At 41.6% G+C, this 142,107-nt stretch overlaps 1 protein-coding gene across 1 annotated transcript; it reads right to left on the bottom strand.

Moving 5' to 3' along the window:
• Positions 1 to 13,379: 13,379 nt before the first annotated feature.
• LOC111965204 (glutamate receptor ionotropic, kainate 3-like) lies at positions 13,380 to 121,667 on the bottom strand. The gene is given in 17 exon segments (XM_070444036.1): positions 13,380 to 17,087; positions 17,808 to 18,061; positions 19,577 to 19,802; positions 22,017 to 22,234; positions 28,173 to 28,291; positions 34,628 to 34,851; positions 41,689 to 41,892; positions 46,225 to 46,338; positions 49,129 to 49,236; positions 50,182 to 50,325; positions 51,324 to 51,494; positions 54,609 to 54,621; positions 54,623 to 54,660; positions 58,235 to 58,416; positions 58,718 to 58,975; positions 59,388 to 59,561; positions 120,818 to 121,667. Coding segments are annotated over 17 exon segments (2,949 nt in total). The 5' UTR covers positions 120,933 to 121,667; the 3' UTR covers positions 13,380 to 16,700.
• Between the last annotated feature and the right edge of the window lie 20,440 nt (positions 121,668 to 142,107).

Here is a 142,107-nt window from a genome sequence, read left to right on the forward strand (position 1 = left end):
GTGGCATTGTTTAAAGTGACTAGTGATCCATTTATTAAAGCGGCCAGTGATCGGGGTCTCAATGTAGGCAGCAGCCTCTCTGAGTTAGTGATTGCAGTTTAGCAGTCTGATGGCCTTGAGATAGAAGCTGTTTTTCAATCTCTCGGTCCCAGCTTTGATGCACCTGTACTGACCTCGCCTTCTGGATGATAGCGGTGTGAACAGGCAGAGGCTCGGGTGGTTGTTGTCCTTCCTGTGACATCGGGTGCTGTAGGTGTCCTGGAGTGCAGGTAGTTTGCCCCACGGTGATGCATTGTGCAGACCGCACCACCCTACGGGGAGCCTTACGGTTGAGGGCGGTGCAGTTGCCGTACCAGGCTGTGATACAGCCCAACAGGATACTCTCGATTGTGCATCTGTAAAAGTTTGTCAGGGTTTTGGGTGACAAGCCAAATTTCTCCGGCTCCTGAGGTTGAGGAGGCGCTGTTGCGCCTTCTTCACCACACTGTCTGTGTGGGTGGACCATTTCAATTTGTCTGTGATGTGTACGCCCAGAAACTTAAAACTTTCCACCTTCTCCACTGCTGATAATTATTTTGTGGATAGGGGGTGCTCCCTCTGCTGTTTCCTGAAGTCCACGATCATTTCCTTTGTTTTGTTGACGTTGAGTGAGAGGTTGTTTTCCTGACACCACACTCCGAGTGTCCTCACCTCCTCGCTGTAGGCTGTCTCGTCATTGTGGGTGATCAAGCCCACTACTGTTGTACAGGAGAGGGCTGAGCACACACCCTTGTGGGGCACAAGTGTTGAGGATCAGCGAAGTGGAGATGTTGTTTCCTACCTTCACCACCTGGTGGCGGCCCATCAAAGTCCAGGACCCAGTTGCACGGGGCAGGGTTGAGACCCAGGGCCTCTAGCTTGATGATGAGCTTGGAGGGTACTATGGTGTTGAATGCTGAGCTGTAGTCAATGAACAGCATTCTTACATAGGTATTCTTTTTGTCCATATGGAATAGGGCAGTCTGCAGTGTGATGGCGAATGCGTCATCTGTGGACCTATTGGGACGGTATGCAAACTGAAGTGGGTATATTGGGTGGCTGGTAAAGTGGCGGTGATATGATCCTTGACTAGCCTCTCAAAGCACTTCATGATGATAGAAGTGAGTTATTTTTGACTTCTTGGGTTCAGGAACAATGGTAGCCATCTTGAAGCATGTGGAGACAACAGACTGGGATAGGGAGCGATTAAATATGTCCRTAAACACACCAGCCAGGTGGTCTGTGCATGCTCTTAAGACGAGGCTAGGGATGCCGTCTGGGCCAGTAGCCTTGCAAGGGTTAAAAAGTTTAAATGTTTTACTCACGTCAGCCACTGAGAAGGAGAGGGGGGAGCAGTCGTTGTTAGCACGCCACAACGGTTGCACTGTATTATCCTCAAAGCAGGCAAAGAAGTTGTTTCGTTTGTCTGGAAGCGTGATGTCGGTGTCTGTGACGTGGCTGTTTCTGTTTTTGTAGTCCGTGATTTCCTGTAGACCCTGCCACTTACGTCTCGTGTCTGAGCTGTTGAATTGTGCCTTGTCCCTGTACCGACATTTCGCTTGTTTGATTGCTAGACAAACATTTTCAGTTCTTACCATAGATTAAGATTTAGGTCAAAACTGTAACTCGGCCAGTCAGGAACTATAACTGTCTTCTTGGTAAGCAACTCCAGTGTAGATTTGGCCTTGTATTTTACAGCCCTGCCCGAAAGGTGAATTCATCTCCCAGTGTCTGGTGGAAAGAAGACTGAACCAGGATTTCCTCTAACATTTCGTCATTCCTGTACACTGGACTGCATGATTGTAGCGGGTTTACGAAAGTGTTCCAGTAGCTATGTTGACTATGACGTTAGCTAATATGTTGACAACGATGTAGGCTGTGTGTAGCAGTTAGCCGTTATGATATGAAGGTTTGGCTTGGAAATGATTTTTCGCCTGGTCAGACAGCTGATGTGTTGTGCCCTGAAGTCAACAAGCAAAAGGAAAAGGTGAGAAGTGGAGAGCGCCTCCAGTTGAAGTCTGAAGTTTACATACACCTTAGCCAAATACATCTAAACTCCGTTTTTCACAAATCCTGACTTTTAATCAGAGTAAAAAGTTGTGAAGTGCACCAGTCCCTCCTGCAGCAAAGCACCCCCACAACATGATGCTGCCACCCCCGTGCTTCACGGTTGGGATGGTGGTCTTCGGCTTGCAAGCCTCCCCCTTTTTCCTCCAAACATAACGATGGTCATTATGGCCAAACAGTTCTATTTTTGACCAGAGGACATTTCTCAAAAAAGTATGATCTTTGTCCCCCTGTGCAGTTGCAAACCGTAGTCTGGCTTTTTTATGGCGGTTTTGGAGGAGTGGCTTCTTCCTTGCTGAGCGGCCTTTCAATGTCGATATAGGACTCGTTTTACTGTGGTATATAGAACTTTTCTACCTGTTTCCTCCAGCATCTTCACAAGGTCCTTTGCTGTTGTTCTGAGATTGATTTGCACTTTTCGCACCAAAGAACGCTCATCTCTAGGAGACAGAAGCGTCTCCTTCCTGAGCGGTATGATGGCTGCCTGGTCCCATGGTGTTTATACTTGTGTACATATGTTTGTCCAGATGGACGTGGTACCTTCAGGCGTTGAAATTGCTCCCAATGATGAAGCAGACTGGAGGTCTACATTATTTTCCTGAGGCCTTGGTTGATTTCTTTTGATTTTCCCATGATGTCAAGCAAAGAGGCACTGAGTTTGAAGGTAGGCCTTGAAATACATCCACAGTTACACCTCCAATTGACTCAAATGATGTCAATTAGCCTATCAGAAGCTTCTAAGGCCATGACATCATTTTCCAAGCTGTTTAAAGGGACAGTCAACTAGTGTATGTAAATCTTGACCCACTGGAATTGTGATACATTGAATTATAAGTGAAATAATCTCTGTAAACAATTGTTGAAAATTACTTGTGTCATGCACAAAGTAGATGTCCTAACCGACTTGCCAAAACTATAGTTTGTTAATTAACAAGACATTTGTGGAGTGGTTGAAAACGTTTTAATGACTCCAACCTAAGTGTATGTAAACTTCCGACTTCAACTGTAGATGTGAGAGGGAATTATACAACAATCAAAGGGATCATGATGTTTGTAATATGTGGCTGCTATGAAAGTGAACTGTGTTTGCGTGTGATCCGGGCTGTATTAATTCTGCTGATTCTGTTGCAATGATCTCTGTTGGGACCCGCAAGTCCCATGGGCATCCTGSGGGAATGCAGTCCTCTAATTTAGTGCAAATATCCTGACATTTTTAACTAAGACTGAGTAGATCATCAAACATAAACACTTAGACTGCAGAATGGATCAATTAATAGTTACTTTTCACATAGTTATTATGCTTTATGACATGCAAATATATAGAAAATATGAAAAACCACATGTTCAGCTACAGTTGTGATCTGTTGGATCACGAAGAACCTCTCAGAAAACTGCAGGAGACGCCACTGTACCAGGTGACTTCCTGGGCAGAGATATTGCAACTGTAATGTCCTTTTCAAGCAACCAAATATGATAGTCACAGATTTTGATCAAATTGACTTAGCAAATCAATACAAGCTGATTATTTAATCATACATACATACTTAGAATATGGAAAAACATATGTATAGTTGCTTTTGGCATAAGTATAATGCTTAAAGCCATGCATATACACAAAAAGCATCCATCTGTTCCAGAATTTGTCAAACTTGGGCATTAACAAACAAAAATAATTTTCTCTGACAGCTTCCCACTAACTTCTCATAGAGACATTTTTGATCAATAATCACTTTACCTTGTGAGGCTCGGACATTCTGGGGCAGAGATATTGGGACTAAGTGGTCAAGACTGTACATGCAGTCAAATTTGACTTTCTGAGGGGTAATGATAGATTTTGGCCGTATTCACAGAATAAATTACTAACATCAGAATGTGTACTTAAATATACAGTACCAGTCAAAAGTTTGGACACACCTACTCATTCAAAGGTTTTTCTTTATTTTTACTATTGWCACRACTGTTTGAAGAAGAGGACCAAGGTGCAGCGTGGTACGTGTTCATGATGTTTAATACAGCTCAACACTAGAACAARAAATAACAAAAACGGAACWAACGAAACAGTTCTGTCTGGTGCAGAAACACAAAACAMCTACCCACAAAACACAGGTGGGAAAAGGCTACCTAAGTATGGTTCTCAATCAGAGACAACGATAGACAGCTRCCTCTGATTGAGAACCACACCCGGCCGAAAACATAGAACACAAAACATAGAATGCCCACCCCAACTCACGCCCTGACCAAACCAAAATAGAGACATAAAAAGGATYTTTAAGGTCAGGGCGTGACAACTATTTTCTACATTGTAGAATAATAGTGAAGACATCAAAACTATGAAATAACACATATGTAATCATGTAGTAAACAAAAAAGTGTTAAACAAATCAAAATCTATTTTMGATTTTAGATTCTTCAAAGTAGCMACCCTTTGTCTTGATGACAGCCTTTGCACACTCTCTGCATTCTCTCAGCCAGCTTCACCTGGAATGCTTYCCAACAGTCTTGAAGAGTTCCCACATATGCTGAGCACTGCTTTTCCTTCACTCTGCGGTCCAACTCATCCCTAACCATCTCAATTGGGTGAGGTCGGGTGATTGTGGAGGCCAGGTCATCTAATGCAGCACTCCATCACTCTCCTTCTTGGTAAAATAGACCTTACACAGCCTGGAGGTGTGTTGGGTCGTTGTCCTGTTGAAAAACAAATTATAGTCCCACTAAGCGCAAACCAGATGGGATGGTGTATTGCTGCAGAATCCTATGGTAGACATGCTGGTTAAGAGTGCCTTGAATTATAAATACAGCACCGACAGTGTCACCAGCAAAGCACCCCTACACCATCACACCTCCTCCTCCATGCTTCACAGTGGGAACTACACATGCAGAGATSATCCGTTCACCTACTCTGCATCTCACAAAGACACGGCGGAACCAAAAATCTCAAATTTGGACTCATCAGACCAAAGGACAGATTTCCACCAGTCTAATGTCCACTGATTTTGTTTCTTAGCCAAAGCATGTGTCTTCTTCTCATTGGTGTCCTTTAGTAGTGGTTTCTTTGCAGCAATTCGACCATGGAGGCCTGATTCACGCAGTCTCCTCTGAACAGTTGAACAGATTGAGATATGTCTGTTACTTGAACTCTGAAGAATTATAATTGGGCTGCTATTTCTGAAGCTGGTAACTCTAATGAACTTATCCTCTGCAGCAGAGGTAACTCTGTGTCTTTCTTTCCTGTGGGGGTCCTCATGAGAGCCAATTTCATCATTGCGCTTGATGGATTTTGCGACTCCACTTGAAGAAACTTTCAAAGTTCTTGAAATTCTCCGGATTAACTGATCTTAATTTCTTAAAGTAATGATGGACTTTTGTTTCTCTTTGCTTATTTGAGCTGTTCTTGCCGTAATATGGACTTGATATGTTACCAAATAGGGCTATCTTCTGAATTCYACCCCTACCATGTCACAACACAACTGATTGGCTCAAACAGCATTAAGAAGGAAAAAATTACATAAATTAACTTTTAGCAAGGCCCACCTGTTAATTGAAATTCTTTCCAGGTGACTACCTCATTAAGCTGCTGGTTGAGAGAATGCCAAGCATGTGCAAAAGCTTGGTCAATCAAGGCAAAGGGTGGCTACATTGAAGAATCTCAAATATAAAATATACTTTGATTTGTACTTTTTTGGTTACTCCATGATTCCATATGTGTTATTTCATAGTTTTGATGTGTTTCTTATTATTCTACAGTGTAGAAAATAGTAAAAGATAAGAAAAAACCTTGAATGAGTCCAAACTTTTGACTGGTACTGTACATACTTGGAAAATGGCATTGTCCATGAAAATGTTTTGGAGATGTCTGTTGATATAATTTCTAAAGCATTGCCATTTGTGTTGAGGTACTCCAATGGCCTTTCAAAAGAATTTAGTCATCCTCTAAAAGTTTGTCAGGATAAAAACACTGAATAAAAACAACTTAATCTGTTTATTCAATAACATTTAACCGTTTTAATGTCATATTCAATGAGTCCATAAATATAACAAGCCTACTGACAAAATATGTTTTAAACTAGCTTCCGATTCTGGGGGATTCTAATTGAACACATGGGCTATTGTGGCAAATAAAAAATTCTCTAAATATCACCAATTCTTCAAAATTATAAGCATTGGTAGTATTACAAATCAAAAGCCTGTGGATAATAGAGTTAGGTTGTTGGAAGATTTTTTTCCATCAATTCATTACAGACTTATGATCATTAATATGACCAAAGTATGGGATGGGTATATTTCTATCTTCCACGCAATCATATATACTGTAAAATGATTGCAATCCAATCTTTTAGTGTATGTGAGTAAAGTACAGACTATAGTTACAAAAACCCTACAGACACTTACTGTACGTTACATTATCAATCTCGCTTCCAAACTCAATTAATTTGGGAATTTGTTACAAACTCAATACTTTTTATATGTTTAATGAGGTTGCAATACTACTAGGCACACAATAAAATATAAACCTTAAATAAGATACACTTTGATATAKTCAGTGAAAATTATACAAAATTATCCCCATATCCAATTGTTTATGTTTACTGTATCTATAAGTTCTCGGGCTCCCGAATGGTGGAGGCGGTGCGGTCTAAGGCACGGCGTCTCAGTGCTAGAGGGGTCACTACAGACCCCCTAGCTCGAATCCAGGCTGTATCACAACCGGCCGTGATCAGGTTTGGCCGGTGTAGGCCGTCATTGTACATAAGAATTTGTTCTTAACTGACTTGCCTGGTTAAATATATATATTTTTTTTATGCAATGTTTGAAATGTAGTCGGTCTGAATTGATACCAGATGCATACAATACATTCTAAGAAGACCATATCAATATCCTTTTTTACCTTCGTTCTACCGAAAGGACTTGATTGGAATTGTTGCAAACAACAACCGTATCAAAATGTTGTACATTTCTCAATGCAAATCATGGCACTTTCAAAGTCCGTCTCTGAATGGTTTGGTGTGTCACTGAGTTATTCATTTTCTTCCAGACATCTCTGCAATTGGCATCTCCAAGAGTCCAGAGGGCTTCTCAGTTCTCACTGAAGGTGAAACAGTCACCTGCCGACATTATTATCTGAGGACCAAGCTCTGATACCAGCCTGTGTTGGCTATCTACAGCACATTGGAAGACGAAGACTACGTAATAACAATAGTTCATTCTCATTCCAAATAATCAACCATATGTTCTCCCAGTACACGAGTGATGCATATTATGCCAGGCTCATTTGGGGAGAAGAATATGCATGATTATTCCCTCCATGGGACTCCTCAATTGGAGGACTATGGTGTACTGTAATTACACACATCAATTATTCACCGTTACTCATTTATTGTGATGGGCGGCTTAAGCCACCTTCTATTACACTCCAGTATTAAATGTACTGGTTCTCGGGCCCAATCTTTATACAGTAGGCAGTTATGTGCACCAGCCTAGAAACTTCAAAGAAATACTGTATACCGATATTCCAGCTTACTACAATCTCCTGATGTTTCTCTGGTATTCGCTGTTTACCTGTGGGCTAAGGTTAGATTTTATGCTTGTATGAAAGAAATGCATAATGTTTTGCCCTCATGATATCTATCCTTCCAAATTACATTTGCCAGTACAGGACTAAGTCAAGAACCTTTCATCTGTCATGGCTTTTTAAGTTTAACTTCAAGTTTTTATTTGTAATTCACTCCTCCTTCAACTATGTGTTCAACAAGTAAGGCACTAGCTACTTACAGTACATTCTTTAGATGCTAGCGCTGGGCAATCTTGTTTTTTAGCCATGCCCTTCAAGGTTACATCCTGATATTCCTGTAGGGAGCTTGGTTTTCTGTGCAGTCATAGTCCGTGCTAAGGTTCGGTGCACACTGTCCCCTATCAAAGCAAAAAAAATGCTGCTCCATTTTAGATGGGTCTCGCCCTATAGGCCCAGGGAGATGGTCACGGCCAGGGCTGTGGCAGCTCCACTCACCCTCTAACAGGTCRATGGTGCATGGCCGTGGGGCTCCGGCAGCTCACCCCAGAGAGCCGGACAGAATGTGGAACACCCGTGGAACGGCCCAGTCAATGTCATCGGGAGAAATGCTGGACATCTGCCATTACAGCCAGAACACCACCACAACCATGCATGAGCAACAGAGCACATCAATCTAATAGTAAAAGATTGTAAGGCCTTCAATGTACTGTGTATAGACATAAACTGTGCATTAAGCTTCATATTGCACAGAGTATGATATTGTGTTTATTATATGTCTGTATTTCTCAACTTTACAAAATATATACATCGCCCTCACATTTTATGAAAAGGAGAAACATGGATGAAGTGATACACTTTAGTATAAAATACATTGTGGAGGGGATTAATATTTACTGTAATTTACATCTACATTCGTAACACAAGTTAAAGAACAGTAGGAAGGACGTAAAAACAACTATGGGTAAATATACACTGAGTGTACAAAACATTATTAATATGGAGTTGCACCCCCTTTTGCCCGCAGAACAGCCTCAATTTGTCAGGCATGGACTCTACAAGGTGTCGAAAGCATTCCACAGGGATTCTGGCCCATGTTGACTCCAACGCTTCCCACAGTTGTGTCAAGTTGGCTGGATGTCCTCTGGGTGGTGGACCATTCTTGATACACATGAGAAACTGTTGAGTGTGAAAAACCCAGCAGTGTTTGTAACGGCTGTCGTCGGAAGAAGGTGAAGACCAAAACGCAGCGTGGCAAGTGTTCGTCATGTTTAATAGAAACTGAACACTAAAAGGCAAAAACAACAAAGTGACAACCGAAACAGCTCCGTCAGGTGCAACACACACTAAACAGAAATGAATCACCCACAACTCAAAATGTGAAAACAGGCTACCTAAGTATGGCTCCCAATCAGAGACAACGATAGACAGCTGCCTCTGATTGGGAACCACACCAGGCCAAATAGAGAATAAAAAACCTCTATAGACAGGGCGTGACAGTGTTGCAGTTCTTGACATACTCAAACCGGTGCGCCTGGCACCTACTACCATACCCCGTATAAAACGCACTTAAATATTTTGTCTTGCCCATTCACCCTCAATGGCACACAAACAATTGTCTTAAGGCTTAACAATCATTCTTTAACCTGTCTTCTCCCCTTAATCTACACTGATTGAAGTGGATTTAACAGGTGACATTAATAAGGGATCATAGCGTTCACCTAGATTCACCTGGTCAGTCTGTCATGGAAAGAGCAGGTGTTCCTAATGTTTTGTACACTCAGTGTATTATATCCGACAGCAGAGCTTGCACATTTTAGGGTAGCGTTAAAGAGTGACTTTGCATCACCTAAAACATATTGCCTCCTTCCATAAAAGCTATCACTGGAAAATATATTTAAGTCTTTGCTTGACATAATATGTATCCCTTTGAGTGGGAGGACTTAATTCATTAAATCAATTAAATAACTAAATKAATAATCATAAAAATGGTATAATGTTCTCCCCTTTTGAGCGATTGTTATCTGAATTAATGTTACAATGTGAATTAATCACTCCCACAAAACTTCTATACTTAGCTACATAATGTCTTCATTGTTTTTATGTGTTTCTCTGTTCGTCTTTTCCTCCTGTTCCCTTCACTGCCTCGTTCTCTCCAATTCTCTCTCCATCCTCCTGGCTTCTTTTTCTCTCTCACCTCTGTTCCGTCTCTCACTTTAGCTGACACATTTCCTCAACTCTCTCTCCCTTCTCCCTCTCGCTTCTATTTCATGCATTGGCTTCCTTTGTTCCCATCTTAATACTCATCATTTCCTACTACACTTTCACGTGACACACATTTAACCCTTCACTATCATTTATTCTCTCCCCTTTGCATCGTTCTCAATCGTGGGCTTTATCCCCCATAACATTTTCATACTCTCCTCCTACTGTCTGTTTTTTTTCTTAATTTCACTCTACCCGTCTCTCCTCCCTCCTCCACCTCACTTGTTTATTTTGATATCTCTCTCTTCATCTGTCCAGTTCCCCCACTGCCTCCCTCTATCCCTCCCTCCATCCCTCTCTCTTTTACATACTCCTGATTTCACTCTACCTTTCACTGCTCCCTCCAAATCTTGCATCTTTTCACATCTTTCTTTATCTGGCCAGCTCCCTCCACTCCATCCCTCTCTCTTTTACACACTCATGATTTCACTCATGTCTCATGTCTCTTTTCATATCTCTCTATTTTCATATGGCCAGTTCCCACCCTCCCTCCATCCCTTCCTCTCACCCTCTTTTACATACCTCTGATTTCACTACCTCTCAGTCCACTCCTCCCTCCACCACCTCTCACATCTTTTCACATATCTCCCTTTATTCCCCCACTCACTCCCTCTATCCATCCCTGCCTCCCTCTGTCCCTCTCTCTTTTACATACTCCTGATGCTCTCTTCCTGGTCCTTGCCTGTCCGCAGGGATTAATTGATAGTGAGAGATAATAAATCTTCCCATTAGGAGCAGGCCCCTGCCCATCGCTCGTTATGCACCAGCTGCTCCTGAGCGCCGAGGCCCGGGGTTCCCCTGCTTCCTTTAACACTGACGTCTGGCATCTCCACGGCAGCAAGGTTAATCTCTCTCTGTCGCAGTTCAGTCTGTCTGCTGGCTCGCTTCGTGATCAGATGCAAGCACACACACACAGACACACACCAGTCAGACATTTACAGTCTGTGGACTATTGTTAATTGTTTTGAGATACTTTTATATATATAGTGTATGTGGACACCCCTTCAAATTAGTGGATTTGTGGGGTGTCCCGAGTGGCACATCGCAGTGCTAGCTGTGCCACTAGAGATTCTGGGTTCGAGTCCAGGCTCTGTCGCAGCCGGCTGCTTCCGGGAGACCCATGAGGCGGCGCATCATTGGCCAAGTGTCGTCCGGGTTAGGGGAGGGTTTGGCCAGCAGGGATGTCCTTGTCCCATTGCGCACTAGCGACTCCTGTGGCGGGCCGGGCGCAGTGCACGCTGACACGGTCGCCAGGTGTACGGTGTTTCCTCCGACACATTGGTGCGGCTGGCTTCCGGGTTAAGTGGGCATTGTGTCAAAAAGCAGTGCGGCTTGGTTGGGTTGTGTTTCTTAGAACGCACGGCTCTCGACCTTCGTYTCTCCCGAGTCTGTACGGGAGTGGCAGCGATGAGACAAGACTGTAACTACCAATTGGATACCACGAAATTGGGGAGATTCGGCTATTTCAGCCACACCCGTTGCTGACAGGTGTATAARATTGAGCACACAGCTATGCAATTTCCATAGACAAACATTGGCAGTAGAATGGCCCATATTTGTGGGGCAGCAGGTAGCCTAGTGGTTAGAGCGTTGGACTAGTAATCGAAAGGTTGCAAGATCGAATCCCCGATATGACAAGGTTAAAATCTTTCATTTAACCCACTGTTTGTTGCTGTCATTGAAAATAAGAATTTGTTCTTAACTGGCTTGCCTAGTTAAAGAAAGGTAAAATACTAAAAAGCTCAGTGACTTGCAACGTCATAGGATGCCCCCTTTCCAACATGTCAGTTCATCAAATTTCTGCACTGCTGGAGCTGCACCGGTCATCTGCAAGTGCTGTTATTGTGAAGTGGAAATGTCTAGGAGCAACAATGGCTCAGCCGCAAAGTGGTAGGCCACAGAACGGGACGGGCAAGTGCTGAAGTGTATAARAATTGTCTGTCCTCAGTTGCAACACTCACTACCGAGTTCCAAGCGGCCTCTGGAAGCAAACTCAGCACAGTAACTGTTTGTCGGGAGTGTCATGAAATGAGAATCCATGGCTGRGCAGCTACACACAAGCCTAAGATCACCAAGCATCGGCTGGAGTGGTGTAAAGCTCGCCGCCATTGGACTCTGGAGTGATGAGTCACAATTCACCATCTGGCAGTCAGAAGGACAAATCTGGGTTTGGCGGATGCCAGGAGAAAACTATTTGTGCCAACTGTAAAGTTTGGTGGAGGAGGAACAATGGTCTGGGGCTGTTTTTCATGGTTCGGGCTGGGAAATCTAAATGCTTCCAATGACATTCTAGACGATTCTGTGCTTCCAATTTTGTAGCAACAGTTTGAGGAAGGACCTTTCTTGTTCCAGCATGACAATGACCTCGTGCAAAAAGCGAGGTCCATACAGAAATGGTTTGTCGAGATCGGTGTGGAAGAACTTGACTGGCCAGCACAGAGCCCTGACCTCAACCCCATTGACACCATTGGGATTAATTGGATGGCCGACTGCGAGCCAGGCCTAATCGCTCAACATCAGTGCTTGACCGCACTAATGKCTCTTGCGGCTGAATGGAAGCAAGTCCCTACAGCAATGTTCCAATATCTAGTGGAAAGCCTTCCAAGAATAATGTTAATTAATGCCCATGATTTTGGAATGAGATGTTCGACGAGCAGGTGTCCACATACTTTTGGTGATGTCGTGTATCTTGGGCCATTATTCAATGGACAGACTATGTATTATGTGCTTCCTTTCTTGAAATATTGCATTCTGTCACTCATTCTGGCACTTGTTATGTCGCTTATACAAATGTTCTGCAGCCAAACGATGATGATGATGATGATGATTATTACTGGGATAGTATAAGGGTTGATGATTGGCAAGCTCTATCAAGGCCTAGGTAAATACTATTATATAAAAAGGTATCTCTGCTTGCTGATCCTCATTAAATGTAACAGACAAGAGCAGAAGAGATAATTTCTAAGAAGGATTCTATGCTCTCATGTATGGATGTTTGCCATTGAGTGATAGTCATGAAATAGACAAATGATCGCTCAGTGTGTATCAGTAATTACCCCTGGAGTCTCAGATGCGGTCACTGCAGATTAACTCTCTTCAGAAGGCCTCTATCCATCTTTTCGCGTAGCAGAAGTTCCCCACACATTAGRCAGCTCAGTCACTTACCACTCCAACATGCACGACTCTCGCCACTCTCCCTGCTTGATGTGCATGTCTTAGCAAGTCACAATGGTAATCTTGTAAATAGCAGGTTTAAAAATGCACGTTTCTCTGTGGCGCCCTCCTGTCTTTCATGTCACCGTGCACTTATACTTCAGTGATTCGGTATCAGCAAGCTCAGGTAAAGCATGACTTCAAAGGTTTATTCCAACCCGAGTGAATGGATCCATACGGCAAATGGCAACAAAGTTCTCCTTGAGCCAGCTCTGCAGAGAGAGTTTTGTATTCTCAGGTTTAGTTGYATGAATCTAGTCTCTATCAACTGACACGGTGTCTTTGAATAATAGGACTCAAACAAGAGTAATATAGTTTTACATGTTTTATTTAAAACATTAAAATCATATAACCCATACAGCAAACTGTACAATTGAAWTATTCACAGTGTGTTAAAAAGAAAATTACGCAATAGCCTCTCTATGATTTTGTATTTCCCCATGTTTTACTTGTTTATTCTAATAATGGTATTCTCTTAACACATACAGTTATTAGGTAAACAGAAAATGTTACAAAACGTTACAAAAAACTATATTCATAGAAATTCTGCATGTCCACAAAGAAAACCCTGGTCGGCACCAACATATTAATCCTATTGTTTGARAGGTTTCCTGTCAAACGATAGAAGTAGACAATTCAACTCAACTCAAAAACAAAACATAAATAAATACCTAGCGCYGTGACTGTTTGATTGCTTAATAAAGTGTAACYCATTCTAACTCATAGCAAATACTGCACATGTTATGTTATTTTTTTCATTATTTTTATCTTAGATTTCATAARATGTTGTAAAATAACTGGATTCACATTTTGGTATAAAAAAAGACAGTATGCTTTTATAATTGGGATTGATTGAATTAACTGAACTCAAATCTTGGTAGTAAATTTAAATCGTTTTATTAATGGATCACTGATGTCCATTTTCACCACAATTATTTCAGAGAGTATATGGATTAATTTAAAAAAGCACTAAAGTAACTTGTGTTTTGCAGTCRAAGGGGAATTCAACTGGAAGCCAGTCTAACGTGTGGTGTAACAACCAGTCTTTGCCCAACTGCATCATGGGTTTCAAAAGAGAAGAAAAGAGATCATACAAAATCTATTCTAAAGAAGTTTCCTCTACAGTTTTGGGGAAATTCAATATCACAACGTCACATACACCTCATATCAATATATTAGGTGCGATAAAATAAGATTTACATATAATATTCTACTCTTGATGATCATAATCCAATATAATATATTATAATCCATTCCAATCGAATAAATKAATATGGAGGATGGGGAAGTGGGAGTGGGGTACAGGTTAAARTGGCATATGAAACCGAATTTAAATTAAAAAATTGTGTTTGGCTGAGAGCAAAAATGTATGTATTTACCTGTAAAAATTTAGCAAAATACATTTTCTCCTGTTCATCTTATCTACATATACTCTACTTTGCAGAAGGGAGTTGATTAACATTTATACAATGAGTTTCTACCAAAMCAATAATAAGTCACACAGATGTAAATTTCCTTGAATCTTTACATTGTTAATGTTGAAAAAAAAGGAACCCAAGATAGTTTGCCTTTTTTTTTATCAATATTGTAAACCTCACAGAGGTATGCTGTCTCTTCAGCTCCCTATTCCGGCAGCTCACATATAGACTCCTAGCATCCTACAGCTCAATACTCATTGCAGATATACAGTTTATAGGCGTTTCAGACAACATAAACCCAGAAAACCCAAACTTCAGATCTTCCGTCTGTTTGTTCATCTCATCATCTGAGCATGATATTGATTCATGATAATGATTCATTTAATGATATMTATCTCTAGTGCACAGTATGAAAATCAAATGCAAAAACCAAAAGGGTCTCATCAGCCGCTCAGAGCTAGCCTATCTCATTTCCGTAACGGTAGCGTAGCGTTCGGAAAACGCTGCCACAAAGCTTTAATATTGGCCCTGCAATATGAATAAGCAAAATAATTTGCGAGTCCCAAGGACATTCACTGTTGCCGTGGCCACAAAGTAAACACACATAGAAGGAACAGTATGTAGTACCATTCAAAATGATGACAGYATTTGTTTCTTACTTATAAGGTCCCTTGTCCAATGTCCTCCGCCCAACACAATACTAAACCTAGTCATTTACAATCACCTGCAATTACAGAACTAAAACCAACCAGCTTAAAACAGTGACTATGCAGTCTGTACATCTGTTCTGTGCTCTCTGCATTTCTTTCATATCACTGATATTATTAGATTAGAGTATCTGTTTAGCAGTCAGAAGGTAATTCATCGCAAGCAGCAAGAGCAATTCAATGGACGTTGTGCGATTATAACATGGCTATTTCTGAGGGGCCTTATTGTAGAGACACTTTCACAAAATGGAAACAGATGGCTGATTGCCCTCTGAAAATGTTATATTGCCATTGTTTTTTTTTTAACAACTCAAAGCCAATGTAGACACATTTCTCTGAAATGTTTATTAAGTGGACATGGGCAGAAATAACCAACTAGAGATAACCAATTAGCCTAGCTATCCCTAGCTAGCTGGCTATAACCCTAACCATAACCCTTCATTACTGATAGGAACACATTACCCTGTGTTGTAAAGAGGAAAAAGGCCATGGATATTCTTCATCARCATAGTCTAATTTACACATTTGGGATCAGTATCTCATGAAGCACTTGCATGAGCAGTCACATCCAATGTTTMGTTTTATTTTACGGGCAGATCTTTGGCAATTGGCTAACTCATTGTTCTTATTTTTTTTTCACGTACAAGATTAACTTAATGTCCACAAAACATACGTCTGCAAATAATGTGGAGAAGCGCAAACAAATAGGGCCCTACATTGTGTTTAGTCACAATAACAAAATGGCACAATATGTGTAAATGTAATCTATTACCAATAAATCAAGGTCTCCCCATTAAAACCTCAGGATAGCTTCAGTGATGTCAACTCTCTCTCTCGTTGAACAGTAATTTTTTTGTCAATTAAAGCTCTGCAAACCAAGTTCACTGAGTGACTAATGCTCTCTCTTACTATGGGATTTGCTCACTGTTGGGATTCCATTGCTGTCATCTGCATGTACTAAGGACGTGTTTCTTCTAGTGGAATTATAGAAGTCCGGTGGTCCAAGCCATGCGTTTAAAAACGCCTCCCACAAAATAGACGGTGACTCAAAGAGAGCGAATCAAGAACTTAATGTTGTGTCTGTACAAGGTTTGAGGTATCATACTTTTCTGCTGCCAAAGGACCTCCAGACAAGATAAAAAAGAATCGGTCAGAACTTTGACTTTCAATGATCGTGATGTGCTATGTGTGACATAATTGATCTCCCATCAAAACCCCATTTCCCATGTCTGTCTGTAGTTCTTTTATTGCCATGCTCAACGAAGCCAACTCTGTCTTTATGCCATATGTCCAATAAAAAGGTTGAATCATTGTTGTCAATCAAGGATTCCTTGGATATCTTGTGATTCCTTGGTGAGTGTATTTTTGTGTTACTTACGTAAACATCGGACTTGAACACAGATTATTTGGAGATGTTGTTTCCTTTTCCAGGAACGGTTCTTCTCCTCCTCCACCTCACTCTCTCTCTCTTTTTCTGTCTCTTTTGGAATACATGGGTGAACGCTGTCATACCTGTGTCGCCGATGCTGCCATTTTGATAGTACCATGTTGAGTTAGTGTTCCATGTTTCGTTAGTGTCCCTATGTCGCTGTGGTTGATGGTGAATCTGGTGATCCCCTCGATTCCATTGTCCCAGGTTTCGGGACCAATCACGCCCTCCACATTGCCCAGGAGGCTCTTTCTCTGGGAGGCGCAAACCGTCACGGGAACACGGGGGTCATCCCAGTGGTGCAGCTCATGTTGTCCTTTCCCGGGAGTCGTCGGTCGTTGAACGTGTGCATGTTGATCACTGCATCCGTCTTGACCGGGACCTGGTGGCGGKGCTTGTGTTTCACACGCSTCCCGCAGGTGAACGACTGTCTGATCTCGTCCACCATGGCACTGCAGAAAGACCTCTGGGCAAAAAGGGCGAGGAGGAGGGGAGAGAAGGGTGGGGGGGAAAGGGATGGGGGGTAAATGCCTTAGCTTTAAATGGTTCCGAGAACATAGAGTGTCAACAACAATCAAAAGTACAAAAGACATTAGCCACAAAACAGTCATGTATGTTGTTCCTCTCCCGTCGCTGACAGCCATGTCAAACTGCAACCCCCACCACATGCAACCCACGCAATGTGCACTGTTCCTGCTCTGTCAGATAGATTGAACACAGAGCCGTATTCTTACCCCATTAACTATACAAGAATGCTTGACACAACCCGCTAARTTGCACAACTCCAATCTGCGATTTACAACTTGAGTTTCATGGTATTCTGACATCTGCAATGACTAATAACAGATTAATTCGGCATGCTCCAATTTACAATTATGCCTGATAAAATGAAATAAATGTTCTATTTTATGGCCAAATAGCACAGGGATTATTTGAGGGAATGCAAATCCCTTTAATAAAGGGAACTAAAATGGACAGAGTGCAGCTTGAATTTAAAAGTTGTTTTCATATTGTCAGACATAAACACAGTTAGGCAAGTTGAATAATGGAAGTGAAGGATCTAAAATTAACCAATATATATATACTGTACATCATGCAAACAATGTCATCCATAAAATAATCACATCAAGTACATAAATTACTGATCAACAATCTTGAATCAGATTCATGGGTATAATATCTACCTGCTCACGTTTCGCCGTCTTCCTTAGCTTGTATATGAATTCGGCTATAGCCACAAAGACGGAGAGAACCAGGCCAGACGCCAGCACTATAAAGATCCCTCCCAGGTTCTGAATGCCCATGGGGCCGGCTTTCTCACGGCGCTCTTCGTCCAGACAGCTGCTGCCGCTCCACCACTTCTCCTTGAGCATGTGCAGACGGCCATCCTCCAGAATGCTCAGGATGGCGATGGTCACTTTGTCCCGGTATGGAGAGCCTGTAAGGCAAGCAACAGGTCTGCTTAAGTCTGGTTGAAAGATAAGATAAACCAMTAGCTGGACCTCGCTGATGAGGCCACAGGGGTGTTTTCACMACAYATGGCTGAAATGTATATGTTGTCATTGCATATTAATATACATTCAAAAGTTYGGACACCTACTCATTCAAGGGTTTTTCTTTATTTTTGCGCATTAACAAGGAAAGAAATTCCACAAATTAACTTAAGGCACAACTGTTAATTRAAACGCATTCCAGGTGACTACCTCATGAAACTGGTTGAGAGAATGTSAAGAGTGTGCAAAGCTGTCATCAAGGCAAAGGGTGGCTACTTTGAAGAATCTCCAATGTAAAATATATTTTGATTTGTTTAACAATTTTTTGGTTACTACATGATTCCATATGTGTTATTTCATAGTTTCGATGTCTTCACTATTATTCTACAATGTAGAAAATAGTAAAAATAAAGAAAAATCCTGGAATGAGTAGGTGTGTCAACTTTTGACTGGTCCTGTAAATCAAATCAAAGTTTATTGGTCGCGTACACAGTTTTGCAGAAGTTATCGCAGGTGCAGTGAAATGTTTCTTTGSTTCAACAGTGCAGCAATAATTTAACAATACACACATAGTCCAGAAATTCCCAAAATAACAAGAGTAAAATACAATAGTAGTTCTACAAAATCCTTTGCATCGAAAGCACAGTTATAGAATTAATGTGTTATTTGTTTCTGTCCAGCTCGAAGGACCACCTCCTACCAATGTATCAGTGGGGGATGGTGCTTGYTGCAGGAGTTATGGAGAGCTGGAGAGTATTCATACCAATAACGACCTATATCTATTAAAACTTCTTCGGGATCGGTGTCCCTTCCACAGGGTGGTTGAGCTAACGTAGGCTAATGCGATTAGCATGAGGTTGTAAGTAACAAGAAAATTTCCCAGGACATAGACATATCTGACATTGGCAGAAAGCTTAAATTCTTGTTAATCTAAATGCACTGTCTAATTTACAGTAGCTATTACAGCGAAATAATACCATGCTATTGTTTGAGGAGAGTGCACAATTTTGATCATGAAAAGTTATTAATAAACAAATTAGGTACATTTGGGCAGTCTTGATACAACATTTTGAACAGAAATACAATGTTCATTAGATCAGTCTAAAACGTTGCACATGCACTGAAGCCATCTAGTGGTCAAACACTAAATTGCACCTGGGCTGGAATAATACATTATGGCCTTTCTCTTGCTTTTCAAAGTTGATGGTACAAAAAAAAACAAAAGAACCGTTGGTTTTTTCTTTGTATTATCTTTTACCAGATCTATTGTGTTATATTCTACTACGTTCCTTTCACATTTCCATAAACTTCGAAGTGTTCTTTTCAAATGGTACCAAGAATATGCATATCCTTGCTTCAGGGCCTGAGTTACAGGCAGTTAGATTTGGGTATGTCATTTTAGGCGAAAATTGAAAAAAAGGGGCTAATCCTTAAGAATGACAGATTTTGTTACATCTTACCCATGGGAGTGCCTATTCCATAGCCTTTGCTGTCAATGACGCCTCCAACCTGGGTGAGGTTGCAGTTCCGCTGKGTAATGTAATCAATTGTGGTGGACTCCATGAGCAAGGCATAGTCAGACTTCAGAACCCTCTGGATGCCGTCCTCAATGGACTTGACCAGCGACGTACTCTGTTTACTACTCATAAAAGCCCACATCTTCTCAAAAGTAGACACCTTTGATTTCTGTAAGGGGAAGAATTGAAAGTACAATCAATGTTGAACCTCAGATTGTGCATTACAGCTGGTCAAAGGGGCATTGAGTCTACACAGTACTTTATTTATTTTTTACATGTTTTCTACCATGTGTTGATCCCATTGCACATATAGCCCTCATCTTTGTAGCACATAGTATTGGTGTTGAAAATAATCTGCCAATCTTGAGCACCTATCATGCTGTTATTATCCTTTTCCCACACTTCCCCATCTCGAGGTATATGAATGCACGAATAAAGGAACGTATTGGAGCCTTGAGCTCCAAGAAAACGAATAAACTGTGCAATGCCACTTTAAAATTCACAGCTTTTTAATTTGAAAATATGTAGGATGTCAAAGCTCTTTAGTTACTTAATTCCTGCATTGACGGTTAAAATGTGAAAAACTTTATTTGTAGGTGCAGGTGACACACATACAGTACATCTGATTGTCAAGATAGCATAGTGCTACTGTAAGTGTGCCAGAGATTACAGTGCAAAGATTTACTTTGCCCTACAGTGCCCTTCCATGCAGTGTGATTTGACAAATCTACAGCTACTCCCCGACCTCTTCAGTATTTATCAGCTCCCTCATCTGCTTCAGTCGAGCTCGTTAGCCCTCCCAGTGATAACGAGAAGGAACCGAGGGCACTTGAGCTCTGCAATTGATGAGGTAATTATAGACACCTGTGTCTCCTCTGACTAATAACAATGCAATCATATCTGTCACTAATCAAAGTAAACACGCTTAAGGAGTAAAATCCACTTTTTACTGTGCCGAGAACTTACAGCAAGTTCTTGACTAATTGTCAATCTTTCATTTAGAGAAGATTCAAATAGATGGGTATAGCTCAGAGTAGACAGGCAGCCATCAGGAACTAAAGGCCCTGATGAGTAGATGATTAGTAGGATAAGGTTTCAGTAGGGGCTGGAGCAAAAGCCTGAACACTCAGTAGCTCTCMAGGARGAGRGTTGGCCACCCCTGGTTTACACCATAGCCAGTAGTTCCAATGGTTAGGCAACTGATGACTCTAATTTGGTATAATCACAAATTCTAGTTACTCCATGGACCATGCCTAATCCCTCATTGAACTCCATGTTAATCAATCCTTATGGAATAGAACGGGTACTAATGTGCTCTTTCTCCCCTAGTGGATTTTTTGGTCACCGGGAATCTTTATGTGGGTGAAAATTCTATTGGTGGATATTCTGACCGGGTCATAGAGCAGCTGAGACAATGCTAACAGAGAGCAGTAAGAGAAATTATGAATAATAATAATAATAATATTTGTAACACACTTTTCAAAAAACCAAAGTGTCAATAAATATAATATGAATATAATATAAGCATAATATTAATTTAATTTAATATAATATGAATAAACCAATATAAAGGAAATAGGGATGACGGAAATAGCAAATGGGCCAGAGAGAAGTCAACTAAAATACATCCTCAATTATATTGTCAGGGCATGGGAAACTCCTAAGATACACTCTTTAGCAGAGGCACACATATTACATAAAGTATTTATGGACTATTCAACAGAGAATATTTGAAAGTGTTAAAATTGGACAATCACCTTGGGTAAAATAATCTGTTTTCCTTGCTATTGTGTGCCATAAACATATGGACTTTTCCCTTGTCCATAAAACATTTTCCATAGAACTGTGTCCAATGTTTTCCATTTCTTACACAGAAAAACAGCAAACTCGTACATGTTATTCAGCACCACAGTAACAGCATCTGAGGCGAAACTCAAAATAATAAAATAAAGTTGAGAACCCTGCATGGCAAAAGCTGAAACTTTGGAATAAAAAAATAATTTGAGGATCACATAAAACAATGTGGAGAAGTGGAGAACTTGCTTTTGCAGTGGGAATTAAGATCTAACTGGGAATCTTTAAAAAAAAATGGGGRAAAAAGTATTTTATTGAGAAGCATACTGTATATAAAAAAAGTACTGATTCAGCATCTTGTCTCAGTTCTTCATAAACACGTTGTATGACAATATAACTGCGTGTACTCAGTGTGCTTCAATCAATGAATGGGGCTGCATTCAAACAACTTAAAAATACTGGAGAAATTAAATGAAGAGATTTAATTCTGTTCTTTCGGATAACGCTCTTGGCAGATTGTTCATTTAACATGAGTAATGAAATCAACATGAAACAAAGCACAACTCAAAACCAAAGCAAAGACACATACCTTGAAGAAAGACATGGTGGCACTGTCTTTGACCACACCATACTCAATCTTGGTCTGCTTGGCGATGTCGTCGGCAGAGTCCACGGGCGACTCCATGCGCTCCACGGTGAGGAAGGCGGCCAGGTTGGCCGTGTAGGAGGAGATGACGATGAGGGTGAAGAACCACCAGATGCCTCCGATGATCCTGGTGGACAGGGCTTTGGGCATCAGCTCAGAGCCTGGATGGCAGACAGGAAGAGGGGGAACAACAGTCATCTTACAGATACACTATAGGTATTCAGTCGCTAATTGTTTAGCTCACATTTTGGCTTGAATTGTGGCTGTATGGTTCATATACATATTCCATGATATATTAGGTCATTTCCAGACAATATTTCTGTCAATTTAGGGGACCCATTTTAACTCAAGGGTACCCCCAGAGGTAAAAGTTTAGTATAGCCTCTATAATGGAGATGGTTGACATCACATACGCATCTTCTTTATGTAAGACTGTTACAGAATATAACAAACACAATGGTTATATGGTTGCTTTTTCACATAAGGTGATCAATGGAACACACATACTGTACACTCTTGGTCTTACTCAAATTCWCAGATGGAAAACAACTAAAGGGGCATATCTAGGTACCTGGCAGCCTTATATTTTAATTTGACTACAATTGGCCGACTATGAAGGAAGCGGATGAGCAGAACTTTTTGGGGGTGCGATCCCAAACTCGAACGCCAGATAGAGTAGGATTCCTGTATCCAAACAAACCCTCAGTCTGGTCTGAGAGTTCATTTGAAAATAATGGTCATGTTCCAAGCGGACAATATTCCAGTTGTGTTGCATGCACCATCCAATGGTTGTGTGCAAGTCCTCGACTGCAGAGTCAGCTATCTGATTGCTATATCATATGATGAAGTTAGTTGAAATGTTAAACACCTATACGTGCATTGCGAGATATCAGAATCAGGTTTATTGTCGTACAAGAGGGAAATCCTAGCACAGCTCACACATGAACGCATAAAACACAGCAAGAAACAGCCACACCTGCCCATAGAGGGAAGCYACATAGAATTGTTCACTATAGTGATAGCCCCYGGGATGAAACTCCTCCAGAAGGACATGGTGGTCGACACTTAATTGTCCAGTATCTCCGACTTGTCAGGAGGAGGTCAATGGAGTGAGTGGTCTGGGCTGGAGATCTGGCATGCATCTGCAATGTAGTCAGCCTGGAACGTGGCCTCTGATTCCACCAAGCTTAACAGACAGAAAGCACAAACTGATGGTGGAATCTGTTCTGGTGTTTTTGAAATAATAAAGTGACACGCGTTTGCTTTTTCGTTGTGGGGGTTTCATAAAGAACCCTGCCACTAGGCATGTGTCCAATTAAAATAGTGTCACCGAGACAAAGAGGTCACATCTAAATGTGATTCTGCTCTTTCTCTGCCTTTGAAATGTTCCACCTCCTTTGCCACAGCCATATGTTCCCTGCACCCGTAAAATGGCTTGCATAGTATACATGCACTATATGCTTTCTTTTATTTGGGCTGTTGTATGCATTTTGAGATTACAGTGTGTCGATTTTGTGTTTTGTATTCTTCTTTGCATGATTTTGAATTGTGTTGAGCAGTGCCTCACAAATAATGCATGCATAACATACATCCATTTGTGACAACTTACATTTGACAGGGTGAAAATGGCTTATCAGTCTCTGGACATAAATGTTCAATTACTTAGGTKGGCCAGACTGCCTCCCACAGCATTTAGTATGACATTGTGAGGTCCTCTGTCAGTTCAATTCCCATATATCTTGTTTACAATATCTTTTTGACTACTTTATTTTCTGTCCCTGTCGACGTCTAAAACAACCTCTCCACCAGAGGTTGAGTTCAGTGCCCTCCACTACTTTACTGAGAAGATTTATGAGGGCAATTTTGAAGAGTAACCACCCCACTGAGAGGAGGTAAAGTGGTCAGCTTTTTAACCTTCCTTACCCAATTTGATTGGATTTGTCCTTTGCGATTTGACCGCCTTACACGGTGGCAAACAAGGCCAGTACTGTAACACTCCAAGGTAAGAACTATCACTTAAGTGTAGGAGGACACCCAGCTCAGCAGTCAAACTGGTAAGGAACTGGAACAACTGGTAGCCCAATTGGATTACAGGCCATAAAATGCTGTTGTCAGCTGGAGCGCACGGCACCTAGAACACTCAAATAAATACTACAAACGGATTGGTCATACAGTGCCGCCGCGGTAATAAAACCTTGTCAATGCACTATGCATCTCCTTGAAGAAGGACTTCATGTCTTCTAAGCGACAACTACTGTGATTATTATTATTTGACCATGCTGGTCATTTATGAACATTTGAACATCCTGGCCATGTTCTGTTATAATCTCCACCCGGCACARCCAGAAGAGGACTGGCCACCCCTCATAGCCTGGTTCCTCTCTAGGTTTCTTCCTAGGTTTTGGCCTTTCTAGGGAGTTTWTCCTAGCCACCGTGCTTCTACACCTGCGTTGCTTGCTGTTTGGGGTTTTAGGCTGGGTTTCTGTACAGCACTTTGAGATATCAGCTGATGTAYGAAGGGCTATATAAATAAATTKGATTTGATTTGATGTCTTCTAAGCCAAAGAAGTATAAACGTCCTTTCAGAGCAGAAGATAATGATGCAATTCCAGTCAACAAAGCGACACAATCTCAGTGACTGCGGTGCTGCTGCAGCTAGAATGGCTAGGTGCTGACGTCATAGTTTCAAGTTGTAACGTCATGTGCACAGGTACAGTGAAAGGCCTTGCAAAACACTATGACAAAACATTCTAATCTAAAGTATGTTACAGGATGGTGGATGTGACTCTAAATACACACTACGGCAAAATGGCAATTTTATTGAGAAAGGTATTAGGCTCAGGGATGCTGAATTTTTGTGTCAAAGCACCAGTTGGCAACCCATCCATTATGGGATTAATTGACACAAACAAAYATTACAAGAATTCWCTGTGATGATTCTGTGATAATTCTTGATGCTTGTAATATTACATACAGTAGTAACATTTGCTGTGATCCACCTGTGTGAAATTCATGTGTTTACAGTACCCTCTATCACCCATAATACAATATACGACTAGCAAAAAGCATTCATAACTACTCGTGGCTCCTTATAACAGCCTTGACAAAAGCACACATGCTTGAGAGTTATATTCTCTGTGGATTTAGAAGTACTGAGTACTATTAAATGCAATGCCCTGGCATTCTCCCGATGTTATTTTCCCCACAAGCAAAGCTTCAACTTAACATCAGGGAGGCACCTCTTCCYGTGAGAATCATTACCTGCACTTAACATTCTCTCCTTCGTGGYCTCATCACATAAAAACACRCTCTCTACACCAGAGGCTGTTACTGCTTATTAATCTCTTTTAAAAACTGAACGTCATAAAAAACWAAAAATGTTTTCCAAGTTGAGAAACTCTCTTCTCCATATCGAGATAAGATAACTAACACAGATAAGGTCAAAACAGTGCCCCATGACTATAAATGCAATATGTTGTATAGCTTATGTTACTTACACATTCTGCATATCAATATAGCAACTTATTTTCCTGTTTCACCCGTTTTGCAACACCTCAGACACTATGTTTGTCATGAGAGAAGCCTCACATGGCCTGGAGCGCACCTCTTTTGAAGCATGCAAGGTCTGCTTCTACACTGGCAGGATTTTGTTTTATTAGGCTGTTCTTCCTCTTCCAAACATGGCCATTTGCATTTTAAACATGTCAATGAAATGGCTTCCTCCTCAGCGACTGTCGGTGAGTTTGGCTGCAGAGCATAAGGTGTCTGGTTTGTATAACAAAATGGACCCCTTTGGATACATATTTGGTCCATTTGTATCAGGGCAGAACACATAGCACTTTTTGCACTTTCCACCGGCACTTATTGTATTCTTTCCAGCATGGAATTAAATGAAGTATATTTCTCGGCCTCCATGGTTTTTCCTTTTAATGGTTCGAGTGTGAGTACCTGCTGAACTCCATGGTCATTTTTTTCTCTCACGCACCGGCCACAATTCCCCTTAGCCTGAGCACAGACCCTCAAACGTCTTTGCTACAGACAGATAATCTGGCATTTGCCCGAAATGCCAGATGGCCAGTCCGCCTCTGGCTACAGAACACATAGGTGCCACAATTACTCAATACTAGTCCATCTAAACAGAGATAAACGTGYGCAGGYAGCACATGGTGCTCCAGGGTGAAGACTATGTTATTGCTGCATTGATAAATTACATGATCAATCGATTAGATAGTATAAAGGTTTTGCTATAAAGAGATAAAAAAAAAGCATTTCAGTGGGAATGTCTTCCAGAGAATCAATGTTTGACCTACTTTTTTAGTTAACTGCAAATGATGCAGGTTATTTTTTTTTTTTCCCTTCGTCATAGGGAACTAAGTTAGATTGGGAAAAGGCAACATGTTTAAAGAGTAATTGTAACTTGTTAACGTAATTGTTCTAAGCGATTCCAGACCACGTTAGCGCTATGATCTTAAAGGGATAGTTCACTCAAATTCCAAAAGTAGATATCCTTTTGGTTTTGTTAACCTTGCTACTGTCACCAAATGCATTTTTCTTTTGCACTTGTGTCCAAAGAACAATGCAAGTCAATATCCCAGATAAAATAATTTTTTCGTGTTTGATGTCCAAATCATTTAAAAATAACTGTATAGAGTTTAAAAAAAATACATTTTAGACACTTTGGGATGATTTGGCAATGAAGAGTCTATCTATCAAGGAAGGTTATACTCATAATGCAAGTGGAGTTCAGTGAACCACCTCCGGTACACTTTACTTTCTGTGACCTAGTTAACTCTTAGACTATTTTGCTGTGTCGAAGTAAAATATCCTGTTGTATAGTAATGTAATCTGGGGGAACAACATTAACCTGCTTACAGGAGGACAGTATCAAAGGAACAATATTCCTTTTTTCTTTTAAGTTCAAGGTTCAAGTGGTTGACCTACCATCCCAATGACAAAGGACCATCAGTCTTGTTCAAAGATGAATCACCAACTTCCTTCTGTTTTGCTCGTTCCTCTCCTCCCTCTCATATTGTACTGTTAGCCTCCACTCATAATGCAAATTGTCAGAGATACCATGCAGCTACGCGGGAGAGCTGCGGAGGAGCACAGATTTTGTGCTTAATGGATTGCCGCATTTGCTCTCCTTACCGGTAGAGATCCACCGTCGAGCCCCATCGAGCCTCCCTAATTTGTCTTGTTACATTGAGGTTAAACATTTTATTAGTAGCTCTTTTTAAAAACATTTTTTATCCTCGGCTGACTTCATTACGTCAAAGCATTTATGGGGCTCCATTTGCTTACGAATGCCTTTAAGGGTGGACGAGACGACCGCATTAGCTTGGTGTCGCCGTGATATCCTTCCCCTAACCTTCCTCAGATTTGTGTAAGCTTACACAGAAGGTGGAATAATTCAAATAGGTATTTTGGGGGTTGGGGAAAGACTAAAGCTAACTGTCTGCTCTAGCATAAGAAAGATGCTGAGAATTGACATACTTTCATATTGACATACTTTCATATTATGCATAAAGGACAATTATGACAATGTACTACTCCAGCACCATAAAAGGCCCAAGTGGCATTTAACAAAATGTAATTTGTCCCGAGAGCTGAGCTGTGTGGAGGGTATAGATTTTGAAAATGGGTCTTTGCTACGAGGACTCGGGAAACACAACAATATAAACGTCAACCTTGTGGCCATAGCCAACGCCAGCGAGGAGTGACAGCTGGCATTTGTCAGACACGTTCTCCAACTTACCCTTTCGTCCCAAAACACAAACAGCTGTGTTATGGGGGGAAACAAATGCTACCGTGTTTTCTGTCTCTACCTGCCACATTCTGACAGGTGTCTGACACCTACTTTCTCTCACCACTCCTGTTTCTATGAGCAGGCAGGGAGGTGACAACAGCTTTCTTTTGTAATGTACGTCTGAGCTGCAGTTGTTCCTGACAGGCAAGTGTATTCTAAAACAATGGAAATTAGGTAGCTTGTCAGTTAGAGGTGAAGAGAGGGAGGGTGGCTGCGCAGAGGAGGAAGGGAGCGGAGGGGGGGACTGTTGCTTTTGACAGGTGAAAGAAGGAACGAGCTAGGCTATACCATACCTTGCTGCATRAGGGAGCCCACACCGAACCAGAAGCTGTTAAGGAGGGTGAAGTTGTTCTCCACCACATCGGATCCGGGATTGCAGGGATGGGCGTCGTACCATTCGTAYGGACTGAACCTACAGGGAGACGGGTGGAGAATGATATCAGGAACAAAGGCTCCAGTGTACCACCATTTCGGCATAATAGTKTATTGTTACTGTGGGGCTCAGTTAACCCTGATGAGGCATGGGGAAAGAGATAATGTGCATTAGAATTCAATCCCTTTCTCACCAACATCAACATCAATATAGAAATAATGGATACTCATGTAGCCCACCAATGTTTGCACACAGATGTTATATACAAAGAGAAAGATGTGTTTGAAGGAAAACTATGACTCAAAGCAGTTGAGTTCAAAGCAATCAATGATATAACTGTGTTCACACTGTAATATGGGGATGGGGGTAATATAGGGAMTWACACAGATCTGAAATATTGCTCCCAAGTTTAGATGTTTTATGCATGGGTATACCTATCTTGGATTAATTTCATGCTCTTGGCCAGTAATCCTGTGGCTTTTGGGTTTGAACAATAGTAATGCATCTCAAATTGGTTCTAATAAGACCGGAACAGAAGCTGTGCTTAATAATACATTCTAGTTCTCTGCATGGAAGGCCTCTCCGCTGGATAGAGCACTCCTGATGTGTCCTTGAGCCTAGCACTTAACCTGAATTCCGCCTGACAAAACCACCCATGAAGTGTTAGCCTACAGTGTCCCTAAAGAACTGTGCAACTGTGGGCACAAATTACGGGGTGCAAAAGGAGCCATATTTTCATTTGGATTTTTACTCACTATACCAACAAAAGACAAGCTGTAAAGATGTCCACATGTATTGTTTTCAGTAAATTGATTGTTCGTGGTACATTGGACATAGCATTTGTCAGTTGTGTTAACGTGCTCTTATGTGTCCTTGATGACAGCTGTCTGTCAACCCTGTTCAAATCAAAAAGTTTGCYGTACCTTTATATATCTCTGTGCTCAAAGGTAACTTCAAAGCGAACTGTACACAAAAATGCCACTTTCAGGACGACAGATATTGAAATGTCATTTTGTGATAGAACGTGAGGCATGCAACGCTGAAAATATAGTCGTATAAAACCTGCGAAGCCCGTGGATCCACGTACTCTGGCATTTAGTGTAACATCTTTTCAAAGTGCTGCACACCATAAATCCTTTARTATAGATGAAACAGTCACTTTTAAAGGCAGATGGAGAGATAAAACATGGTAAATGTCAGTGCTTTCCCTTCCTGAAATTAATTTGGAAAATGTTTTCAAATACGATCTGATTTATTCAGGGTGTTTTGCTGTCAGAGCAGAGGAAGAGGAGGCTTAGATCCTTCGAAGCCAGATAGCAACTCTTCTTAAAATATGCTGCTTCTATTTACTGACTTTCGTGAAAGTTGGCCAATGAGTGGAGAGAATAAGGTAACTCTTGATTTTGATAGTCCATCAGTAACATTTCAAACGTAATATCTACTAACCCTAGCACTGAACCTAATCTTAACCCTTACCCTTATTCTAAACCTTAACTGTAACCTTAGCTAGCAGCTGCTATCAACAAATAGTTTGTTGATAGTATGATGCTCTACAGATTATCCAAATAAAGTGTGAYCRAAAATGATCCCGAAAATWGTCTCTTTTCAAAAAGAAGAAACTCAATCAAGACCTTCAAGTTAGATGTCAAATGCCAATGATCTATTTTGACCTCGTCAGTCACTGTGACATTGATGTTGAGCGATATTTGTGTGTGAGGACCATATACAGTGTCAATAAAGTGTCTTCTGAAACATTAGTTTATTTACAGCAGTGGTTCCCAAACTTGTTATAGTCCCGTACCCCTTCAAACATTCAACCTCCAGCTGCGTACCCCCTCTAGCACCAGGGTCAGCGCACTCTCAAATGTTTTTTTTGCCATCATGCAAGCCTGCACACCACCCACACACACACACCACACACACACACACACACACACACACACACACACTATACGATACATTTATAAAATCTTAAAGAAAGAGTGTGAGTTTTTGTCACAACCCGGCTCGTGGGAAGTGACAAAGAGCTCTTATAGGACCAGGGCACAAATAATAATATAATAATATTCAATAATTTTGCTCTTTATTTAGCCATCTTACATATAAAACCTTATTTGTTCATAAAAAATGGTGAATAACTCACCACAGGTTAATGAGAAGGGTGTGCTTGAAAGGATGCACATAACTTTGCAATGTTGGGTTGTATTGGAGAGAGTCTCAGTTGTAAATCATTTTCCACACAGTCTGTGCCTGTATTTAGTTTTCATGCTAGTGAGGGCTGAGAATCYACTCTCACATAGGTACGTGGTTCCAAAGGGCATCAGTTGCCAAGACAAGAAACTCTGAGCGCAGCCCTTTCCAGAAATCTGGCAGGGGCTTCTGATTAAATTACATTTTCACAGAACAGCTTGTTGCAATTTCGATGAGGCTCTCTTGTTCATATATCGGTAAGTGGACTGGAGGCAGGGCATGAAAGAGATAACGAATCCAATTGTTTGTGGTGTCCGTTTCGGGAAAGTACCTGCGTAATTGCGCACCCAGCTTACTCAGGTGCTTCACTATATCACATTTGACATTGTCCGTAAGCTTGAGTTCATTTGCACACAAAAAATCATACAATGATGGAAAGACCTGTGTGTTGTCCTTGTTAATGCAGACAGAAAAGAGCTCCAACTTCTTAATCATAGCCTCAATTTTGTCCTGCACATTGAATATAGTAGTGGGGAGTCCCTGTAATCCTAGACTCAGACCATTCAGGTGAGAAAAAACATCACCCAGATAGGCCAGTCATGTGAGAAACTCATCATCATGCAAGCGGTCAGACAAGTGAAAATTATGGTTAGTAAAAAAAACTTTAAGCTCGTCTCTCAATTTAAAAAAACATGTCTATACCTTGCCCCTTGATTATCAGCACACTTCTGTATGTTGTAAAAGCGTTACATGGTTGCTGCCCATATCATTGCATAATGCAGAAAATAAATGAGAGGTCAGGTGCATTGCTTTAACAAAGTTAACCATTTTCACTGTAGTGTTCAAAATGTCTTTCAAGCTGTCAGGCAGTCCCTTAGCAGGAAAAGAGTCTACTCGGGGATGCCTGCAGTGTACCCAAGTGCGTGGAGCAACTGTTTGCACGCGCGTTACCACTCCACATGTCTCCCTGTCATTGCTTTTGCGCTATCAGTACAGATACCAACACAATTGACCACCAAAGTCCATTTGATGTCACAAAGCTGTGCAGTAATTTAAAAATATCCTCATGTTGTCCTGGTTACAGTGGTTTCAAAAGAGGATGTCTTCCTTAATTGACCCCCATAAACGTAACGGACATATACCAGGAGATGTGCCAGGCCTGCACGTCTGACTCATCCAGCTGTAACGCATAGAATTCATTGCCTGGTATGCGAAGCAGTAATGTGTTCAAAACATCTCCTGCCATGTAACTGATGCGTCGTGAAACAGAGTTGTTTGATGAAGCAATGTCTGTATAGTTTTGGCCTTTTCCCCCAGCATTGTCCTAGCCATATCCGCCAAAAAGGAAGAATTAAGTCCTCCAAATAAGTATGGGCTTGCCTGTCCTAGCCACTCAGTAGCTCACCTCTTATTAATGGTATCTGCTGTGTCTTACTACCGAAATCATCTTTATTCTCGCTCAAAACACTCCCGTGGCTTATTTTTCAAATGTTCATGTTTCTAAATGCCTGCGCAAGAGTGAAGGTTCCCGCGAGAGAGTAACGGTAATGTGATTGGATGTTAATTATTGACTAGGCTACCTGCATTGACATTGTGTTGTTATTTTGCTGAAGACTAGATGGTTGAATTTTATTTTTGACAGTGAAACGAGGCTACTCAGGCAAGAAAAAAAACTCACCCAAATGTATAGTCCCGTTGGAAAATATAAATGTACTGTTTGAAAATGTGGCATTGCGCGTACCCCTGGGGGGAATACCTGATTTAATGGAACACATAACTTTGCATCTCCATTTGCCTCCATTTAATGGGGAAGGTGCTTAAATATGGCGGCATCCATGCACTTAATACAAATTCGTTGTTTACCTAATTCTCTGTATTGTACATTGCTCTGTTACAATATTTTTGTATCGTCATTAGCACAGTATGTACTATACTCTTCCTGCCAAGGGAATGCCTGACAGCTTGAAAGACATTTTATGCAGACCATTTTTAAAAAACAAAAAAAGTCGATTGTGCTGATTTATTGGCGCATTGAACCATGTCACGCACTGTCGTTGTAAAACCATGACGTCATATTTTAATTCCAAAATCTTTATGCACCTTCGCCACTCATTGTGTGTTTTTCATTAAATCAGGTCACACTCCAGTGATGCAACAATCTCTCCAAAAAATCTGTCCTCTAAATAGCCTGAATGAGATTCAGAAAGCAAACCCTCGCCTCTCCCTCATTCTCGGCAGCTAGACAGATATAGCAGAAGCACCTGAAGCGGTAACTCAAAGAAATTGAAACTTGACCAATGTGTTGCTATTTGAAAAGATAAGGATGACTGGGGAAAAACTCCATTATTACACACTTGCTAGAGCGTAAGTTCTTATCAACATTGGCATGGTATAGAAGGAGTCTTATTTTGTAATCTGTATTCCACTTCCCATTTTTATCTTATGGAATTTCAAAGATATATTTTCCAGGTCCTGGGTAGTGTATTGCAGCATTGAAGCGTGTGATGATTTCTACCCCCCTAGTTACATCCTTAAAGAGATGCCAGGTTTTAAGAGCACTGATAAGGCAAGTGCATATACTCTACCGGKCACTGCTCAATGTTTTCTCTTTCGTACTTAGAGCATGGTTGTGATTCATTTTCTGTTTTCACGCTTCTGTAAGCACTCGAGTAGGTTTCCCATATTGTTGACCTATAGTCATGGACTCCAAGATGGCTGTGGCAAAACATAAGGCTTAGCGCTTTCATAGTTCTCTTCTCATGAGTGCCTGCTCAGTGACATGGATTGTGATTGTCCAGAAAAGCTTTGGTTTTCAAAGTTGTCTGAATTGTTTTMAACTATAGACTATCAGTACAGTACGTGCCTACCTGATATTGAACACATACATTTGCCTCTTTCGTCAAAGCGTTCTGGTTTTTCTAACATCTCAAGCACCCATACATCAAACTGCTATTTGAGCCTTCTTTTGGCTCAAATCACTTCTGCTCGCTTTCTGGGCAGGTCTCCAAAGAATGATGCAACAGTCAGAGATATTTTTTTTTGTTATACTTATAGAACAGGGTGCTAAAACGAGCTTGTGTCTCAAGACATAATGGGAGAGGTTTGAGGAGTRCAGCTGACTCCTCTCAGAACCCCAAGCCCCTTCAAAAGCTCCACATTCTCAGAACTTCCTCAAGCACCACTCTGCATTTGGAGGCACCAGGAAGCGGTGAGAAGCAGTGACAATGACCACCCAAGGCGAGGAGGATGCCTGCAAGTGGCACATGGGTTCTTTTCTTTATCTCTTATGTRAAGAATGCAACACAGAAAGTCTCAGGAACACATTTGGAACACATAGGGAAATATTGAAMAAATCAGAGATACTCTTCAATGATCTCAATCTATACTAATTTCATGCATTTACTAATAGGTTCAACTTTCAATGATTTTCAATGATTTGTGGGGAATGTGGAAATGATAACAAGCACAAGTAAATGTCATGAGGGACATTTCTTTTTTATTATTATCAAATKTCTTTCGCCAGGTATCGGCAGGTATTTATTTTTAGACATTTCGAAGACGAAAGTTTTTCAAAGAAGCATTACAACTGCAGMGAAATTATACAGGAAACGCTTTGAATTGGAGAGCATAACTTCGCTGGTGGTTTGCTACTCTCATCMTTTTCCTCCACTGCTGGGCTCCACAGAGAGCCCAYGCTGACATAACTGCCTTGATCACTACCCACCAGCTCACACAAAATGTTGGACTTGTACCAATTGAACATGGACCTACTGCAGAGCAGAGACCTCTCCTTATCCCCAAATGATGGAATCACTTGAGACGATCATTGACTGACTCAGTTCTGCAGAGATTCGGATTGGCCAGCCTCCTTTTGTGCACTATATCTTCCCAGATAAAACATTTCCACATAACTGCAACCATACACAGTTGCGGGCATTAAAACGTTAGGTTGCGCCTTGGTTTTGGCATGTTCAACATGGTGCTCTCCTAGTGAGAGACAGTGTTGTCACAAAAAACTATATCGCTATACAAGTTATCTTTTTAACTAACTTTTTAGTGCCTGCAACTGTAACTTAGCCCTACAAGTAGAATAAACAAAAGATATCACTCTCAATAAWGTTCAATAAACACAAACACACACAGACAGGCARATCAGGAAGTAGCCAAGAAAAGTCTGGGRCTCACCTAGCGATGACGAAGAGGACACAGCTGACGCCTAGGTAGGCCAGCAGGATATAGACCCAGATGTCAGGGGTCATGGGGTTGAGGAAGGAGAAGAAGCCGTTGTTGGTGGTGTTGGGCTTGCGATACAGGATGCTGATGCCCATGCTCATGAAGGGCTTGGAGAAGTCYACGACCTTCTCACGCAGGTAGGTAATGGTAAGAGGGGCCACAGCCAAGTCGGCTCTCTGTAGGTGAGACAAGAGAAGGGACGATCAGTCAAATGATCAGATCCTTTCGCTAGCTTTATTACCTTTGTTACCCCAAAGTCATAAGACTGCTGAACAGTTAATTAAATGGCTACCCGGACTTTGTGCTTTTCACCTCCTACCTACAGTACATGCACATAGTGCTTCAATCAATCAATCAATCACCTAACCTAACCTACATGTACATATTACCTCAATCAATCACCCAACTACCTCGTACCCCAGTACACTGACTCGGTACTGGTAATCCTTGTATATAGCCTGTATATAGCCTCATTATTGTTATTTTAGTGTTATTTTATTTTGTTACTATTTTATTTGTATCTTTTTGTTCATTTTCTTACTTTTTAACTGCATTATTGGGAAAGGACTCGTAAGTAAGCATTTCACAGTAAAGTCTACACTTGTTGTAGATCGGCGCATGTGACTAACATTTGATTTGAGCTTCTTTTGCTGGGACTTTCATATGTTCTTCAGGTATGTTTGAAAATCATAGATCTGCATGAACCATTGTTGTTACACCAAAAAGRTACATGAAACTTGAAAACCAGTTTGAGGAAAATAAAATACATTGTTAGTTTCATAACAAGTACAGTGGTTTGCGAAAGTCTTTACCCCCCTTGGCATTTTTCCTATTTTGTTGCCTTACAACCTGGAATTAAAATAGATTTTTGGGGGTTTGTATCATTTGATTTACACAACATGCCTACCACTTTGAAGATGCAAAATATTTTTTATTATAAAACAAACAAGAAATAAGACAAAAAAAAGGAAACTTGAGCGTGCATAACTATTCACCCCCCCCCCAAAGTCAATACTTTGTAGAGCCACCTTTTGCAGCAATTACAGCTGCAAGTCTCTTGGGGTATGTCTCTATAAGCTTGGCACATCTAGCCACTGGGATTTTTGCCCATTCTTCAAGGCAAAACTGCTCCAGCTCCTTCAAGTTGGATGGGTTCCGCTGGTGTACAGCAATCTTTAAGTCATACCACATATTCTCAATTGGATTGAGGTCTAGTCTTTGACTAGGCCATTCCAAGACATTTAAATGTTTCCCCTTAAACCACTCGAGTGTTGCTTTAGCAGTATGCTTAGGGTCATTGCCCTGCTGGAAGGTGAACCTCCATCCCAGTCTCAAATCTCTGGAAGACTGAAACAGGATTCCCTCAAGAATTTCCCTGTATTTAGCGTCATCCATCATTCCTTCAATTCTGACCAGTTTCCCAGTCTCTGCCGATGGAAAACATCCCCACAGCATGATGCTGCCACCACCATGCTTCACTGTGGGGATGTTGTTCTCAGGGTGATGAGAGGTGTTGGGTTATTTTTTTCTTTAAGCAATGGCTTTTTTCTGGCCACTCTTCCGTAAAGCCCAGGTCTGTGGAGTGTACGGCTTAAAGTGGTCCTATGGACAGACACTCCAATCTCCGCTGTGGACATTTGCAGCTCCTTCAGGGTTATCTTTGGTCTCTTTGTTGCCTCTCTGATTAATGCCCTCCTTGCCTGGTCCATGGGTGTTGGTGGGTGGCCCTCTCTTGGCAGGTTTGTCTATTTAAATTACAGGTTGTAATACAACAAAATAGGAAAAACGCCAAGGGGGATGAATACTTTTGCAAGGCACTGCATTAAGTCCTGTAACATATGACATAATTTGAACTTTACACCAAAGTAATTTAGCGGAGATCACAGGTTGCCCCCTCCCTCCAATTTTCCCAAATCTTTTTTGTTGTTGCTCTCTACATAAACGACGAACACCTGCCCCAATGAATCACAAGAAACAAGGTCCATTCCCACATGCTTTCCCACCAGCTTCTCCCCATGCCTCCAGTATCTGGAGCCTGGTGCCTTCTGACTAGCCTAATATAGCTCTCTGAGATACTGCCCTGGCAGGGTCTGACGGTGAACGTTGCGGCCCGTGATTTTGCGTCTGGCTGCATATTCAGAAGGTCACCATTTACATTGCCTCCCCCCACACCTCCAACACATCAGGGTTGGACAGGAGATTAATGAAACCAGCTGCTTGGTTCACGCTTGGATAACTCCCTTCCTCGGAACCGAAGGAAACTCACAATGGGGTTTGGGCCAATCTCTTTTTCTTCCTTTTTGAGTGGTGKCAGAGGAACAGCGCTCAGTGTGCCAGCACCAGAATGGCCCTGATGGAGGTCAGTTAAATTAGGTATTAGTGTGTACATTGGCAAGTGTGGAGGATGTCTAGTTCTGTAGATCATATGAACGTTTGAATTACCAGAACCCTTCTCCCTATAAAGAAAATGCTCATAAGTATTCCAAGGAACAAATGTAGCTGATTTGTACTACCCAACCCAACATTATTTGGACAATCAAAGACATACTGTAATTTGTAATGTATGGACAAGGCTGGCAATGCATCTAATCAATCCCCTTCATTTATTTGCTTAGCTGACATGCTGTCATTACAATGTAGAACAATAACCACCAAAATTTGAAGAATAAAAATGCTTCTGTGGTGTCATTGACATAATTTTTGGGGTGTCACTACCACAGCTCAGTCACTCCCCCCCTTCCAACAAAATGACGAATTACTATTCTAACATTCAGAGCAGTCAATGGGGGTCAGTATAAGAAAATGGTCGAAACTCCGCGTGTGACCGTTTGGATTATACCTGTGCCTGTGGCCAACACTGTGGTGGCTAAACACAAGAAAGCTTAACAAAGAGACAGTGTGGGCACAGGCAATCTRTCATGTGGTGCAATCCACTGTGCCCTCATTAAACATTTACGTTTACAACACACACCCGCTTCCTCTGTTCTCTGCCGCCGACTGCCGCTTTTCAAGCTAGCTGCCACTCAACCGGAATACCTAGCAGCAGGTGATCCCAGCCAATCTCAGCCATCCCTATGGTGGGCTAATATACACGCTGCACGGCTATTTTCTGCTTAGACACGTATTGCCGAGTACACGCGTGATAACCTGATAGTACCCTGCTGAGTGCCACATGGCTCTGTGTTATCTGTGGGCGCGCAGATGGTATTGTAARCTTAGAGCTGTGCTACCTTCATACTACCACACCTGATGACATTCTGTAGGATACATACAATTACACCTAGATCAACACTCCCGTCAGAGGTTAACTGTAACAATCTGTGTTACTTTCAGTCCCTTGACATTTACTGGTTTTAACGTTTGTGGGGTTTGATTRTTTAGTCTTATAGTTGTATTGAATGATAATCTTGGACAGCGCCGGAGAACATTTGTCTCACAAATGACACAGTTCGCCACATTTCCTGTACCTCTTAACCCGATGATTGTTTTACAAAGATTTGCATACGGTGCTCCAACTGCCTGCATTGTCCACCACTGTTTCAATTTGCATATATGACTAGAGAAATGTAGTYCCTGGTAATTCCATCGTCTGACTCTACAGTACGTCCCCCTTGAATAGCAAAGGATTGCAGAGTGACAATRGAATTTGCATGACTATAACATCATCCTATCCTTCAAGTAGAATTCTAAAGCACAAAAATACTATAATGTAGCAGAATAATGTAGCTGTGTTTGTTGATGCAATTGAAAGKCATGCTGCCCGTCCGTCAAAATGACAGCTCTGACCACTGTCCCGCCCTCAGTAGTCAAAACCCCCTCCCTGTTCCACTGTAAAACCAATCAGGTMTGCGACCCTCAGATAGAGACCCACGTGCATGTACGTGCCTAGGACTGCAAATAAAGCCCTTTTTCAATCCAAAATCTTGCCAAGGTCCCAAATCCAGTCTGCTATCTCTACATGTGGACAATGAGATGCGTGGCTAGCCGTGGCGTGCATTTGTTTCGCCGTAACCTTCCTGTGTATCTGTCGGCGAAAGAGATTAATTGAACAGAAACAAATGATGTGTTAAGCTCGCAATTAATACCGGCATCAACATCATGATTAATTGGATCATCTATTGTGACTAAATCAAGTTTAACATGACCTGTTGCATAATTTAACGCCTTTCCCACAATGCCCTTTGGCTTTGTAGTGGGCTTTAACGACTCAGAGGAAAATAAAGGTCGCTATGCTACATGGGCACGGAAGGCTTTTTTCTATTTAATTAGCCACAACACACACACTCTTTCTCATTCAAGATTTATCCCATTTGTATTTACACACWACGGCCAATTAATCATGTATATTATGCACATTTACATGTGTATGCAAAAACAGAAAGATATTCACGTGATGCACACAAAGTTGGACTTGTAGGTGAGACACACTGCAATACTTCTTTCTTTGTTCATTCAATAGTACAATCTCAGGAAATGTATATAAACACACTAACCCAGCTACATGCATGCATGTTTTTAATTTTTAGAAATCAGAGACCATTCGCTCCTTCCTACGCGTTGACATCAGACATAACAACAACAGACTTTATTTTTGTCATTCCACRTTTGCTTCTTTGTTTGACAGGGCTCGGTGACCGACACAGATGAATGAAGGCTTACAACTGCTTTTAATAAACCCACACGAGTACTGCACCGTTGAGTAATGAAACAATGATTTATGTGAGATTGTGGGCTGACAGGATGAATCAGCCAARAACAACCGCAGACGGCTTTGTTTTGCTTGTTGTCTTCCTTAAACCAATTAATTAGTCTAACTAGGTGAYACGTTGGGTGAGTTGTCAATAGTAAACGGCRGCATTGTAATGTAGCATGGTGGGGGTTAAAAAATATCGGAAGGAAATACATTTAACCGATAAATAACATTGACACTGTCCATTAATAAAGCACCCCCTCCCTGTGTACTATTTTTGTGTACWAATTTTTCAGAAAGATTTGTTTGCTGTCACTGTCATCTGAGCTCATACCTCTGTTAATTTGCATAAAAGCATCCCAGAAACATATCCATGACTTTCATTGGATGTCAAACCGGCCAGCACATTAGCCAATGACACATGGTGATTCTGGTTTGGGATGAACAGAATGCAGCACCACGGTCCATGATTCCAATCCTTGGGATAAGGTTGTCAAATCAAATTGTATTGGTCACATACATGTGTTTAGCAGATGTTATTGCGTGTGTAGCGAAATGCTTGCGTTTCTAGCTCCAACAGTGCAGTAATATCTAACAGGTAGTATCTAACAATTTCACAACAATATGCACAATTTACTTGTATGGAAACCAATATCCATCCAAGCTTCTCATGGCAATCTCAGGTCAGTTCTCTTGAGCTGACTCCAAAGTGTCCTTTTCCTGTCTGCTGATTCAAGATCAGCTTATCAGTATAGACAGGAGGAAGGAAATAGAACCAGCTAAATAAATCCATACACTGTAGCAGTGGTGATGCTGTGTAGGCCATTCAAATAAAGAGCAGTAGCACAGGGAGACAGTCTATAGCACACTTACCCTTTACATACTGTGCAAGGAACATACTAGATCAAAACCTAGTCCTATATTACTGTATTCTACAACCATGATGAGGATAATAGGTAGACCTACAGTACGTAATATCGGAATGGAACATTGGTGTTCTTGATTGTTCTACTATCAGCTGACATGGAAGCAATAGACCCAAATACAGTAGAACTGTAGAAAACATCAGGTAGCATGCTCAGTTCTACCCAAGCCAAGATAAGTGTTTAGGAATTACTGGGCACAGAGACCTCTTCAGCCAACKATTTAACTGTGAGGAACTGCTGAGAGTGAACTCAAACCATAAAACAAAACATGGAGGACCGCTTGAATTAATCTGCATTGTACTAAGTATATGTTGCCCMTAACACACTATAGGGGGCAAATGTGTTGGAGTGCACYGAGTACAGTACAAAGTACATTTCACAGCACGGGATATATGGAGATAGATACAGGTGCTCTGAAACTTGCTTTGTTGTTTTCAAATGTGCTCTACTGTATTGTCTAGATAGCTTTGAAGCCCAGACTGAATCACATTGTTTCCCTTAAAACAAACGTGAAATCAGTGTGTATATCCAGGCTATTGTCTAGATAGTGTCTATTGGTAACAGTCAACTCTGTCAAATCAAATSAAATCGACTTTATAGTCGCATGCTTCGGAAACAACGTGTGTATACTAACAGTGAAATAAATGCTCACTAAAAGGCCCTTCCAACAATGCAGAATACAATAATGATAATGATAATAATCGCATCAAAAAAATAGTAAGCTGCAATAACATACATGCGTAGCCTATGTTTACTGTTCATTAAGAAGAAAGCATGTATTTCTATAAGCAACATTTCCTGCCTTAATCTCTTASTTCCCCYTCAAGGTTACAGATATCAAGCTGGATCTGGCTAAGGTAGAGATTAAGTGCTGCGGCACTAGCCCACCTTTCCTAACCCTTTCTGCACCTAGCCATTGACTCGAACCGTCCGACTCCCACCCTCTCCCTTCTCTAAATGCCACTTAAGCTATTACAACTTTTCCAGCCCGAGCACATCGTTGACCAGGGGGGCTGAGGACAAGAAGAGGGCGATGGGGAGGGACACTCTCAAAAGGCTAGCGGGGCACTGTCCTTGTTGTCAATGTCAGCTATATTTTAACAGCCTTTGATGCTTTCATCTGATGCGTTCAAAACCAACTTTAATATGTTGCTATACTTGTATTCTTCATAGTATGTCTTAAATCCTTATATTTGTTGTAAAAAAAACACATTAAGTTTGATTGTGATAAGGTTCAAATCAGATTCTATCAGACAAAAACAGAGTCCCAACAAACAAGACGTAAATTATTAGATGTTTTGACTACAGATTAAATAATTTAAATGTTGAACACTAGCTATAAGCAATAGTAAGACAGTAATAGTAACAGTCAGAAGGTAACTGGTAGTCCAACTCACGTGTTCCATCAGCTCCTTGATCATGCCGTTCCACTGRCCCTTGTCGTCCTGCGATCCGTACTTCCCATCAGGCACCAGGCGGATCTCGTAGGTGAAGCCCAGGATGCTGGCCAGCTCCTTGAGCAGGTCGATACAGAATCCCTCGAAACGGTCGTTGCCAACCAGCGCCTTGTCAGACTTCTTAAGCATGACATATGGCTCCTCCTGCGCAGACACAAAAAAATCTAATGGAAACCAGCGTTGAGGTCAGCTTTTTCCATTTGTTCTTCGGCACACGCACCTAATTGAGGCAAAGTGATCTGGGCTGATAAGTCGTTGTTGGGCTGATAAGTGCTGATAAGACAGGGAGACTCCGGTCCAATGTGTGGTTAGCTGCACTGTATGTTAAATATGGACGAGCGGAATGGTTTTCCTTGCATTAACAGAATGTACAGTGCATTCGGAAAGTATTCAGACCCTTTTACTTTTTCCACGTTGTGTTACGTTACAGGCTTAGTCTAAAATGTAATAAATAAATACTTTCCCTCCTCAATCTACACACAATACCCCAAAATGACAAAGCAAAATCATTTTTTAAATTTTACTACAAATTAATACCCTATTCAGACTCTTTGCTATGAGACTCGAAATTGAGCTCAGGTACATCCTGTTTCCATTAACTATCCTTGAGATGTTTCTTCAACTTGATTGGAGTCCAMCTGTGGTAAATTCAATTGATTGGACATGATTTGGAAAGGCACACACCTGTCTATATAAAGTCCCACAGTTGACAGTGCATGTCAGAGCAAAAAMCAAGCCATGAGGTCGAAGGAATTGCCTGTAGAGCTTGTGTCGAAGCACAGATATGGGGAAGGACACCAAAAAAAAGGTCTGCAGCATTGAAGGTCCCTACGAACACAGTGGCCTCCATCATTCTTAAATGGAAGAAGTTTGGAACCACCAATACTATTCCTAGAGCTGGCTTCCTGGCCAAACTGAGAAATCGGGGGAGAAGGGCCTTGGTCAGGGAGGTGACCAACAACCCGATGGTCACTCTAAAAGAGCTCCAGATCTCTGTGGAGATGGGAGAATCTTCCAGAAGKACAACCATCTCTGCAGCACTCCACCAATCAGGCTAGAGTGGCCAGACGGAAGCCACTCCTAGGTAAAAGGCACATGACAGCCCACTTGGCATGAATGCCAAGTGTTACGTCTGGAGGCAACCTGGCACCATCACTACAGGGAAGCATGGTGGTGGGAGCATCATGCTGTGGGGACGTTTTTCAGCGGCATGGACTGGGTGACTAGTCAGGATTGAGGGAAAGATGAACRGAGCAAACTACAKAGAGATCCTTGATGAAAACCTGCTCCAGAGCGCTCAAGACCTCAGACTGGACGAAGGTTCACCTTCCAACAGGACAACGACCCTAAGCACATAGCCAAGACAACGCAGGAGTGGCTTCGGGACAAGTCTCTGAATGTCCGCCTCCGGACTTGAACCAAATCAAACATCTCTGGAGAGACTTGAAAATAGCTGTGCAGCGATGCTCCCATCCAACCTGACAGAGCTTGAGAGGATCTGCAGAGAAGTGGGAGAAACTCCCCAAATTCAGATGTGCCAAGCTTGTAGCGTCATACCCAAGAAGACTCGAGGCTGTAGTCGCTGCCAAAGGTGCTTCAACAAAGTACTGAGTAAATCGTCTGAATACTTATTTAAATGTCCTATTTCGGCTTTTTATTGTTAATAACGTTGCTAACTTTTTAAAAACCTGTTTTTGCTTTGTCATTATGGGGTATTGTGTGTAGATTGATGAGGGGRAAAAAACWATTTAATACATTTTAGAAGAAGGCTGTAACGCAACAAAATGTGGAAAAAGTCAAGGGGTCTGAATACTTTCCAAATGCACTGTATGTCGACAGGAAAATCTAACTGATTCAAGTGACGGTTCTGCTGTGCAATCTGAGAAATGCACAGCATGCAATAGGAAGTCTCGTTGATGTACAATAGATGGTGAATCTAGGCACTCCAAAATAGCCTCTGCAGCCAGCCAACCTTCCCTGGCCATTCCCCCTCCCACATCCCTGCCTACTGCCCCTTGTAGACATTGTATACTACGGCGCGATGCAGTTTATGGTCAGAGAGCTAGCGGTCTTTACTGCCCTGTAATATTCTCCCTGGCTCCTCATAATATCAGGTTGAAGAAAAGCTTGATYAGGAATAGAATGCTTCAATGAAATGGACCATGCCTGAAATGTTGCTGTCTCCAGGTAATGCCTATTGCCTGCATGAACAATGACTAAACTCTCAAAKAAAGGATGGCGGATGGCTCGATATTTCCCTTTATTTAGTGTCTGCCASTATCTGTCTGCAAAATAGGGCCCATAGATATCCCACTGTGCATTTTATAAAGACATGGTTGTCCACTTCCTCATGGGCTATTTATTTATTGCTTCCRATGGTCAGACATACAATTAATGAAGTCTATTCATAAGCAGAGTAATTGATTCTCCAGTCAAGGTGACCTCTGCTTTTGTATTTCCATCGGCCACGTCTTTGTGTTACACAAAGCTGCTAGAAAAGCCGTTAAAGAGGGGGAAATAACCAGTCATAACACGGTTTACCACTCGGTCAGAAAAACGTGTGTTTCACAGGGTGGGGTTAGCTATGCTTATGGTGGCAAAGAAAGCGATTGATGTATATTATAAKAAAGCTGTGGGAAAATATGGAAATCACTGTTGTTTCAAATCATGTTGTCTTGATGGTAAATGCCTTGAAGGGAGGTCTTGGTGGAAGAATCAAAACACGTCTAACACCCCTGGTATAGCACATCCTAGTCTGACACTTAACAGGTGTCCTTTTCTACACCCAAAACACCATCTCAGGGACAGAAAATGTTCAAGTAAATAATTGGTTGCAATCCTAACATGTAGCTAGTTGGCCGTTTGCAATTAGGACGWTACCTTTAAATAAATGATAACCAAGGAATACTTGATAATAATGCATTTAGATAGAAAGCAAGAGCTTAGTGGGAAAACTTTGTTGAAGTTGTCCAATTATCTTGATCCAAAAGTTTGAATGTTGAGAGGGGAAGAAAAAAGTCATTACCATCTGTTTCTAGCCTTCCCAACTCTTTAAATTCCCCAAGGTTTGGACTCAAATCAAAGTGTTTAAACCAGTTTCACACTCTCTAACGCAGCATGGGTTTACATAAGAAAACGGGGAAGGAGATATGCAGACACAGTTGCAGGCAATGGAGTGAAAACAATTAATGCGAGAGCTGGGAAACACATTAAATATCTTAATCTCGTCGTGGAATGCGAGAAGTTATCGCCATAAAACTGTCAGACGTCTTATTCGCGGATCGCTGCGATCAGTTTGATGCAATGTCATTAAGCGCAGAATGGAGGGAAAAAAACACAGACACTGATATTATTGCTGCTGATGCTCTATTCTCATTCTGCTTTCACAATCTAAAAGTGTTGATTTCTAGAATACTCCTAAACCATCATACACTGTCAAAAGATGCAGGTGATCCATGCAAGTGGCTGATTTGGACCTAAACCTTGCTCCTGGATTGAAAAGCATGTCCAATGGGGAATTTCCATAGGAAATGTTTTTTAGTCCATGAATAGGCTTAATCTGGCTCAAAGAAACTGACCCTAAATCTTATTATTTTGTGTATTTATTTTTGGCTGCAGCTCTAAACAACACCTGTTTTTTGGTTCTATTTCTTGTCTTTGTGATTGAAGTTGCTACTCCCCATGGTTAGCACCAGAAGGCACTGATTATATCTCTTCTAAACCTCACTCGGTCATAATTACAGCCTTCCGCTCCAATCGAGGCTTAATGAGAGTGTTTATCATTGTTGATAACTTGTGTGTCCGTCCAGAATAAGCTCGTGGGGGATGTTCATTGTCAGCACCTCGGTGATAGCTCCACAAAGACCCTCTAACCTCCCAGTTCACAGGCGTATGAATACACAATAGACGATCTGCGAATGAATGTGGAAAGCTGGTGGGAGAGAACACTTGTTTATTTCCTAACATGTAATTAATGGATATTTTATAGACTGGTCCAGTGTGGCTCCCTGTCTTCTTCTCTACAGGCTCCTTGCACTGCTAGTGCCTCACATCCCCATGGTGATCTTAATGTGACATAATGATGCTCTACAGTACATCCCTAGACAATCCAAACTGGATTCAGATTGGCGAAGTAAATTCCAGGTGGTGTTCAGTTAATTCACTGTGATTAATTTGACAGATATCTCTGATTTCCCCGTCTGAGTGGTGGTAGCGGAGAGGGCCTCAATGCCAAACATGCTTTTTCAACCTTATAACATGGACCATGTTTAAAGATGTTATTTTTCCAAATGTAAATTATACATAACTCGCAAGGGAWAATTGGTTTCCCTGTAAAATAGTGAATAATAAGACACTGATATATAAAGTACCATCTCCTAAGGTAATGTTTTGAGTAGCTTGTCAAGCAGAAAAGCTCAAATCTCAGAGAGAGAGAGAGAGCTTTCACGAAGGGCTGATCAAAGTCAGCTAACCTACCAGGATGGTGGTGATGACCAGGGAACGGTTGGCCAGTGAGTCTGTGATGTTCATCCCTTTCCGCTTGGGTAACTCGGTGATGTTGAGACCTCCGGACGCACTCCACTTCCCCACCTGTGGGAAGATGAAAAGCGTGTAAGAGTTCGACTTCACCTTTCTACTGCGGCAACTCATGACCCTGACTTCCCACAAGCCTTGCTGCAATAGCGCCCACCGGGACACATTTCCATTAGCTGATTGGCTGTGTCACCTCTGGACACACTATACGCCATGAGGTTATTGGGAGAGGTGGTGGTGGGATGTGGAGGCAGGTTCTAAATGAATTGACATTGTAGGAGAGAGAAGTCTARGAAATCAAATCGTTCTGTTGGRAATGATGGAATTATGATGGATATGTTTCACTTCGTCCTGGTGTTACGGTTTTGTACATAAATAATATGCAAAAATKTGAAATTTGTCTAAAATGTAATCGAATTTAAACAACATTAATTCAGTAGTAGTCTCTAAGATTAACACGAAAACATTGTGTTGTGTTCTGCAACTTTAGCGTATCAAAAGATATCAGACTCTCCAAACTGTCACCTGTCACCCCTTCTGTTGGCCTTGTTCTAAAAATACCAATACCTTGTGAATATCATAGCTTCTGAATAGTTGAAATGAAGAGGGAGCACAGCCTTGTCGAACTCCTACAACAAACATTMTTTTCACTTGCAACGCTTCTCTGATAACAAACACAATAGGTAATTGGAGCACTTTTCTGAATGTAGGAAAAGAAGATGGGTTGTTAGTTTCTGTGTAGTATGTGTGAGAGAAAAGTGGGAGAGCAATCAAATATAATTTCCTGATCAATGTCTTCCATTTAGGCTTCATAATCTACTCCTTTCAGTGGTTAAAACACATACAGAAACCAGAGCATTAAAAATAGCAAACTAGATAAGCATCCTAGCGCAATTATCATATGGTTATTTCAGGTCTGGTATCTTTGCAGTTTTGTGCCCTTAGGAACGTAGCAAAACACWAATCCTACAATTCATTTTGAAAAGAAAGACCAGCATGGGGTTGTCTCTGCAATGGAAATATAAAAGCTTGATAATGCTGGCAGAGAAGTTCTGCTCTGAGTAATCTCACGAAGATAAATACCAAAAGATCAGAGCAAATACAAGGAGTTGCACTAGAGTAGCGCCTTCTGGGCAAAAAAAAGCCCCTTCCATACTGTCGTGACAACTCTGGAACATATCATTACCAGAAAAATAGTCAGTCCTGTAGACTGTCGGCAACGATCTAATTTTGCATGTCTACTTCGCAGTCACTCGCTTTCCCTACTCTCCTCCTTCCCATCCTCTTCTCTTTCTCCTTCATGCGTAACTACCAAAGTGCCATTTAATATTCACAGGGCTGGCTGGCACTCGAGGTGGATCCGTTTAAAAGGTACACAAACGCGCTGCATCGCAGCCAGCGTGAAAAACACCTGATAAAGTCCTTCTGTCTGATCCACTGAGGAGCATATGCTCGAATTTGAAAAGCATATTAGTTACAGCTTGTGTGAAACAGTCCCCCCAAAAAGGACTATGCAACTGAAGAGAAGAGCTGCTTTAAAAAATACCCATGTCTTCCACTCTGCATGCCAGCCTAGTCTTACTAATTGTGGCCAATTAACTCAATTCATTAAATGTGTATAGCCAATGAAGCAATTCAGAAGTTATTTACTCGTGCCACTACAGGGAAAAGAGAGCTTCTGACTTTTTTTCTTCCCTCTTTTATTTTAATGTCAGTGAATTTTCCACTCCGACTGGAAACCTCTCCTAATTCCAGTATGAGCTCAAACTCGGGCTAATATTCAATTAGGGCAGATTAGGCCTAAAAGTCGCTATCTTTACTGGCTRGAACAGTTAGCAAAAGCCGATTCCACAGATATAAAGAGACAAAATCCTGCAATCCATTGAGTACTGTGGGATAAGTAACAAGCTTGAGACCAGGGATGTAGAAAAACACAGTAGGCCTATATAGCATGTATTTCATGCTGGTTTTAGCACACTAAAGATGTGCAAATAGAACAGTAGACCCAGCACAGCAGAAGAATGAGATACGGAAATAGYTTGGCGCATTGTGGTTGTTCCAGCCTGGAGCTGCAGTGATATTCTGAGCTGACATGTCCTAGCTATTATACAGGCTCATACAGGCTCTGCCATACGGGAGYGCTTGAGGAAGTCATAATGGCACTTATCTCAAGTTAATGTTTCCATAATGCATGACTAACCCATATCACCACAAAGCAGTTATAGTCCGCAGGGTGCTACTCTGCCTTTTAAAATAACACAGGAAGTTATTATTATCCTTCTTCATTACCAACTTTTGACTTTATTTTGTGGGTTAAACAGTGAGGTTTATACACCTCATTAGCAAACTGCATTTCGGGCAACAACTCGAATTACCATTTGAGACTTGCAATTAACACTTTAATGTCTTCCCTCATCCAATTTGCTTTATGAGCCATTAACGTATGCTTATGTTTGAACAGCCCATTGGCTTCCTTGTTAGGAGGTAAATGATACTGTCAATTGGAGACCGTTGTGCATTATTTGTTCCATATTAAAGAAGAAAACTGGAATGGATTTCAGATTTTCACTCGAGACGATTTAACAGGGGATATGCAAAACAAATGTTATGTCCTAAGAGAGAAAGAGAGTATAGTATATTGTGGAGATGATAAATAAATCTGTGTAGGTGTAAAATCACCTGGGGTTATTGTTGTATTTTTTGTTGTTGTATGTATTTTACATTTCCATTCATGTCTTATGTCCTCAGACTGAGTGAAAAGCGAAACTATTACGTAACACTAAACTTCTTTAAAGTGTGGTTAGTTTGATAGTTGAAAACATTGTGGTCGGGAATGAGGTGTGTTACCTTCTCCAGGCCCTCCTCTTTCAGGCTGATGATRTCCAGGTCAAAGTCTGTGCGGAGGCCACTGGTCCTGTTGAACGACAGCCTCCCCGTCAGGCCTTCCCAGTGAGACTGCAGAGAAATACACACGACCGCAAATTAACACTCATTCATTAAAGCATGTGAGTACGCACACATGTAAAAACAAACACCGAGGCCACACACACATACACACACACACACACACACACCGGGCTGCATTTCATTTTTAATTACATTTCACATCCCAACGCCTCAGACACATTTTCTCCCAGACCACAGTGTTAATTAAAGACCATGTCCTTCACTTGTTTCCACACAAGGGAGAAAAAAAACACATAACTGCCCATCATTATGATCGACTGATATTCCCCCCTCCCTCCCTCCCACCAGAGCCCTCCTCCTGTTTCTCCGCGCTCACAGAGATGTGTCTGTTACCCCTGGCAATGATRGAGCTACTGATGAAGCTATGGAGCTAACACATTCCCCTCACTTATACTCTGGGCTCTGGCCTTGTGATGTTCGGTACACTAGGTGCCGTGTCACAATGGCATCATGTTCTACAGCCTTAATCTGACTATTCTGAGTCAGTCATCACACACTCTCTTGTGAAATGAAACAAGAGCTGATTATACGACTCGCCTGTTTCAAACAGTCTTACTGTGAACAGTGCACAGAAGGGCGCACCAGTTTCCCTTTTCAGTAAAAATAGGACACAATGACTCACTGTGAGTTTTGCCATCTGTAAATAGGTTATGAATACAGGGAATTTAGCTGGAGAGATTACATTAACACAGCTTTGAGTAGTTCATTACTTTGAGACACTATCCATGAATAAGAKATTTACCCAGATAACATTGCTTCTGTCTGTAAAATGTATGTTCCGTGATTACACAAAGTTTCCTTCTTCTCCAAATGTAATTGCATTTGTCGAATGGATTCCGAGACAAACAGTACGGCATCCACAATCTCCTAATAYGGACGCCGCACACAAGATCAAACATCAACATCAAATGAAAACAAAACGCTCAGCATCACCTCTTTGATGAAGTTCATAAAGCGTCCGCCGAACCTCCATGGYTTGTGGCGGTGGCACTGCAGCGAGTTGACCGTCATCTGTGGTGCGTGCTGGTAGGAGACGGACACGATGTGGACCGCGTCGTACGTCAGAGCAGCATCTGTCTGGAATAAATGGGGACATTATTTCAGCTGACGGCTGTGGACAAGGGGAGTCCACTCCCTTTGCACCAGTAGCAGCAAAAGTGTTTGAGAGAAAGCTAACAAAGGGAAATCAAAGTGCTCAGACGTTTCTTATTTTCCAGATAGCATGCCCCAGAAAGTGAGCTCAATTCCTTTTGTAAATATGTATATGAAGCTTTCCAGGCGAGTAAGACGAAATTAAAGGCAGCCTACCTTGATGTTTGTGTCACCTAGATTCTATCTCTTACGGAGTTCCGGGAGCAATTAAAAGTGCATACTACACGAAGCGAGCGCACTCCTTTCCATAAAACCCCTCCTTCTCCATACAGAAATAATGAGACCTGTGAGAGTGCCGTGTATCTGAACCCCAGTCAAATCCATTAATAGATAAACAAACAGTGAGGGATTGCAACAATCTAATATTCATATTGAATATACCACRCGCATGTATAACTCTTTATCTTCCATTAGCGACGCTCGCTTATTAAGTTAGAGCGTAAAAGGAGGCTTTATTGGAATATCAGGGATGGGATTTGCGATTATTGGATTTAGACCATTGTGATGGGATTTGAGAATGATTTTGAGCTCCCCTGAATACATTGAATGAATTAGTTCAGAATTTAGTAGACTGTGAACATCCTGCTTCCAAGCGCTTCTTATCTGACTTCATGATGATAATAGGTCCCAAAAGTATCACCATTGTCATTATTATTAGCATCATTGGTGGTACATAGCAGTAGTAGTAATAGTAGTAATACTGTTACTAAGTGGTAATATAGTGGTAATACGACAGATTGGAATATAATGTTCTATGCATGTTCTTCAGAAATGTTGTTAATGACATACAATTTTGAGAGCAGGGCTGGTGAAAGACAATTATGAGAGCATGGCTGGTATATAGATATCAATATGATGTCTTTCATGCTGATTTTAGCATACTATCAGCCTCAGAGTTCCACAACAGAAGACCAAAAGCATACCGTCATGATCCCCTCCAGGAGACCCGAGTCGGGCTTGGGAGGTATCTGCCTCTCTTGGGACCACTTCTCAACGATGGACGCCACCTGAGGGTTGTCCACGTTGAGGATGCGGAAGCCGGTCATGTTGACGCCACAGAAACGGTAGGGCTCCAGGTCGATAGCCATGAGGTCCTTCAGAAAGAGAGGGATGAAACAAAGAGTAGATGATCTTGTTTAGCTTCGGACGGCTGGGATTGGGGCCTCGTTGTTACTGTTCGAGAAGAGAGGATAGAGAGGGGGGTAAATGGGAGATGTATTAAAGTGAAAGAAAGGATTGAGCTTTGAGCCGTCTGGAGGATAAGGGTATGGTGTTTCAAGTGTAGTGTGTGCCTCAGTCAATGAAGCCAAACACAAGGTGTTGGTGTCAGTCTCTCTCAGTGTGGTTAAAGCCATTCACTAATCCTCATTCACAAAGGCATTTTGGTATGGTACAGTAGGTAGGTTCACTTAAACTACTAGATGGAAACCATGTTGAATGTTTGACCTTAACATGGCATTTCAAATTGMCTTCCTCCAATGTAATTCAACCTGAACCTTCATGATTATACCCAACCCCAACTGCAAGTATAAACAAAACCCTTTAATGCGAATTACCATGATACAGAGGGACCAGGTAAAACTGTGCTTTGACTCCTTTATCATGTCTCAAAGCTTTGTGTTGGCTGGTTGTTGTGCAGAAGTAAAACCTGAAGGCATGACCTTTTACCCTGTGTTCTGCCGCTGTGGCTCATCCTAAATATTCCCTGAGTAAATGAGGCAGACGACGTTCATCGCCTAAAAGGGGAACCACTTCATCTGCTGGATCCAATTAATAATGCAGCCGCTACAGTCCCTCCGCAACCCATAAGCAAACACAGATTTCTCTGAGCAACTGTAATTTCTAGGGCAGCCATCCCGGCTCAAGTGTGAAGTCACATGTCGACACATATCATGTTGGAATGTGCCACGGGGCCTCGGAAAAGACATTTGCAGGAACATAATAGATATTTCATTAGCACCCTGTGGTGTTAGTGCTGGGGGAACGGGAGCGTGTAAGACACACGCTGAAGACCGCTTGCCTCCAGATACAGAATTTTTTTATTTTTTTCTCTCCACAAGCAGTAGGGTTCATATGGCACAATTTTTAAAAAGTCCCTGTCGTACTAAATGCCATTTGTGGGAAACCATTTTCTTCAGGTTATGTGCACCAGGTTTATTGCGAAGCATACAAGTTCCTTAAAAATAATGTTTTGACAAGAAATTGTGATGTTGTAAATTATTTTATAACTCAAGCACACATTCAAACAGCCATTCGAAGACTGTGAGTTGTTGAGGGCAATGTCAACCATTGCAAAGTATAAAATACCATCAGGTAATGGATTCAAACTAAACATGCACCATTTATGAGAGTTGCAGTAATCTTTGAATTCAATTACTTGACTGGGAAAATTCTGCATTTGTCAATCAACATTAGACTATATACAGTACCACACATTCTGTGCCTCTGTACCGTCAAAATGCTCCATATCACTGACAATACACTAATGCAGGAAGGTGGGAAACATAAAGTTCTCAGCACAGATTCTTGGAGATAACCCTGTAGGGTGTAAAGGGCTGAAGCCATGACAGCCTCATTTCAGAGGACAAGGCTGCTGCTATATTACCCTGCTGCCAATCTGGTATTACCTGTTCACGCTCTAATCATTTGGTGTTCCCCTCACCCAGGATGATAAACATGAACATTATCACTGAATATTATCGAGGGGAATATTGTTGCCCTATATGCCATAGATGTATTCATCATTTCAGGTATAATCAGGCAGGTATAATCTTTGAAATGGCATGACCGTCAGTATGACAGTGTATTACTGCTCTAGATGGATCTAGCGGTCCCATATCATTCCATTAATAAATCCTATGTTTTGAGAAATGTAAAATAGATCAACTAAAATGTGTGTCTGTATATTTTATATCATATCAGATGTACTCAACCATCAATAACTCAACCAGTTTCTCTCCTGCTTGGTTGAGACCTATACAGTGTGACAGGGACAGCTTTGGGTACTGTTAAAATGTTTGTTGTGATAGGCCTACACAAATGACGACGCACGGCAGAACAATGCCAAGATGACACGTGACATGCCTGGCCCTGTATGCCACATTGTATTATCACAACAGACTGGCCAAGTCCATCATGCTAGGGTCTGTCTAGCCCCCATCCTCCTGATCCCCAGTATGAGTGAGTGTTTGCGAGCGTGTGAGTGTGTGAGAGAGATAGAGACAGATAGCGAGAGAGAGAGAGAAATAAAGAGAGTTCTGTCCAATAGGAACACATACAGCACCATCAACACCATCACCATGGGGACCACTGTATTAATCCTGCCCTGTCCTTTTGTCACCAGACAGAAAGATTAAATCTGTGCTGCCCAGCCTTGTACTCTACTGGGAGCAGTGAACAGACTGGGCACAGRACACAATAACACACCCGAGGGAGGTCGTCGCCTCCTAGTAATGTGTTTCTGTATTGTGAGTTAGTGTTTCTGACGTCCTCCAATTTCAATATGGCAGTAGRGGATATTCAAGGTGGAACTGTGAATAGTTTGTTGATGAAAGGACACAGAATGTGCATATACAGTATAACCCTTGAACAAAATGTCCTGAGCCAAAGTCTTACTCAAATTGTGGTGTGACTCCAAAGAAATGTAAATGKAAAACACCTGTGCTTATTCTGAACAAAATGACATGTAGCTTAAAAGGGGCCATTAGACTACAGCACTGAAAAGGGTGGAAAGGACACTGCTGCACTACCTGAAAGCTGTTTGTGCATGTTCTACAGTCAAAACACTGACGTGTTAGTGTTCMTTCAATATGTCTCACAATGGGGGATAATGTCCAAAATAATCTGACATATTACACAATAGGCCTAATCAGTAATCTACCTTCCCTCAAGATTTATTGTAGGTTATCTGCATGAATATGTTTCCTCTATCAAACTCTCAAGCAACATTCTCCATCATCTACTTCCAATCTGTTGCCTTTGTGCTACCTTTTCAAAGACTTCTGTTGACTTTAACGGCGAGAGAAGTGTTTACAGGTGGCAAATTATTGAAGACTCCATTACGCTGCCAGTTAGTCAAACCAAATTGGTATTGTGGACCGGATCCAAACCCCCATCGGCAATTAAGCAGCATTCATCAAAGAAAATCTAATGGTGGGGAGATGGGGAAAAATGTGACTCAATTTGCATTAGCAAGCAATGTAAATTACCAGAGTGGTGAAGATAGTGGTAGTACTCTGTCATCATTCCCATCGTCTGGGCCTGTAGGGGGGGGGGGGGGGGGGGTTGGAGAGACAAGACAATGAAGAAGGTCACTGTGTCACGCTGGGGTAATTTGCAATCAATATCCACAGTCAAAACAAACAATGGCAAACAAACGGCGAACGCCATTGATGCTGTTTAGGAGCAATGGAAAGCCACAGGTCTTAATGAGTGTATTGACCATCGCTGTGTGTCGTCGTTGCCAAGTTCGTGATGCTGTTTTTGTTGAAAATATGGCGCAAATGTGACCCTTGGATAATAAAGTAAAAGCAAGTTGTGATTCCACGCTGCCTGAGGGCTTTTTCAACACCATGCATTTAAAGGGTTTGCAATTGCTCTGATCACGGGACTCCCTCCCTGGAGAAAGGAGGCCTTCAATCAAAGAATTGAGCAGTAATCTGTTCCTCCTATTGCACCATCCCCATATCACGACCACCACTTATTTCACTCAATCTACATTCGAATGTTCTACGTTCCCATGGCGGCAGTACTTCCTGTTTAATTGTACCATCTGTTGTGAAGAATACCCAAGGTAATGCAAATAAGTTGCTGTGTTTTTTGGAAGTGGAAGTCTCTTCTCCATTTAACGCACCTACCGACTACAAATACAATTTATGACACTATCAATACTATAAGATGTCAGAAAATAAAAAATATTTCCAACGCATGACATTATTGTTGGATGAATGCCAGCCTATGGAAATTATAGCGCCCAAATTAAATGTTCATTAAATGGCTGGGAGTATAAAGAGCGTATGATTTTTAAAATATATAACCTGCAACTTTCAAAGTCACATTAAGATGTGTGCGTTTTGGGTCCCTCGCCTGACTCTACTACATCCTCATCAACCTCATTTCATTGGCCTCCATCTGTCCCTCTCTCCCCCGGTGGCCAAACCACTTAAAGAAACGTGACAAAAAGTGCTTCTGGGATGGAACCGTCGCTAAAGGGTCATCGCTTTTTAAGAGACACCTGGGATATAGCTCTGGGACAGGTCCAGACAGAAGGTCTGGTCCTGCCATGTTTTCCATGTATTTTCTCTACACCTGGAGGGGGGATATGAACTGACGAGGGGAGGTTGCTTTAAGGTGAGAACAGCAGACAGGCTGCAGAGTGCAGACAGATAGGTATAAAGCAGGGCATTGTGGGGAGGCCAGGGACTATCAGCAAACTCCATATTAAAGTTCAAACGTAGTGTTATACATGTCTAATTTTAAAGAGGGTTTAAAAATACAAGATACATTTTTGACGTAAACCTCCATTACCCTAACTAGAGTTGCTGAACATCTCTTCGTCCTCAGAAGAGTCATATCTAACAGAAGGGGTATGACGTATAAGGCCAGCAATCTTTTGAATATATTATTCTGTTTCAACCATCAACACATTTTTATAACATCAAACGTAAACTGAACTACTTATGTTAAAATGAATTTGGATTACATTCTGTATCCTCACCACATACTGTAAGCGACAAATCTGTGATGGTTTATATTTAGCAGTTTATTGTTCTGATATGCATCTGTAACCACTGTATGCAGATTACAGCGGAAGATACATGAGCCAAATTCAGCAATTTTCATCAGAAACCACAGTATGTGCTTCAATATCAATATTAAAATCAACAAAGAGTGGTCCTGCTGTGTGGGTCAGAACATCACATAACAGCATTTCATCTGTAGTGTAAAAGACAATAAATATCATGGCAAAATAAGCACAGCAAAACACATAATATTGGCTTTGAAAAACAGATATACATTACTCAGTTTTGACACTGTTGCAATAATGTTTTCCAAAAAGTTTCAGAATGACTCAAAGCAGAACAATTTTTTTGTAAGACAACTTTATAATAATATAAGACCAATTCCAGAATGTACAGTTGAAGTCGGAAATGTACACACACTTAGGTTGGAGTCATTAAAACTAGTTTTTCAACCACTCCACAAATTTCTTGTTAACAAACTATAGTTTTGGCAAGTCGGGCAGGACATCTACTTTCTGCATGACACAAGTAATTTTTCCAACAATTGTATGCAGACAGATTATTTCACTTCACTGTATCACAATTCTAGTGGGTCAGAGGTTTACATCCACTAAGTTGACTGTGCCTTTAAACAGTTTGGAAAATTACAGAAAAGGATGWCACGGCTTTAGAAGCTTCTGATAGGCTAATTGACATAATTTGTGTCAATTGGAGGTGCACCTGTGGATGTATTTCAAGGCCTACCTTCAAACTCAGTGCCTCTTTGCTTGACATCATGGGAAAGTCTAAAGAAATCAGACAAAGACCTCCMAAAAAAACTGTAGACCTCCACAAGTCTAGTTCATCCTTGGGAGCAATTTCCAAACACCAGAAGGTACCATATTCATCTGTACAAACAATAGTACGCAAGTATAAACACCATGGGACCACACAGCCGTCATACCGCTCAGGAAGGAGACGCGTTCTGTCTCCTAGAGATGAACGTACTTTGGTGCGAAAAGTGCAAATCAATCCCAGAACAACAGCAAAGAACCTTGTGTAGATGCTGGAGGAAAAAGGTAACAAAGTATCTATATCCACAGTAAAACGAGTCTATATTGACATACCTGAAAGGCCGCTCAGCAAGGAAGAAGCCACTGCTCCAAACCCGCCATAAAAAAGCCAGACTACGGTTTGCAACTGCACATGGGGACAAATATCGTACTTTTTGGAGAAAGGTCCACTGGTCTGATGAAACAAAAATAGAACTGTTTTGCCAAGATGACCATCGTAGTGTTTGGAGGAAAAAAGGGAGGCTTGCAAGCCAAAGAACACCATCCCAACTGTGAAGCACGGGGTGACAGCATCATGTTGTGGGGGTGCTTTGCTGCAGGAGGACTGGTGCACTTCACAAAATAGATGGCATCATGAGGTAGAAAAATTATGTGGATATATTGAAGCAACATCTCAAGACATCAGTCAGGAAGTTAAAGCTTGGTCGCAAATGGGTCTTCCAAATGGACAATGACCCCAAGCATACTTCCAAAGTTGAGGCAAAATGGCTTAAGGACAACAAAGTCAAGGTATTGGAGTGGCCATCACAAAGCCCTGACCTCACCACAGGAAATTTGTGGGCAGAACTGAAAAGACGTGTGCGAGCATGGAGGCCTACAAACCTGACTCAGTTACACCCACCAGCTCTGTCAGGAGGAATGGGCCAAAATTCACCAACTTATTGTGGAAAGCTTGTGGAAGGCTACCCGAAACGTTTGACCAAAGTTAAACAATWTAAAGGCAATGCTACCAAATACTAATTGAGTATGTAAACATCTGACCCACTGGGAATGTGATGAAAKAAATAAAAGCTGAAATAAATCATTCTCTCTACTATTATTCTGACATTTCACATTCTTAAAATAAAGTGGTGATAACATGGCATTTTTACTCGGATTAAATGTCAGGAATTGTGAAACAGAATTTAAATGTATTTGGCTAAGGTGTATGTAAACTTCCGACTTCAACTATATGTCAACGCAGAATATGAATTTGATATTGTCTATAGTGTCGATCAGTTAAATTATGTCACCTCTGAACAGTGCCAGTGAGGCTCTCACCTGTTTAAGGATCTGTGCAGCCATTTCGTGGCTGCAGTCGAAGATAATGCGAAACTCCCGTCCTCTCTTCATCTCCTTGAGGAGAGGCCTGGTGTCCTCACCGTCAAAAGGGAGCTGGCGAATCTTTAGCCTGATGTTATACCTGGAGGGGGCCATTATCAGTTCCTGCAGTCTAATAAGACCTTTAGGAAACAAACATCAGAAAGCTAACAGCCACGCACAACATCATTCAACTGTCAACACACACATATCTAAAACATTTAACAAAATTAATATTTTGCTTCTCGTAAAGTGTTGTTTGGTGGTTGATGTTCCACATATAACATTTACCAGACAAAAGTATACACTGTAGAGTATTACAAACGCTTGGTTTCCAGAAAGCTTTGTATCGCTATGATTGGACTTAAGCTGATCTTAGTACTACGAAGATTTCGGAAAACTCACCCCCCCAATCCCAATGGTTAGAAAACGTCATACTCCCACCTGTACTGTCATCGTATACGACTGTGGCTGTTTTCCACTTGAGGAACTGCACCAAATCCAAGATGCCGTAGCTGAGAGAAGAGTAATCCGGGTACAGGTTGGCGTAAAATGTGTCCCTGTTGTCCATAGGGTGATGTTTCCATCGCACCTGGATGTGTGGCACTTCCAACGCATTGCAGATGGACTGGACGGCGTTTGAGGACGAGCTATGTGAGGGCCCAAATATTGCCACTACACCTAAAGACAGTTGGTCACAGGCTACAATGGCAAGAACAGAGAGAGAATTAACTTTTGGAAAGACACCATATCATATGTTATGACGTTCAACAAGTGAGCTGAATAATGTATTTGGTGAATTATCAAAAATCGATATGGATAATGGTTTTGTCACCACAAAGAAAAATTGTTGTAGACTTATATGTCTACTAGAATAAATCCTGGTTTCAGAGTGCAGTTAATGAAATAACAYCAAACAAAATACCACTATTAACTATCTATAACAGCCAAGTACTATGAGTTAGACTAATGAAACCCCTTGCCAGAAATACTTGCAATATACCTTTAGGTTGGTTTGTTATGGTCTGCTTTCGTCCAATGGCCTTGCTTCCATCCTTAAGACTGCGTGGCCATTGGCCACAATCCCTGGGCAAACAAAGTGCAKGTCACTCACCTTTTCTCGACGCTTCAAAACTGTCGTAGATATTAATCCTCTGTATGTCGTACGTTAACGTCGTGTTGGGCAATAAAGTCCTGTTTCTGTTGATGTTGTTCACTGCAAATTTAAAGGCAAGCTCCTCTGGGCTGACGAGCGGCACTGGTCCCTCTGTTTGCTCAAAAATCCCCCCTGAGAAAAAGGAGACAGTCACATTAGCTCAAGGCCAACTGGTCTGGAACACAGTTGTCTGAAACTACCGCCAAAATTCTTAAGGGGTTTTGCACTAAACACTGGCAGTGGACTAGATTGTGTACATTGGAGCCGGCATTAGATTTGCTCTGTAAACAGAGAGAAAGCCCCACTCCATTTCAGGGAATGCTGTGAATACCAACAGCAGCTTTGAAGTCTGCTGCAGTAATGGGAGAGAGTGAGGAGAGTGGAAAGGAGACAGAGAAAATGGCTCCATCAGAACTGAAGCTCAGCTTTTTCTCTGCTCCATTGGTTCACTTTTAGTTCACTTTAAAACACAGGTGGATCAGATAACTTGGAGTAGGTATAATAGAAAATATTGAATTAAATCACTATTACTATCACTAAATTGAGCATGTTATATTTAGGGCCCTTGGTATTATAGAAATGCCATATTGTATCAGTTAGATATGAGGAGCATAACAAGTTTCCATGTACAACTAAATACGATCAGCTTTTTCTTGTTTTTCATTCAAAAACACCAATTAGAGAATATCTCGAAACTTAAACAACATGAGTGTGCATTTATCAAAATAAGGCTCTAAAAACTTGGCTCCGATCAATACACCTTCCCTTCAATATTTCAGTGTTTTGCCTGGAGACAGAATCAGCACCTGTGGCCTACTGATACCCCCCAGCAAGTCACTGCAAGTGGTCAACGGAATCACAGACCTCTGCTGCTACAGTGCCTTCAGAAAGTATTCACACCCCATGATGTTTTCCACATGTTGTTGCGTTAAAGTGGGATAAAAAATATATATTATCGGAAAATAAACCACTAATATATCTTAATTAGATAAGTATTCAATACCCTGGGTCAATTCATGTTAGAATCACCWTTGGCAGTGATTTCTGGGAAAGTCTCTAAGACCACACCTGTATTGTACAATATTGCCCATTATTCTTTAAAAAATTATTCAAGCTCTGTCAAGTTAGTTGCTGATCATTGCCAGAAAGCCATTTTTAAGTCTTGCAATACATTTTCAGGCTGATTTKAGTCAAAACTGTAACTAAGCCACTCAACTTTGTAAGCAACTCCCGTGTATATTTGGGCTTTTATGTAATTGTCCTGCTGAAAAGTATGAATTTGTCTCCCATTGTCTGTTGAAAAGCAGACTGAACCAAGTTTTGCTCATGCTTAGCTCTATTCCGTTTCTTTTCATTATAAAAAAAATCCATAGTCCTTGCCGATGACAATCATGCCCATAACATGATGCAGCCACCACCATGCTTGAAAATATGAAGGGTGGTACATAGTGATGTGTTGTGTTGGAATTGCCCCAAACATAATGCTTTGAATTCAGGACAAAGTTAATTTCTATTGCAAACAGGATGCATATTTTGAAATTATTCTGTACAGGCTTTCTTCTTTTCACTCTGTATTTATGTTAGTATTGTGGAGTAACTACAATGTCGTTTATCCATCTTCAGTTACCTCCTATCACAGCCATTCAACTCTATAACTCTTTTAAAATCACCATTGGTGAAATCCCTGAGCGGTTTCCTTCCTCTCCGTCAACTGAGTTAGGAAGGGCACCTGTATCTTTGTAGTGACTGTGTCTATTGATACACCATCCAACGTGTAATTAATAACTTTATCATGCTCAAAGGGATATTCAATGTATTTTTTTCCCCCATCTACCAATTGGTGCCCTGGTCTTTGTGGTTGAATCTGTGCTTGCGATTCACTGTTCGACCGAGGGACTTGTATGTGTGTGGTACAGAGATGGGGTAGTAATTTAGGAATCAGGCTAAACATTATTATTGAGTCCATGCAACTTATTATTAAGCACACTTTTACTTCTGAACTTATTTAGGCTTGCCATAACAAAAGGGTTGAATACTTATTGACTCAAGACAATTCAGCTTTGAATTTGTAATTAAGTTGTAAAAAATGTGAAAAACAAAATTCTACTTTGACATAATGGGGTATTGCGTGTAAACCAGTGACAAAATCTTGATTTAATCMATTTTAAATTCAGGCGGTAACAAAAAAATGTGGAAAAAGTTAAGGGTATATGAATACTTTCTGAAGGTACTGTATTCGCAGTGGAAACGGAAGAAGCCAAGCCCATTACTCTACTGCAGTGTCCATATTAGGACAGCCTCAGAGTCACGTAACTTTGAGGCCGTCCTCATATGGGCACCATACACTATTTATGACTGTGAAACCCCCTTTGATTCCAAGGGGATGTGATTACTACATTAAGTAATTGCTGGAGTATATACTAATTTGACTATTAAGAGGATAAAATGTGCATTGCTCAGAAGCACTTTAACAAATTTAATAAACAGGGAGACCTGCTCCTTGGGAAGAAATCCGGGGATAATTTGCATCATCCTTTTTCACAATCCTGACAGAAGCACAATGCCTAGGCTTTAATGASTTAGGAATTTCCAACCGCATCAAATAATGAGGAATAAGCAGCTCAGTTTTGATACCACAATATCCACACTAATAAACAAAGGGGTATATTATTATTGAACGATAGTTACACARACAAAAAGCACTCCCGGTTAGGCAATGTAATGCAATTTATGACTGAGGGTAAAAACAAACTGAGATGCAACTTTAGATTTGGGATTTGTTCTTGTGAACCTCAGATTAACATGTTTACTATTCTTAGTCTGCCTCACAAAGGCCCTTAATTCATCTCTTGGGTTGTAGCCTGCAGGGCACCTAATTGCAGGTCCCTATTTAAAATAATTTGGCTCTCGTGAACATTTTGGTAAATCAGCTGCATTTTAAAAGCTACAACAGTTCACTCGAAATAAAATAAATGAACAGCTGTGTGTGAGAAAAAGCACAAGGCTAAACTATGACCTTATAAACAAAAGTTTGACATTACATAACCTTGCATACTATAAGCCTATAGTACGTGTCCTGACTGCCTTCGTAAGGCTTATGTGTACAATACCATACATTTCAGTAAAACAAAGCACTAGACACAAGGTCAGATCCTTAAAAAAACATCTCACACCACAACACTGCATCAATAACAGCAAACACAGGTCCATTCTAGCTATGTGTCCACTTTTAATTGAGAGGCAAAACACTGTAACACTGTTGACCTGGTTTATGTATAATTCTGATACCTGTTGTGGTGAGGGAAAACATAATAACATTGTTGTTATATTCCACTTAAGACTACAATTGACTTGTTTTGTATTGTACAATTGACATTTGTGTTTGAATTGTGCATCCAGTTCTTGCCTCTTGTCGGTGTTGCTAAGCATGAAGCAAATCTCTCTGATACTGTCAATCTACAGTTGAAGTCGGAAGTTTACATACACCTGAGCCAAATACATTTAAACTCAGTTTTTCACAATTCCTGACATTTAATCCTAGTAAAAACTGCCTGTCTTAGGTCAGTTAGGATCACCACTATTTTAAGAATGTGAAATGTCAGAATAATAGCAGAGAGAATGATTTATTTCAACTTGAATTACTTTCATCACGTTCCCAGTGGGTCAGATGTTTACATACACTCAATTAGTATTTGGTAGCATTGCCTTTAAATCGTTTAACGTGGGTCAAACGTTTTGGGTAGCCTTCCACAAGCTTACCACAATAACTTGGGTGAATTGTGACCCATTCCTCCTGACAGAGCTGGTGTAACTGAGTCAGGTTTGTAGGCCTCCTTGCTCGCACACGCTTTTTCAGTTCTGCCCACAAATCTCCTATAGGATTGAGGTCAGGGCTTTGTGATGGCCAGTCCAATATCTTCACTTTGTTGTCCTTAAGCCATTTTGCCACAACTTTGGAAGTATGCTTGGGTCATTGTCCATTTGGAAGACCCATTTGCGACCAAGCTTTAACTTCCTGACTGATGTCTTGAGATGTTGCTTCAATATATCCACCACATTTTTTTACCTCATGATGCCATCTATTTTGTGAAGTGCACCAGTCCCTCCTGCAGCAAAGCACCTCCACAACATGATGCTGCCACCCCCGTGCTTCACAGTTGGGATGGTGTTCTTCGGCTTGCAAGCCTCCCCCTTTTTCCTCCAAACATAACGATGGTCATKATGGCCAAACAGTTCTATTTTTGTTTYATCAGACCAGAGRACGTTTCTCCAAAAAGTACGATCTTTGTCCCCATGTGCAGTTGCAAACCGTAGTCTGGCTTTTGTTATGGCGGGTTTGGAGCAGTGGCTTCTTCCTTGCTGAGCTGCCTTTCAGATCATGTCAATATAGGACTTGTTTTACTGTGGATATAGATACTTTTGTACCTGTTTCCTCCAGCATCTACACAAGGTCCTTTGCTGTTGTTCTGGGATTGATTTGCACTTTTTGCACCAAAGTACGTTCATATCTAGGAGACAGAACGCGTCTCCCTCCTGAGCGGTATGACGGCTGCGTGGTCCCATGGTGTTTATACTTGCATACTATTGTTTGTACAGATGAACGTGGTACCGTCAGGCATTTGGAAATTGCTCCCAAGGATGAACTAGACTTGTGGAGGTCTACAATTTTTTTTCTGAGGCTGATTTCTTTTGATTTTCCCATGATGTCAAGCAAAGAGGCACTGAGTTTGAAGGTAGGCCTTGAAATACATCCACAGGTACACCACCAATTGACTCAAATTATGTCAATTAGCCTATCAGAAGCTTCTAAAGCCATGMMATTTTCTGGAATTTCCCAAGCTGTTTAAAGGCACAGTCAACTTAGTGTATGTAAACTTCTGACCCACTGGAATTGTGATACGGTGAATTATAAGTGAAATAATCTGTCTGTAAACAATTCTTGGAAAAATTACTTCTGTCATGCACAAAGTAGATGTCCTAACCGACTTGCCAAAACTATTGTTTGTTAACAAGAAATGTGTGGAATGGTTGAAAAACGAGTTTTAATGACTCCCACCAAAGTGTCTGTAAACTTCCGACTTCAACTGTACATCTGTGTCATTCTGGGAACGTTCAATAAATTCCCAAAATCCTGGATCTGGGATTCACAGAATTTATTGACATTTCCCAGAATGTTGTAACCCTAGTCCTAAGGATTCCATTTGARTATGTCTGATTTTTACCAAATCACAATGAAGAATAGATGGGAACATTCAGATAAATTCTCATCTTAATTCTCTGTGGATCACATAAATAACACATCTTAAACATGTTTGTTGTTACAGTAGATCTAATTAGTAGTTTGGCTAGAGCAAAAATCAGCTAGGAGTAAAATTGGGAGAAGAAATAGCAGGTCCACACTGTACTGGTTTCTCTTTAAACCCTCCTTACAATATAGCCTACCGCACATTGTGCTTGTTCACATTCACCATACTGCCAGACAGAACCACGCCAAGGCCTAAACAATGACACAATATCATTTTGCTCTTGGATAAAGGTATGCTAGCCCATTGAATTTCTGAGTGTAGCTCCTTTGTACTTTTTGTTCTCTKGTAGGATTCCCAATCTGCCTGTGAATAGCTTCCCTGCTCCCTGGATCTGTGAAAGCACTTAGCGATACAATGAGAGAAAAGATGCAAGCAAACAATGACCATCACAAAGCACCTGTAAAACACTGTAGGTTTGGGAAAAAAGAACAGATTTTAGCTGTAATATGTTCCTCTTTAATGACATGTAACACATTTGGTGGCAGGGATGGGATCTGAGAAAAAAAGTGCAACTCAAGTGCAGTTTAGAAAGCTGAAAGACTTTATGAGACATCAGAAAGCTTACATTTTATAAACATACCTACAATTGCACATTGCACATTTGATTTTCCTATCCAAATTAGAGTTMATTTTTACATTGATTGCACAGTCGCTATTCTGTTTTTGTCAACCGCACCAATTCAGCATCCAAATGCAAGCACTCAATCTTCAGTAATGTTTGAATGGTTTAATGACGCATTAACTACCCCTCAGAACCACTAATACCATGACAAACAAATGTTCCTGCTCACATCTATCCATCTGTTGGAATTAGAGGTGTTCTACATTTGTATAGTAATCTGCACAAATTGACAATGTAACTGACCTTACATCAAACTCTTGGTTTCTATTTAAAGACCAAGTTCACCCACTGAGCTAAAGTCTAGGTATTAGCTCTGGGATCTATATAACACAAGACTTCAGATAAAAAAAAATGAAAAAAGATTACTCAGCACACAACTTCAATTCCCCGAACCACCTCCACAAAATGTGGAAATGCATATAATTGGTTAGTCTGAAAACAATTACTTGACCATATAATACCAGTTGACTAGACTATGGTTGAGGGCCACAGACACAGTTCTGATTGGCTAGGTTGGTTCATTACATTACTCTTATTGAATTGGAAGACTTTCATTATTACATCTGTCATGAAATGGATACTGAAAGTCGTATGTCTTTGGATTGGAATGACCATAAAAGGACTGATTTTCACTCATGAGATAATCTTGTTTAACTTCTCACTGTCTTCACTGTCTGTACTCTGATTCTGCAAGAGCACTCAAATTAATGCTTTGTAATGGAGGACAGTTTTACAAAGCATCTTATATCATCAAATACATTTAATTTGGCCCCATATAATCTTTACGTCCATAATGAGAAAAGGGTTTTTAATTAAGTTAGACCACCTTTTTTTGACACTGTCTATATTAAATATACATCTAACTCTATCAAAGCTGAGAGACATCCATATTTATTTGATTAAAAAATATTTAAAAAAATAGGTCTTATTGTCACATACACCGGATAGGTGCAGTGAATTGTGTTGTTTTACAGGGTCAGCCATAGTAGTATGGCGCAGCTGGAGAAAATTAGGGTTAAGTGCCTGGCTCAAGGGCACATCGACAGATTTTTCACAATGTCGGCTCGGGTATTCGAACCAACAACCTTTAAGTTACTGGCCCAACACTCTAAACGATAGTAATACTCTTGCAACCTTATAATGTTGTGATATCTCCTTCGTCACAGGCCTGTCAGGTAACAACACATTTGTGAAATCTAATTTTATGCTCAAGTGGTTCTGCTTGTGCAATTTATCGCAGCTATCGCTTTCTCCCTCTTCTCCTTCTCTTCTCCTCCTCTCTCGCCACCCTCTCTCACTTTCTCCTTCCCTCTCTTTCCCAGCTTAGCGTGGCTGTGTTTTGATCTCATTATCGTTCTCAAACATCCACACCGGATAATCTGTCAAGGGCAGGAGCCTGCACTCGGCTTCGCATAGGGTACCTCAGTCCGAATTATGAGGATGAGRAGTGTGCTCTCAGTAGGAACCGGACTGAAGACATTTTGAAAGAGAGCAGACCAGAGCAGTCAAAAAACAGATTTTACTGGGTTTTATATATATTTCCAAACTATGAGGTTGGAATAATACTGTGAAACTGTGAAAAATATGAGTGCATGGATCATCAACTAGATTCAGCCAYGGGCTGACTTTTTCTGGAGCGGATGGTCGGACGGCCGGAACATAATTACCAATAATTCATAGACTGCAAAACTGTGTTTTATATATATTTCCACACTATGAGGTTGGAATAACACTGTGAAATTGTGAAAATTATGAGTGCATGGATCATCAACTAGATTCAGCCACGGRCCAACTTTTTCTGGAGCGGATGGTCGGGGGGCCGTGGTTGGGGGGCCGGAACATAATAACAAATAATTCATAGACTGCAAATTGACCGCAAGAAGCCCAAACAGATATAATGTTTGACTAAAACATAATAATTTCAAATCTTGCTTACATTTGTATACACTTGGAACTGATTTTCTTTTTACAGTCTTTTATGTCCAACATGCTCCGAAAACAACCTGCCACCTGGGGAACCCTGTTTTAGTGTAAGAGCAGTTTGAAAAGACCGCCTGAAATTTCAGCCTGTCCAGGTGGGATGGAGTTTTGGCCTGCCTGGTGAGATCACAATGTGGTAAATTAGTTAATAGACCAATATAAAAAGGGTTCAAAACCTTTCTGCAAATAACAGCAACTGTTCTGTTTTCCCCTCCCCACTCAGAACGCAACTTTTTTGAAAGATAACACAAAGAACTGCAAAAGTGTTTCTAATGCTCTCCACTTTCTGGATGACCGAGTTTTGAAGTCAGTGGAATGCCTGGTGGAAGCAGAGTATGATAGCTAAGGAGATGGATAAATTCTGCCGTTTGATTACAAATATGCAGAGGGAGTCGAAAACAAAACACACAGAAAAAACACACACACCTAAAATTCTCCGGTAGAATGTCCTGCTTTTATTTCGTCACGTTCAAAACAGTATGCAATTTTCTGTAATTATCTCGCCACTAACTTGTAAATAATGATCTTATTGTGAGTGTATTTTCCTGTAATAATGAATAAAGTTAAGACGTTGTCAGCTATATGATATGGTCATTATTTGAAARTYGCTTTTCGTTGCCTGGTTTGCCATTTCGTAAATTCACTTTTGAACGGATGGGTTTATTGGTGTTAAAATACACCAGTTATGCTTTTTTGGACGACCAGGCTGCTGATGTCATGCAGCTTGTTGTTTTTGTGTTTACACTTTTTCATAACGACAACGACAAGTTTGATGTCGGATGACAATAGAATGTTCATGATGTCCCTGCGACAACTGTCTACAGACATGTCGACAGACATAGTATGAACCAGCTGAAGTCTTGAAATCTTTGGCACATGGCCTCAGATAGGTGGGGCTAAGGCTTAATAGGGTGTAAACGATGCTGAGTGGGTGTAGACAAAGTAGAGCTCTCCAGTAGGTGTACCAAAACATTCAAGGGCCATTTTCTCAAAAGTGGGGTTACAAGTTTATCAATTTTCAAATGTAAAAAACTCAATTTCAAATTTTGCTACATAAGTCTGAATCGAGCCGGTCGGTCACAAATGTCTGAGGCCAGAGCTTCATAACYTAGGGAGCGGTAGAAATGTGCATAATTGTTACCCAGGGGAAAATAGGGGAGGGTCATGTGTTTTCAATTTCAGTCAGAAGGAGGGTTTATWATTTTTTTATTTAGTCCAGGGGAGGGTCATGTAATTTGCAACTGATTAAATGTCATATTGCTCAGGGTTTGAGAATTAGTTGCTTATTATAGTACAGTCGTGGCCAATAGTTTTGAGAATGACACAAATATACATTTTCACAAAGTCTGCTTCCTCAGTGTCAGTAGATATTTTTGTCAGATATTACTATGGAATACTGAAATACACTGCTCAAAAAAATAAAGGGAACACTTAAACAACACAATGTAACTCCAAGTCAATCACACTTCTGTGAAATCAAACTGTCCACTTAGGAAGCAACACTGATTGACAATAAATTTCACATGCTGTTGTGCAAATGGAATAGACAAAAGGTGGAAATTATAGGCAATTAGCAAGACACCCCCAATAAAGGAGTGATTCTGCAGGTGGTGACCACAGACCACTTCTCAGTTCCTATGCTTCCTGGCTGATGTTTTGGTCACTTTTGAATGCTGGCGGTGCTCTCACTCTAGTGGTAGCATGAGACGGAGTCTACAACCCACACAAGTGGCTCAGGTAGTGCAGCTCATCCAGGATGGCACATCAATGCGAGCTGTGGCAAGAAGGTTTGCTGTGTCTGTCAGCGTAGTGTCCAGAGCATGGAGGCGCTACCAGGAGACAAGCCAGTACATCAGGAGACGCCTTTGTGCAAGGAGGAGCACTGCCAGAGCCCTGCAAAATGACCTCCAGCAGGCCACAAATGTGCATTTGTGGCCACWAATAGTTCTTGCATAGTTTGGAGCTGTGCTTTGGGTTTGTCCTGTTGTTGTAGGAAATTGGCTCCAATTAAGCGCCGTCCACAGKGTATGGCATAGAGTTGCAAAATGGAGTGATAGCCTTCCTTCTTCAAGATCCCTTTTACCCTGCACAAATATCCCACTTTACCACCACCAAAGCACCCCCAGACCATCACATTGCCTCCACCATGCTTGACAGATGGCGTCAAGCACTCCTCCAGTATCTTTTATTTTTTTCTGCATCTCACGAAAGTTCTTCTTTGTGATCAGAACACCTCAAACTTAGATTTGTCTGTCAATAACATTTTTGTTCCAATCTTCCTCTGTCCAGTGTCTGTGTTCTTTTGCCCAGTCTGAGATATGGCTTTTTCTTTGCAACTCTGCTTAGAAGGCCAGCATCCCGGAGTCGCCTCTTCACTGTTGACGTTGAGACTGGTGTTTTGCAGGTACTATTTAATGAAGCTGCCATTTGAAGACTTGTAAGGCGTCTCTTTCTCAAACCAGACACTCTAATGTACTTGTCCTCTTGCTCAGTTGTGTACCAGGGTCTCCCACTCCTCTTCTATTCTGGTTAGAGCCAGTTTGCGCTGTTCTGTGAAGGGAGTAGTAACACGGCGTTGTACCAGATGTTCAGTTTCTTGGCAATTTCTTGCATTGAATAGCCTTCATTTCTCAGAACAAGAATAGACTAAAGAAAGATCTTTGTTTCTGGACATTTTGAGCCTGTAATCGAACCCACAAATGCTGATTCTCCAGATACTCAACTAGTCTAAAGAAGGMCAGTTTTATTGCTTCTTTTTCAGCTGTGCTAACATAATTGCAAAAGCGTTTTCTAATAATCAATTAGCCTTTTAAAATGATAAACTTGGATTAGCTAACACAACATGCCATTGGAACACAGGAGTGATGGTTTCTGATAATGGGCCTCTGTATGTCTATGTAGATATTCCATTAAAAAAAAATCAGTTTCCAGCTACATTTGCAACATTAACAATATSTACACTGTATTTCTGATCAATTTGATGTTATTATAACGGACAAAAAACAAGGACAGTTCTAAGTGACCCCAAACTTTTGAACAGTAGTGTGTGTGTGTGTGTGTATGTATATATAATAGAATACAAAAGGTGCAATTTCGAAATGTGGTTGTGCATTAACAGTCACTCAATTAACCCATGTCAGCAAAACATTTTTAGATAGATTTTTTAGATTGATAAATGAGCCTACCGGCCAGCWATCTAAACTTGTAGTAAGCATGGTCAAATTWCCGACCGGGGTGGGGCCCATTTGATCATCAGTTATCATACAAAAAACGGCAAACATTTGCCTCCACCCTATGGCAAAATGTGTAGAATTGTAGGAAATTAGATCTGGGTACACAGACCCACGAGCCACTCAGCCCCTCATGATGAGTTCCGTTTTTTTTGGCACCCACCCCCATCAAAGCTGCCCATCCCTGATATAATCTATCTATAACGACGCTTTAGTCCTCAAGAATCAAGCTTTAAAATGCCGGGGAAAGACGTGACTCTGATGAATATTGGACATCTTTGGATTGTCTTTAAGACATAGGAGATAAAAAAAATTACTTTGCTTGGGAAGCAATGTGTGATTCTGTCACAGWCAATCGATTCTAGCATTCCACATTAAAACAGGCTATTGTGTTCCGGTCCAATTGGACCGATTTACAAGTTCTCTCTGAAAAATGTAGTTCATTTAATCTGAAATTTCCATGACTGTCCACACAGGGCATCTGAACACACAAAATACATTTTGATGATTTTCATGACATTTTGGATGTTTTATTTAACTTTTGTACACCTGTGGTGTTCCTGGTCAAAAATGACAGGTCATTAGAAATGAATGGGTRAGACTACAATTTGTGTATAAAATTGAGTTCAGGCACATTCCCATTCATCAAATGGACACATTTCCTCCCCCAGAACTCACATGCATGTGTGTTTGAGCACACACACACACACACTCACCTCACTCCCCTTCTTGGCTTCCATGGCAACCCCCACGGGAACCTTTCCCCAATAGAATCTTTCCCCCATGGGAACTAAACCTGTTGGCATTCTCACAAACAATGGCAATATTTTTTCAATAATAAATAKAACTTTTCTCGCAGCTCTGGTATATAAAGCTTTTTTGAGGCCTTGCTCACATTTCATTCTGTGGCAGCACAATGACCAAACAATATACTGTATGTGAGGCTCTTGATCATATCTTTGATCATGACACTGGTGAGGAAGAGAGAGGCCAGCAAAATGACAGTGAAGATGCATTAGAGGAGGAAGTGTCAGAAGTTGAAGACAACACAGAATATGATCCAGACCAAGAGACAACTGATGTGGAACAATCCAGGGATGAGGAATAGGGCCCTGCTGAGGTTGTTGTTACATTCCGGTCAAAGAATGGGAATTTGTCCTGGTCTTCATCCCCACCTGAGAGGAGAGCTGTCGGCTGAAAATGTTATCAGGATGACCCCAGTGCCAAATCCCGGGTTGATGACATAAAATCCTACCACTATTTAAAAATTTGAAATGGTTTCAAAACAAATGTCCTTATTAAACTTTGACACAAAGTAGTCTATGATAAATAGCACAATATGTTTCATCTGAGTATTTGTTATAGTCAAAATAATCCATACATTATGCTTTTTTAACTCAAAAAACGAGTTGTATGAGCTCAGGTAATGTACACAAGAACTTCAAATAAAATAAAATGTTATTGGTCATAAACACATGGTTAGCAGATGTTAATGCGAGCGTAGCGAAATGCTTKTGCTTCTAGTTCCAACAATGCAGTAATATCTAACAAATAAYATAACAATTCACAACAACTACCTAATACACACAAATCTAAAGGGGTGAATGAGAATATGTGTGAGCGATGGCCGAGCGGCATAGGAAAGGTGAAATAGATGGTATAAATAAAGTATATACTGTACATGTGATATGAGTAATGTAAGATATGCAAACATTATTAAAGTGGCATTATTTAAAGTGGCATTGTTTAAAGTGACTAGTGATCCATTCATTAAAGTGTCCAGTGATTGGGTCTCAATGTGGGCAGCAGCCTCTCTGAGTTAGTGATTGCTGTTTAGCAGACTAATGGCCTTGAGATAGAAGCTGTTTCTCAATCTCTCGGTCCTAGCTTTGATGCACCTGTACTGACCTCGCCTTCTGGATGATGGCAGTGGCTCTGTGATTGTTGTCCTTGATGATCTTTTTGGCCTTCCTGTGACATCGGGTGCTGCAGGTGTCATGGAGGGCAGGTAGTTTGCCTCTGGTGATGCATGGTGCAGACCACACCACCCTCTGGAGAGCCTTGCAGTTGAGGGCGGTGTAGTTGCCATACCAGGCTGTGATACAGCCCAACAGGATTCTCTCAATTGTGCATCTGACAAGCCAAATTTCTTCAGCCTCCTGAGGTTGAAGAGGCGCTATTGCGCCTTCTTCACCACACTGTGTGGGTGGACCATTTCAGTTTGTCTGTGATGTGTACACCCAGGAACTTAAAACTTTCCACCTTCTCCACTGCTGACCCTTCGATGTGGATGGGGGGTGCTCCCTCTGCTGTTTCCTGAAGTCCACGATCATCTCCTTTGTTTTGTTGACGTTGAGTGAGAGGTTATTTTCCTGACACCACACTCCGAGTGCCCTCACCTCCTCCCTGTAGGCTGTCTCGTTGTTGTTGGTGATCAAGCCCACTACTGTTGTGTCGTCTGCAAACTTGATGATTGAGTTGGAGGCGTTCATGGCCACGCAGTATTGGATGAAAAGGGAGTACAGGAGATGTTGTTACCTACCTTCACCACCTGGGGGTGGCCCGTCAGAAAGTCCAGGACCCAGTTGCACAGGGAGGGGTTGAGACCCAGGGCTTGAGGCTTGATGATGAGCTTGAAGGGTACTATGGTGTTGAATGCTGAGCTGTAGTCAATGAACAGCATTCTTACATAGGTATTCTTTTTGTCCAGATGGGATAGGGCAGTGTGCAGTGCGATGGCGATTGCGTCATCTGTGGAACTGTTGGGGCGGTATGCAAACTGAAGTGGGTCTAAGGTGGCCGGTAAGGTGGCGGGGATATGATCCTTGACTAGCCTCTCAAAGCACTTCATGATGACAGAAGTGAGTGCTATGGGTGGTAGTCATTTCGTTGAGTTATCTTTGCCTTCTTGGGTACAGGAACAATGGTAGCCATCTTGAAGCATATGGGGACAACAGACTGGGATAGGAAGCGATTGAATATGTCCATAAACACACCAGCCAGCTGCTCTGCGCATGCTCTGAAGACGCGGCTAGGGATGCCGTCTGGGCCAGTAGCTTTGCGAGGGTTAACAAGTTTAAATGTTTTACTCACGTCAGCCACTGAGAAGGAGAGGGGGGGAGGGCGCAGTCTTTGTTAGCGAGCCACGACGGTGGCACTGTGCTATCCTCAAAGCGGGCAAGAAGGTGTTTCATTTGTCTGGAAGCATGACGTCGGTATCCGAGACGTGGCAGTTTTTTTTTGTAGTCCGTGATTTCCTGTAGACCCTGCCACATACGTCTTGTGTCTGAGCCRTTGAATTGCGACTCCACCTTGTCCCTGTACCGGCATTTCACTTGTTTGATTGCCTTGCGGAGGAAATAACTGCACTGTTTGTATTCAGCCATATCACCAGACCTCTTTCCATGGTTAAATGCGGTGGATCGCGCTTTCAGTTTTTCCTCGAATGCCGCCATCCATCCACGGTTTTCGGTTAGGGTAGATTTTAATAGTCACAGTGGGTACGACATCTACAATGCACTAATTTATAAATGCATTCAAAGAGTCAGCGTATAGATTAATGTCGTTCTCTGAGGCTGACCAGAACATATTCCAGTCCGCGTGATCAAAACAATCTTGGAGCATGGCTTTCGATTGGTCAGACCAATAATGAATGGTTCTCGTCACTGGTACATCCTGTTCGAGTTTCTGCCTATAAGCCGGGACGAGCAAGATGGTGTCGTGGTCAGATTTGCTGAAGGGAGGGCGGGGGAGGGCTTTGTATGCATCGCGGAAGTTAGAGTAGCAGTGGTCGAGAATGCAATCAATATGCTGATAAAATTKAGGTAACATTGATCTCAAATTTGCTTTGTTAAAATCCCCTGCTACAATAAATGCAGCCTCCGGGTGTATAGTTTCCAGTTGACATAGAGTGCAGTGAAGTTCTTTGAGGGCCGTCTTGGTGTTCGCATGAGRGGGGATGTACACAGCTGTGACTATAACTGACGAGAATTCTCTTGGTAGGTAGAATGGCCGGCATTTGATTGTAAGGAATTGTAGGTCGGGTGAGCAGAAGGACTTGAGCTCATGTGTGTTGTTATGATCACACCATGAGTTGTCATAAAGCATACACACCCTCCCTTCTTCTTCCCAGAGAGGTGTTTATTTCTKTTRGCGCGATGCATGGAGAAGCCCGGTGGCTGGACCGATTCCGACAACATATCCCGAGAGAGCAATGTTTCTGTGAAACAGAGAATGTTATAATCTCTGATGTCTTTCTGGAAGGCAACCCTTGCTCGAATTTCGTCTACCTTGTTATCAAGAGACTGGACATTGGCAAGTAGTACACTTGGGAGCGGTGAACGATGTGCCCGTTTACGAAGCCTGACCAGAACACCGCTCAGTCTGCCCCTTCTGCGTTGCCGTTGTTTTCGGTCAGATGCTGGGATTAGATCCATTGTCCTGGGTCCGAAGAGAGGATCTGCTTCGTGAAAGTCGTATCCCTGGTCGTAATGTTGGTAAGTTGACGTTGCTTTTATATCCAATAGTTCTTCCCGGCTGTATGTAATAAGACTTAAGATTTCCTGGGGTAGCAATGTAATAAATAATACATAAAAAAAACKAAATACTGCATAGTTTCCTAAGAACGTGAAGCGAGGCGACCATCTCTGTCAGCACCATTTCAAAAACTTAAATTGAAAAAAGATCGAACACAACATTAGGTGATAATATATGTATTATTATGGATTTATAATMAGCTATAATGGGGCGGTCATTTTGGACCKGGAACACAGAATGAATTAACATAAAACAAACACAACAGTCGGGTTAAACAACATACTAACTCTAAATCAGTCATGAGCAAGCCAGGTAGCCTAAAAAGGAATGAAAATGTATTATTTAGGCTACATTATTATCATTTCAAGGCTATAGCCTGCCATTTTAAGAAATCAATTGTGAAGCATTTGTGACACGCTACAGGCTAGCAGGAGCGTTGAGCATTTCAACAACATGCCTATACATTTTGTATTTAGGCTGTATAAAATGACATTWAAAAAAGAATGACTTAGAATTAAATAATAATGAAACGAAAAATRCCTTATTAGGCTATACAGTCATTCTACAGTGTCTGGCCAGTCTTTGGTTTGAGGCTCATGTGGTGAGCTATGCATGCCTAGTTTGTTAATTTAGCCTAGCAGATGTTCTTATATTCCCATGCCCTAATCACAGTCAACAGAAATCTATTTTGTACCACAATATCATGAATAAAATATAATACATTTGAAAATCAGTTTCCCAAATGAAAAAAGTATTTAGGACTACCTGATGATATGCGGCTGCTGTGTTAAACAACAAATGTATTTTTCTCGAATTCATTGATGATCAGATACTTCAGTTGTAATGTGTCCTGTTGCGCTACATTTTTACAGTTGATAGAGAACTCTAGCACTGTTCCAAACTTAGACTATCCTCTTTTTTAACAATAGCCTGTATGCAAATCAACACGTCTCCGGTGTTTAAGCATGCACTCATTCATTTTCAAGCTCTATTGTGGTATAAAAAAAACTCTGCTTATTTTTAGTCATGTAAAAATGACGTAGAATGGCATGAAATGGTTTATAAAAAGCAAATGTTTTCTCGGGCCGCAAATAAGACGACTGATTCACGCAGTGCTTTGATTTTAATCTTTTCACAACCTTGTGGCTAATTTGTYATTTAATGCTCACAAAACGAAGAACAGTTTCTAAAACAGCATATCTAAAACTCTGGTCTGTCCTAGGAGGGAGTGTAAACGATAGGCATATTCTCTGTTTTCCATTTTATGCTTTAATTATTATTTTAGGTATAGGGGAGGGCCACTTGGTTTTTTTTTCGAGCATAAGGTCGGGTAAAAATATACATTTTAATTTCAGAGAGGTCAGATTTTCTCCAGGTATCCCTCATTATAAATAGCATACAGTCCCTTACAACYAGGGCTCTGGGACAACCCAGAGTGGGTGAGAGAGTATTGATTAATATAATGGTGTGTGTATAGGGTAAACACAGCTACCTTTTTTATGGACCATAAATCCCTCTCTGCACAGCAGCCCAATGCGAAGCACACCTCCAATGGACAGTCCACCACCCCCATGCCAGGTACAAACACCCCCCCGTCTCCCCCTCTCCATTAAGTTCCATTGTTATCACTGAGGTAAATCTGTACCAACAACTCCACCCCCACCCCCCCATCCAATCAAAGACAGTGCCAGAACAAGGGACAATGGTAACTAAAGCCAGGTGGATGGGGGCCCAGAGCAGTGCCAGCTTTCCACCGTTCCACCTGCCACCCCCTTCACTCCCAACACCAAACCCACCACCACCCTCTTTTGTCCACATACGGTGGCAGAGAAGAACCAGTACCCACGGCCTTGGCATCTTTTCACTGCAGGACACAAAGGTGGCTCACAGCAGGAGAAAGACACTCTCTCTGCATCTGCGGAGAGACAAAAACGGTTTCTTTGTATTGATGCCATTGTTTTTTATGTGGARAGAGAGGTGAGAGAGAAAGATAGAGATGAGAGAGAGMGAGAGAGAGGGACGAGAGTCAGGGAGAGGAGGATGGCATCAAAGATTGAAATCTTTATGCCCTAGCGGGTTCCTGAATAAGTAAGATGAGCCAGGCGGGCATGGAGAACGAGCTCTGTAAACATCCCAGCTGCCACACTTTTCCCCACACGAAACACTGCGACACACTGCCAAACCATCACTTTTTCTCTTCCAAATGCACCTCACCAGGCACTGCACACCCTAAACACTCCCTGCAATGTCAACCTAGAAAAAACTCACACATAAAAACAGTCAAATTAAATAAAATGAAGTGTCATAGCCTATTCTAGGTCAGCACTTACATGAAAATGGACAATTATCACAAATGCAGACTAATTATAATCCTTTTTCACAAAACAATTGCTTTGCGTTTTGTTTCTTCGTATCCTCTTTAATATAAAGTGCCTGAATAGTAGCTCAAAGAACAGGGTCAGGGAAATAACAGCTTAAAAGCTGACTGAGTGTGACAGGGAGGAGGAGTGGAGAAGATTAATAGCTTTCAACAACGGAACTGTGCAGCAGTATATTTGTATGTGCATAATTCTATACGACAGGTCAATTGGTAGCTTAGGGGCTTCGTGGCTTCGTTTTCATTATTGGTACTTGAAAGRGGCTTTTAATTCCACCCGTCTCTCCAACCGCTGCAAAATGGGTCTCTAAAACACAGATCACAAGGTTAGATATCTACTACGGGTCACAACGACTTAGGCTGCTGTAATTGACATTGATTTTACAACTAAGGATGCAATTAATATTGAGGCTGTGTTTAGCCCTGTGGATAGTGCSACCTCAAATTCCATATGAAGGGAGTCAAGGGAAAGAGTTGCCATTGTTTATGGACTCCATATGATTAGCTTAGGCCGTTTTGACCCTGGTTCTGTTGTTTTTACGGCGTAACAAAATTAGAACAGAAGATTCTGTTCGTAGCTGTGTATAAAACTCTCTTGACAGAGCTATTATCTTCCCACAAACACCGAAATTAGTTTCTGTTGCCAAAAGCGTTAATAAAAAAACGAAAGGAAGTTTTGTTTGATGATCACTTGTATTACTTTGAAACGTTGAGACATTCTATAAATGTTTAAGTGCAAAGTTGAAACATAAAACATTGAGTATAGGAAGTCTCTATTMCTGCTTTACAACAGGTTTTTGTCAAAGGTGTTCAAATGTAGCCAGGTGCAGCTCTGTGGGGAAGAGAGGAAAGTTTCGTGCCATGTCATCGACAGGGTTCGAGGAGACTAGGTTACCCTGTTTTCAAGGTGCTTGCGGACATGGCTAAATATAAAACTGGCCCAGACATTATGGGCGAGGACCACACAGCATGCAAAGTTAATGTAGACAAATGAGGGAGAGGTGCAGGGGAACATCGTTTGGGGACACCTCTGGCTAGTTTCTGGGACAGTTTGACACTAAAACGGAAATTAAGTGTGCTCTGTCGGATCGCCTTCACTTCCCCTGGAACAGAACCAATCACGAAATCTCAATTCGGGTTCAAGACTCTTTTTTCCCTTTCTTTTTACATCATCCCTCCCTTTCTGGTGTTATTGGGGAACAAGATTATTTCCCTGCAGTCATAAAAGGCTCCTCTTCTGAAGTCTTTCCAGAGGTGGGGAACCTGGCGATAAGCCAAGGGACACTTAGCAATGGTCTGCTTTATATAACATTTCACTTCAATCATCTCAATTTGACATTCTTAGCAAATATCAGCTACAGTGTCTAAAACACCTTCAGCCAACATACCCTCAACCGACAGTAGTTATTAGTCAATATAGTTGTTATTCTAAGTATAGGGGCGTTATTGCTGTATGCCTATTATATATGAGGGGACTGTCGGGGAACCAAATATATGCCATAAGTGTCACGTTCGTCGTAGTGAGGAGACCAAAGCGCAGCGTGATGTGAATACATTTTCTTTAATGAAACGAAGAACACTTAACAAACTAATACAAAACAACAAAACGAACGTGAAGCTAAGTATAACGATGGCAGACGTTCAACATCTCATAGACAATCACCCACAAACCAAACTGGAAAATGGCAACCTAAATAKGATCCCCAATCAGAGACAATGATAAACAGCTGCCTCTGATTGGGAACCAATCTAGGCCACCATAGACCTACATATGCCTAGACTACACACACACACCTAGACATACCCAAAACCCTAGACAAGTCAAAAACACACATACCACACTCGTCACACCCTGACCTAACCAAAATAATAAAGAAAACAAAGATAACTAAGGTCAGGGCGTGACAATAAGTGTATATAGCATACTGTCATGTCCATACTGGATGATGCTGCATGGCACATGAAATAAATAACTAGACACATATCAACACAATATCATTTCCTCAATACCACAATCTAATTGGCAAGGAAATACCAGTGTTTATATGAATATGAAAATGGAAATGTGTAACACGAGACAGGGCATTGTCTCTGGACAAAATCGCAACGGCAGGGCAAAAAGAAGAAACACTAATTTGAGACGGGTGGAACAATACGCACAGAGCTTACATTTTAGTTCCTTTTCAAACACAGCTTGACTATTGTCGGTTTATAATAAAAGCCTGGTGTTTTATCACAGCACACAACCATTATTCCTGAGTACTTTGCACCGTCTTCTGAAAGCCGATTAGAGGAGCCGAGAAGGGGGCCAATTCCATCGTTGCAAAGGCAGGATATTTACATTTCAGGGCCATGTGCGGCGCATTTTAATTTGGCTGCTGTGTTTGAATGTCCCGGCTTCCTCAGTAATTCTCAGTGATTCGCACATGAGTGGCTAATGGGTTCGTTAGCATAATTAGCATCTTCAGGGAGTATATCCTCATTACCTGATCTGGTCAACTCTGACAGGTGCATCGAGACTCATCTCATCACTAATCTCTCTCTCTCTCTCTCTCTCTGTCTCTGTCAGGCTCAGTGAAATCGCAATCAAAGAAATTCAAGTTGGAGGGAAACAAAGCACTAGCTCGAAAGACACCCAGTTCAGATTGCATATGAGAATAATCCTAATGAGATCAGTGCCCTTGACAAAAATATATGGTTCAACATTAAATGTCAAAATTATTCCTGTATTGCCTCTTCGTTGGAAGACAACCAAGAACACCATTAGGCCACTTCAAACAAACCATTAGGCACGAGTTTCATTACACAATTGCAGATAAAGATCAAAGACAATGCCTTCTGAAAAATAATTCAGGTTTTCATTTGTTTTGCCATATTAAATGCATCCGAGAATGTCACATTGTCAACCATTTACTCTGTCCTTGAAGCTATTAAAAATACTGCATTCATGAACAACAGATATTTTCTCAAAGTTTTCTGCGTATTTCACATTAATTTATTGATTAATTAAATGTTACTGATTCTTTCACTCAAGTTTTCATTGAACCCTATTCCTAGCACCAGTATGTTGTCCATATTAGGACAGACATGTGTCCATGGAAGTTGTGTGAGAGTGTGAGTCTGTCTTAATATGGACACTGTAGCAAGATGCAGTAGATGGGATAGAGTACAGTCTATACATATGAGATGAGTAATGTWGGGTATATAAACATAAAGTGGCATAGTTTAAAGTGGCTAGTGATACATGTATTACATAAAGATGGCAAGATGCAGTAGATGATATAGAGTACAGTATATACATATACATATGAGATGAGTAATGTAGGGTATGTAAACATTATATTAAGTGGCATTGTTTAAAGTGGCTAGTGATACATTTTTACATAATTTCCATCAATTCCCAATATTAAAGTGGCTGGAGTTGAGTCAGTATGTTGGCAGCGGCCACTAAATGTTAGTGGTGGCTGTTTAACAGTCTGATGGCCTTGAGATAGAAGCTTTTTCAGTCTCTCGGTCCCTGCATTGATGCACCTGTACTGACCTCGCCTTCTGGATGATAGCGGGGTGAACAGGCAGTGGCTCGTGGGTGTGTTGTCCTTGATGATCTTTATGGCCTTCCTGTGACATCGGGTGGTGTAGGGGTTCCTGGAGGGCAGGTAGTTTGCCCCCGGTGATGCGTGCGTTGTGCAGACCTCACTACCCTCTGGAGAGCCTTACGGTTGTGGGCGGAGCAGTTGCCGTACCAGGCGGTGATACAGCCTGACAGGATGCTCTCGATTGTGCATCTGTAGAAGTTTGTGAGTGCTTTTGGTGACAAGCCGAATTTCTTCAGCCTCCTGAGGTTGAAAGGCGCTGCTGCGCCTTCTTCACAACGCTGTCTGTGTGGGTGGACCAATTCAGTTTGTCCGTGATGTGTACACCAGGAACTTAAAACTTTCACCTTCTCCACTACTCCGTCGATGTGGATAGGGGGGTGCTCCCTCTGCTGTTTCCTGAAGTCCACAATCATCTCCTTTGTTTTGTTGACGTTGAGTGTGAGGTTATTTTCCTGACACCACACTCCGAGGGCCCTCACCTCCTCCCTGTAGGCCGTCTCGTCGTTGTTGGTAATCAAGCCTACCACTGTAGTGTCGTCCACAAACTTGATGATTGAGTTGGAGGCGTGCATGGCCACGCAGTCGTGGATGAACAGGGAGTACAGGAGAGGCTCAGAACGCACCCTTGTGGGGCCCCATGTTGAGGATCAGCGGGTGGAGATGTTGTTACCTACCTCACCACCTGGGGCGGCCCGTCAGGAAGTCCAGGACCCAGTTGCACAGGGCGGGGTCAAGACCAGGGTCTCGAGCTTGATGACGAGTTGGAGGGTACTATGGTGTTAAATGCTGAGCTGTAGTCAATGAACAGCATTCTCACATAGGTATTCCTCTTGTCCAGATGGGTAGGGCAGTGTGCAGGTGGTGCGATTGCGTCGGTCTGTGACACATTGGGTCGGTAAGCAAATTGGAGTGGTCTAGGGTGTCAGGTAGGTGGAGGTATATGGTCCTTGACTAGTCTCTCAAAACACTTCATGATGACGGAAGTGAGTGCTAAGGGGAGGTAGTCGTTTAGCTCAGTTACCTTAGCTTTCTTGGGAACAGGAACAATGGTGGCCTCTTGAAGCATGTGGGAACAGCAGACTGGGATAAGGATTGATTGAATATGTTCTTAAACACACCAGCCAGCTGGTCTGCGCATGCTCTGAGGACGCGGCTGGGAATGCCGTCTGGGCCTGCAGCCTTGCGAGGGTTAACACGTTTAAATGTTTTACTCACCTCGGCTGCAGTGAAGGAGAGCCCGCAGGTTTTGGTAGCGGGCCGTGTCAGTGGCACTGTATTGTCCTCAAAGCGAGCAAAAAAGTTATTAGTTGTCTGTCGGAGCAAGACATCCTGGTCCGCGACGGGGCTGGTTTTCTTTTTGTAATCCGTGATTGACTGTAGACCCTGCCACATACCTCTTGTGTCTGAGCTGTTGAATTGCGACTCTACTTTGTCTCTATACTGGCACTTAGCTTGTTTGATTGCCTTGCGGAGGAATAGCTACACTGTTTGTATTCGGTCATGTTTCCGGTCACCTTGCCCTGGTTAAAAGCAGTGGTTCGCGCTTTCAGTTTCACGCGAATGCTGCCATCAATCCATGGTTTCTGGTTTGGGAATGTTTTAATCGTTGCTGTGGGTACAACATCGTCAATGCACTTTCTAATGAACTCGCTCACCGAATCAGCGTATTCGTCAATGTTGTTGTTGGACGCAATGCGGAACATATTCCAATCCACGTGATCGAAGCAGTCTTGAAGCGTGGAATCAGATTGGTCGGACCAGCGTTGAACAGACCTGAGCGCGGGAGCTTGCCGTTTAGTTTCTGTTTGTAGGCTGGAAGCAACAAAATTGAGTCGTGGTCAGCTTTTCCGAAAGGAGGGCGGGGAGGGCCTTATATGCGTCGCGGAAGTTAGTATAACAATGATCCAAGGTTTTACCAGCCCGGTAGCACAATCGATATGCTGATAGTATTTAGGGTCTTGTTTTCAGATTAGCCTTGTTAAAATCCCCAGCTACGATGAATGCAGCCTCAGGGTGTGTGGTTTCCAGTTTACATAAAGTCAGATAAAGTTCGTTCAGGGCCATCGATGTGTCTGCTTGGGGGAATATATACGGCTGTGATTATAATCAAAGAGAATTCCCTTGGTAGATAATGGGGTCGACATTTGATTGTGAGGAATTCTAAATCAGGTGAACAGAATGACTTGAGTTCCTGTATGTTGTTATGATCACACCACGTCTCGTTAATCATAAGGCATACACCCCCGCCCCTCTTCTTACCAGAAAGATGTTTGTTTCTGTCGGCGCGATGCGTGAAGAAACCAGCTGGCTGCACCGACTCCGTTAGCGTGTCTCGAGTGAGCCATGTTTCCGTGAAGCAAAGAACGTTAAAGTCTCTGACGTCTCTCTGGAATGTTACCCTTGCCCGGATTTCATCAACCTTGTTGTCAAGAGACTGGACATTGGCGAGTAGTATGCTAGGAGTGGAGCGCGATGTGCCCGTCTCCGAAGCCTGACCAGAAGACCGCTTCGTTTGCCCCTTTTACGGCGTCGTTGTTTAGGGTCGCCGGCCTGGGATCAGATCCATTGTACTGGGTGGAAGGCAAAACACAGGATCCGCTTCGGGAGAGTCATATTCCTGGTTGTAATGATGGTGAGTTGACGTTGCTCTTATATTCAGTAGTTCCTCCCGACTGTATGTAATGAAACCTAAGATTACCTGGGGTACCAATGTAAGAAATAACACATAAAAAAATAAAATACTGCATAGTTTCCTAGGAACGCGAAGCGAGGCGGCCATCTCTGTCGGCGCCGGAAGTTACATCAATATAATATATCAATATTAGCCCATTTCAATGTAACATACCGAAACAAAACAAACTATGCAAGACTTAGTATGCAAAACTAACTGTGCGGGAGATTTTCTTGTAGGCTTTGGAGTAAGATTCAATTGCATTGACAGCCACGACTCAGGCCGGTACTCTATACAGACCGGTGCGCCATAAAGAATCAGAGCTGCAGTAGGCCTATATGCAAATAGCCATTGCCATATATGGATCTGTGCCATTCACTTTGAAYTGGTCTGTGTTATAGCATGAATGGTCGCTAGTAGATATGCTTGTTTTTATAACAAAGTGAGAGCTGCATGTAGCCACCTGTGCACATTTGTTCATATTATATGCTAGTTAGTGAGTTATTAGCCCAGTTATAGATMATTTCTAGTCAACAATGGTGGAGTGGTTGCTTCCTACAAGAAAACAACGTGTGCATTTCTAGCCATCTTTTAAAATCGAGTCAGGTAAAGAGCTTGTTTTACGTCCTAATATGGACACCGTACATTAGCCCTAACTTCATTGTCCTTCCGAAAACCTAAACGCAATCTTACATTCCCTTATTACAACTATATTAAAAAACTTAAAGGCCCATATCATTGCCACCAGATTTTGAAACTGTAACTCAAGCCCCAAGCTTCTGTCCAACTCATTTTGGGGGTGCTTATATTTGTCCTACTACACACAAGCGTGTAATGGAAATGTGTTTCTTGCATATCCCAACTCCCCCTGAGAAACCCACAGGGAGTGGGGTCACAGCCAGGGTCACCATTKTCCAGCACTCCTGGAGMAATTGGGGTTAAGTGCCTTGCTCACATCCACAGATAATTTTYCCACCTTGTCAGGTCTGGGATTTGACCCAGCAACCTTCTGGTTACTGACCCAATGCTCTAACCTCGAGKCTACCTGCTGCCCACACAGCAATCTGTCCTGGATTGGAATCGCTGCTGATGRTGAGGAAGCATACAGTATAAACATGCAATGGTGCTGTTAACGTACAGATCCCCATGTTCCAAGTCCCAGACATTTATTACCACTTTAATACCACTGTCAACAACGCAATCATGAGCCATGCATAAACAGAGTGAAACAGAAAACATCTCACTTTCATTTCATTTCTGAGTTTCCAGTAATGCACAGTGTACATTTTAGGACATCCTCAGCATCAATTGACTCAAGGAGGGGTGAGTTGAGTACACCATACCTAATGTAAAACTTTGGGGTCCTCTATGTGAATTGCTCTTCGATTCAGTTTCTTCTCACCGAACAGAACTGCAATGCTGCACCCAGCTGTACATGTTCCTTGACTCCTCTCCCACTTATAAATGCCACGAATCTCCCAACCGTTGGCCTTCGTCGCCTGAAACCGAACCGAAAATGAATTGCTATTTGATAAAAGAAGATAACAGAAGAAGATTTTGAGGGGAAAGTTGATTAGAAGGACGTATGGCTTCGCAGGTGTATCTGTGTGGCCTAAAAGGTRCATGGATATCTAAACATCATCTGCTCTCTCGTCTTCAATGACTTCACGCCATATGATTTTATCTCTCTGACTGTCTTGAACAACTGCTTGTTTTTTTGTTTTTTAAAAAGAGGAGAGAAAAAGAAGGATGTCAGTTCCTCCACACTCGTTGCACAGCGAAATAACAACACGGGGAGAATGAGATGAGTTGCACCTTGTGGATCTCTTTCATATCACAGTCTTGGGTGATGTGTTTCATGTAGGTGTTGTTGTGCTACAGTGGAGAGAGAGACTGTAGTACAATGATTTACCTGTCTGATATAATAATTCCATTACAGCAGGCACTAGCCTACCTGTCACGACAGACCACTTAAAAGCTTATGGGGGGAAAGACATACATATGTATATAAATAAGAGGAGGCGCATTGACATGAAATTGTCTTTGTGAAAACGTTACCCATTCAGAATTCATTGCCTAGCTTTTATGAATAACTTGAATTTCCGCCACCTCCATTATTTAACGACTATTCTGTGTTAGTAATATTGGGCTGGCACAGTACCTTTTCTGTACCTTTTTGAGTTATCAGTGAAGAACAATACAGCAGTAGTAATATAGTGCTGCTGCCAAWAGCTGTGTTTATTTTATCCATCTGTGTTGTATTCCTTGACCAATAAAGGGGGGTTTGGCAWACCATTACTTCAGCAGTCCTATCAAACATATGTCTAAAGTTATTTCACACGGGTTTGAAACTGCATGTGCCGTTTGTATGATTTGTCAACAACAACAAATCATATCTAGTTCTAACACTGTGTATGTACATATGCTCTGCCTTCTTAACAACACTATCAACAAGGCAGGTCCTACAGGCCCTAGTTTTGTCAAACGTGACTACTGTTCAGTCGTGTGGTCAGGTGCCACAMAAAAAAACTGCAATTGGCTCAGAACAGRGCAGCACGGCTGGCCCTTGGATGTACACAGAGAGTTAATATTGCATGTCAATCTCTCSTGGCTCAAAGTGGAGGAGAGAATGACTTCATCACTACTTGTATTTATGAGAGGTATTGACATGTTAAATGCACCGAGCTGTCTGTCTAAACTACTGGCACACAGCTCGGACACCCATGCATACCCCACAAGACATGCCACAAGAGCTCTCTTCACAGTCCCCAAGTCCAGAACAGACTATGGGAGGCGCACAGTACTACATAGAGCCATGACTACATAGAACTCTATTCCACATCAAGTAACTAATGCAAGCAGTAAAATTAGACTTAAAAAAACAGATACAAAAAATACCTTATGGAACAGTGGGGATTGTGAAGCAACACAAACATAGTCACAGACACGTGCATACACACACACACACACTCACATACACGTGGATTTAGTACTGTAAATATGTGGTAGTGGTGGAGTAGGGGCCTGAGGGCACACAGTGTGTTGTGAAATCTGTGAATGTATTGTAATGTTTTAAAAATKGTATAAACTGCCTTAATTTTGCTGGACCGCAGGAAGAGTAGATGCTGCCTTGGCAGCAGCTAATGGGGAACCATTGTAAATACAAATACAAATACTGTCATCAAACCCCCCCCATGCTACAAATGCTCTAGCATATATGTTCTGAGCACTGCATGTTAGGCKTTCTATACAGTCTGCCTGGCTATGGCACTTTTCCTCCGACATCTGAGGGCCATAAAAACTGAGACTGAGCTCAAATCCACACAGYACGCTGAACCTCACCTTCTTGTGAAGTCAAGTCACTAATGTATTTATCGGCTTTCGCTAATACTATTGATAAAAAGATGAAAAAGTGAACAAAATCCCCTCCGCTTATGTGACTTTTGGCTGTTTAGCATTTGTGCGAATACATGGCATCAGTGGCAATAGAGGAGCAGATTATTTATTTTGAATGAGAGGCAATAAAATACAGCCSAGCYCCACGGGGAAAGTGGGAAATGTGTTCCTGGTAGCAAAACAAGAGGCAGAGTGTTGCATTTGAGAAATCAGAGGGGGAGAGGAGAGCAACCTTAGCGCTGAATTGAATAATAACAGCAGAAACGACGAGGCCCAAAACTCCAAAGCTTCAGCGCTGGCTGACAAGTTCATTACCACAGGAACCTGTGTTGCTCGTGGGTCYTTTTTACGAAGGGGTTTTACTATTACAGTTTTGTACAATAACTGCACAGTCTGCAACTCTCTGCCCACCACCCCACTACTGTGAGTGTATKTCAAATAGACCCCAAAAATTGAAATCACTTTTTCCCACTCTCACAAAGGCTTTGCAGAAGTTGTCATGCATCAAGCAAACAATGTTTCATTTACAAGATTTAGCTATGGAGCATACAGAGTGCCCAAAAACATGTTAAATGCATTTTGATGACTGGCTACTAACGTGTTGTTGTAGCCCGTATTCAGCCTAAATATTTGATAAGGATATYTCATGAGASCAGTGCACATTTTCCTTCTTTTGTTTCCGATAATGGAATATCTCAGGTCAACACACCAACTAACATTCCAAAGACTATTACTAGCAGTGTGCAGGGTTTTTCCTCACTTCATATCTCATCTGTCCACACATAGACCTCCCGGGGAGGCCCTCTGTTTGGCGAGAGCTCAGCCTGACCGAGGCCTCTGGGAGAAAAAGGCACTATTGTTTTCCCTGCCGATCTAACCCAATTAAATGAACGGCGTCTGCCAGGAGGGTCGTCTTTCAAATACGCGTGGCCAACCTCAAGGTTGCTTGAGGGATCAAGAGACCAGGGCGAGAGCACGTCGAGAAAGAGAGACAGCGAGAGAGGGTGAGGAGAGAGTAAGTACCAGGACTCCTTAAGGACTTTAAACTGCACTGGTTTAGTTAGTTTCTCAAATTACACGTCGACAGTCCTTGAAACGCTTTAGTAAGTCTATTGTGGCCAGGGCTTGCCATGGCAATCAAGWGAATAGGACTCCAAAATGTATTTGCATGAAACTATCCCTTATGTCTACTCCACTCCACCGTTACATGATCTACAATGTTAGGACAACGACACATCCATTAGGACAATCAAAGATCCATTGGAAATTCTGTCCAAGGCCATACATACACAGACATTGAACATTTTGCGTGTTCAACAGCACATATTGTTGAGATAGACAGCACGGGTCACAATATGACCTGTGCCACATACCAGTGAGTGGAGAGTCAGACCTTGCTTATCCGTCAAGACATGTCGTTATCCAAAGGACACTGAACTAAATCATATTAGGCGTCTGGTGGAATCACGGGGACTCGTAGCTCACGACTCATTACGTGTGACGCGTGCTGTTTCAGGCGGTGTCATTGCCTGTTAACAGACTTAATTAACAAGCTCAGTGGCTATGCAATCATAACTCGGTCCACTGCATGAAGCGRCATTGCTTATTTATTATTTACCTAACCCGTATTCGACTGGGACAGTCATTTCAGTCAACTGAAATGAAGTTGACTGAAATGTAGTAATCATTGGGTGGAAGTTGTCTGCGTGATGACAGCAATAGGTGGTGTGATATTTTTCCTGGGATCACAGGTTAWGACCACACTAATCAATCCCCAAGACTAATTTGGCATGGGAGCTGCTCAATTATTCATCTTGTAACAAATTAAACCTTATTCAATGTGATAAGGAAGATGAAGTGATTACTTACCAAGTAATTTGGACATATTATTTCTATTTGCAGCAAGCTCATACTGTACAAAATGACATTTYACAGGGTTTATCCACTTTACTGCTACCAAGTTACTGCTATGAAGATAAAGCAGGGGAGTTTAGGATTGTGTTTGCCAACAGATAGATATAGCTGATTTTAGATTATGGCATGTAAAAAAGAAAATGCTCCTACTTTGCTTTGCTTTGCTTCCTGGCCAAAAGAGATTGAGGTACAGTAGAAGTAATAYGATTGTTGTAATGTATTCCCCTTAASATGATACGCAATGAGGTGCTACTAAATTCAGATCTATATGTCTTGATTAATTATCGTAATTGTATCTTGGAAGTATTATTAGATTTCATCACGTCACAACTCTGCCATTTCACGTGTGTTACAAGCAATTAAGCTTGTTCAGCAAGATTAAACCCAAATGTACCCCACCGAACACCTGGTGTGAACTTATGACACCAGGTATTTAGAGTTTTTTTTCTCATTCAGAGCAAATAAGGACAAGGATAYGCTCAAGTCAGCATTTTGTCAACACCTAACAAATAGGCCTACATCTTTAATTAGCCGTGTTGATTATGTATTGTATCAATTGGAGAACTCTATTAATTAGAGGTAACTTTGGCAAATATCAGCTAACCATGCTAATTTCACTGAGCCATTGCATTTGACTATCCAATAAAACACTTTTTTTTATTGTAAATTGACTGAGAAAGGCTAAAGGTTAGTGTCTCTATTAAAAATTATTGATGAGTAGGATCAATAATGTTATGGGGACCCAACAAATTAGTTTATCAAATAGACAGAGTATCCTATTCATCCAGGTAATCACTTACACTATTCCAAGTGAGCTTCTATCTAAAACAGTTTAAAAAAAAAAAGCTATTATGGTGACATTGCAATATGTTTGTGAAGCAATTTCCTTCAGAAGTAGCCTTATTGACCAAATTTCAAAGAATTGACTACTTAAAGGCCCAGTGCAGTCAACATTCAGTTTTACCTGTGTATCATATTGTACAACAGCTGATGAAACTAACACTGTCAAAGTGTGAAGAAAACTGATCAGTGTTATTTCCTGATTGTTGCTGGTTGAAAATCCRATCTTCACAGGACCTTGTAATCAGCAGGTTTTTTCATGGGTGGAGTTTTGGCTCATGGTGACATCACCAGGCGGTATACCCCGAGTCGATRTTCACGTAATAATAAGGAATTCCCCTTGACCACGCCCACAAATTGGGGACAACAAACATTCTTTCCCATTGACCCCCATTGTAAAAGAGAMAACTTTGTTGTAGATTTTTTGTTATACAGAAATAGCAAAACAGGCTGTTGGCAACCATTGGAAACTATATTACTGAACAGGGAAGGTTTTCCCAACATAAATATCCTAGGATAAGATCAAAACATCAATATGCAACATGAAACATGAGAGCATGTTAGTAGACCCTAATCCCTAAAAGACCAAACTATGATACTGAGAACCCAAAAATGGCCTAGGATCTAATTGACAGAGAATTGACATGCAGTACTAGAGCTTGGCACATCATTTAAATTCAGTTGGTCTACATACATAACTGTAAAAATGATAAGACACTAATATAACTCTGAAGACTGCGGTGAGGACTGATACAAAATATTCTGTGCGGGAGGAACATGCACAACCTGCACCTGCTGTCTACCTGTCAAAAGCCTTCTCTGTATCCCTGCTCCCCTCCTACGTTCTCCCTCTCGTCTCCCCCAGTCAAGCTGATTCACAATCACATACCCCCTATTGCGGTTTGTCAGATGCCAGCCTCAGACATTGCGCACCACTGCGTTAGAGTCTCTGGAGCTAACTGTCACTTATTTTTCTTGTTCTGCTCATGTGAAAGAGAGCGGACAGAGAGACCGAGAGAGACGAGAGAGAGAGAGAGAGAGAGAACGAGAGAGAGGAGTTACGAGAGAGATGCGAGAGACACCAGAGAGAGAGAAGAAGAGAAGAGAGAAGAGAGAGAGAGAGAGAGAGAGAGAGAAGAGAGAGAGAGAGAGGAGAGAACGAGAGAGAGAGAGAAGAGAGACACCGAAGAGAGAACACCGAGAGAGACACGAGAGAGAGAGAGAGAGACGGCACACCGAGAGGAGACACACCGAGAGAGTGAGAGAGAGAAAAATATATAAAAGAAAAAGGGAGAAAAAAGAAAAAACACCCAGGATGGAAAAGACGGCCAAAGCTGTCAGACTCCTCTAGAAATCTTTAAGAGATACACATGTTTAGAGGCTTGTAACATTAATGTCTTTGGCGATGCGGCTCATACCAGAGGGCTAGGAGAGGGGAGGGGTCAAAGGCCTCACCCCACCACCCTTCCTCGCTCCCTTCATTCCACATCCCACTACACGAGGTGCAGCTAATGTTGGGGCCTAGCTTTGTGCAGCCCAGCTGAGTTCATCTTTTTCTGCATCGGAGCATTGCAACAAGTCCACTCTCTTTTGCATTAGCCGACTGAGGGAGTCTCTAGGCTGGGGCCGTGCGGCTGGTCAGCGGACAGGAGTGTGGAGCCGCTGTCTGACTGCCCTGTCTGCCTGACCATCGCACAAATGATAAGCACTTACAGTCTTACCCGCACAGGCAGGCAAGTAGTGCTGGGCGACTAGCGCTTTTTGAGGTCGGTTCAGTTTCGATTGAATAAAAAAAAAAATATCACGGTTTTTAAATTCGCTTTCGATAATGTGTAAACACATTAAAGCTACAATATGTAACTTTTGGGCGACCCAACAAAATAAAGTTTGGGCGACCCAAGGCATTCTCATTGAAAGAAAGTCTAAGAAGTGGTAGATCTGTTCTATGTGTGCTATATCTATGCTTCCCGCATAGAAATTGTTTTTGTACAAAAGTTTCAAACAGTTGAAAATACAATATTWTTGGTTATAGAAAATATTTTTCACAGCAGTTTAGATGGTACAATGATCCTCCACACTATACTTGCTTGTTTTGTCACATAAACTGAAATTTTTGCAAACAGGAAGTGGCGGAGCAATTTCTGCATAGTGCACCTTTAAATGCATTATGATATAATGACATTACAATAATTTGAAAGCTTTTTAAAGGAAATGCCAAAGCCAAAAATAGTGAACATACTATTGCCAAAACATTGGAAATATTCCATATTGGGTAGACATCAATAGAAAAATAACCACGAAATATRATATTTCAGTTGTGTCTACTACTTAGTTTTTATTTTATGACTTTATTTTTTACATTCATTAAAGTCATAATCTCATCTCTGCTCAGGCAGTAGCAGTCAGTCATCCAGCCAGACCTAGTCATCCTATTTAGCTACCCTGCCTAAGTATGCTGCAGAGCTGTCTGACAAAATAATTTTACTCGTTCTTCAAAGTAGATAAGGCATACTTTCACGAACTGCCTCTGTCCCTCCTAGTTGTGTTGTGTACTTTCCTCTCTCATGCGGTCTATGTGTGTATCTAACCTAATGTAGCAGGTGTAAAAGTGTATCCGTCCAGAAATCTGTATATAATGACGAGATGCTTACGTCTCCGCCCTAACAATGGGATTCGTTGTCCCAATGTTAGGAAGGCAGGCGACAAGGTTAGATCCAAAATAAGCCCATAGAAACGCATTGAGCTTATTTTGGACAGACTTTGGCAAGAGTGAAACCTCTCTCTTCGCCTCTTCCTCTCTGATCCGAACAAAAACTGGGACAATGGATTATGGTCATCGTAGTTAATTACCATGTTTCTGTGCTGAACTAGGTTGAAAATTTGMTTAATGAAAACCACAACTCCCTTAAGCCCAGCAGCCCACATAGTTCGTGACTTGATTTCTCTCGTGAATTATTGAAGTTCTCTCTAGAGAAACGGTGCRTTGGGCTTGCAAAAAAAACKAAACTAAACATAATTCAAGTAATTGAACAAATGTCGGTCAATTAGTTGTTTTCAGAAAGGTAATCCTGAATGAATAGTGAATAACGATGAATGAAAAAGTTAGACGGTAAAATATCATACCCACCCTTTAAATGTGAACCTCCCCTGTTATTGTAATGGTGAGAGGTTAGCATGTCTTGGGGGTATGATATTTGTGCATCTGTAACTTTTTCACTCATCACTATTCACGATAATCCGAAACAACCAAAACAAACAGCCAATGCAGCCAACAAATTTGTAGTATCACAAGCTTGATGTAGTCATTGCGTTTAATGAATATGGCACAAACATTTTTAAAATTTTACTACTTTAATATACATATACTGTTAGTGAATTTGTCCCAATAGTTTTTCTCCCCTAAAATGGGGGACTATGTACAAAAAGTGCTGTAATTTCTAAACGGTTCACTCGATATGAATGAAAATACCCTCAAATTAAAGCTGACAGTCTGCACTTTAACCTCAAAGTAATTGTTTGATTTCAAATCCAAACTTTTGGAGAACGTATCCACAATCTCAACCTAAACACCCAGAACAACAAAACAGAGCACATCAGAAAACTTCTACACTTAGGCAGAAATGTGTTCAGAACTGCTCTGAGATTTGGTCGTGTTCGGGCTCCTCCTCCTCATTTCTTGGGTGGGAAAGCTWTTGTTTACAGTCTTACTTTTTTCAGAAGACTGRCGGAGAGGGGAAAAACAGGAGGGATCAGCAGTCCTACACCACGCACGGCCACGAGATGCCACCATCTCCTCTCTCCATCTGTCTGGTACGCTCTTCCGGGGGCTAATTATCCTAATCCCCGGAATCCGGGATGCAGGCTGGTGGCATGCGCTGCCGTGTCCCAAGACGCTAGCCGTTTTTGCCACATTTTGTTAAATTAATTAATTACYTCCTAGACTGCTGCCAGTGGGAGGAGGAAGAAGAGAGGGAGGCGCAGAGGAGAGAAGGTGGGGGGAGACGCAGGCAGGCCACGTGTGGGAGTGTGGGGGTGTCGGGTGGCAAGGACATCCCCCTGGAGCTTAGCAGGGGTGAGGGCTGGGGTGATGTATGAGAAGGGAAATGGAGTGTTGTGCTGCATGCTGCAACCCCCATGGACCTCTAGAAATAGTGCACTGACCGCACTGTGTCAGCCATTGGAAGAGGTTACAAGATGGCTTAATTTAAACAGTTAGCTCACAAACTCACTAGATTACTGAATGTCCCATACTACTCATACATTTCACTGTGGAAATACAGAGCTAAGCCACCTATACATCCATTGTAACACACATACAGTATATATAAATGCGGATTACATTTCAGTTGAGGGCATTCAGTTGTACAACTGACTAGGTATCCCYGTTTCCCCTTTCTACACTGCCAGTATATACAGTATTCACACCCTTTGACTTTTTCCACATGTTTGTGTTATAGCCGGAATTTAAAATGGATTCAATTGAGATGTTGTCACTGGCCTACACACAATACAACATTTTGTCAAWGTGGAATTGTTTGTGAATGTTTTTACAAATGAATTAAAAATGAAAAGCTGAAATGTCTTGAGTTAATAAGTATTCAATCCCTTTGTTATGGCAAGCCTAAATAAGTTTAGGAGTGAAAATGTGCTTAAGTCACATAATTGTCACGTATACTCCCTCTCCGGCGCACGAGCTAGTTAGACCGCTCATTATTAAGCACACCTGTCACCATCGTTACGTGCATCAGCACCTCATCAGACTCACCTGGACTCAATCACCAGCCTGATTACCTTCCCTATATATGTCACTACGTTTGGTTCTTTCCCTAGGCCTATTGTTTCTGTTCCTCTGTTTCATGTTGGTACGCTACTCGTGTTTCTTGTTTTGGTCCATGTTMATTTTTTTATTAAAATACACTCCCTGTACTTGCTTCCCGACTCCTAGAGAACACATTACAATAATAAGTGGCATGGACTCATTCTGCGCGCATTAATAGAGTTACATTTTTGCATGACTACCTCATCTCTGTTCCCCACACAMACAATTATCGCTAACACTTTACTGATATTTTCTGGATATTGGTGGGAACTGCAACGCGCTGTCGTACACGTTGWTCCAGAGCATCCAAAACATGCTCAATTGGTGACATGTCTGGTGAGTATGCAGRCCATGGAACAACTGTGACATGCTGAAACATGATGTGAGGGCTGCGGTTGAATGGCACGACAATGGGCCTCAGGATCTCGTCACGGTATATCTGTGCATTCAAATTGCCATCGATAAAATGCAATTGTGTTCGTTGTCTGCAGCTTATGCCTGCCCATACCATAACCTCACCGCCACCATGGGGCACTCTGTTCACAATGTTGACATCAGCAAACCACTCACCCACACAATGCCATACACGCTGTCTGCCATCTGCCCGGTACAGTTGTAACTGTGAAAAGCAGACTTCTCCAGTGTGCCAGTGGCAATAGAAGGTGAGCATTTGCCCACGGAAGTYGATTACGACGCCGAACTGCAGTCCGGTCAAGAYCCTGGTGAGAACGACGAGCACGGAGATGAGCTTCCCTGAGACGGTTTCTGACAGTTGATGCAGAAATTCTTCRGTTGTGCAAACCCACAGTTTCATCAGCTGTCCGGGTGGCTGGTCTCAGCCGATCCCGCAGGTGAAGAATCCGGACGTGGAGGTCCTGATTATGAGGCGGGTTGGATGTACTGCCAAATTCTCTAAAACCACRGTTGGAGGTGCCTTATGGTAGGGAAACATTCARTACTCTGGCAACATCTCTGGTGGACATTCCTGCAGTCAGCATACCAATTGCACGCTCCCTCAAAACTTGAGACATCTGTCACATTGTGTTGTGTAACAAAATATATATATGGGGTGGATGGATTATCTTTGCAAAGGGGAAATGCTCACTAACAGGGATGTAAATACATTTGTGCACAACATTTGAGAGAAATAAACTTTTTGTAGATTTCAAAACGACCCTAACCGTTAGTCCCTCTAATAGATTGCCGCGCAAAAAGGAATGGACTACATAGGCTTGTCCAATAAGAAACGCAAATKTCTGTTTTCMATTGCAAAAAAGTGTTCCATTGTTCCTTAAATGAACACCGCCTAGCTCACTCTCAACGCTGAGCCCACATCCTCCTTCTGTGGTACAGGCCTACATGTTGAGGGCTGTCAAATGCAGCCATATCAAATGAGAAGGTAATAGAGGAGAGCATTTTCCCAGCTAGATGCAATTAACCCCTAGCTGAGGCAAGGCACCCTGTCACAAACCCTGTCTCAGGTCTGTCCAAAAACAAGGCAGAATGTCACTGCTGGGGAACCCACATATTACACTATGGCCCACATCTCACTTTGTCTGACCCAAGACACTGTTGCACAAACAGGAATACCTCAGGATGATTGGGAGCATAGCAATTCCTCAGAGTACTACATAAAGTAAGCCCATGGGATGAGATAGTAGGAATAGGAAGAAAAGAAGAACAGATTTTCTAGTATATGAAAGAGCTATCAATGACTCATAGATGAACCAACAGAGGATATGTTATTGGTTACAATCAGCTAATCAAGGACAGTCTGAGTTGTGCCTAATATTGGGGGTTCAGAAAAGCAACAACTGTACTGTCATAGATTAAACTAAAAATGGCAATAGAAAATGACTTCCGTTCTGGACTAGTCCCCTCAGAGGAAATAACAGTCTCAAGAAGTAATCATTAGTTTGATTATAAATAACAAAAAGATGCATACAATATCATAAAATACCAGTGTTGTAATAATGTATTCATAAACAATCTGAGTAATGGATTTAGTGACGCTTGTGAGATGCATCCATAAATAAACCATCATTGCATGTATTTTCCTCCTTTTAYGTCCTTAAATGTCAAGAAAACATGATGCATTAAATAAACCTTTGTATAACCTTGAAATTAATACTTCTTGCACATTGTTACACTCTTACACCCTTTAATCATAAAATGTTGTGGTAGACTGAGACTAAATGAAACAAGCAGAGTGGAGCGGGCAGTAGAAGGGATATTGCATTTGCAATTCAATTCAGGAGGTCAAATGCCCCAGATGCCCTGAAGTACAAATAAATAACATATTTCAAAAAAATAATTCAATGGCTACAGCCATCTGYGGAAAATTGGGAAAATACAGTGTATATGTCTAGAGTATGTGAATGAATCAATCCATAAAACCATTGCTGTGTCATTGTTGAATCTACAGGGTCCTCTTGCTCTTCCTACTGTAGCGTTTCCCGTGGCGTTGTGGTGATAGATTGTCAGAAAGTACGTCTTATTTGACGTAATGTGGAGCTGACCTGTGCGCCAGATGGGTAATGAGGTCATCTCGGAGCAGGCTGCCACCAGACATAATCAAATAACCCCAGGAGCGAGGGAAAGGTACTGCGATGTCAGTGGTAACGTGCTCTCTTTCCTGCCCAGGCATGTTCTCTTCATAAAGCACCCAAAGCACAAGGCCCAAACGTCATAGAACAAAGCGATAGAAAACTTTGGATAGGGCCAATTCAACACCTCCCATAGACTTTGTCCAATGTCCATTTATTTAAAAAACATTTTAGTCATTTGTCAGACACTCTTATCCAGAGCGACTTACAGTTAGTGCATTCATCTTAAGAGCTAGGTTGGACAACCACATATCACAGGCATAGTAAGTACACTTTTCCTCAATAAAGCGATTAGAAAAGTCAGAGCTAGAAAGGGAGGGAGTCAAGTGCAAGTGTTGCTTAATTTTATTTATTTAGTCATTATGTAAACAGTTTGGAAAAACTACCGCCAATCAAACAATTTCCCCAAATTAAGAGGACCCTAACAACTAGTGAAAATGAAAAATTGCATTTTAATATTACACAGAGGGTGCTTGAGTCCCTATTCGAAAACAATTTAAAAAAGGGATTATTTGACAATGTGTAAAATCTAAATAATGGAGAAACCTCTTATTTTTTGGGGCATATTTTTAGCAATCGACTGTCGGAGTGAACAACTTTAGCGAGCTAGCTCACCATCTTGGCTAAATGTTGGGTGAAACCATTCATTTATTTAGTCAGTTAGCTACCCCACTGCTCTCTGCTAGAACATTTTTATGTAGACTACCAGGCCCCATACTGCACTTCAAAACGGACAAACACAGTCAGCAGCAGATCTTGTCATTGCGAGCCAACAGCAGCACGCAGCAGCACAGCAGTTCCATCTCATGTCGTAAGAGATGAGAGACATGTTCCAACCTTGGAATAGTGTTAATTGCATTGTGCCGTCTGACGACCTTGGCAGCAGGTCTTGAGGACATTTGTGTATTCATAGCTCTCAGCACTCTGTTGGAATCTTAACGCGCCACTCTTGACTCTGGGAAATGTTACACCACCTTCACATATCCCCATTAGGATCATTTTTCTGATCATTAGTGCCTATAATTGATACTCATCTCTCACACATGACTTTCCCATTATCCACTAACTTACCCTCACTTGTTAGCCTGACAATCCCTCGCTTCGACACCTTCCACCCACATTTGCTGTCAGACTGAAAGATTGATCCTCCCGTTATCATTTTGTTTTACAATGGAAAGACGTCACAATATTAAAAATAAGGTTCTCGATGAACAGGCGTTCTTTTAGGGCCAGCCTATCACGGTTGCTTTTGATATCATTTGATGACTAACGCCAGCCCGTATCATTTTGGAAGCGAGTGAAATCCGAGACAATTGATATTTTAGGGCACAGCCTTATCATGAGAGAATAGCTGAGTGAGTGACAGATAGAGCCTGGCACGTAGATGCTTCAGCTGCAGTAGCCCCTCCTCTCTTTAGCTCTCTCTCCATCTATCTCTCACTTTGTCCACCCGTCTATCCCTCTCAACAATCTCTATGCTCACGATCCATCTTCCTCACTATCCATCTCTGCCTCTGTCTACCCATCCCTCCATCCACATCCCTCTAACTGGCAATACCGTAATCAGGCCCCTCTATCATGTAACCATCTTCTTATAGCGTGGTGATGACACTGTGTCCACTCCTGGAGCTAGGAACTGGAAAGGGAGCAAAGAACTCTCCTGAAAAATGGAGCAACGAAAGTCTGTTGCCTTGAATCATTCAAATCGTTCATGTTGCCATGTAGTTTAATTGCCTCTATCTTTATACTCAAGTGTTTGTCATTCCAGGCCCTGAGTGACACAATAGAAATACTCAACAGCCTCCAGCGCACATTTGTTGCAGATTGCAGAGCTCTGAACTTAGCTCGACTGTTCCATTTTTCGAGCTTTAAGTGGAGAGATGAGGGACAATGAGTCATAGTTCTGAGGAGCGTGCCCAATAGGAGGCTTGACAATGGTCCAGAGTTTCAAAGAACTCTCCCACAAAAAGGCCCATCCTTCACTACCTTCGCTCAAAGACCAACACAATGGCCACTGGAAAGCTTGGAATCGATCGCCGTGTTCACCTGCCCACCTTCAGCTAGATGCAGTATAGACTAAAGAGACAGAATCTTCTTTACAAGACTAACAATTAGACGCACGGCCTACATTAAAGGGAAAATCCCACAAAACTTTATTTTGTTGATAAAGTCCCAAAATGTTTWGCATGTCAGCTTTTGGGAGTGTATCAACAGTGRAATAATGACACAAATACCAAAAGAGTTTGAGTGGATTTTCTCTTTAACTCAAGTTTATAGTTCTTTCAAAAAACCAACAATGCCACAACATCATGTGAACTACACACCCATATGTGTCTGCAAGCGTTTCTAGCTACTAGTGTTTGTCTGTTCAGAAATGACTTAATTACCATCTGGAGACACAGGAGTTCTTCGGCATGAACATCGAAACACTGGCTTGACCTCCAGGCAACGCTAATAGGCTAACGATACGCTAATGTGTCCCATTATGCGCAATTCACCAGGAGGGGATTCTCTTTGTTGAGCATCATGCTGCCGGTGGAATTCAGAGGGGCGCTGTATAATGATGCAGGCCTTTTTCCCACTTTCATAAAAGATACAAGGGTAGTCCTGCTGAGAGTCATTAGCAGGGCATTTATAGTGTGCTTCTTTTCTTATCCACACACTTTCCGCTAGCATGGCGCCAAAGTGCTTTGAAGAAGCCACAAGGATGTGCTGCTACACAGGAGCCATGAAAAGGAGGCCCAACTTGCCCCTGCAGCCGATGGATGTGAAGCGGCCTCGCAAACATCTCACCGACTCACGGAAGGGCCATTAAGCTCTAGAYGTTTATTCTCGAACCCCCTCGTAAAATTACTTTTATCCACAGCTAATGCTTTCAAAGAGGGSGAGCACTTTGAAAAGATCGCTTTAAAAAAAATGAGGGGAAAAAAGAGAACTCTAATGGCAGGCAATGGTTGAAGGGAGAACATAGCAGTTTGCCAAGCATGAAACACGAATTAKCACGGTGTGCCACTGGTGGGCGGAGGGAATCGCACCGCTCTCTGCCTCCCYTCTCTGGCCTCCCGATTACCATTCCGTCGACAAATTGAATCCGAGGCTGATTTGAATTCCGCGCCTGCATAACCTGTTATTTATTCATTGCTTTTCTCTTCCCTACATACCATTATGTCTAATCATTTGTTTTCAATACAGCGGCTGCCGCAACTGCGAGCAGTCTACCGATTTCACGTTCCCCATGCAGCCTCTGGTTTTCAATAGAAAGAAAAAGCAGAGGAGAAGCTGTCCCGTGGTTATGAGGCGCTTAACAAAAAAAATGAGGGCAATAGGGGTTAGGTGATAAATTAAATTCCATATTTGGACATTCCTTTTGATCTTCTGAGAGGTCGACCTTAATGCAAACGCCGGAGTGTTGGTTAGCGTCCTTGTGCAGTTCCCCACTGCCGGGTAATTACTCCATTACAGTGATACATCTCAAATCTGCCCACTGTTTACACAGTGCTTGCCCTCTCATATTAGGCTGTCTGCTATGCTTGACAAGAACATGATGAACGGTGGAGGCCCCAGACAGGGAGGGGGGATTAAATGGGGTTGCTGATGTTTGCCGCCACAGAACAGATCAAGTTTATATAATGGACCATTTGTCTCATATTCTTCACCTCCCTCTTCCCTGCAGGGTTGAAGAAATGCAGTATACCCTTCAGAGTGTGTGTGTGTGTGTGTGTGTGTGTGTGTGTGTGTGTGTGTGTGTGKKKKKYGYGYGKGWGKGTGTGTGTGTCTCTCTTCAGGTGGGTGTATGGGTAAGTGCCTCTGTGCATGTTTGGGAAGTAGCACAGTGAATCAAGTGGATTTTTTTTTTAAATACCAGAACAGCTAAATGTAACCATGGCTGCCTTATAAGGCCCACATCAATGCTTTAGATAGACAGCAAGGTCTGATCCTTCCCAGTACGATTACGTTGACAAGTAAAACATTTTTTTTTTTAACATTCAGGATGAATGTCGTAATAAAAGCAGAGGCATCTGCTACTCCAATTACACACTGTCATTGGGGATAAAGGGAAATGGGAAATGCCCAAAATATTGAATACATTTGTTGAACATCAGATTCATTTTGTAGCGGGACAAAATGGGCCTTCTCATTGGATGAAATATGGCTAATCAGGATCTGTTTTTGCTGTAAATCAGCGGGAGGGATGAATCAGAGAGACATTTAGAGAGAACATTGTTTGCAAAAACATAACCACAAGAGAAGCCATTATCCGCTCCCTATTCTCTAAATGTCACAATAGAGTTTCAAATATTTCTAGAGAGTAGTCATGTACTACATGAGTTATGGAATGCACTTATATATTCCAATCAACAAGAACTCGTGCAAAAAGACAATGTTCATGATCATGATGTGCAAATTTAATAAATAACAATAATTGCAGCAACAAAAAGGAAAAAAAGCACAGCTTGGCAATTGAATGTTAATGTAGGTTGCAAATATTAGCCATTAATGGGATTCTACTGTGGACATTAACTGTGGCACTGACAAAATGTCCCATCCTCCACATTCAGAGAAGAAAACAAATGGCTGCCATCTCCTTGACCTCGAACGGACATTAATTGCAGCTCATCCAGCCTCTGGACATATTAATCACAATSGTTGCATCCCAAATGGCACCCTATTACCTACATAGTGCACTACATTTGACCAGAGCCCTGGTCAAAAGTAGTGCACTACATAAGGAATATGCTGCCATTTGGGATGCATCCGATGTGCACGGGTCGACAGCCACTCTGATGACTTCCGTGTGGCTTAAAAGGGACTAAGGAGGTTCCTCATATAAAAATGCAGGATATGACATAACCAGTGTTCTTAAAAATGCATGCTCGCAGGCACATAGCTAGAACTACTTGTCAACTGAATTATATGCCTTGTCTTGAATGGTTCTCTCTACTGTAACTGTGTCCTGCAGGGAGGCGCTATCAGGAATGTGCGTAGGGAAGTGTATGTCATGAACAGAGTAGAAAACAACATTTTAATTACAGTGGAAAGCTGCTTGCTGTAGCCTCTGTCACATACTGTAGTTCATATGACAAACATAAGGGTCAGAACATAAGATGGCGTGAGGCTTATAAGAGGTATAACATAGAAGGTAATGTGTCACGTGTCATTTCAAAATAATATGTATGTTGTTCATGTAGGCTATCTCAAGATGGCAAAACGTTGTGAAGGCCTATCTCATCGGACTATTTTACCTCCGTAGGTCAGAGGCTGATACTCTCACACCCTGATCTGTTTCACCTGTCTTTGTGTGTGTGTGTGTGTGTGTGTATGTGTGTATGTATGTATGTGTGTGTGCATGTATGTGTGTGTGCACCTGCAGATTTTTCAGATTTTTTTCAGCACTACAGAGAGCGTGACACTTTGAGAGGCTGAGTTTAGTTTGGCTGACTGGCCATATCACGGGTAGGCTATGTCCCCGTATCTCTCACAACCTTTGAATTAAAAACACACATCCTGGCAAACGAGAGAGAGATAGATGGGAGAGAGAGATAGAGGGGGTGGGGGGGGGGCTGCGTAGAGAGAGGGTGTGTGGGGAGAGGAAAAGAGAGTGCATGCACGTGTGTCAGGGAGAGAAGGACAGAGAGAGAGAGGGCATGTACAGGTATGTGGGTGTTGGGGGAGAGAAAGAGGGAGAGAGAGAATGAGGGCATGTGTGTGTGGGGGAGGGAGAGAGGGGGGGGAGTGTCTGGGGGAAGAAGAGAGGGAGAGAAATGCCACCACAGGCATCACCGCCCCCCTCCACCATATCTATACCCAATGCGGGAACAAATGAATTACTGGTATTCAAAGTCCCTAGCTTATCTTCCGAAAAAGCATGGCACACACACACATTCACATACACACCCGGGTGCTGCAGTAGCATTAGCTAGCATGTTATTTCCTCTGATTACAACACTCTTCAGGGGCCCTTGACAAAGCCAATATTTTCTCTCAAGCTTCCCCGYCTTTGACGAACATTCTTTGCTGAACAAATGTGTAATGTTACTACAAGACACTGCGACAGACTTCCACTTCTTATGCAAATGAGGTGCAGAATATGATTGTGGATTTATTTTCCAATACTATTCTACCGCAATAGACCACAAGTCTATTACCGGCACAAGGGGGGACAGTGAAACCTATACCATTCAAGTGATGTGMCACTATAATCTTTGTCAAAGGAGCACTGAGAAAAGAGTAGGGTTACTACGAAATGTCTGGTAAACATATAGTAGGAGCTCGGTGTTGGGAATGGCTTAAACGGACTGACATTTTAATGGCGGCGGAACAACATAGCTAGATATAGAAGATTATACAGTGGTGTAGCCGGAGGGAGACTGGCATCCAACCAAATGACTTGGAAAACATGAATTTCCCCTTCAAAGAAGCAAAAGGAAATATAGGATGTCGATAGCAACAAACATGGGGGTTCGGGGGGAGTGATTTTATCCAAAATATGACTGTGTGATGTCTGAATAAAGAGACATATTTCCAACTGGACATGAATGAGCCCTGTGGTCACAGTCCCCCACTTCTCTTCGAAAATGGGATAGAAGCTGCCAGCCAGCTAAATGCAATTGCACACGTCAAGAGGGTCACAGTGATTTTGTCATCTTTTTGCGGTTGAAATACCACTACAGGTCTAGACAGAGGAACATCAGAACAGACATTAAAAAGAATCATTTCTGCTTCGATGGACAAAGTCGTATTTTATTGACAGTGCTGTCTCTTATACACATCTAGATGTGTATAAGAGACAGGGTCTAGACAGAGGAACATCAGAACAGACATTAAAAAGAATCATTTCTGCTTCGATGGACAAAGTCGTATTTTATTGACAGTGCTGTCTCTTATACACATCTAGATGTGTATAAGAGACAGGGTCTAGACAGAGGAACATCAGAACAGACATTAAAAAGAATCATTTCTGCTTCGATGGACAAAGTCGTATTTTATTGACAGTGTTTTGGATGACGAAAAACCCTATAAGAGACACAGTAGCACGGTGTCATCTTGTGTGTTCCTGTCCTGGTTGAGTGAAAACAGCTGCTGGATTGAGTGACTGGAAGTTGTCCCAGCTACCCGGTGAGTGGACAAGCCTGGACATGCTTGTGTGGCCAAGGCGAGCCTGCTGGGCCCTTGACTAGAGGCTGAAGGATGGACAACAGAAGGGCAGAGACGGTTTGCCAGGTAGCGACTGTGCTTGTGTGTTTGTTTGTTCGACAGCATGTACAGTGTGTAGCCTACATGTGTTACTAGACTCAGTGTTATGGAGTAGATATGATTCAGGCTAGTCTAGAACATTCTTCGGTACGGTTATACAGACTTTCAAATGTGTTGGGTTTGTCCTAGGTTGCCGTTGAAGTGGTGTGAAGCGAGTGGATTTCCAGTAGTTTTGTGTCTAACACCAACAGCCCGCCAAATTGCAACGGTCATAAAAGATTGTCTGAATTAATAGAGTCTGCGATTAAATAAATTGCAGTCCTCCCATAGTTGATATAAATGAGCGACATAAGACCCAATAACCTGAGCAGGAACTCTCATTTCAGAATCATTTTAATTTCAATCATGTCTCATGACAAAATTATTATGAATGACATTACAGATATTCTATTAGAACTGCCTTGCTAAAAAAAAAGCCATTACATGAGTCCCATTTTCAGCTGGCGGCACCGGTGACAGTGAGAGAAGCCACCCTCTGACATCCATTGCTCAAGTTCAGACACCCGACGGAGAACAACTAATTCATCCCTGCTCTCTGTTCCGCACAACAATACACTGTGTTACATAACAGCATATCTCTCTCTGAGAGATTTCATCCACAGACACCAAAACTCTCAGCCTTTAATGTGTCTCTGTAATGTGTCTTTCAAGCTTCAGAAGGAGGACTACTAACCACAGAGGAGGGATACATTTGGACATTTATAGGGACAATATATAATAACCTGATAGTATCCTCCCATGCAGTTTGGACCCAACCATACAATGGTTAGATCGTCCAGACAGGCTGACTGGCCGTCCCACAACCATCCCAAGTTTAAGTGCGTGAAACATTTTCAAATGTGCAAATTCACCGGCAAATGGAAAAGTCATGCACTGTGCATTCTCCCACCTGATAGCATGTTAGCCCTGGACGACGAGGCAGAACGGCAGGCTGATTTCTGAAGCACCCTGCAATCAATGGGTCCCTAACGGGGCTGAGTGAGGCTGAGCAGGGCTGTTCAGCCAGCGTGGCACCCTGCTCCATAGCTAATCAACCCCCAAGGAGGGACTACGTCTGTGGGGAGATCTCTCAAACCCTCCTCTCAAACCATCCATCACCACCCAGGGAGGCAATCACCAGCCCATTTCCATGTGCAGTTTTTTCTTACCTCCATCAATTCGTTCAAATCAAGGTGTACAGATGACTGGCAAGCCATGGGTAAGAAGGGAGGGAGGAATTCAAGGGATGGGGAAATCGGGAACTGCCAAGTAAATAACCGTTCATGGGGTTGAATATGACAGGATGGTAGAGATTATTTGACAAAAAAGTGTGCGCCGCTTTTGCTGTCAAAGTTGTCTGGAATGGTCCCTATGATCACAATACGGTCAGATCACATTCAGGCCCATGCACTGGACAACTCTCAAATGAGCATAAGACGATTGGAAACATGGGAAACGATTGAACGGTCATCAATTCCCTCACAACCGGCAGCATGTAAAACCCTGTAATTGGTCAGAAAAGGACGATAATCCAGTGAGAGGAGGAAAATGGGGTATTCGTAAGAGGGCAGGAGAGGGGAAGGGGAAAGGCCATTGTCCCCAATGTCGGGATTACAACAATGAGCACATGCTGAACAGGATTGCATCCCCAGTTTGACAGGAATTGGAATAGAGAGTGAATGAAACCCCAAACAAAAGCTTATTTTTTTCCTCCGAAAGGAACAAGAGTTTAAATGAGCCGTTGTTTCACCACTCAAAGAATAAAATGAGGGAGGAGAGGAAGAGGAGGAGGGAGGTTGTTAAGAGGGGAAAAAGAGCCCTTTCCTATCATCTTCATGTCTAAGATGAAACAAAGGAAAAATGTATTAATAAATGAACAAAAATCTAACATCCTGACAGTTTGATAAAGCCCAGTCTTTACAGTTGAACACTGTAGAGTTAATCGGCAAAAGGCCATCATTGCAGGTAATATCTTCTCTGGTCCTTTCTTGTAACGTTTGACAGCAGCTGGAGCAGCTCCCCGCTCTAATAGGCTCCAGTCGGATCTCACACAGTCTCACACAGTCTCTCTCACACACACACACACACACACACACACACACACACACACACACACACACACACACTGTGCTGGCTGTTATCTCCAGAGTGCTTGCTCTGTCTATTGACGGAGAGCATGCACGCTCTGATCTCTCTGCTCAGCTCGTGCCAGCCGTCATTAACGGCTGCAGACAGAGGCTCACAAAGCCCCACTGATTGTACCCTTGCCTCCAAGAGTGCCCCGAATAGGAATAAAGCTTTTTCAATCACCCTTACGATCTCATGTGGTTCARTCAGTGATTTTGGTGTGAGCAAAACCGACTATTCAAGTCTAGCAATGGGCAATTGTGAATAGTCTTTTGAATCATGSTTACTTTGGATCAATCAATGAATTCTATACATGGCGTATAATGTACAGCCTAATATGTATATTTCCAGTTACTTTATCATTACTGCCCTGTTCAATTTCCYAAAAAATGCATCCTTCCTTCCTACTTTCCTTGAAGTAATAACACATTTGACATAATGTGGATTGGTGGAGGCTRTGTTGTCTAACCCTATCAAACCTTGTCAGATCAGTGATTACTTCAACGAGTACGTTTACATGCACACTAATAATTTGATGGCTGTAGGCCAAGTACGGCATTAGTAATCTAAACACCTTACTCTGCCTATCTTAATTGGCGTAAAGGTCATAATCGAAGTAAGCATACCGCTGATTAAAACAACCGGATATCTGAGCAATCTTTCAAATGATTAGGGCATGTAAACACCTTTAATTGGAGTTCCAGTGGCGTATTGGATCTGTGCATGTCCTACACCAGCCGTTCAAGCCTCCCTCTTTTGCGTGAGTGAAGAGAGTTCRGAAAAAGTCAAAGTATGCGTCATAGAAATCCAGCTAACGGCCAAAATAATGGAAACACTTGAGTAAATGAGGGATACAAAGTATATTGAAAGCAGGTGCTTCCACACAGGTGTGGTTCCTGAGGTAGTTAAGCAATTAACATCCCATCATGCTTAGGGTCATGTATAACATTTCTGGGTAGGCCATTATTTTGACTACCATGACAATGCCCCTATCCACAGGGGACGGGTGGTCACTGAATGGTTTGATGAGCATGAAAATGATGGCCGTCTCAGTCACCAGATCTTAACCCAATTGAACACTTATGGGAGACTCTGGAGTGGCGTCTGAGACAGCGTTTCCCACCACCGTCAACAAAACACCAAATGATGGAATTTCTCATAGAAKAATGGTGTCGTATCCCTCCAATAGAGTTCCAGACAGTTGTAGAATCTATGCTAAAGGTACAMTGAAGCTGTTCTGGATCGTGGTGGCCCAACGCTCTATTAAGATGCTTTGCGTTRGTGTTTCCTTTATTTTGTCAGTTACCTATAGTTTTCACATACAAACTTTATATGTCCAAACACAGAATCAACTAGGCTTCCCAAAAATAAGATGGTCGGTACGGTAGAACGTTTATTTGGACTGCCGATTTTCTGAATTTATCAAAGTCCCATCGGGTAGCCTGATTTCAGATGTGTCCATGTAAAAAGGATTATTTAGGAAATTCTTCTTCTTGCAAAGCATGTAAAACATTTTAATAGAACTATTATATTAATCTGAGTATTCAAAATAATCGCATTATTGTGTTCATGTRAACAAACCCAATGAAGGGAAGAAGGAAGGATTCAAACATGACTTGCAGGTTGCTCTCCACAGAATGCCTATGTCTCCTTCAGGAATGAGCCTGTGCACATTTAAAGTAATTACTCCTTRARACAGACAGGAGATCCATACGTGGACAGTGCAGAGAGAGCAAGTGCAGGGCATTAAACAAGCATTCATTCTGGGACGCCGCCTGCATGCCAATCATTTTAARTGTGGCCTTTCTCTGTTGGTCATATATCACTGTACAACAATCAGACTGGTACTGTTGAGGGCCTCTTGTTCTCATAGGAGATACTGTACTTTGCAAAATGCCATACAATCTATAGTAGGTACAAGTATAATTTAATAATTTGTGAGATAAGCAATATGTGAATGGAAGTGACATAACTAATATTACATTTCACTATTTTGACATATATAATAACACAATGTTGGGATTATATGTAAATGTTTTCATGTATCCAGGATGTAAGKGTGAAGTACAATACCAATCCCATGAAAAATCTGAGGGTTTTCTGTATTCCCACCAAAGGCAGCCTTACCCTCTCCTCAACCCTAATGTCTGACATTTAGAATAGATCACTTTAGACATTCAGGGTATTGCTGTTTCTAAGCTGCAATGCTCCTGTACATTTCCGTAATATATTTTACCGTCTAGACATCGCATTGTCGCAGAGGGCGGCTGTTAAGCTGCTATTTCCTGTGTTTATCTCCAATCCTAGAGGTCACTGATGCACCTCTCACCTCAATGTTCTTGGGCCTTAGCAGAATGACTCAGCAGTGCCTTTGACATTTCCCCATATTTCCCCTATTTCCAGTGTAATGAGCTCACTGCACATTTGCTATCCCTGGCTGACGTCATGTTTTAGATGGTATCAGGATGGCAGAAGGGATGATTGTATGAAAGGATTCCATACGCATATGAAGACTATAATCTTAAAGATAATATGAAAAGGTAATGGTATAGGAAACCTACAAAATAAGAGCAAAATCCCCCTCTGCAGTTTAGAAAATGTTGTCATAATGCTGTGCTGATAAACATTTACAATACATGTTTAACTTAAGGGAATATATATATATATATATATATATATATATATATCACAAAGCACACAGAGGAAATACAAACAATGAGAACATTGCCATGCCAACATGACAACATCTCTGTCCTGTTATAGAACATTATGCTAGGCCCAAATCATATACATACTGTATAAAAAAATACACAGAACAATAATTCCTTAGATCTAAAATGATTAGCATGAACTAACCATGGACAAATATGACAAACATTGTTTACTTTCCGACGTCAGAGTAATTAAGACGTTGCGGATGTCTCGTTACATTTACAYGTGATTGTTGTGACATCCTTTCCCGCTGACTCTTTTCATCGACGCAAATAATAGTCGCTGATTAAAGACTATTGTTCCTCATGCAAATTGTATCATCTCAAGTTTCCCCTTGATGTCGTGCACTTAGTTTACCTAATGAACCAGTTTCAAAATTGCTCTTTTTTTTAATGCAGAATATAGATCAGATTTCTCACTCTCTGTATATTGTGTGTAGTGTAATATCAGGTGGAAGGTTAAGGGTTAAGGGCTGTTGTTCGTGAGATTGAATTGTCTACGCTCGACTGACTCCTGCTCTGCTGGACTTGTAGCCAGCGATTCACTATTCATTTTCTTCACATCTTCGAGCAATATGCAAACCACACTACTAGTGATCAAACGAACAGTGACAGATTTAAGTACCGATGKCTATAAGCCTCCAGTAAGCGATGCATTATGAAATCATGTATAACCTTTGTACTGTATATAGACTGAGCCATGATATGAACACTAAAATGCATTATACACAGATGGTTCGTAGACAGTGTTACTGCACAACAAGGCTAATGTAACTAATCAAAGACCCAATTGTGGAGTCAAAACCCATGCCATGACAAAGAAGACAGTGGTTAACCAAAAAAGACTGTCAAGTTAGTACAGAACTATAACACTGTGGAACCAAACCAAGCGCTACTATGAGTAACTGGAAACCGTAAAAAAAAAAAATTGACCTTTATTTAACTAGGCAAGTCAGGTAAGAACAAATTATTATTTACAATGACGGCCTACCGGGGAACAGTGAGTCAAATGCCTTGTTCAGGGGCAGAACGACAGATTTTGTACCTTGTCAGCTCAGGCATTTGATCCAGCACCCTTTTGGTTACTGGCCCCATGCTCTAACCACTAGGCTACCTGCCATGAACAAATCAATCATATAAAAATACTGAGGGGAAAGTTGAGTGAAAAAATATATATTTGAGAAAAGCACAGCGGCGAAACTACTCATTAACTCTCTTTGATAGAGAATTGATTTTGGAGAATAAGCRTGCTGATTAGACCGAGGACCAATCAAACACTTAATTCTTGATTTWAAAAAAAGGGCCGGCGTCATCCAATCACGTCGCAGATTGGCAGGCCCCTTGCTGACAACATAAACTGCTATTACTATGACAGCCATCCCATGCCTTCTAAGATTCTCGCTCACTTCTGTAGTGGTGACCTGAGGGAAGGGTACTGTTCTGAACGTTGGATGGAATGCCCTTCTGCTAATGCTATGATTCATGCAAGCATCGCTAATAGCTTAGCTGATCTGCACTGACAATCCCAAGTCGCCCACTAACCTCCACACCCCCATTAAATTCCTCTCCCGTGCCTCCCCATCAATGATAATCTCCATCTCAAGTCCCATCTATCTTTGTCTGGGTACATGCAGAAGGGCAGCCCTTAAGTGATTCACAGCATATACTCTGTGGTTAACCATAGTGCACCCCGGGGACAGTCGGACAGTAGATGGTTAAACATTCCYTTAGAYRGAGGAGGATACCCAGGTTGTCTTATATAGCACACAGAGAGACCAGAGAGGGATCTCCAGGTGCTTTCACTCTGTTAACTAAATTGACAGTGGCTTCTAACCTCCAAGCTATCAGKCAATGGAGGGAGTGAGCGAGTGCAGTAAACGCGGAAGCTCGAGAGGTATCTCTCCTGATATAGTTGAAAAAGGTGTGAGGCGGAATTGTCTTGAAGAGATCTCTGTTTCCCCAGARTGATAGCCATTCATTTGCAATGGTTTGGCCCAGGGAGGTTTGTCTTAGCACCCACCCACCCATGAAACCTCACACACAATGCAGGGAAGGAATCACAAGACCAGACCTGACATTTGCAGCGCACCCATAACAATAAGGTGCCTGATTAAAAGGGCAGAATGAAATCATACCAYGCCCTGTACATTGTACTAAGTCCCAGCTAAATAGGATTTAAACCCGTGCAGCCCACTGATACCTTCGGTGTCAAATCCTGATTACTATAAAAGGGGAGGAGAAAAGGTCTCGCTATTGTAATGCCTGTGTAACAAGGGGTGTCTTAGAGCTGAGTAGTTACACCAGTATACACAGTCCGTGGACAGATAAGGCTGTATTTTTATAGAGAAGGCGGAGGAAACTGCTCCGTTGAATGCCATGCTATTTGAAAGGCGATGCAATAAAGGCTCGTTTTTTATCTTGCTTGGGGCAATGCACAAAAGAAGCTAGCATAGCAACGTGGCAGTTTTTAAAATTGGGATCAAAAGGTTCAAGCTAATTAACAAACTAAATAAGAGTCTCCCAAGCTGCGTCTGCTCTCTCTCCCCCTCCCTCTCCCTCTCCCTCCAGTGTGGAGGGAAAAATAATGGATGGGAGACCATAACTGTGTGTGCGTTTTGTGTGTGTTTGTGTGTGTATGCATGTGTGGGATGGAAAGAGGATACCTAGTCAGTTGCACAACTGAATGCATTCAACTGAAATGTGACTTTCGCATTTAACTCAACCCCTCTGAATCAAAGAGGTGCGGGGAGCTGCCTTAATCGACGTCCACGTCATCAGAGCCCAGGGAGCAGTTTTTGTTGTGGGTTAACTGTCTTGCTCAAGGGCAGAACGGCAGATATATTTCCACCTTGCCGGCTTGGGGATTCAGATCAGCAACTTTTCGGTTACTGGCCCAACACACTACCTGCCACCCCTTTTGTGAACACATATTGGTGTGTGCATGTCGTGCTTGGGCGCATACATGGGTGCACGTTTACAAATTGCTCCCCGTGCTGAAATGTAACAAATACCTGACAAATTTTCCACCAACAAGATCGGTTCCAATTAACCATGCTATAGAGCTCCATGACCCGCAAAATAAAATGGCTGTCAAATCCAGGAAAGCACACATCCGGCTGCTATAATGACATTTAGTCCCAGGAGGCTGCTGGGGAGAGACAGGGAGATGGTTTAACTGACTTTATCATGCGTGCAAGCTGTTTTTGGTTATGTTCAATTCAATACATTACCTCAATACTTCACAACGAATACATAAGAGTAATCTAGARAAACATCAACAGTAAATACTGAAACTCAATAAAACTCCTGCCCAACTCAAGTTTTTGGCTAATTTCTTCAGAACTTGTGGGGGTTGCTCAATATTATTTATTGAAATAGTTATCAGAAGCATATGCTTGCCGCAGATCTTTCACTGTGGAGCGCACACTTTGTGGTATGATATGAAAACACCATCTGGTGTGGGAACACGGCTAGGCTAGCTGTGTAGCTAAAAGGCTCTAGTGTCATAGGGTTACCTTACTGCTAGGGATATCCGTTACATTAATCCCCAATGGATTTTGGATTTAATAATCATTACCTAGCACGCATAATGCAACAGCTCTACTAATGTACACGGCCGGTGTACTCTTTCTTGTGACAACGTTTSTTGCTAAGTATAGCATATGATCATCATGGTGTTTCACGTTGTGTCAACGTTTTCATAAGGCATTCTATTAAACCTTTCCTATTATTGTCTTTCATTAGATTATGTCAAAATAGTGACACTAATATTACTTATATGTCACTTACGCTGACATGTGTCTGGATTCATAAAAACGTAACACATGAATATGAAAATTCCTAACAGTRGCCTTATATTTCAGAATATTGCCTGGAGTGTTTGCTTGTTTGTAGGGTAACATTTTGTCTCCTATGGAGCAGAGACAGTGTGTCCTGCTGACAGCGGAGAACTGGAAACAACACATTCTGAGACAGGGCCCTCTCCTGAACAAAATGAACATCTGCCGTTTCTCATCAGCTATATTGAAGCTAATGACGGGCCGCAAGTGTGCTGACAGTGAATGGAATTGGATTGTGTACAAGAGCCCCTGTGAGACCAGACATATGTTCTGGAGTGTGTTTGTGGATGGAGTTTTTGTGAGTGTGTGTTTATGTGTATGAGAGAGAGAGAGAGAAAGAGAGAGAGAGAGAGAGAGAGAGAGAGAGAGAGAGAGAGAGAGAGAGAGAACCCGCTGGCATGAGTTATTAAGTGAAGACGTTGTGTATATTGTGCCTGTGTGGGCGAGTGAAGTGTGTTTTTGACAGGTAGAATAACTGTTGTATCCTTCTTCCCTTTCAATCTCGGTCTCTGCGTCGCTAACAGAGACCACTGCATCACACACATCAAAGGAGCCCACTCTCGCTGGATACAATTGTACTGTGACCTCTCCCAGTCTTTGTTCGTATGCACCGCAACAACTCCCAGGCTGCTAGCCTAGCGCTCTGCCAAGAGGATTCTCCCTGCTTGCCGCCTCCTCTTCTGTCTAGRGACAGATTAAATTCACATAAATTAAATATTCGTTTTCCACTCTGGCAATTGATGGCCATCTTAATTTCACACAACTGTTGGTTGACGTGTTCACCTCTTGCTGTTGCCTTTCTTTATCTTTTATTTTATTTTTTTTATTTCACCTTTACGTAAACAGGTAAGCTAGTTGAGAACAAGTTCTCATTTACAACTGCGACCTGGCCAAGATAAAGCAAAGCAGTGCGACACAAACAACAACACAGAGTTACATGGAATAAACAAGCGTACAGTCAACACAATAGAAAAGAAAGTCTATATACAGTGTGTGCAAATGGCATGAGGAGGTATGGCAATAAATAGGCCATAGTAGCAAAGTAATTACAATTTAGCAGATTAACACTGGAGTGATAGATGAGCAGATGATGATGAGCAGATTATGGTGTGTAAGTAGTGATACTGGTGTGCAAAAGAGCAGCAAAGTAAATAAAAACAATACAAAGACAATATAAAAACAAAAACAAAGGCTATTTACAGACGGACTATGTACAAGCTGCAGCGATCGGTTAGCTGCTCAGATAGCTGATGTTTAAAGTTAGTGAGGGAAATGTAAGTCTCCAGCTTCAGTGATTTTTGCAATTCATTCCAGTCACTGGCAGGAGAGAACTGGAAGGAAAGGCGGCCAAAGGGGGTGTTGGCTTTGGGGATGACCAGTGAGATATACCTGCTGGAGCGCGTGCTACGGGTRGRTGTTGTTATCGTGACCAGTGAGCTGARATAAGGCGGAGCTTTACCTAGCAWAGACTTATAGATGACCTGGAGCCAGTGGGTCTGGCRACGAATATGTAGCGAGGGCCAGCCGACTAGAGCATACAGGTCGCAGTGGTGGGTGGTATAAGGCGCTTTGGTAACAAARCGGATGGCMCTGTGATAGACTGCATCCAATTTGCTGAGTAGAGTATTGGAAGCTATTTTGTAGATGACATCGCCGAAGTCGAGGATCGGTAGGATAGTCAGTTATACTAGGGTAAGTTTGGCGGCGTGAGTGAAAGAGGCTTTGTTGCAAAATAGAAAGCCGATTCTAGATTTGATTTTGGATTGGAGATGTTTGATATGACTCTGGAAGGAGAGTTCACAGTCTAGCCAGACACCTAGGTATTTGTAGTTGTCCACGTATTCTAGGTCAGAACCGTCCAGAGTAGTGATGCTAGTCGGGCGGGCGCGGGCAGCGAACGGTTGAAAAGCATGCATTTGGTTTTGCTAGCGTTTAAGAGCAGTTGGAGGCCACGGAAGGAGTGTTGTATGGCATTGAAGCTCGTTTGGAGGTTAGTTAACACAGTGTCCAAAGAAGGGCCAGATGTATACRGAATGGTGTCGTCTGCGTAGAGGTGGATCAGGGAGTCACCCGCARCAAGAGCGACATCGTTGATATATACAGAGAAAATAGTCTGCCCAAGAATTGAACCCTGTTCACCACTATTTCTCTCTCTTTCTCTCTTCTTTCTGTTGTCGGGATTCTTTTGCACACGGCCTTGAGTTCAACTTTTGTATAAATAGACGCGAAGTACTATACAACGGCCTTTTTCACAACCTCTTGAAATATTTGCGAGTCATTTAAAATGAGAAGTTTGCATGAACTCCGGTGAGGAGGATCTAGGCAAGTGTGTGTATGTATGTGAGAGCGAGTGAGTGAGTGAGAGAGAGAGTAAAGGAGAGTGCTCYCCTTCTCGCCTGCATTCTGAAGAAGCTAATCATGTGAAGAACATTTTCTGGTTGGGAGGGATAAAGACCAGCCTCTGAAGTGACTCGTCGTGTTTGGAGAATTTCAACCGATCAGCAGCTAGCGAACGCAGCTCTAATTCTCCTCACAGAAGTGTGGCTTTGGAACAGTCACAATGCATACAGCAGMAAATACATCTTGAGACTTCTCAACTGTTATTTCACGCACAAAATGCATTTAGGTAGTGTTTTCCCCAAAGCATAAATTACATTTGGGGAGRCAAAATGAAAACGCAGAGACCGGCTGTTTGAGGAGGGGCAAAAGGGAGAAAAATAAATGAAAGTGATGTCATATCATGAGGAAGATTGATTGACTGGCCATGATGAAGTATTAGGTACAGTAGATAAAGTAATTGAATATTCAATACATCCCTGTCTGGCACTTAAAAGCAGCATTAAGAAATAAAAGAGACAAGAGACGATAAATTAGTTGAATTAATCTTCTGCCTAAAACTAAAATGAAATAAGCATAACTATATGTATCTATTAAATGGTTTGTGGGCTGGTTTGTAATTTCATTGGTTCTCAGCATAAGCATTGGCTGCTCTATGACAGTGAGGCATGATASTGAGCCATCCATTATATATAAAATCATTGCCATTGTTCTAAGCTGTTGAAAAATTAATATGTTCCTTTACCTACTCTTCAGGTATTTATATAATTGCATTGCATCACTTAGCTTTCAGTAACTTCCCTCTAAACTTGTCATTTTACATTCTAAAATGGGTGCTATAGCCTACCTCATGTCAAATTAAGTGTGCTCAAAGCTCAGTGGTTGGCTGAATTTGTCACATAACCGTTGGCATAACTTAAAGACGAAGTCCGGGATCTTAAGCACAACAACATATTGTACGAATTGGATTCATCACATATCATACAAATTGCTAATATATGTATGTATATATATATATATATATATATCTCTGTATATTATTATTTTAAGAATTCAGGACGTAACATCAAACAAATTGGATGAACTAGTACGCAAGAAACGAGGACCCGTTCTGGCTCATGAGCACCACTTTCAAAGCTACTGGTTGACATTATACAATTGTTGTACAATTTTATTTCTCGTGTTAACAATAAATGATTGAGGTTCGATGCCGATTATAACGTAGGGACAAAATTGAGTGGTTCGCTTCCAAAAAGTGGGCCACAACTGGGTAAGTCGAGTTGTTGCACCTAATGGTGCTACGATGCTCCGAGATTCGTACTTTTAATTTGCGCTTTGTTTTACCCACATCATTTTTACCACAAGGACAAGTTATAAGATAAATACAGTACATGCCTTAGTGGAGCACGTGATAACACCTTTGATTGGGATCTACACTTGTAGTTTCCATCCGGTAGAGGCGCAAATAGACGTTGTGCAGGGATATTTTGGGGTGGTAAATCAGAGTTTACCAATTGATCTCTGAGAATCTCTCGCGAGAATACGACCAAGGGAGGGTCCGAAAACACATTACCGATAATGTCATCGGATCTTAGAATGTGCCAATGTTTGTGAACAATTCCCTTAATTTGTTCCGAGCACTTTGAATAGCGGGTAGTTAGAACGCAAGAATGCTTCTTTTTGCGAGACTGTCCTTGAAAGAGATCATGTCTCGATTTGGTTTGAATTTTCTCAATGGCATGCTATAGAGAAACAGACATTAGGCTGTTGGTCTAGTCTCTGACAAAGCACAAGCAAATGCCTGAATTCATGACTATTGTACAGTGTTGCACCATTTAACAAGGTCCTTGTTTCCACGTATGACAGAGAATCAATGTAATCACRAGCACCGGTAGAAACAATCAATCGGTGTCTGAGCTTCACTGATTATAAGCTAAAACCAGACCTCATTGTCAACCAGGGTAGCCTAGAAAAAAATATACTCAAATCCCTCTATCCTATACATTATCTATGTCCCATAGAAATGACGGTATGAACACTAGCTGTTTAGCAGGGTAAAAACAAGAAAAAGAAGAGGAGAGGGAGTACGCTGAAGGTTTGGAGGAATAAAATAGGCCTAGATATAGTAGAAAGAGTCTTTTCTCTTTGATTCCCTCAGACGTTTACAGGCCTGCAGAAGGAGTGCGATTGACCATCTGGCCCTCAGTATGGAGCTATGCACTGTAAAAACACTCAAATCAATGGAAACAACTCCACCTTGGATACCCACCATTACACAGATGGTGTACATGGAGAGAACTGCTTAGGCTTCCTAACGAAGAGCAGACACTGCACAGACAGAACACCCCACGCCACTGGCCCGCCACCACCACCCACTTCCAGTGAATGTTGCCCTGCTTGTATGGTATTGTAACGTATTGTTCAACGCTGGCCGGCGACYATGAACTACAACAGGGCCCTCTGGTGGTCTGTTGATACATGGCTTTGACCCGGATACACTCTCTTAACGTCACACATAATGTACATGCACACAGCGGAGTCGTTTCAACTAAACCTAGGGTATGGCGAGCTAAATTGACTCCAGCCATTATCACCGTGTTGCTGTAGTTTCACTCACCTCAGTCAATAGGGGACTTAAAACTCTACAAACAAGTTATACAGGAATTCACTGCTACGCGCCGGGATTAAAACTCTAGTTTAGTTTCATGTCAAGTCAAACAGCAGTGACCTAGCCAAAGCCATCTACTACAGACATCTTTACGCGCTGTTCCCTGCAGCTGCATTGATGCGCKCTCCATAACTCCAGCCAGCCAGGCTACCACATGGTCCTAAAGACAACCCGCTAATATCACTAAACTGCATTTGGCTTTTAAGKGTTGGAATGATTGGAATGATTTCAGGGTTGGAATGATCTTAGTAGCCTATTTTTAATTGTTGATGTTGAGCTAGGTTATGGCGACTGCCAATTGACACCCCTTACGCACATATAGTCTAGGGTATMACATGTACCGTACATGAGCATGCGATGATGCCCATAAACAAACATACAGTAGATTACGTGCAGACAGGCATACAAACTCATTAAAAGGCACTCAGAAATGAACTTAAAAATGAAGGTTTACAGAGACAGTGTTATTGACATAGATGTCACTATATTATTACTGTATAACATATGCCTAAGAAGTACAGTAGACGCAAGCCGCTCACACACACTCTCACACACTCTCACACACATTCAGACTGTACACGTAGACACGTTTTCAGGCATTTCATTTTTTCTGTTCTAAAGSATKTGTATGTTTTTGTTCATGTGGACATCAACTCAAATTCAGCACATTTTCTTGGCACATCCTTCTCATCTGCCTTTTGTCAAAAGCCTAACTCACGGATACAGAAAGAACTGCACCCGCACTAGAAAAAAAATCCAAATAATATTCACAAAAAAATTGCAATTATGCAGCTTGTAGCACATTTCAAGGTAAATGTGTCTCAGACGGTGGCATTTCAACAACAAGACCTGTCACAGGCTATTTTCAGACTCCATTGAATGTGCTGCGGTAATAGAGAAAAAAAAGGTTCTATTTTGACAAAATTCTTCAACTTGCATCACTAAAACAAAGCAGACTCTGCGCAGCATCTAAGAAATCACAACTCTCCACGACAATGTCGTAGCTGTTCACAATGCTGCAGTCAATCATCAAGACATGACCGGACAGAATAAACGATGACAAACCACATCTGTAATACTGAATACAATAGCATAGTTTTCTAGTGAGGCATCATGGTTTGGCTTGCTCTCAATATTTTTCTAATAATTTGTATAGGAAAATATACATATATAGGCTACTCATTTCAACTACCAGAAATCAACATKTATTTATCCAAATATTTGATTATATAGAATGTGTACTGTATGGCCTATATGACTGTCTCAGTGGTTATTTGTTGACAGGTTAAAAACTAGATTATGGTGTAGCCTAATAACCATGTAATAACATATATTTTACTTTAAGACATAGGCCTGCCTGTTCTTTAAAAACAAATGGACTGGATTTGGGCAAAATAGATTATACCCCATGTTTGTKCACTATTTTACATAATGACTGGTTAGGGTATGTGTTAAAACAAAATATTCACATTTGTCCAGGACCCTATCATATCTCTCTCCATCATTTAAATTGAGCCTTGTAAAGCTACGTTAATGTCGACTAATACCATTTTGAGTAATTGTCCTGCATGGCACCGAGCCACTTGTCAAAAGCGATTTGCCTTGGGACAAAAACGTATTGATCTTCATTCTGTCCCTCTCTCCTCCCGGCACAAAACGTTTCATCGTATCGCCGCGCTCAGAATGAGAATTCTCACATTGTTTTACTTGGAGTGATTCCAAAAGACAGCGGCAGCATCACGTGCTCACTTGTATCATCACATTAACCGTAAGGCAAGGGGGAAAGATTGTGAAAAAAAAGGCACTAGAGATCAACGCAGGAGTTGCTTACAAACTTCCTTCACTCCATAGGGCTTCGCGTCATGCGGCTGTCCAAGGCAGGCGACACCTGTGCCATCTCAGCACACGGGGCCCCTTAATATACGTTGTTGTTCCTTATTTGCCCTCTCTTAAGTACAATAAGATGTTTGGGTTGTGCATATTTATATTGTATTGCTATGCAAACTTTATCTACTTTTTCAAACATTTGTAAGCATGTCGACCTTTTCCAAAATGAACAACTGAAGGGAGATGAAGACGAATCATGTGTGTTGATGTAGGATGTATTTATAACGCATCAACAATATCGATTGCCACATGATAACCACACAGGGAACATATAATAGACTATCAGAAAATAATGGCGTTGAAAAACAAACAAGCATGGGTAGGGGTCATTTTTACACGTCGGCTACAATGTGGTTGAATCGACRCCTCCTGACACGAAGTCACAATAGTTGCACAGCATTTAATCCAGTGTATCACTGTCGTATAAACTACTGTGGGCTATAGTCTCTGCAATATTGTTTTAGATGCACACAATCATCTGATAGCATACATTTGAAAAGAGCGTAAAATATATATATATATATTTTATAGATGACGGGCAAGACCCTTACTCCAAAAACCACAGATGCTGCGCAAGCAGATAGAGACACTCACTTTCCTAAATAGATWGGATTTCCACTCCCAAGAACGATACTGATTCTTTACCTATAACCGGTCCATATTACACATRAATAGACAATTAATGACACTTACCTATTCGAATGACATGAGGCATCCCACAAGAGTACTGAATCCAAAAGAGACATAGAATGGCCGATGTCCAGTATTCCAAAATCGAACTCCGGGCAGACAACCAAGTGTTTCGCATGATTGTAAAGTCGTGTGATCCACTTTTTAAGATTCCAAAGTCGCTTCAGTGTTGCTCATCAAATTTGAATTCGACAGAGTCATATGTGGATTTGTGTGTCTGCGACAAATGGGCTCTCATTGTACTTGGTGCAACATTCTCCCAGTTTTTTCCCTCTCAAGGCTTTGAACGGCTTGTCGAGATTATACCCCAGTTCCACACACAGGCGGATCAGTGTTACACCTGCGAATGCTGGCTGCTACAATTAGCCTTGCACRAGTCTGTATCCCTTCCCCTCCTACCGTTGATGCTATTTGTCTGCTGGCTCGAGAACAACCGGGCTGGATTCCCGTACAAATGCGGAAGGGGACTGCGCCTGCGGTACTTTTGGTCGCCTCCAACGATGCTCTGACCGGTGTTAGCCACAAGAAGCCTTGAAAACCTGTTTCTTAATACGTTTCTTCAGAATTCATGCAAGCTCATAACACATTTCAAATATATAAAATATCAGTGCTGATTTGAAATRTWAAATTTGTCAAAAATGTAGATATAGCCAAATTGCAGTTATTATCATGCTGCTTGTTGTCTAAATTGCAATTAATGTTCATCTAGAAAAATTATTCGAAAGATTTAAGAAAAGCTTCTTCATAATGCAGAAGTCGTTGCTGTCTGTTTTTCTCATAGCGCAGTGAAGGAATAACCTATTGCGCTTCAAGTTTTAGAAAAATCAATAACAAAAAATCCGTGCACGACCAGAATGGCTTTTTTTTTTACGGAATGCTTGTTCAACTCGCAACCTGTGCGTGGTTGGACAGATTCACTGGTGATGGTGTTTTTTGATACTGAGCAAAGCTTGGGTTGTGGGCGCGAGCGCCACCAGCCTTATTCAATAGTGCCACTAGAGGCACTTGAATCATTAGGCATACATCACAATATGTCCATGAAACATTTGACACATGAGATTATACCACCAGATTACCAAATGTTCAATTATTACTTATTTTACATCTATGTGTTGATGGTGCACTTTTGGTTAGATTAATGCTCCCTAAAAAAAACAGTTCAGTATAAATATCTTGTTTGTCAAAAATAATCAATGGTGCATTGCTTCAAATGCATATTCTGCCAATTCTACCAAAACAATTGCAATGACACACACTACAAAAGTCTCCCCTTTTAATCTAACAGTGTATAGTCTACCCACCCCACTGAATCATTTGGAAAGAATAGGCTGCTCTAAGTTGTCTCTAAGGTAAAAAGTGCAGCCATATCCTCACTCCTTTCAGGCCTAATCAACATGATGAAAGACAAAACAAAGCCTGTGAACAAATGTAGCAGGAAACGATTGAACRGGTTGAATTGTGTATTTACATGTTGGAAAATAATRGTCTGGCAGTGGGGCGTGGGCCATTGACAAAGCAGACTGCTCATCACGGTTATTTGGAGAGCTCTGTCTGTGTCAATGAGTACATTAAACTCACGTAACTGCTTAGTGCCTTTCTGTCTGTCAATTTGTCATGCTTTATATGGAGCCGTCAGTCGCAAGACGGTGGGTGAAACATGATTGCAATCACATAGAGAGTGTGCCTTTGGGGGGGTGGGTACTGTCACGCCCTGGCCATAGAGAGGCTTTTATTTTTATTTTCTCTATTTTGGTTAGGCCAGGGTGTGACACGGGTGGGCATTCTAGTTTCCCCGCACCAGAGGTGCCACCAAAGTGGGGGGAGCCAGAGGCGGAGGGGGTTCTACGTCCCGCAACAGAGCCACCACCGTAAAGGAAGCCCACCCGGACCCTCCCCTTTAGAGTCAGGTTTTGCGGCCCGAGTCCGCACCTTTTTGGGGGCGGGGGGTGCTGCCACGCCCTTACCATAGAGAGGCTTTTATTCTCTATTTTGGTTAGGCCAGGGTGTGACTAGGGTGGGCATTCTAGTTTCTTTATTTCTATGTTTTCTATTTCTTTGTGTTTCTCCTATTTATGCATTTTATGCCCGCCTGATTTTGTGCGGGCTTGTTCTCTGTTTTGTTTGTGGATGGTTATGTTTTGTATTTTTCGGACTGTTTGGTGACCTGTTTTGGGTCGGTCAATATTTTCGCCTGTTGTTTTGGCGTGAYCATTTACTYACCGAAATAAATACGTTTTTTTCCCGAAACCTCTGCTCTCTGCRCCTGACTCCACGCCCACCACTCCTAGCTACGTGACACCCTTGTYATAAATTGAATTTATATTTTAATGAAGGAAAGGCTGAGTGTGAAATGTTGGTATCTCTAGACTGAGTCTCTACCTCTGCACTTGGTTTATATATTGAAATATAAAGGGATTTAAAAGATTCTGTTGAAGATACTCAGTCTAAAGATGGCGAAATGGCGATCTAGTCTTAATGAGCTTATGAATGCACTGATGGGAGAATGGCTTGSCCCATTGGTTTTATATTCCTATTTTGAATGGGGGGGGAAACTGCTTGTATGAGAGGGCATGCGAGCTAAAATAACTATAACTGTCTCTGCCACTGCATATTCATGTCTTGAGGAGCAGACCCTTGGCACATTAAAAGGACTATCAATGTGACGTATGTGGCCCTGCTCTCACATTATCAAGATTAATTGGCTGCTGCTATTTCAAATACAAAATGTACACCGCTTCAGCAAACAAGACATTCTGGGGGTCTGGGGGTGCCCTCTATAGAGAACCTTGTGGCAGTGCTCACCATCACCCAGACTGATCAATGGATCTGATCGATGACAATGATCAATGGTCAGACAGGTGTGTCATCACCCAAGATGTGGTGGGATGCTATGGGAAGCTATGGGCTGCTATGGGACACACGCAAGCTATCGCATAGATAGACCTGGGTTCAAATACTATTTGAAATCATGTGAAATATTTGAGCTGAGCTTGATTGAGCTTGCCTGTGGCAATGGAACCAATATAAAAGTCTCAAAAGAGTAAACCCCACCCACCTGGCACTCCAGGCACCCTAAAGCAAACACTCAAAGTACTTGGAAAACTTCAAATATATGAACCCAGGTCTGCAATCACAATCACCCAGTCACGCAGCACTCCTCCTCTGACAAGATTTACAGTTGAAGTCAGAAGTTTACATACACTTAGGTTGGAKTCATTAAAACTCGTTTTTCAACCACTGCAAATTTTTGTTAACAAACTATAGTTTTGGCATGTCGGTTAGGATATTTACTTTGTGCAATGACACACGTGATTTTTCCAACAATTGTTTACAGACAGATTATTTCATTTATAATTCACTGTATCACAATTCCAGTGGGTCAGAAGTTTCCTGTGCCTTTTAACAGCTTGGAAATTTCCAGAAAAATATGTCATGGCTTTAGAAGCTTCTGATAATCATTTGAGTCAATTGGAGGTGTACCTGTGGATGTATTTCAAGGCCTGTGGATGTATTTCAAGGCCTAACTCAGTGCCTCTGAGTGCCTCAAAAAAATTGTAGACCTCCATAAGTCTGCTTCATCCTTGGGATCAATTTCCAAACACCTGAAGGTACCACGTGCATCTGTACAAACAAAAGTACGCAAATATAAACACCATGGGACCACGCAGCCGTCATACCGCTCAGGAAGGRGACGCGTTCTGTCTCCTAGAGATGAGCGTACTTTGGTACGAAAAGTGCAAATCAATCCCAGAACAACAGCAAAGGACCTTGTGAGGATGCTGGAGGAAACAGGTACAAAAGTATCTATATCCACAGTAAAACGAGTCCTATATGGACATAACCTAAAAAGCCGCTCAGCAAGGAAGAAGCCACTGCTCAAAACTGCAATAAAAAAGCCAGACTACGGTTTGCAACTGCACATGGGACAAAGATTGTACTTTTTGGAGAAATGTCCTCTGGTCTGATGAAACAAAAATAGAACTGTTTGGCCATAATGACCATCGTTATGTTTGGAGGAAAAAGGGGGAGGCTTGCAAGCCGAAGAACACCATCCCAACCGTGAAACACGGGGGTGGAGCTTCATATAATGGGGGGGGGGGGTTGCTGCAGGTGGACTGGTGCACTTCACAAAATAGATGGCATCATGAGGTAGGGAAATTATGTGGATATATTGAAGCACACATCTCCAGACATCAGTCAGGAAGTTAAAGCTTTGTCACAAATGGGTTCTCCAAATGGACAACGACCCAAGCATACTTCCAAGTTGAGGCAAAATGGTTTCAGGACAACAAGGTATTGGAGTGGCTATCACAAACCCTGACCTCAATCCTATAGAAATTGTGTGGGCAGAACTGAAAAAGCGTGTCCGAGCAAGGATGCCCTAACAAACCTGACTCAGTTACCCCAGCTCTGTCGGAGAATGGGCCAAAATTCACCTATCTTATTGTGGAAGTGGAAGGCTACCCGAAATGTTTGACCGAAGTTAAACAATTTAAAGGCAATGCTACCAAATACTAATTGAGCGTATGTAAACGTCTGACCCACTGGGATTGTGATGAAAGAAATAAAAGCTGAAATAAATCATTTTCTCTACTATTATTCTGACATTTCACATTCTTAAAATAAAGTGGTAATCCTAACTGACCTAAAACAGGGCATTTTTACTAGGATTAAATGGCAGGAATTGTGAAACTGAGTTTAAATGTATTTGGCTAAAGTCTATGTAAACTTTCGATTTCAACTGTAAGTTCTTCTCTGTAACACAACGAGGTGAATATAATGCTAAATAATTATTGTCAGATAGTTTGTTGAATATACAGGGGTAATGAGTGGAATTTAAACAACAGCGGATGCTCATATTATTTCATGCTGGGTTAATAACTACTTCTCTGATGGCACCCCCTGATTCTCTCTTCTCTATGAGGTGTTATCAATAATAAGGAAAGGGCATTACTCAATTCTGTTCGAAACATGAATGGCCTGCTGGCAAACTAAGGGTGGTGAAACATTAAAACACTTGTGAATATTGGTTTACAAAGTCATTTTGGGATAGTTTATTTGGTTGTCTTCACTTGGATGTATACATGGTATAACCAATGATTTATTTATACACTAGATGACTGACAGAGAGAGCTGTTTTGAAGCACTTCGTAAAAAATATTTTGGAAGTTTATAGTTACATTTATTAATGTATACATTTGTTTTGGCATTTTTTATTTGTTATTCTATTACAGACAGACACCTTAACGCATACTTTGAAATTATATTATGTTAGCTAAACATAAACATTTAAAATGTTCCTTAATTAAAGTATTATTTTTGAAAGTTCTAATGTTGCTGTCCCCACTACAACAAATAGTAATTAAATACATTGAATATGTTCCTTGAAACATTTAATTGAATCCTGTAGAATTCCATTCATTCCTATGGAGGACTGCTTCTTCTGGGTAGTGCCAATATGGCCGACCGGTGGCATCAAACCCTCTCATTGGCCAATACATAGCATCAAATATCAGAGTTTATATACATCATTTGGTTATAATGTAAGTCTTTTTTTAATATGTGAAAGAGGGGTGGGTGTTTTGGTCAGAATCTGTATGAACACTACTGTTGTGGTCTTACTGGGCAGCCTATATGGCTACCTTATAGGCTACCTTATATGACCAAAAATCATTACACATCGGCCAAGCAGTAAATTAAAAGATAATTCAACCTGACAGCTGTTAAGTCACACGTTCAGATATGACGACAGTTTGAGTGTGCTTCTGTCCCTGTGAAATGATTGCCTTCGCATTTACAAGCTAGCAGACTTTTGCGATCAATGACTTGTCTGGAGAGTCAGTCATAGCTAATGGTTCAGAAAACACCAAGTTCCCCCTGTAAAACTAGAAACATCGACAAGTGTTGCACTTAGTTGACTGGATTGATCAGCTCATTTTYTTTGGAGTGACGGTAACAGAATAGAAAGACACGATCAATGCTTCTCCCAAGGCGCCTTTCAGTGGCTGCTTATAACCAAGGCCTGCGATTGGCTAGGACGAGATGTGCAATCCACAGTGTTAGATTGTTCATAATTATTTTTGATAAATTGCTGTGCTGCTATTGAGCTGCAAAAAAATGAATCATGTGAAACATTTGTTCTCATTGATTTTCATTCTCTCTTTAAGATTATAAAAGGCATCTCCACCAGGCAGAAGATAATGTTGGAGATCGAACATCTCCCTACAACAAAAGGTGAATAGGAACCCGGCTTTCAGAAAGACTACAGTCTAATACGGTTATGAATTGGGTGTCAGGTTTTTCGAGCGTCTCCTTTGAAATGAACCACTTCTTTGATGACAAAGCTTTGAATGGTGTTGTGAAGTGGTTTAAAACACAATCTTATGATTGGTTTCATCAAATGCAACAAAATCTACTTTCCAGACCGTAAATGGAAATTGTTTGGGCCTAAAGAAAAATAAATTGAGATTCAAACAAATATGTTTCAAATATTTGTAAAAGTTATGGGCTGCWAATTCAAAAGTATGTTTGGCCTGATTGATATGGTAATTTCTTTGCATACTGTGGCAATGTAGTGTAGYGAACGTAACTCAACACCAAGMAACCTTGTCAAGAGGTTTGGATCTCATCCCGTAACGGCTAAAGTCTTGGGTTGACAGACGCTGGACCCTGGTTTYTAAGGGATATATGAATAAACTGCATCATGGACAGACATTTAGACCGTGTTACTTCTATGTCGTTCTATACATCTTGATAAAGGCCTTGTCTCCTCTATCCCTCCTCTCAGAACTTATTTTCCAATGCATGTTGAGGAGGTGGTAAGGAGAGAGGATGTGAGGAATATAGAACAAAAATAATTGAGAAAGGGCCCACAGTGTCTTCCTCCAGACCTTTTCAATCATTTCTCACCCTATGTCTGTCCTGGTCAAAAATATAATTTTATAGTCTACATTGTTTAGCATGGTCAAGCTGAACCACAAATATTTGTACTTCACCTCCCTAACACATACTGTAAGCCTGTGGCGACTCCATCATCCTGCCATAACGTCCTTGCCGCTTTAGTGGGCAGACAGATAATTAAATGTTGATTTACTCTCTTCAACTTTACTAAAGCAATATCGCCCTACTGCTTTGCTCACTGTCGACAGATTGAACTCTGGCCGTGGCCTAGTAGCGTATGATTCAAGGCAACGTACCATCTGCAGTTGAGGTTATGAGGAATTGGCAAAATTCTGGCTCTGATTACAATGTTTATATACTGTGGGCTCAGGCCCGTTCTGGCTCGGAGCTGGAGACTGAGTTGAAGATCTATGTGGTGCGCCTGACATTTGTTGTGCCGTGGCGGGAGGGCAGACAATCACTGGCCTGATCATTCATCCAGACAGTCTGGGAGATGGATGCTGCGAGGGTTTCAATCCGAAAGGTTATAGATGAGAATCCCGATTTCAGTACGATATCCAAACGTACCAGTAGCATAGCTTCAAGACATGATGAGGCCATGTWTGCTGCGCAAGAGCTGACACCAGTGACCTACAAACTCATTGATTAGTTTCTCAAATGATGTATTTCTACCACTGGTTTCCTCACGGTGATTACGTTACATGAAATGTAATGTCAGGTCATTGGTAAAATAGCAGCATGTGTGCCACACAAGGACCTATGGTCGAATTGCATGAAAAGGACACTTGAGAGGAACGGTTGGCGACCTTGTTGAGATTAATCAAGGAGCAATTCATTATCTCAGTGAACTCCCTTGACTGAAATGTACTTGACCCTGGACTGCAACGACGTGTTTCAGAGAGGGAGCAAATGTCCACAGAGGTCAGAGATCAAATGTTGTCCTGACCTACACTCAGGGTTCTCATCAGAGAGCGATTTGAAAAAAAAAATAATGCGCTGTTTGACCTATGCTGATAAAATMTCATTTGCATACTTAATTAGCATGTGGAACTCAAGACCTCCTTCAYCATCAGCATTGTCTTGCAGCACACTCCTCAATCCCCACAACAGTCGGTGAAGTGCCACTTTCTTTCCAACTCAATACTTGTAATCCAACTCCCACCAAACACTTACGGCGAAAGACACATTTCAACCTTTTAAATGGAGGTTTGCTGCATACATGTAGCAACATCAGTTACAGRGATGTTGTTACAGAGATGCTGCTACATGTATGAAGCATTATGTATCCCTCTTAGCTGAAGTCAAATTCAACTCCACTACCTACACTTATGTTTCTTGTTTGCATGTTATGGAGCTAATGCAACTAATTCATACCCATACGTGTTGACAGGGCTCGACATTAAAGCAAATGGCTAATGAGTCCGTCATTGTAAATAGGAACTGACTTGCCTAGTTAAATAAAAWAAATAAAAAATGACTGTTTTCACTTTGATCATTACATATTGTACATGCCACCAGTAGAACACATTTTCAGAATAATGTGTTGATTATCTCGATGGGGTTCATACTATGCTAGAAGTTTTATGAGACGTTTGGACTGTATCATAAACATGCCTAGCTAGCTAATACACCACCAGTCAAAAAACCTAATGCTTTGTTTGGGGAGGTTATCTATATTCCTATAATTCCCCACTCAGTGTCTGTCAGTGGCCGAAAGGGAGACACGTCGATGACAGCGACTGTCCGATTAGCTGCTACGTCAGCTAATATCGCTCCGGCAGTTTAACAGGCCAGGCTTTGTTGTTGTTTACACCGTGTTTGCCCATCATTAGGCTGGCAATGCTCGCTGCTGCCTACTCCTTTAATATTAATTAAATTTGATATACAGTAAAGGCTCCACACGTGGCCCCCAGCCAGGAATTTGAAATAAGACTCAATTAACCTAAATGACCCTGTCGAATACAAACAATGAGAAATGAATTGTATGCAATATCCATCCMAGACAGGCTTGTTTTCGTTTGTGGCTTCCAAATCAAAATGGGCCATTAAAATTCTCTCCACCAATGAAAAATAGGATTCAAAACTAAAACAGGTGTCAGGACTGGGGGAGTAAGGGAGGTTTGGGAGGGGGGCAGATATTGAGAATGGCTGTTGTATAAAAGCCGGATAGGATTAGCAAAATGGGAAATTTTCGGACTAGACGAGTTGTATAAATAGTCTCTCATGGCCTAATTCTCAGAATCTATATGCGTGTGGGAGAACTGCAATTTCCGTTAAGAAAAATATGAGATGGGGGGAGGGTTGGTTGAAGATGGATATTGGAGCAGTACGGTACTAAACAAAATATACATCATATTTTATTTCTACTTTCATGAAACGGATKAGGTATTTCTGATGTGTGTGGTACATAAGGTGTTCCAGAGGTGGCTTCAGGCAAGATACAGATACTTTTTCCATATTTTTGTTGTATTACAGTCTGAATTTCAAATGTATTGAATATAGATTTGTGTTTTGTCATTGGCCTCCACACAATACACCATCATGTCAAAGTGGAATTATGTTTTTTGAAATGTTTACAGATTAATTAAAAATGAAAAGCTGAAATGTCTTGAGACAATAAGTATTCAACCCCTTTGTTCTGGCAAGCTTATATAMGTTCAGGAGTAAAAATCTGCTTAACAAGTCACATAATAAGTTGCATGGACTATCTCTGTGTGCAATAATATTCTTTAACATGATTTTTGAATGACTACCTCATCTCTGTATCCCACACATACAGTTATCTGTAAGGTCCCTCAGTCGAGCAGTGAATTTCAAACACAGATTCAACCACAAAGAACAGGGAGGTTTTCCAATTCCTCGCAAAGAAGGGCAACTATTGGTAGATGGGTAAAAATTAAATAAAAAGCAGACATTGAATATACTTTCAGAAGTTATTAATTACACTTTGGATGATGTATCAGTATACCCAGTCACTAGAAATATACTRACGTCCTTCCTAACTCATTTGCTGGAGAGGAAGGAAACTGCTCAACGATTTCAACATRAAGCCAATGTTGACTTTAAAACAGCTACAGAGTTGAATGGCTGTGATAGGACTTACTCCACAAKGATAACCTAATTGACAGAGTGAAAATAAGGAAGACTGTACAGAAAAAATATTCCAAAACATGCATCCTGTTTGCAACAAGGCACTAAAGTAACACTGCAAAAAATGTGGCAAAGCGTTGTGTTTGGGGCAAATCCGATACAACATATTACTGAGTACCACTCTCCATATAGTGGTGGCTGCATCATGTTATGGGGATGTTTGTAATCGTTAAGTAAATGGGGATTATTTTTTCAGGATAAAAAATAAACGTAATGGAGCTAAGCATAGTCAAAATCCTAGAGGAAAACCTGGTTCAGTCTGCTTTCCACCAGACACTGGGAGATGAATTCACCATTCAGCAAGAAAATAACCTAAAACACAAGTCCAAATCGACACGGGAGTTGCTTACCAAGAAGACAGTGAATGTCGCCAAGTTATAGATTTGACTTAAATCTTCTTGAAAATCTATAGCAAGACCTGAAAATGTATGACAGAGCTTGACGATTTTTTWAAAGAATAATGGGAAAATGTTGCACAATCCAGGTGTGGAAAGCTCTTAAAGACTTACCCAGAAAGTCACACAGCTGCCAGAGGTGCTTCTATAAAGTATTGACTCACGGGTTTGAATACTTAGGCCTGCATACTTATGTAAATGAGATACTCCTGTATTTAAATTTCAATATATTTGCAAAACCTTCAAAAACATGTTTTCACTTTGTTATTAAGCGGTATTGCGTGTAGATGGTTGAGAAAAAATATAAATTGAATCAATTTTGAATTCAGCCTGTAACACAACAAAATGTGGAATAAGTCAAGGGGTATGAATACCTTCTGAAGGCACTATATGCTTACCTGACCCTGGAGACGTGGGTTAATACTACAAGACTTCAATCAGCACACAGCATTTGTAATGTAGTGGTTTAAGGTCACAAAGGGTTTATACTGGAAACTCAACATACTACTGTTGTGCAATAGCTGCAATGATGTGTGCTTGCGTGGACTGTATCTGTGTGTGTATGGATGTATGTATTGTGTGTGCGTGTGCATGTGTGTGTGTTTGCATGTACTATGTGTGTGTTTGGAGGGTGAGTATGTGTGCTAATGTGAGCATGTGTGTGCACGATATCCGTGCATTCGTGTGTGTGTGTGTGTGTGTGTGTGTGTGTGTGTGTGTGTGTGTGTGTGTGTGTGTGATTGTGTCTGTGCATACGTGCGTGAAACATTACAACCCTTCTGAATAGGGCCCTGCTAATTTAAAATGTTTTTGAATTTAAACAATACAGTGATCCCCTGACTTTCATGTTATCACATTGGCAGTTATGAGTAATTGCACCCTGCAGCATTCCCTACCCCTGGACCACTTTTAATTATGTTACAAAGCGTACTGTTCTTCTGAATTAATGCCAGCACTAGAGTCTTGCATTATTGGAGTCACTTGTGTATTTACAGGGCTTTTTCTTTTTGAATGATGAAAATTTGTCTGTAAATATGTCTGTTTTTGTTGGTTGTTTGGAACCTAAGGGCATGCACTGTGGTCGTGGTATTTGCAGATTTCAGGGTAGGATTAGTGAATTGTAATAAATAATGCAGTATTTGGAACAGTTATGAATTGTAGATTAAAGTCTGTATTTATTTTCGGTGGAGAGAGGCCACTTTTGTGCCATTCTACAGACCAGACCTGGGTTCAAATAYCATTTTTAATAATAAAAAATGATTGATCTGTGCTTGATTGAGCTTACCTGGCTTAATGGAGCAAAATAGTCTTAAAASCCAGCCAATATGGCACTCTAGGCAGGCTAGAACAAACACTCAAAGTATTTGAAAGATTTCAAAYAGTATTTGAACCCAGGTCTGCTACAAACACTGTAGATCAGGTCAGTTTGCTGTTGGAATAGTTCATGAATGTGTATTTGTTGTCCATTGTCATGGGTTCATTCAGATGGATGAATGAGGCTCCCTCGAAACCAAAAGCATGTCACTCAGTTGAAACTGTGAGAGCAGTGTCCTAGTGTCACAACAATTCAACTGTGGGAAATTCACAATAGAGATGGAWTTTCAAAGACTCCAGCCACCCAAGTCATGGACTGTTCTCTGTGCTACCACACGGCAAGCGGTATCGGAGCGCCAAGTCTGGGACCAAAAGTTTCCTGAACAGCTTCTACCCTCAAGCCGTAAGACTGCTGAACAGTTAATAATGTTGTTGGACCCCAGGAAGAGTAGCCGCTGCCTTGACCCTTATTAAATACACATACTACATAAGCTCACACACACACACACAAACATGAATATTGCCGCCACACACACTCACCCAGACACACTCTTTCACACTCTTCACATACGCTGCTGCTACTCTGTTTATTATCTATCCTGATTGCCTAGTCACTTKTATCCCTACCTGCACGTACATAACCTCAATTACCTCAACTACCTCGTACCCCTGCACATTGACAGGAGCTACACACACCTTTAAGACATCACTGGCATCATGGGACCTTATACTCCATCTCAGTAGTTCAGGGAAAGACAAGTCTTTCAATGGACAAGACAAGAGTCAGTGAGTGGGTCGAGAAGGCTTGAGGAGAGCTGTAGATTGGCAATAGTAGCTCTGTCTGTTGTACCCTCCAGTGGTGGCCAGGCTGTCCTGCAACATCCTGGTTGTAATGAAGCCTTTACAAATACATATCTTGATCACTTCCAACCAACCAGATTGTTACTACACTGATAAAAATATAAACGCAACATGTAAAGTGTTGGTCCCATGTTTCATGAGCTGAAATAAAAGATCCTAGGAATGTTCCATATGCACAAAAAGCTTATTTCTCTCAAATTTTGTGCACAAGTTTGTTTACATTCCCGTTAGTGAGCATTTGTATTTGTATTTATTAGGGATCCCCATTASCTGCTGCAAATGAACAAAAAAGYKAATAAACGAAACGTGAAGATCAGAGTAGTGCTCGCAGGCAACTATACCTAGACAAGATCCCACAAAGCACAATGGGGAAATGGCTACCTAAATATGATCCCCAATCAGAGACAACGATAAACAGCTGCCTCTGATTGGGAACCATACTAGGCCAATATAGAAATATAATTCACCTAATAACCCACCCTTAATCATTTACATTTAAGTCATTTAGCAGACGCTCTTATCCAGAGCGACTTACAAATTGGAAAGTTCATACATATTCATCCTGGTCCCCCCGTGGGGAATGAACCCACAACCCTGGCGTTGCAAGCGCCATGCTCTACCAACTGAGCCACACGGGACCACACCCCGACCTAACCAACATAGAGAATAAAAGCTCTCTATGGTCTGGGAGTGACAGGTATTGTGTGTAGATTGATGATTGATTTATTTTTTAATCCCATTTTAGAATAAGGCTGTAATGTAACAAAATGTGGAAAAAGTCAAGGGGTCTGAATACTTCCCGAATGCACTGTAGTTTGTTGAATAAAAGGGGTAATGAGTTGAAATTTAAACAACAGCGGATGCTCATGTTATTCCATGCTGGGTTAATAACTACTTCTCTGATGGCACCCCCTGATTCGCTCTCTCTCTTTCTATGTGTTATCAATAATAAGGAAAGAGGCATTACTAAATGCTGTGCTAAACATGAATGGCCTGCTGGCAAATGCAATACAACATTGGAATTGGATAAAGGGTGGTAAAACATTAAAACACTAGTGAATATTGGTTTACAAAGTATTCTTAACTTTGATGTATACCTGTTATAACCAGTGATTATATATATAGATGACTGACAGGGGGCTCTGCTTTGAAGCAACCGTGCCTTAATCTTGGCACTTTGTGAGAAAAAAAATTGGGAAGTTATAGAAATGTATTTATTGATGTCTACATTTGTTTTTGCCACGATTATTCTATTACAGACACCTTAATGCATATMTTTGCATTATATTATGYGAGATAAACATAAACATTTAAAATGACAAAATGTATAAAAATATSTTACTTAAATAWAMWWWTTTTGAAAGTTCTAATGTTACTGTCCCCACTACAACAAAAAGTACTTTAATACATGGAATTTTGTCATTGAAACATTTAATTGAAATACTGTAGAATTCCATTCATTCCTATGGAGGACTGCTTCTTCTGGGTAGTGCTATATGGCATACTGGTGGCTTCAAACCCTCTCATTGGCCAATACATAACATCAGCAATCCAGAGTTTATATACATAACATATATAGTTAGTTTGTAGAGTGTGTGTGCAAGCCCTTGTCTCTTCACAGTCCCGCTGTTCCATAAGGTGTATTTTTACCAGTTTTAAAATCTGATTCTACTGCTTGCATCAGTTACTCTGATGTGGAATAGAGTTCCATGTAGTCATGGCTCCATGTAGTACTGTGCACCTCCCATAGTCTGTTCTGGACTTGGGGACTGTGAAGAGACCTCTGGTGGCATGTCTTGTGGGGTATTGGGTGTTGGGTGTTTAAACAGACAGCTCGGTACATTCAGCTTGTCAACACGTCTTACAAAACAAGATAATCCCTCCATCTGACTGGTGTGGCATATCAATAAACTGATTAAACAGCATGATCATTACACAGTGACAACTTGTACTGGGGACAATAAAAGGCCACTCTAAAATGTGCAGTTATGTCACAAAACACAATGCCACAGATGGCTCAAGTTTTGAGGGAGCGTGCAATTGGCATGMTGACTGCAGGAATGTCCACCAGAGCTGTTGTTCATTTCTCAACTATAAGCCGCCTCCACCGTTGTTTTAGAGAATTTGGCAGTACATACAACCGGCCTCACAACTGCAGACCACGTGTATGGTGTCGTGTGGGCGAGCAGTTGGCTGATTTCAACGTTTTGAACAGAGGGCCCCATGGTGGCGGTGGGTTATGGTATGGGCATGTATAAGCTACGGACAATGAACACAATTGTATTTTATCGATGGCAATTTGAATGCACAGAGATACCGTGATTAGATCCTGATGCCCATTGTTGTGCCATTCATCTACCACCATCACCTCATGTTTCAGAATGATAACGTATGACCCCTGTCGCAAGGATCTGTACACAATTCCTGGAAGCTGAAAATGTCCCAGCTCTTCCATGTGCTGCAATCTCACTACACATGACACCCATTGAGAATTTTTGTGATGCTCTGGATCGACGTGTACGACAGCGTGTTCCAGTTTCAGACAGTTTCAGTCTGAAAATCCATTTAATTCTGAATCTCATGTACTAAAATGCAATGGGCTGGGATGAAATTGTTAAATAAAACTTTTGAGAATGGAGACATTATTTCACATTAATTTCCAAACACTAAAATCGGTGAAAATATAATCATTCTGAGCATGACAACTCCTCTGAAATGTTCTTGCAGTTGAGTTYGTCTGTATAATAACACCATTTTTATAACACAATGCATAAAAATAGATGCCTTCCTGTGKTTCAGTATTTAACACTGATTTAATGCTTGACTGAATCGTTCTAAATCAAAAACACAGTGGAAAATGAGTAGCACCCTCATTGAAGTTATCACTGTCTGAGATCTAAAGAAAAAAGATAGAACGAGAAAAATAGGTTAGTCAGAAAACCTGCAGCAGCCAGTGCACTGGTTTAATCAAAGATCTGGTACAGAGATAATCAGTACAAGTGAACCTTGCCTGGGTGACATTAACATATATTGAGTTACAGGAGTCAGTTTCACTGAGACGGTATCAGATGAATCACCTTTCTGATGTTATCTGGAGGAGGCTGAAACACATCAGAGGGAATATGAGCGCCTTTATCAACCCATTTGTAACACTTCAACATGCCTCGATTTTGACGTTTTTTAAATATTTTTGTCCAATTGAAAGCCAGCAAACAATTTCAAGCCGATTATCAAGATAATTTTATTCAAATTGCACCGGATGCAAATGTCAATGTTGAATATGTTGGTATCCAAGTTTAATCAAAAAGGCTTTGTTGATTAGTAATTTGTTGTTAACAGACAGAGAGGGAAAACATTTTATAAAATGCAAATATATACATGTTTACAAAGAGGAAAATCTTCAATTGCTCCTAATTAAACAATTTGCATTTTTAAAAAAAAAAACCCAGAGAGAATGATTGTTATTAAATTCTTACTTACATTTCTGTGAAAARGTTCATTGTAAACCATCAAATCAAATTGTATTTGTAACATGMGTAAAATGCTTACTTACAAGCCCTTAACCAACCATACAGTTCAATTGGAACTCTAAGGTATTAATGAACCTATATCATTCATATATTTTTCGGCATCCAGTGGTTCAACTTGGCCCATCTGAAGATTTCCAGATGTTAAAATCCTACAATCTTTTACAGTGGTGATTTTAGGATGTCAATCTTGGTGGGGCAAACAAAAATGTTTTGGGGCGATGTATGCCAGCAAAGCCACTACACAACACAACACTGAACAATACACTAATTGCACTATAACTATAACGGTGACAAACGGTGCCCACAAACTGTTCGGGCCTACATAAAGCAGTCCCAACAGCAGCCCCAACACCTTTCACTGCTACACCTGGCTATCAGCGGAGCCTTGTCTGGCAGTGAAACAGTTAATTCAGCCTCATTTACTACCTTTTAAAAAAACATAGCTGATATGGCTGACTTGCTTAAACAAATGTGGTTTCTACTGACAATTGARATGTACAAACTATGTCATAAGGGGAAGACGAGCAGTTATTTCGATTAAGACATTAATGAGCAAGCTAGGACGCACATAGTCAATGTAACTATTTGTTCAGCACTTTTGAAATGTACAGCGACAGAATTTAGAACATGGGCCGTTCTAATAGTGTTTTCCCTGTACACCAAGTCAGAACTGTAGGATAAATAAGGGGGGAATATAAGCAGACAATGAAAGCTCTTACAATATTAGATGATTACGTTACTCTAAAATAGGTTATAGGCTACATGTGCACCACCATGTCAGAACATTAAGCAAAATTAAGAGGCGAAAATAGACCAAATTCTTAGGGTGAGGCACATGGGCTACTATCAATCAAATTTATTCATAAAGCCCTTTTTATATCAGCCGATGTCACAAAGTGCTATACAGAAACCCAGCCTGAAACACCAAACAGCATTTTGGACTTCTAACCCCTTTTAAACATTGTGTGTTTGAGCTACAGACTTGTGAGTTGTACCATTGGGTATGGAACCATTGGATAGTTCCTCTGCATCCACTGATACCATTAGTCTGTATGATAAGTGGGGGCTGAGTTAGAGTGGTGTTTGTGAGACAAGGGCAGATCCCGAAGGGATCCGGGGGCGGTTCTTCTCACAAAAATGTCTGTAAAGTCAGAATGGTTTGAGCTACAAACTRTTATGACCCATCTATTAAAAAATTGAGACTCTCATGAACATGTCATATTTTACGCTATGATGCTCACAAGCCAGTAGTTAGAAATGATTCTAGATAGAAGATCATAGGAAATCTCAGGGTATATAGTGTCTAAAATACTGTAATAAGCTCACATAGTTGCAGTCACAAACTCCACACCGTTGTCACTGACTAGTTAGATATTAATTTCCCACTGAGTAAAGAATTGCTGTACTTACAGCATTCTTATAAATTCATTTTTATCAGGGTTTTACCTGGCGGATCCTTATTTTTATATTGACATTTGTCAATAGAACTCATGAATGCAACTGTTTATGTCAAATTGTTGCTTGTTCTACTTGTAGCTCTGGTTGTCCTGAACAAAAAAAATATGGTAAAACACATTTTGAGGGGTTGGACATGTAGGTAAAACACATTTTTGCTGGGGTCCTTTGGCCTGATGAGGTTAAGGACAACAGTAAGTGTTAGCAACAGAAAGAGATCAGTTCCACAGTCAAACCATGTGAGTATCCTACCACTAATGAATGAAGTCATGCATCAGAGCGTCATGCATTGCCCCAACCCACCAGAGACTGGCCTTAAAGACTTAAAGCTTGAACTGAGAAAGTAGCCCTTTAAGTGTTTCACCACCTTGGGTTRCAAAGGTCTAATTAGCCATTTTGTTTGCTCTGTCAGGGATAGCAGACCTCTAGAAGACAAGGCCCTTTCAGAGCTAACCCCACCATTACCGGTGTTAAGCCCAACTGTGCTGCTGGTTCTCTCTCTGACTGTTTGCTTGTTTTCCCCATGGGCCCCCTTCTAAGAGAAGAATCCAGCAATTATCTGTCGACTGCATGGTGAAAGGTGAAGGGATTTGTATTTACCAGCCACTGAGCGGTTAATGACAATACAATATGCTCGAATTATAAGGATTAGAGAGTAGGGATTTGTGTAGAGTCRATGGAATTTCAATCACCGTTTTCCAAGACAAACTACTWTGGCAATTACAAATAGACTAGGCTATGAGAGGGGGAAATGCATGTGTACAATATATTAATATCTTTTTTCTATGTGGTTGGAATATTCTTGCTGTATAAGATTGAACTAATCTCTATTAAATGTACCTCTTGGGATGCCCACAAACAATATTATGTTGGGGTTTGTCCCTAGGATCTTTTATAACAGATTATCTTTGCCAACTACAGTATACTGTCCGTAGCAACCCCCACTCTGACTGTTGTAGTTTGTCAAAGCTTTCCGTACATATGACACATCGATATGTATCTACAGAAAGCCAAGTTTAGCCAAGTTTCACCCRMACCAATGAGCTCTCTTCAACCCAAGACTCTATCCGTGTGTTATCTCAACCAGCTGTCATTACGCGTCCCCCCATGGTGAATGGTGGGATATGTTGACTGAGACAGAGAGGGGAAAACATAACAATTAYAGTCAGACTGYGGGCAACGGACTGTTACTGAGGATTAAAGACAATAACATKTCCAGTTTGATGCACAGAGGAGTGGAACAGACGGACAGTGGAAGAGGGGTGAGGAGAAAACATTTGAACAATCACTGAGTGGTGAGAAGAGGGCTGATGTGTGCATAAGTCTGAACTTCAAAAAGGTTACATACTGTATCTGCATAGATTACGAAAACAGAGTCACCAAAAAGTGCATACTAACTGTCCACCTTAAATTACATTTAAGTCATTTAGCAGACGCTCTTATCCAGAGCGACTTACAAATTGGTGCATTCACCTTATGATATCCAGTGGAACAACCACTTTACAATAGTGCATCTAACTCTTTTAAGGGGGGGGGGTTAGAAGGATTACTTTATCCTATCCTAGGTATTCCTTAAAGAGGTGGGGTTTCAGGTGTCTCCGGAAGGTGGTGATTGACTCGCTGACCTGGCGTCGTGAGGGAGTTTGTTCCACCATTGGGGTGCCAGAGCAGCGAACAGTTTTGACTGGGCTGAGCGGGAACTGTACTTCCTCAGAGGTAGGGAGGCGAGCAGGCCAGAGGTGGATGAACGCAGTGCCCTTGTTTGGGTGTAGGGCCTGATCAGAGCCTGAAGGTACGGAGGTGCCGTTCCCCTCACAGCTCCGTAGGCAAGCACCATGGTCTTGTAGCGGATGCGAGCTTCAACTGGAAGCCAGTGGAGAGAGCGGAGGAGCGGGGTGACGTGAAGAGAACTTGGGAAAGTTGAACACCAGACGGGCTGCGGCGTTCTGGATGAGTTGTAGGGGTTTAATGGCACAGGCAGGGAGCCCAGCCAACAGCGAGTTGCAGTAATCCAGAGGAGATGACAAGTGCCTGGATTAGGACCTGCGCCGCTTCCTGTGTGAGGCAGGGTCGTACTCTGCGAATGTTGTAGAGCATGAACCTACAGGAACGGGTCACCGCCTTGATGTTAGTTGAGAACGACAGGGTGTTGTCCAGGATCACGCCAAGGTTCTTAGCACTCTGGGAGGAGGACACAATGGAGTTGTCAACCGTGATGGCGAGATCATGGAACGGGCAGTCCTTCCCCGGGAGGAAGAGCAGCTCCGTCTTGCCGAGGTTCAGCTTGAATGAAATAAACTACAATGGTTGAATGTAAAAAATCAAAGAAAATCACATATTAAAAAAATATATGTATTTGAATTTTAGCTATCACTTTAGCAGCAGATATTTCCGTTTTCATTTCACTGTCTTTGGGCAATTTGGTTGTGATAATTACAGAAGACAGAGACAAATCAGAGGGATGTTTTCTCCAGTAGGAGGTCTGTTCTCGCAGCATTAATGAGTATAACATCAAGTCTAATATCTTACGCAAGACTTCCATGCAGCTCTTTTTTACGTTACATGACGTGTGCTTTGCATTCAAGGGGACGCATCCACCCGATACTAAGGAGAACCATTTTTGAGAGCCAGCCCTATTATATTAACTGTCAGAAGTCTTTGTCTTCGACATGCTCCAATGATGGTGATGATCCCAAGAATCACCTATAGCTATAATCGAATACAGGTGCAGCACTGGTAATTACGCTGAGCACAGTGTGTGTGTGTGTGTGTGTGTGCGTGTGCTTGCGTGCCTATGAGCATGCTGAAGAAAGAGAAAGTGTTCCCTAACATCGACAAAATATTTCTATCATACTCAAATCAAATCAAATTTTATTTGTCACATGCTCTGAATACAACAGGTGTAGACCTTACAGTGAAATGCTTTACTTACAAGCCCTTAACCAACAATGCAGTTTTAAGAAATCTGCCTTAAAAAAGTAATAAATAATTAAAGACCAACAGTAAAATAACAATAGCGAGGCTATATACAGTGGGTACCGTTACAGAGTCAATGTGCAGGGGCATCGGTTAGTCGAGGTAGTTGAGGTAATATGTCAATGTAGGTAGAGTTATTAAAGGGATTATGCATAGATAATAACAGAGAGTAGCAGCAGCATAAAAGGGGGAAGGGGGCAATGCAAATAGTCTGGGGTAGGCATTTGATCAGGAGTCTTATGGCTTGGGGTAGAAGCTGTTTAGAAGCCTCTTGAACCTAGACGTGGTGCTCCAGTAACGCTTACGTGCGTAGTTGAGAGAACAGTCTATGACTAGGGTGGCTGGAGTCTTTGACAATTTTTAGAGCCTTCCTCTGACACCGCCTGGTATAGAGGTCCTGGATGGTAGGAAGCTTGGCCCCAGTGATGTACTGGGCCGTACGCACTAACCGCTGTAGTGCCTTGTGATCGGAGGCCGGGCAGTTGCCATACAGGCAGTGATGCAACCAGTCAGGATGCTCTCGATGAGGGGGAATAGGTTTTGTCGTGCCCTCTTCACAACTGTCATGGTGTGCTTGGACCATGTTAGTTTGTTGGTGATGTGGACGCCAAGGAACTTGAAGCTCTCAACCTGCTCCACTACAGCCCGTTGATGACAATGACGGCGTGCTCGGTACTCCTTTTCCTGTAGTCTACAATCATCTCCTTTGTCT

The sequence above is a fragment of the Salvelinus sp. IW2-2015 genome, linkage group LG6.1 (genome assembly GCF_002910315.2).
Source record: "Salvelinus sp. IW2-2015 linkage group LG6.1, ASM291031v2, whole genome shotgun sequence".
Lineage (NCBI taxonomy): Eukaryota > Metazoa > Chordata > Actinopteri > Salmoniformes > Salmonidae > Salvelinus > Salvelinus sp. IW2-2015.